Genomic DNA, 132393 nt, shown 5'->3' with positions numbered 1-132393 from the left:
CTATGAGATTTCCCAGTTATTTCAGTCACATTAATAACAGCTCAGCTAATTAACAATTTTAAAAGGATCAACCCGCTAACAAATTAAAAGAAGTATCTGTATACAAAGAGAAATTTTTCTGTTTGGCTCCAGTCTTGATGGTAATAAATAAAAGCTTCTATTGTGGAAGTGGAGAAATGTGTCATCTGTAGTGATAGGGATTCACTTTGGAATGACACAGTCGCAGTTTCTATTTTCTCAGTGTTTTGTGGGGTATGTTTTGGTTTCTGCTTATTAAAAGTGAAATTTAAGGTCAGAGGCTAAATGACATCAAAATGCCTTCCACTCATTTGATGTGACAAGGCAGCTGAGCTGTTCAGAATGTGTTCCAAACACACGGATAGGTGGCGTTTAAGGGAATGCTACTGGTAAACTTACTGTTTCTGTCTGCAGCTCATTTGTCAGAAATAAAGTGACCAGCAAGGACACCTCTGAAAATACTGCCATATCCCTCTAGAAGTGGAAATGCTTTTATTCTAACACAAAGAGATTGCTGCAGAAAAAATTATTCTAGAGGTATTGGCTGGATGCCCCATCGCCCCAAGCACTGTGATGTCTTTTATGGATGCTATGAAACATTTCAGTTTGCCTTGGATTAGGACACTGGCAGTACAGAGCATGTGATCCCAGCCTCAGCAAAGCATTCTTTCTCTTTGGGATACAGCTATGGAGTGATTTTTCCTAGGAGATTAGACGAATCAAGCCTGGGCATCTGCAATACTTTTTTTCTCTCACATAATGGAAAGCTTTTAATCAGAAATGCCACACAAGCTAGTAACTGGAGCCCTCTTGGTCTTCTCAAATAAAAACAAAGAAATCAAACCAAATAAAAAACTCCAAAGACTTTAAACTAGTTCCCTAAATACACAGCAGAGAATTCATATAACTCAGAGAAGAGCCACATGTTCCAAAAAGAGATTGTTACTGCATGTTCAAAAATTATTCTAAAGGCAACCATGCATGCTATACTTGCTGGCATAACATTATCCTTGTATCACAACTGAAAGCTTGTTAAAATAACTTCAGAATTTCTAGTCTGAAAATATCAGGAGTACTATGAGCACAGCATTCTGACTTCCAGAGGGCTGGTAGCAGGCACTGTGGAAATAATAGATGGCCAAAGCCACAGGGCCTTGGTCTGTAAGCGATGCCAAGAAACTATGAAGTCAGTAGCTTTTGTAAGTGAATACCAGAACAAGATACATAGACTATAGCTCAGCAGTTTCCCAGAGGAAGATTATGGACATACATTGCTTTTTCTGTATTAAAAGCTAGGTGTTCTTTCATTCAAAAAGCTCCGTCGTTATCTGTCAATGCCCTTGATGAGACCTTTCTGTCATCGCTTCATATTGAGTGTGACAACCCATTGCTGCCATCAGTAATGCCACAGTAGAAAAGGCAAAATTTTGGCTGCTGGATCTCCAAGGACCAATTTTAAACTTCCCGAGAAGTACTTCCCAAGCACAAATAAAAAAAAGAGTCCTGTAGGTTTTGATTGAATTTCCTAATGTGACGAAGTTTTGTTGTTCTCAGTTAAAGGACTTCTAAACCATACATTAGACAAATCACAATGAATAAAAGCAAATAAAGGAAAGGTATTAGCACGAACAAAAGGAAATAAGTTCTGTAGAAAAAGTAAGAATTTAATAGAAGTGACCTGAACACAGATGTTCAAGTCATCTGAGGAAAGAGGAGTCAGTGAAAGGGATTGGAGAAATAAAAAAAGTTTTAAAGCAGAGGAGGAGGATATATCAGACATCTAAAATTAAAACAGTGCTATAAGTATCAAGTCATGAACAGCTGAGGCTGAGTAGAAACTATTTTTTTATAAAGAACATAGCCCAAGAGTGAAAACAAATTAGTCTGTATCAGATAAAGCAACTTCTAGAAAATAAAAGTACCACATAATCATATAATAACCATATAATCAAGCAATTAAATGCAGCAAACAAAAAAAATCTGCTTTTCATACAAAGAATCATCAAGATGTATAATTTTAATTGTAATTAGTGAATCAAACTCAGGAAAAAAATCACAAAGATTAAACTCAAAACAGAAAAAGCATTGCTTTTTTCCTTCTCCTGTCTCCGATTTATTTTACAGCAGCATTTAAATATAGATTTTACAAGCATGAGGAGGTCAGGGACCCAAAATGAGTAAAGTGCAAATAAACAGACTCTACCTTATTTAACATCACAATTTGCTAAAAATCCTTTGCTCATTTACCAATGTGTTTGCTTCCCCAGAAGAGCTGCATCAGGCAACACTCGATAGGAAGATGCTGCTTTTCATTAAACCAGCTGATACAGCTAGGGCAAGCAAACCTGACTGGTTCCAGCTCCGTTGATGCAGGCTGCACCTAACTGGGCTCTGCAGGCAGAAGCCAGAAATCATTCTTGATTCCAGTCCAGGTGGGTTATATGAGCTGCAGAGTCTCGTACCTTCCTTACTCTGCCAGGTCAGTGCAAACTAAGTAAGCCTAAATTCTGTCTAAGAGTCCCTGGAGTTTCAGAAAATTTGAAACAGCCTCTTCAGTTTCATCTGAATGTGTGACAGCAAAATTAAAATGTATGTAACATGTAGTTTTCCGAAGATGAGGTTACCAATATTGATTACAACAATGTGTATTTCTGCTATTCTGCAGTGTGGGTGCATCAGGGGTATGTGTTCAGATCCTGCATTCCCAAGTATTTCTGTTTTATGTGTATTGAAATGCTAAATGCTTGCAATTGTTTCCTGTAATATGCAAAGGCCAGTTGGCCCACATGTAGAACAGTTAAGCCTTTATTGTTACTAGACTTAACATCTTCAGCAAGGTCGAATAAAGCTATTATCGGTGAGACTTTCATCTGTTGTTTCAGTAATATAGCATGGGGCTTTTTAAGCAAATGCAGAGACCTATGCATATGACCGAGGCTGAGCCCAAAACAAAGCTGTACCAGAAACACTAAGCCACTTAAGAACACGCAAAATTAAGAGCTTTGTCTGCTTCTGTGCCGATTGTTCACAGTAACTTGTCCCAAAAGATTTTCATGCAAACCCACCGAGGAGCTAGATGACTTTATTTCCCTCATGCATTCATCCAAAAACATTCTTTGAAGATGCAAACCAGTACATCTGGTCACCAGAAAACTGTATTTGACTATTGAGATAAATACATGAAAACATGACTTCTCCTCAAAGGCTGTAGAATTCAGTGCTTGAGTGACAAAATGAAGGACAGTGAAGATCATCCTGTAAGCACTGGAAAAATATATAACATGTCATAAGCATTTTTAAAGCATTATTGCATTATTATTAAATATCCATTAGATTTTTCTTTCCCTACTTTTCCTAAACTAATTGCTGTTGTCTTCCTTCAGACACAGCCGCTCCGGCAAAGCAGATCTTACTGTTGGGTGCAGGTAATGCTTCATGGTTCATTTTGGTGATTTTGATTGTCTTACCTAATTCCACCATCACTGTGTTACTCATGCAGATTTAATACAAAAATCAGACAGCTCGTTTGGGGTGGGTTTTTTTACCTCTCTTCCACTTCTTCCAATGTTGTTTGCACTTCCATAGCTGGTGACTCCCTAAAGCCATAAAAATTACACTATTGAAATTGCAGGTTTCAGTCCCAAAACATAAGTAGGAGGTGGCAAAATGTTTAACTTTACTCTACAGCCTGATGAAAAAAATAAAGCTTTTCAGTGGTGAAACTGCTAATTTTGACAGGCAGGAATGCTCTTCAAGGAATGAATGCTGACCTTAAAGTTTCTAACAAGCAGCTTTTTCCAGGCTTTCTCTTTGGAATTTATCACAGCTATTGTAGGTGGCCTGTGTTGTAGTCAGTCTTCTGTTTCAAAAACATGTAAGCTTAGGAAATATTTCCCACTATTTTATTTTTTCTTTCTCTTATGCAGCTGATGTTCCAGTTCAGCTGCATTTGCTACTCCTCACCTTTGATATTAAATGCCCTTTGGTAAAAGAACACATTGGGTCAGGTAATTTACTTGATATTAACAGGCTATATAATGCTGCTTTGAAACGTTTAAGCTTTAATGCAAATTTAAAAGAAAAATCAAAAACTTATCTATACCAAAACACGTCAGATGTGCTAATGAGTTAAAAATAATATGTAGGACTCCTCTTTTAGAAATTGTGATGGAAGATTTTACTATGTAAATCTAAGGAGGGAACCTGACAATATTTAGATCCAAATTTTGCTTTAAATTATAGCTCCTAAGATGCAAAACTGCATGAAAGAAATTATGGCCCTTAGTATTTCACACTGAGGTCTGTCTCTGCTCTCGAAATGTATCCTTGAAGTTCTAATATATTCTGCATTTTCTCTAACATGAGGCAAAGAGGAACAACCTCATTGCAATCCACTAAATACAGCACAACTTGCGCAAACTGCCATTGTATTTACAGCAATGAGAGAGGAATAATCTTGCATTTGGACAAATAATCCTGTAGCCCATGTACAAGGACACCAAACAGAGACAGAAACTTTACAGAAAAAAAAAAAAAAAAAAAAAAAAAAAGATAAAGTGTACTTCCATGGGTTGTGGAATAATCCATTTATTCTTACATAAGATAACATATAGTTAGTACTTATTTATTAGTTAGTACTTGTTTATTTATGTGTCTTTAGCTACACATTTTCTCAAACTGGTCCTTAAAAATGCCCATCTAGTGCACTACATATTTGCTTTAGAAAAACAAACAAGCTGTGAGTACAATTATTACTGGCAAATGCTTCCAAAAATTTTGCCAAGTCACCACCCAAGTCAAATCCCATTCATCCTCAAAGACATGTAAAACCAAGTGCAAGCTGCAGACCATTCCTATGGTCTGAAAAACAAGACAGGACACAAAACAAAAGTTTGAGTTACAAAAGAGTGAGGAAAGTTATGATTAGACAGGCTTATAAGAGGCTTGATAATATATTTGGTACAGAACAGAAAATCCTGTTGTTTCTAGAGCTTTCTGCAATACTTGTTAATTGGCTGGTTTGCTTGATTTTGGAATTTTTTTAGGACACCTTTGTGTAGTTAAGACACACACAGACATATAGACTATGTAAACTCCCTTTTTGTTCCCTCTCCTGTAACCTGCAGCATTTGCTTTCCATCCACTTATTCCATTACAGACAAGTACACACCTCTATTTCTGTTTTTCACTATTTCAATTCCAAGACCTTTGCAGTCTTATGTCTTTTACAGACACAAAGCAGTTAACAGATGTGACAAAATAGCGTGACTCAAAATAATACAGCAAGTTCATATACAAGTGCAAAGTGTGGTTGAAATATTGTTGCTATGGAGGTGCAGCTATAATCAAACTGTGAGTACTGTGCTCTCAATATTTAGAAAGCTAACACTCAAAGGGATAAAAAATTTTGTACAGCTCTTCTTTTGGTTTCCTTTGGTGCCTAATGGAAGGAAAGGCAGAAGGTTTGAAATAAGCATATGGCGGGTATTGGGTACTGTGAAAAATTCAGCAATTGCGTCTCCTGTTCTGTAACAAAGCTGCAAGTCACTGGCAATAGAGTCCCTACAATTGTCACTTTTAATTATTATCAGTCAGCTTTAGGAAATGAGAGTGTCAGAATAAAAACAGAGACTTAACATTTTGATAACATTGCATCAGAATAAAAAAGCGTTGACAGTCTCAACTACACCAAAAGGAAGATCGACTGCTACGTAAGTGGTTACAAGGATTAGTGAAATGCCAAATCAGCAGTAACTGTGCTTTTCACCAAAATATGTTGATCATCTAGTCTTTTTTTCTTCATTCTCACTTACTGAATTTGGTTTACAGCACAAGTTAAAAGGCCTAATCAGAAGTAAGGCTCCAGGACAGCAGCAGCCACCCAAACACAGAAGTACGCATCACTCATCACTCTCCTAAGAATGTAATCAGAAATAAAATGCTGCAAATAGCTGTGGCAGATAATAGGAAAAACAAGAAAGAAACAACACTTGTCATTCTAAGACCTAGAAGTAATTGTGTTGCCCAGTTCAATGAGTGGAAGCTTTTCTTTTCCTTTTTAATTAAATGCCTTTAAGAGCTACTCCTGAATGCTCCATCTTTCACTACTTGATACCCTTGTTTGATGTTTCTCTCCCACTCTCTCCTTCACTTCCCACTTGGGCAACACAACAAGAGTGTGATTCAGAGAAATGTGTGAAGCAGCAAAAGCAATAGGATGCTTATGACAGCTGGATTTCAAATACATTAAAGGAGAGAGGAATGCAGAAGCCACAGCAAAAAAAGTAGGTTGGAGTACAATACGCTGCAACTGAAGAATTTCAGCTGTTTCAACCCCTGGGGTTTTATCCTTGTTTTGAAAACTATTGTTATGGTTCTTTATATTATTCTTCACATCCCTTGTGGCTTCATATATCCCAGCCTTGACCAGTTTGCTTTGCACACCGTCCTCTCCTTGCCCTTTTCAAACAGCCGTGCAGGTACACAAAGCTTCCCCATGAACTGCCACTATCCCTGAGAGATGCAACCTGACTTTCATAACAGGCAGGTTCGGGAGTGACTGGGAACAATCTGTGTTTCATAACAGAAGAACTGAGAAACATGAAATTCATTATGAATTCAATTGCAATTTTGACATCTTTCGAATTATGCTACTCTTTTTCCAACATCTATGACAAGCCTCAGCCCTCTACACAATGTAGAAGTGTGCACTGGATACTGCCAGGAGCGAGCTGTACATTCCTACATTTATATAAAAATGCTGTTTGCATTGTGGCATTACATCTAAAAGAAATTCAAGCAGCACAATAGAGCTAGTCCCAAGTATTTCAGAAATTATGAATCAGACCTACAAAATATATGGAGCTGAAATTAATTTATATCTAAGGAGTTACTTTTGACAAAGTTTTTGTGCAATCAGAAGTGTGACCGAGACACATTTGGAGGACAGAGAATTAGATGCAGCCTATATAATCATTTGCCTCCAGGACCTGGACTTGGTAAAATAATGAGGACAGAGGAAGACCTGGCAACACTCAGGAGGGGAAAGCTCTACTCTTTGAAAAAAAAATACTTAATTACAAATAAAAATGCATGTCCTAAAGTCTTTATACAGGAAAAATTCTGAGGCCTTTCCCAATTAAAATTGCAGAATTGCTTCCCCAAAAATGAATGTGCATCTGGATAATTATATACGACATTAAGTAGCATTATTAGTTGTCAAAATTCATATTATCAGTAAGCTTACATGGGACTATTTACAGAATAAGATACTTTAAATAAACAAGATGAGAACTAGTAGTTGTATGTGGCAGACATCTTTACAGGAATTTTGCCACAGGCTCAAAGTATGCATTCATTTCCTCAGGTTGGGTACTGAGCTCCACCCAGTGTCTCCACAGATTGGCATAAAGACACTACTCCAGCACAGTGCTTCGGCTGTTCAGTGAGGGCAGTTTACAGTACTGAAAGTTAATTCTACTGAATATTTTGGGTTTTTTCATGGACTATCTAGTTTTTACAGAATAGCCCTTTGGTATTATGCTGCTCTTGGACAAAGTAGAACATACTGTGCAAAAATACAGAGATGAAGAGTTATCTATCAAATGAGGATCAAATATATATTCTCTATAACATCTATTTGAAGAACAGTACCGCAACTTTATCAGTGGGATGATACCGTAAGATGCCTGCATCATCATGCTTCAGTGGCTTAGAAGCATCACGGTTTGCAATTTTGGAATAGACATGTTGTAAAGACTGTTTGATAGCAAATTGATTAAAAGCAAGTCACTGGTCCAAGCTGCAAATAATAGAGATCTACAATCACTTTCACTCTACTGTTTTTGAATCTGCTCCTGCACTGCCACATTTTGCATTTCAGATCAGATACAGAATGCTTTTGAATAATTCATCTCCCTGTACAGAATGTTTTGTTGTTATTTTTCCTTAACATAATAGAAAAATGACCTAGAATTGGAAGGGCAGATGTTCATCTGTGTATGTAAGCACTGGCATGCCTCTGATTTTTTTCTTGCAAACAGTAAGTATTTTGTGCTTATTACCAAAGGCAACTAAAGTTACAACTACATCTAGGAAAGATTCAGAGCTCTCTGACTGCCTACCAGAAACAGTGTGCTTGTATTAGTAGAATAATCTGTATATCAAATACTTTCTGTGAATTCCTTTTTCACCAACTAGGTCTAGTTTTATGTTAGAACTCTTAAAAACATAAATGAAATATATCTAGGCAAAATAACTTGCATTAAAAATAGAGGACAAGCAAAGGTGATATTTATAAGAGCAAAGGTAGATTTGCGTAGACTGATGATTATCTGTATTTTAGGTTTAGAACATACCATCAGTCCTGGTCAAATACATAAAATAGAGATGCAACATTATGCAACAAACTGACAGTTTCTTTTCTTAGAGCAATTTAAAATAATTTTCATATATTTTCCAAGTATATTCTTCATAAACGCTTGTTGTTTTTATACAGGCAGATGGTGCTAACGGCTCCTTCAGAGGTCACACTAGAGAATTGTAGAACTGCAAAAGGAAACAGGGCTTCCAGACTAATTATATTTCCAAAAATACCATTTGCATATTTTATCTACAGCATATTTATTATTCTAATTAGAAAGGAGGTAACAGTTTTGCTCAGACATAATCCTTTAAATAAAACCTCATATACATTAAAGGCTGTAGCTAGTTACATGCATGCATCGTTTAAACACACAGCTGAACACCATCTTTACTTCCCTGGACACTCACTTGTATTACTTTACCATGGATAATTTTGTACACTAACACCAGAGCAGTTCACAAATCCAAAGTTAAATACAAACTGTAAAAAAGATTCATTAGTTCTATTGCCGAAACGGTTGCCTCAGGGATTAAGTTTACAGAACAGGTCTAGTATATGCCATAGGGTATGTCCTGACCCAGATATTTCAACATGCACACTTATTCTTGCAAACAAACCTATGGTAATTTTGAATATATGCCTTTTCCCTTACTCAGGACTATGTCATGAAGTTTGCTTCAGGCCTTGCAACATGCTGAATTCCATACATTTGTTGGAACCACCAAATTCTGCAGTTCCCAGAGCCTATAACCTGTGGCCCTACCACTTCTCACAAGTCTTTTAAGCAGTGGAAGCTGCTTGCTCCTTTACATCCTCTTTTCTGACGCCTGGCCCCTTCCCAGTCTCAATGGTAACTAGATCCCAGTTAGCTATTCTCTCTCCCAGCAATATCATCTTCCAAACACACTTCAGGTGTCTTTCCAAAACCAACAAAAACCTTTGAATGCTCAAAGCTGATAGCCAGCTTTCTGTGATAATTAGCGCAGAGTCTGATTGTGGGTGATTTCACAGGCTGGAGTGGACTTGCCCCTCCCCACCCCACTCAAAAAACCGCAGCCAGCTCCCTCCATGCGTGTCAGCAGTGGCCACAAGAAGCAGGCAATAGCTGCCGCTCGGTCAAGTGCAAAAGGAGACTGACAAAGCTGTACCATCTGTTATTGGAAAATCTGAAATTATCTTCACGATTTTTGTTCATCCTTCTCTCTTGATATTTGTAATCAGAATGTTTTTTATAATCAAACAGATTTTTACAAGTGTCTATACTAGGAAGTTTTCAGGCCAGTATTCATACCTTTACATGCCTCAGGAAACTGATGTCCTGACACTCCCTGACAGTCAATCAACTCCAAGAAGGCTCGGCAACACCCCTATTTCTTCTAAAGTCAGGTAGCACAAATCCCCAATTATCTTGCCACCATGTAATGCCTACTTAGAATTCTCTTCCCCTACCTTGCAAAAGGCAATCACAATTTACTTGTTTCCACTAATACATAGCAGAACACTTTAACTGCTCTCATGGAGGTTGGATCTATAAACTCTTATCGTAAATGTCTTGAAGACTGACATCATCAGCAGACTCCGGGCGGTTAATCCCATCCATGTACACTGTTATCCAGAGGCCATTCATGCCTTTACCTGTCTGTCACATCATGATCTTTCAGGTTTTCTCCAGGCTGATTTCATTCATCTGTCAAAACAGTCCAGTGCAGTGTCAAGAAATGCCAGTTCCTTCCACGTGCTACTGACGTTATCGCAGCTTTGCAGTTTACCACTGGCTGGGACCTTGCATCAGCAAAATTCTTCTCCTATTGTCCTGGTTTCAGCTGGGATAGAGTTAATTTTCTTCCTATTAACTCGTACAATGTTGTGTTTTCGATTTAGGATGAGAATAATGTTGATAATACACTGATGGTTTAGTTGTTCCTGAGCAGTGCTTACACTAAGTCAATGACTTTTCAGCTTCTCATACTGCCCTGCTGACAAGGAGGCTGGGGGTGCACAAGAAGCTGGGAGGGGACACAGCCAGGACAGCTGACCCCAACTGACGAAAGGGATATTCCATACCGTATGACATCATGCTGAACAATAAAACTGGGGGGAGTCAGCCAGGGGGGTGGTGTCCTGCTGCTCAGGAGCTGGCTGGACATGGTCAGTGGGCGGCGAGCAACTGCACTGCGCATCACTTGTTTTCTATATTCTCTTACCATTACTATTATTTCCCCTTCCTTTTCTGTCCTATTAAACTGTCTTTATCTCAATGCACCAGTTTTACCTCTTTTTTCCCAATTCTCTCCACCATCCCACTTGGGGGGAGTGAGCAAACGGCTGTGTAGTGTTTAGCTGCCTGCTGGGTTAAACCATCAGCAGAATTCTTCTCTCATCCTACCATCACAGAATACTACACAGATCCCTTTTGAGATATTCAGACAAATATCTCTGTGAAGTGCAAAAGGCGTGCAAAGACCCTTATGCCAATCCTTCTATACTACTAAAATAATTCTTTGACACAGAAATTGTTGCATCTTTGCTCTCCAAGCAAGTATTATTTCATTAGCACTTCAAAACATCTGAAGAGAACCAATGAAAATTATTTTATTCAACGGTGAAGAAAAGATCCCAGGAACCTGACAAACCTGCTCCTTTAAGCTTATTCCATAAGCGTCTTTTCTTTCTCCCTCTTGGCAAATATCTCGACTTTTTGGCAGGATCTGTTATACCTGCAACAGAACTTCTTGACTGAGATTCCCCCATCTTTATCATTCTTTTTCCTTGGCCGGGCAGAAAGTTGGTTTGCAGCTCAATTTCCTAGCTGCTATCTCGCTTGACAGTATTGAGAGTAAATAACCTCAAGCCTTCCTAATCTCTCCTGGCCTTTCTTCAGCACCTCATACTTCAGGCTGAGTGCCACAGGCTTGTGGCAAAGTTTCTGTTAGCTCATCTCAGAAAAAATTTCACTACACTGTCGCTTGCTAGGCCTTGCAGTTCATACATCTTTCAGAGTCATTTAATGTTACAGGGAACAAGTCTGTAATTGATGAGACACCTGTCCTGGGTAAGCTCCAGTACCAAGATACTGCATTATTTATCCAGACAGAGTTGATCATATTCCTGTAGTGACATTTGAAGCCTTGCAGGTCTACTTTCTACTTAGTTTGTACTTCAACCTCATATTTTAGTGGGTGGAGGCATCGGAGTCTTCCCAAAATGTTGCAGTCGTTTTCCTTGCTTCCCGTGCTGTATTACAATGTGCAGGTTGTTGGCATTCCTCAGTTACACATCGGCCACGCGGCTTCTACAGAGGAGGATGAAGACCTTTTTTCCATGCTGTGTATCATGGCTTGAGACAACAGTTCCCTGCTCTGATGCTCCCATCTTATGTGTCCACAGGATTTTCAGGAATTCTGCGGTGCCAAGCTGGTACTAAACATATTTAGTTATCAGTCGGTTGATCGGGAGAAAGATTATGCTACTAATGTTGTTAAAAATACCTTTGTGATTACTAAAAAGCTGTCTGATTAATATATTTTCCAAGATCATTGGCAGAGGTAATGGTTTGTTGAATATTGGAGGAAGAAATTTTTTTTAATTAATTTGCTTAAAAAAATATTTCTTGAACAAATGCACAATTTTATTACCTAAATTAGTATAGTGAGTGTTAGTGAAAGAAAGGAGATTTAAATTAGCTAATTGGCTAATATGATTTAAAATGTGAAGATCTGGAATATACCTAGCAGCCAATAACTGCCTGAATCTGTTAACAGAAATGAACAGAACAGGAAATAGAAAACCCTGTAAAATGTGATTGTGTTTATATATGGGAGGAAACACTTGCTATGGCTTGGTGCATTTTATTCTCTTCTCATTTGTTGCTTCCTTAGTGTTAAATAACTAAGACAAAGGTACATTTGAAGAAAATTTATTTTAACATGAGACATGAATTTGAAATAAATCCAACGAAAAAACTAAGATACCTGAAAAACCCAGGCCAATATGTAGAATTTAAAAGGAACATAAAATTTTATTTCTGAGAGAAGTATATAATTAATTATAAGTCAGGTCACCTACGCAGAATACTACTTCCAGAGAAGGCCCATGAGTACTTGTTAGGTTTATAAAATACCTTTTTTCCAACCTACCTTCTTTGTAAAAGCATGCTGGGGAAAGATGTGTCTTGATCATAGGTGTGGACACAGGTGTGGTTGTTTTTCTCTTCTACTCAAGGTTATGTCCACAAAGACAAGGGCAAAAACTATTAATAGTACCAGAATAGCTGAGGTGCTGTGTTATATTCTAGATAACCAGATTTGCTGATGGGAGGAAATAAAGGTGGCATTTAGAGCCAAATATGTCCTTAATGTGTTGATTTTGAAGTCAGTGCCATCGGACCCTGCCATCAAACAGCTAGTGAAACCTGGAAAACTTTTGCTTGGCGATAGCTAGTTTTCTTGAAGCATGATGTCCCGCAGACCTCCAGTTTTGTATCTGGGAGGAGGCCAAGTCCTGACTGGAAGCAAAATATTGTAAGAAAAAACTTAAGTTTGCCTTTCAGTTTCTGTTGTATTTTTCTGTAACTTGTTGTAAAGGAGAACATAATTTTAATGAAACTGTATTAATATTCAAGTAGCATGAATTAACTGGTCAACATATAAATCATTCATGTAATTTCCTAAACTGAAGGCAGTATTCTGGGGATAGAGCAAGCTAAAGACAACTTCACGTGGTTAGTTCTAGTCTAGACATATTACACCTGGTCCTGGGTATACTCAAAGAACAACGTATTTAGCTGGATGTGTTTCATACTCTCTAAAGAGATTTTGTATCAATATTCTGTATTTCCTCAGTGATACAACTTGGCTCCCATGTTCTTCTGCCTTAAGTTTTTATAGAGCACATATCTAATAAATATAAAGCCATCCTGTAAAAGAAGAGACTCAAACTCTTATGGGTTACTCTAGGTTTGCAGTTTTAATCGGTCCAGCAGCGTTGGGTCACCTCCGCAGAGAGTGACCAGGTTACAGGATTTTTAGCTCTACGTTTATAGTCTCTACAAAGCATTACCTAATCTATTGGTTTCAAACAAGTCTTTTATTAGTCATTATCTTGACAGTCGGTTTCACAAGTTGTTCTATATCTTGACCACTTCGCCATTTTACTTTTTCTTTCAAGGATGATCGCTTCAGGTTCTGCACGTCTCAGTTCTGAGTAATCACAATAGACAAACTCCACCATCTCAGCCGCCTAGAAGTCAGGGTCTTCTGTTCTTAGAAACTTCTTTGAACTGTCAGGTACAGTCTTACTAATATTAAACTTTCATTGTCTAGCATCTATTTACTGACCGCACTTGCAGTCCTGGTCTGGGGCTATACAGGGGACAAAAGCTGAGGTACACAGCCTACAGTAGCACTCATCTGGCATTTTCCATCCTTTCTAGTGGGATTGAGACTGATGCTATTAATTATTTGCTGACTACCATCCTAACAGTGTTGGAACGGACAACCTAGAGGTAAACTGAACTGTCAGCTACCAACAGCCGCTTCAGACACAGTAAATCTACAGCCTTGCAAGATCTGTGTTGTGGATTTATGGAACAGATTCACAGAAGACATTTCAAATTGTTAAGTTTGTGTGAAAAACTAAATAAACAGTCGTAGATTTTATTAGCATTCTCCCTTATTGCTTTGAGAGAGAAAACCAGTGTAAGACATGGGTGTCTTAGATAGCAGACTGACTAATATGAGCAGAGGCTCGGAAAGCTGGGACTGTTCAGCCAGTGGAAAAGAAGTGTCGGAGGGATCTTATGCATGTACAAATACATGATAGGTGATGGAAGAGAATGATGAAGACGCAGCCAGGCTCTTCTCAGTGGTTCCCTGGGACAGAATGACAGGCAATGGGCACAAAATGAAATGGAGGAAATTCTACTTGTACGTAAGGAAAGACGTTTTCATTGGGAGGGTGGTCAAAACACCCGAGCAGGTTGCTCAGGGAGGTCATGAAGTCTCCACTTTTGGAGATACATTTCCAACACCAGCAGGCCCGCTCCTGGACAGCTGGGCAGACTGCTCTGGGCTGCCCTTGCTTGAGCAGGGGGTTGGGCCAGGGGACCTGCAGGGGTCCTGCCCCTCTGAGCCGCTCCCCGACTGGGGAAAGGCCAGGTTAAGAAACGGTTTCTCTCAAATAAGCACACCTGCAAACTATTTACCTATCGTAAGACCCCATTTCGAGTAGCTAACAGAACACGTATTAATATTGTTCCCAAATAGATGGCTAAGAGTCAAACGGTGCCTCGACATTTTTTGAACGGCTTTGATTTCTGTTAATTTCCCCAAGCGCATTTTGCACGTGAACCCTAAGAGGGCAGGGCAGGGAACTCCGGGCCGGGCGGCAGCCTGGGTGACAACCGCCATTGCCAGCAGCACCGCAACCTGCGGCAAAAGTCACCTCAGGAAGCGAAGCCCCCGCTCCCCGCGCCACCGGCCGCGACCAAGCCGCAGGTGTGCCCCGGCCGGCGGCGGGAAGGCGGCGCGGCCTGCGTGTGGAGGCCCCGCCTCGGAGGGGCGGCGGGCGGTGACACGGCGGCGGCGGGAAGCGGCCCTCGCCGTTCTCCGGGGAGGCGGTGCGCCGAGGCCCTCCTGCCGTCGCCCTCGTCCCCGGCCCGAGGAGGGGTCTCCCTGCCGCGGTGCCGCCCTCCCGCTCACCCTTCCCCCGCGCCGGTGCCAAGCCGGGGCTGCCCTTCCCGCCTTCCCCGGGGGGAGGCGGCGCATCCCGCATACTCCCGCGGGGAGCGGGCGCGCCGCTGGCTACCCCCGCCGCACGGGGCCGCGGCGGGGCTGGGAGGGGGAAGCGGCGCGGTGCCCTCCCCTCCTCACGCCGCCCGTTCCTCCCGCCCTCCCGGTGCTGGCGGCGGCTCCTCCTCCCGCGTGTGACCCGCTGCCGCATGTGAGCGGGGAGGAGGGACGGCGCCGCGCGGGCCCCAGTGTGGCGGCGGCGGCAGGAGGAGGAGCGGGAGCCGCGGTGCGGCGTCCCCCCGCAGCCTCATCGCTGGGCCCCGCCGGCGCCCCGGGCCCGCCGGCGTTCCCCATGCCCGTGTGGTGCTGCCGCTGCTCCTTGGCCGGTCACTTCAGGTGAGGCGGCGGGGGCGAGCGGCCGGTGGGTCGAGGCGGCTGCCTGCTGCCCCCTCCCCGCCGCGGCAGCCGGGGGACCGGGTTGAGGGGCTCGGGGGCGGTGCTGGGGGGGGGGAGACGGCGACACCGACGGGCGGGGAGCGCGGCCGCCGCCCCGGTGCTGCGGCCTCCGCGAGGCTGCTGCGTGGCGGCGGGGCTGCCCGGTGCCGCACGCCCCTCGGCCGCAGCGGCGCTGGCGGGCGGAGCGCGGGGCCGGTGGGCAGGGGCTGGCGGTGGCGCGGCGGGCAGGCGCGCAGTGACCTTGGGCAGCGCCGGGGCCGCGCTGGGAGGGGACCGGCGCCCGCTGATGCTCGGGGGCGCTTCTGCGTGCGGAGCGCTGCGCCGTCGGGGGTCCCGGCCCTGATGGGCATCGCTTTTCTGCGTTACTTAAAAAAAAACAACCAAACAAACAAAAAAACCAAAACAACCAGCCAACCAACAATCCCACGGTGTTAAATTTGCTTCCCAACACGTCAGATGGAGACCAAATTTAAATTCCTTTTATATAACGAGTTTTCTGTTAACCACCCACTACAGTCAGTTTGCTTTTTTTTTTTTTTCTAGAACTATGTAGGGAATTCTAGGATCTTTCAAAACGGCTACCTGAAAAAGGCAGCTCTGATTTTAATAACCTGCAGCAAATGAGGGCAGTTGTTATGAAAGAATTACTTTCTTTTTCAAAAGGGAGAAGAACGTGTATGTGTATGAAGTGTTTTTTCTCTTAATGGGTTTTTCACATGAATTAAAAAAAGTAATGAACTGAAAAGCACTAAAAAGGGCAAAAATTGAAAAAAACAGCCCACAAACTCAAGCACGTTTGAAACTTAGGTGTTTGACAGAACGTAATTCTCGAGGTTATTTGGTATGACCAGCAGAAGGTAAAGTAAGCACTCGCTTTGGAACTGACTCATCCTTGTGCCCACTTGCATCTCTGCAGGACTATAGCCTGAGAGGTATTCTTACCAAATCCCCGGCACTGCAAAGCTGTCTGCCATGGCTTTTTTTTTTCAAGATCAAAACTTCTGGTACTTGGTGGCTTTCAGTGTTGTGCAGAGGTTAGGAAGATGGTGGCCCCGACTTAAAATCTTACTGAGCTCTGGCATGATGTCCTTGCAAAGGAAGAACATGCTCCTGACAGCAGTCCTTCCTCTGCTTCATGTGCACAGTAGCTGAGAAACTCTGTTGCATGCGGGTGTTTCTATGCACATCTAGATTCTATGCTAAACCAGTTAGGATATCACATTCTACCCATCTAAGCTGCACAGAACCAACTGTTTTTATCATTACGGATTCTTTTGTAGCCTAAAGCAGTGCGCATATATCCCATAAAAGAGTTTTTGAAATGTTTCTTTTGTTTTTTATCTCCCATCTTGCACAGCAAGTGTATTAAAACCACGCTAAAACATATGTGCTCCCTTTAAGGCGCGTTTGCAAAGCATAGTGTAGTATTGCCTTAGTTCACTTTGAGCAAAGGCTAGAAAATAATAGTCTACCTGTGCCAGTCTAAAAGGAAGTGAAAAAAGCAGCATGATAATTAGATACCCTTTCTCTGACTTCTGCTTGTCTTCATCTAGCTCCTGGTATTTGTTGCCTGTCTCCAAGATCACCAAGAGCTAATGTGCAGCTGTAAACAAACAGTAAGCACGTAATTTGCAACCTTTTGTTTGTTGTAGTGTAGGGAATAAAGTATCAAGTACTTTCTTTCTGAAATAAAAACACTCTTAGAATAGCTTCTCACCCTTTTTAACAAGGAAATAACCGTCAGAGAGATGTATTACAGTGTGCTGGTGCTGTTACTACTGTACAGCTCTGCCTCTAGTTTATTTCAGACTTCCCCCGTTGAGGAAAGGCTTTTGAAATATGTAGCAGAACCTTCAGTGTTGGGGGAGTTGAGGCAGCATGTAGCTTAAGTGGCTTGTTGAAGGCCATGGGAATTGGATCAGTGTCTTACGCTTTTGGTCCTTAGTAGTAGAAAATAGAAATTTGTAGTGTAGAAAATAATTCCTGAAATAATAAAATAGCTTTTAAGATATTCTTGGGAGATAAATAAGAGTACTTTCATTTATTCAGTTAATAATTAAAACTGTGTTTGTAAAGAGGAAAAGTTTAGGTCAGTTGATTGAGGTATTTTTAATGAAAAAGTTGCCTTTATTTTGAAGACAGTAAAATAACTGCTAATAACAGAGTATTGTTAATTTGCCCCTGCCTTTCTAGCTAAACTGATAGTGCATGCTTTTTCAATGAACTGGAAAGGCTTCAGAGGGGGCTCCTGAATAATTAAACAACAAACAATATAAACCAAGTCTTCGTAGTCTAGAAGCACGTTTGGAAGAGTTAACGAGAGCAACCAAAGTAGATCTTGCAGAGAAAGAACTGAGAAATCTAGGAAAATAACTGGGGGTGGAAGCAGTCTGCTGCACAGTGGCTGACCTGACTGCATGGCAATTCCTTTTATGAAAATCTTTCTTTTAACAGTAGTAAAATGCACTGTGTCTAAGGCTTAACAGGGCTCACACTTTTCTCTGTCTTCACACCACTGGCAGCTTTAACCAGCCTTACTTCTACTCAAACAGAAATTCGTCGAGGCAAAGTCCTCTGTGCTGCTCAGCAGGTAGGAAGGGATGTGAACCGCTGCTCTTGTAGCTTAGCTATTCCTTCAGCCTTTGGTTGGCCTTAGAGTTGTTAATTGACTAGGCAGTGTGTATCCTCTTCTGATAAGGATCATGAGGAATGGATTTTGCTGTGTGTGGGATCAAAATAATGCTTGTTGGTTATACTTTTTTGGCTTTGTATAAACTGAAATTAGAAATCTGCATCTCAGCAGAACCATCTGTGCCTTCTTGTTACGCTTCTGTAGACTTTCTAGGAGAAAGTGGACTTTTTAAAAATCTTCTGTCAGAAAAGCTGTGCTGAAGCGTAAAATTTCGTAGATTGGATGAAGCGTATCTATTTTGGTCTTGGTTTTGCCAGTTCCATAGCTCTTAAAGTAAAGCATCAAAAGCAACTTTATTTTTGAAGAGACTGTTCTGATGACAGTTGAAATGTTTCATTTTAGTTTTTTCCCATCTGTCCTTAATTAGAAGTTACAGCAGCCCTGAAACAGAAGGACAGCTTTTGAATTCCTTTGTCCAGTATTTTGGTGACAGTCTTGGGAGGAAGATTAAAAGAATGCCTTTAATTGAAGAAACTGTTCTGCCTGGAGATTCCCTCCTTACTCTGCCTGTAGTAATAATAGGTGAGTTTTTTTCCACATTTTTGAGAATCTCTGTCACTGTCATTGCCTTTATAGACCTGCTGCATGAAGTCATTTATCATTAAATAACAAATGCTTAGCATCCTTGCAGTGAATATGTTTATTAGACTAATACAGTTGTTATGATTAATAAAAGTACCATAAAATTGTGTTAAGGGACTTGCTATTGGAGTAATTTGATTTCAGATTGTGCTTTGACAAAATGAGCTGCATTATTTGACAGCAGATACGTGTGTCTTAATGGAAGAACTGTTTTGATTCTAGTGTTGATCCCACTGGGTTTGATTTACATGATATGTCTACTTCAGGTAACATGGAGGTTGTTGATGGCATGAGTAGAAATTTGTAGGGTCAGACGGGACAGTGAAAAGCATAACGTAAAATTTATGCTGTATGTTGGTTAGATGTTAACCTCCCTCCTTGATTGCCTTTCTCTTTGTTGCACCCATCACTAACGTCTGAATATTGTCCCATCTTTTCCAAGCTGAATCCAAGTCAATCCAACCAATTTAAAACAATACATTGTAATCTCAATTAATTAGTTAAGGGCTTGTACTCGTAACATCTTGCTGAATGACAGGATAGCAGAGGGAGCAAGCTCCTTAGGTATGTAGCTTAATTGAGAGTGCCAGGAGGATTTGTACTGGGCCAAGGTTTTTCAGCAACAGCTGGTCACCAGCTCCTTACCACCGTACCTTGATGAGGGGATAAAGAAAAGATCTGGAGTAAAGAAGGTTTTCAATAATATAGTCCAAAGCTGTTGAGACTACAGCAAACCAACAGCTTTAACTGTACTTGCAAACAAGCAGAGATTCCAGAGAATGATATTTCAGTGTAATGTGCTCACAGTAAGTCTCCACAACTTTGAAAGACTGGTGTTTGTACATTGCCTGTTAGCAAAGCTCTCTTCATGATAGCTTAAAATAGTGCTCATGTAATAGACTTATGTGGATGTGACAGACATGAATCACTTGCTCAGTTCTGTATCATAGTTGAAGAGCAACAGTTTTCTGGCATTTTGTCAACCTTAGTGTAGGTTTGCCATATGGTTAATGACTCAGTTTTCACTGTTTAGTTTTACAAATATGCATTATGCAAATACCTGTGCTCAATACTTACTTTGTCTAGAGCGCCTTTGTATGTGCTGACACTAAACGCAGCTGCCTTGACTATTTCTTCTTGAAAAACAAATACAGTACCCAAATGATTTTTCACAGATAATGTTTGAGACACTTCAGATCTTCTCGATTGGCAGCCTCTTATCACTAATTCATTGGCTCTCTGAAGAGCCTTAAAACGGATCTAGAATGATTTAATAATGTAGAAGAATACAAAAATAGTTGTCACACTATATACATACATGTATATATACACACACACGCACACACACCGTCTAGTGCTTTAATTATCTCTGTGTACTTTCTAGTGCTGCCATCTTCTCATTGCACTATTTTATTATCAGAAAGAAAAAGATGGCACATATGTAAATAGTTAGTGATGGAGCAGTAACTTATATTTCCCTTTCTTTAACTTTCTTTAACCATCTCCTTTTTACCTCTGTAATGTCCTATTTAAGATTTGATTCTAAGCTTGTGCTGCATATTGTACTGCAGTTCTGCGTAGGGTGCTAAGCTACTGTGTAGTAAGTAAGTAACTTTGGTGCTGTACCTGTCTTCAAGATATTGGGAAAAAATTAATACATTCCATTTGAATGAGTTGGGACTGAAGAATTTCATGCTGGAGCTCTTAAGTCTAGAGTATGTTCTGCACTAAACACTTCCATCTTCTGCACTAGTTTTGATCGTTACTGTGTAAATGTAACATTTTAAATTTTCATCTGAATGACAAGGCTGTTGTGATGTTTGTAGCTGATTATTTGCTTTACATGTAGACACATAATGTAAATATGATTGGACTGTAGTTGACTGTTGATCGGGAGAAGCCTCTGCTGCTAGTCACACAAAATGTTAACTGCTCCTTAAATGAACAGGGTCATGGGGTTTTGGGGTATATTGATTGTATATCTAAAGTCTGTATTATAATAAAATCTCAGTTGCAATCAGAGCCTTTATTGGAGGCATTGTGTGTAAATAAAGAGCGAACTCTTCAGGTATACATTTCTCATTTCAAAGAGAGTTGTTGGGGTTCCCTGCGCGCCCCCCCTCCCCCCCCCCCCCCTCCTCCAGCCCAGGATGTCATGAAAAAATCATAGCAAGTCTAATTGCAGCTGAACCTTCATCTTATGTTCTGAGAGCATATCCACAAGGGAATTTCTTTCCCTTGGACACAGTCTGCCCCAAGAATAGGAGCTGGGTTTGGATGGGCCCTCTGGATGGGCCCAGGGGAGTGGCTAGGGAGTTTACTGACAGTAATTCACCTTAGCATAATCCCATCCTCAGTAATTTCCTTGGCCCTTGCCAGCCTTTGTTTTGGCAACTTTAGCAATCCATTTGGTTCTTTTTAGTCTTACCCAGTAGGAATAAATAATCTTTAGCACGGCATCCTTGGGTATGGCACAGTTCTTTCTCTTTGTATTGTAGACTAGCGTCCTTTAGACCCCGGTAGGAAAAAAAAATCTAGCTATGCAGTTGTAAAAAGAAACAAAATTCTTTACCATGTCCAAGTTGTAATTCCAAAAATAGTTAAGAATGGACTCTGTCATGGGAGTGTTTGTGAACTATAGGTATGAATAGAGTGTTTTCAGAACTTCATACGATTTTGTTCTGGATGGTTTCAGTGTATTGCTAAGGTTCTCTCTCACATCCGTCTCATGTGGCAAGTGGGTGACAGGAGGGGTGTGCATCTGTTTTAAGCTTTACTTCCTGGACTGAAGCGTAGCCAGCTATCTCATGCTGATCTGTTTGTGGGAGGGTAGAACAGTGTGAGAGTAAGGAAGAGCATTTTCACTGTCTGAAAGATTGTTTATAGTCTTTTTTGTAAATGGTAAAATAGGAATGAAAGTGGTTTGGGGGATAATATAGGCAGGATCAGCAATACGTAAAACTTTTATTACAGATTTTTGATTTAACTGTCTTGAAGATCCCAATGGTAGAAATCCACGGCTTGCTTAGTCTTTTCCAGTGTTTTAAGGTTCTTACAGTATACAGGCACTCTATTTTTGGCTCCATATTTGGGTGCAGAAACAAGATTGTTTGATAGGAGCCATTGTGCAGTCTCACATACTTAGTCAGGTTTTAGGCCTTTGGAGAAAACATGCTTATTGAAGATTTCTATTAACTTTGTAGTCTCAGCCTTTGAAGAACTCGTCTGTAGTGAGCCTACATGATTTTATTGGAGCCCATGGCAGTGACTGGTCTATGCATGCAGCATTGGGATAAAGTATGGGATATATTGCCACTGGGGACCAGAGTGATGAGTGTAGTCTAGTGGAGGAGTAAAAAGAGATCTGATGTATGAAAAGGCTGGGAATGAACAGGGTCTCGGCAAACTGATGGGGGATTTAGGGACTGGGAAATCAGAAAATGGAGAAGGGACGGGCATTGGAGAACTGGGATTGTTGACAGGTAATGGAAATAGCGTGTGCAGAGGTGATGGGGAACAGGACATGACGGGTGAACTCTTCAGATCAAGAATTGAAATGGTAGGAAGAGCTAACATCCTAACAATGAGTGCTGTATAAAACACGAATAAATTAGTAACTTTGTCTTTACCCCAGAATTTGAATAGTGTGTGGTAAATACCATGTGTGCCATTCTAGTTAGAAAACAAAGACAAAATACTGAATAGTGCCTCATTAGGAGAACACTGTGCTTTTCATTCAGTTAATGAGCACGAGGAGCTATAGAAATAACAGTGCATAGTCACATGTTTAAATTCTGTACCAGAGCCTATACTTTCCTGACTTTACCTTTCCCTAGCTTTTGTTATCTGACTTTGCAACATGAATATTACTTCCATATTTGCATGTCATAGATATGGTCCGCTACTTTGTTTAATACTAGTCAAATAAATAGAAATAATTACGGTAGTGTTTTGGTCCCACACATTTCACACCTTCAATAACATTTTGAAAAGTTTTAAAATTGCAATAATACACATATATTAATTGAATGCTACAAAAAGGATATAGAAGGATGTTTGAATTTAGATTGTTGCTTAATGTTGAATGTGGTCTTACGAGTTTCTTGTACTTCACCACTTACCTACTGTAACTGTCTTCATTCAGCTTTTACATTGCTGTTGTGGTGTGTCTGTAACTTCTCATCTGACTTGCAGTCTCCAGCTTTCTGCTTGTCTCTTACTTCCTTTTATTTTATGGGAAGACCTGAAGAGCATATGCTCTAGATTGTCTTTCTGTTCTGTGTTTTTACAGTACCCAGTGTAAGTAGGAAGGCAATGTTGTAAGGTGGCAATAATATTCAGGTATCACTATGATTGACAGGCAGACCAGATCTTATCCATTGAACCATTTTCACACAAGAATAGTGATTTCAACATACTAAATTATGAAACTCCTTTATATGCGTTTTCTTTCATCATTTAAACAGTCATATGTACTTTTCTTGTTATCTGGAAAAGATTCTGCTCAGTTTATTTGGAGGAAGTTCCTATGGCAGCCTTTATTTTACTGTGAAGTTTATAAGCTGCTTGGAATCAGGATAGTATCGCATTATAGTACTTTAATATGATTTTGCTGCTGCTTATTTAGCGACAGAAACTTTATTGGCATTTTTACTAAAGCGGTAACTTCTTTCTTTAATAGGAAATGGACCTTCGGGAATTTGTCTTTCTTACCTGCTCTCTGGATACAGGCCATATTTATCTCCTGAAGCTATACACCCAAACCCCATTCTACATACGAAATTAGAAGAAGCTCGACATCTTTCCATTGTTGATCAAGTAAGCTTTGGTTACCAGCTTGTCTAGCTCTTTTCCTGCTGCAAGCTGGATTATGAAACAGTAGGCTTTCTTTAACAATCCTATTTAAAATGCTTTTGCAATTTACATAAATAGTGCCATAGACAAGAACAGGCTTAATATTCTCACCCCATAGAGAATTAGACCGCAGTAAAGCTCAGTAACTGCGTGGTCTCAAACAACAAGCTTTATTTCTTGGCCTCTCTTTTTTTCTACCTGTAAAATAAAGAGCAGTATATACCTTCTTCAGTGGCTTGTAACAAATTATATATGTAGGGCACTTCAGATGAAAAGCAATACACTTTAAGTGCTGCTTATCCAAAACAGTTCTGCAGATTGTATTGTGAAGAGCCAGCCTACTCATCTAAGGGTATTTCTAATGTGTTAACAAGTTACTTTGTTAATTTAAATAGAATAAATTCATGAGCACTAGATCCAATCCTGGGGCATGTGGTGGGTTTTGTGGTTTTTGAGGGCTTTTTGTTTATGGTGTTTTGGTTTTACAATCTGCCCTTTGCATTGTTCCTACTACTTGCCAGAAGTATCTAAAGCACCACTTGGTCAGTGAGTAGCTGATGCAGGAATTCCAGCTTTCGTGTCCTAGGATGTTCAGGCACTATTGTCAAAGAACACATGCTGCTAACATACTTGAAGTTAAAATCTTCCTTAAAAAGTACGATTCTCATAAAGACTTCATTTTTAGTAACGTAAGGGACATATATCCTCTATAAACACAATCCATTTTTCTTTTCTCAACAGTATGTATCCTTCAGTGTTTGTCTTGTACTCACAATTGCTCTTCTGCTATATTTGTTACCCTCATATAATCCCAGTTTTTTCTGATTTGATTAGTTAAATCTTCATTATTTTTCTCCCCCCTTGTCCATTTGCTTGTCATGTTATTGCTTCTATTTACCTCACTGTTCTACTGATTGACTACTTACAATGCTATCACTAACTGTATTGTCTGTGTGACTAGTTTATTTGAAATACAAACATGCATATGTATTTGTAGTGGAGAAGTAGGGGTTGTTTGACTTTGGGTTTTTTTGTGGTGTTGGTTCTTTTTTTCCCCCAATTCTTTCTTCAAAACTGTAGTCTCTCTTCAAATATTTGCTATTGCATTGTAAAATTTTTAGAACACAGCTGATGAATAGATGCTGAAATGTGAACATGTTACAAAGTTTTCTGCTTTATCAAAATGGGGCTCCTAGAGATACTAGTAATTCTTTGTTAAAAGGAGTCTCCTATCTATAAATGCAAGTGTCACTAAGTTGCTCTGATCTCTGAGTATTTGTCCCTGTATTTCTTTTTTAAAGTGAATTTCAAATGCTAACCTGCCCCAGTATTACTGTGTGATTAACATGTAGTTTTTGCATGAGTGAAATGTATTATTCAGACCTATAGAAGAACTGAATCATGGCAGTTTTTTCTGAAAAGTGTTTTGATTGAATCTCTGCATTAAATACCTCTGCTTAAAATGCAGCTTGAACTAATTGTGTTTTCTGTTGAAATTCAACTTCTGTACATCAGAATAACATGATGAACAGTAGAAGCTGTGTGAACATACCACTTTTTCCATATTTTAGGATCTGGAGTACCTGTCTGAAGGCCTCGAAGGGCGTTCTTCAAACCCAGTTGCAGTGCTTTTTGATACATTGCTTCATCCTGATGCTGACTTTGGGTATGACTACCCACCTGTTTTGCACTGGAAGCTAGAACAACATAATTATATTCCCCATATAGTGCTTGGTAAAGGACCACCTGGTGGGGCTTGGCATGTAAGTAAAAATTTCCTATCACTTCTATGGTAACTTGATAATTTTATGGTTTGGGGTTTTTCTTACCATCTAAGGCTGGTTTAGATAGTAATGGCAGTTTCAGTTGCAACTGCTTAATTACCAAAGCCCAGATATGTTGGGGAAATGAGAAAATAAGGAAAAGATTGTCCTTCATTTGGGGATTTGTGACCATTACTGTTGTCTTATATGGTTTTTTCATTAGCTTAAATTTAATGAATTATAATGAAGAGTATTTTCTATGACTTTTTTCTCGTCTGCATTGTTTCCAGGTACTTCAGTACAAAATCTTAAATCTTAATGTGTCCATATGGTGTTAGTTTCACTTTTTTTTCTTCTTGTTTTGTATGTTAAGTAGCTTGCTTTTGATTTCCCTTTCACTTGTTCTGTCTTCACCTTCTGCTTTATTAGATAATGTAGTTGCTCAGTATCTAACTGTAACATGACCACAGTTCATCAACGCTTCATGTCATGTCCTGGTATTGTTATGTTCTGGTATTTTATTGCTCTGAATGAGTACAATGAGAAAAATGTTACTGTATTTTACATTAATGTATCCATTTTAAATGTATCTGGTCATGCATCTTGGGGTTTTTTTCTCCATAGTCCATGGAAGGCTCTATGCTAACAATCAGTTTTGGAGACTGGATGGAGTTGCCTGGCCTCACCTTTAAGGAGTGGGCAGCTAACAAACGCAGGTAACGATATTGCATAATTAGGGTTGTATATATAATTGTAGTAGGGTCACTTAGTTGCTCTAAGAATCCAGATAACATTATTTTAAGAACTGGAAAACACTCAAACTTCATTGTTCAAAGGGAGACTTCTTGTATTGTTTGTTAAATTGCCTGATGGCACTGGAAATTATTCTGCTGTATGTACTGTGATGGAAAAAAATGGACAGTGGTCAGCCAGAGTAATTGCTTTAAGAGCATCAAAAGCATACATACAAGCAGTGGTGTGTTTTAGCAGCATTTCACAAAGGAGTACTGTTACGTGAGCAGTTTTGATCAGAGTTTAAAGGAAAAAAATTACTGTCTTGTACAAGCTCACTGTTCTTACTTCAGTTATATAATTAGTTCATAAAGGTCTGTGTCATCAGATGAACCTAGGAACACTCTACATAAGCTTTTTCTAGAATTTTAATTTTCCTGACTTTGTTCTAGCAAAATTAAAGGAAGTTGTTCTTGTACCACACAGGGCAAAGAAGAATTACTTGGGCATATGTCTTTAAGGGCAGACTGTTACTCATTTCAGGACAAAACTTGTAGTGAAGAAGCTGTACCTTTGTTCTTTAACTGCTTTCTTAGATAACCACAGTAATCTTGCATCCTTATTAACTGAAATCCCATAAGCTGCTTATTATCTGAAGCTAATTTGTTTATATTATAGTTTTCAACAATACTAAAACCAGCAGTGTTGACCTGTTATACTACAACTAAACTAACATATTTAAAAGTATTGATGATAATGAAAACTTACAGTCATGTAAAATAGTTCCTGAAGTTTCATTGCAACAGGTGTCACACTGTAGCATTATCCTCTTCAATAAATATCTCAACAGGATTGTCAGAGTAGCAACTTGAACATTTAGAAGTACATATGCTATTAACTTGTTAATCTATGATAACAAGTAGCTTGATTTCCTGTAAATATGCTTTTAAGCATAATTCAGTGGCAATCCCGATATTCACTGTTTCTTTTGCCTTCTTCCTAGAGCTTACTTCTAAAGAAGCACAAATTCATGCACCTGTTCAAAATAATTACATTTTCAGCTTACTCTTTCATACATGTGAATGCAATAAGCATTGGAAAAGCATAGATGTAATGTGAGGATTACAGTGCAAAAAATTTTTTATCGGACACTTGGACATGATAATCCTCTTTACATAGTTGTATTAAGGTTGCGTGTCATACTTGCATTGTTCATTCCTGTGATATGGAACAACTTGATTTGATACTTACTGAACTTACCTGTACCCAAGGGAGAGGTCTTTTGTAGAGTATAATAAAGAATACTTGCCTCCAGTAGTACATGGAACCTAGGGTTTAAAAAACAGCACTTAACAATTACTGTAACATTTAGTTACTTATGTCCTAATCAAGTGTATTCTCACGGAGTACAAGTTTAGCCAGTATTGTATTGTTGACAGTTGTGATGCTAAACTGGCTTTGTAAAACACTTCCATACAGACCTACTGTGATACTGCAGAGTTTTGTTATACTTGTTAATCACCTTATCACTTTGCATGGTAAAGATTTACAGCTATTAAAAATGTCAGATTGTCTTGTATATCAGGAATCAAGAGAACAAATAAAGGTTCAGTTATCTTAAATTTGACTGCCATGTAGTGTGTCATACATGATATTCACATTTCTGTACATTAACCAGAACCATTTAATTTTGTTTCAGAAATATAAAGAGTGATCGAGTAATGCCAGAGGAGATAGCTTGTTATTATAAACACTATGTTAAAGTCATGGGCCTCCAAAAGAATTTCAGAGACAATGTTTACATCACATCAGTATCCAGGCTTTACCGAGGAAAGGATGATGAAGATAGAAGTCAACTAAATGAAAATATGTCAACACAGCATTTGGAAATGGAAGATGGACAGAAATCACTGATTAAGAGAAATTGGGAAGTGAGAGGTTATCAGCGAGCAACGGATGGTTCTCATGTGCCCTTCTGCCTCTTTGCTGAGAATGTGGCTCTGGCCACAGGAACCTTTGATTCTCCTGGCCGACTTCAAGTTGAAGGAGAAGACTTTCCTTTTGTGCTTCATTCCATGTCTGACTTCGGAGCTGCTATCAGCAAAGGAAAGTTACGTGGGAAGGCAGACCCCGTGTTAATTGTGGGTGCTGGACTTACAGCAGCTGATGCAGTACTGTGTGCCTACAACAACAACATCCCAGTAATCCATGTGTTTCGTAGAAGAGTTACTGATACAAGTCTAATTTTCAAACAATTACCTAAAAAGCTTTACCCAGAATACCATAAGGTCTATCATATGATGTGTACTCAGTCCCATACGGTGGACTCCAGTCTACATTCTGCTTACACAAGTTTCCCTGAACACAATGTGCTTTCCTTCAAGCCTGAAATGAAGTGTGTTCTTCAGAGTGCCTCCGGACTGAAGAAAATTTTGAAGTTTTCTGTAGCCTTAGTTCTGATAGGTTCTCACCCAAATCTTTTCTTTCTAAAGGACCAAGGACATAGCATAGGTCATCACTCTAACCAGCCCATCACGTGCAAGGGGAATCCTATAGAGATTGATCCATACACTTATGAATGCACTAAAGAAGCTAACCTCTTTGCTTTAGGTCCTCTGGTGGGAGACAACTTTGTACGGTTTTTAAAAGGAGGCGCACTGGGCATTGCGCGATGCTTGGCAATAAGACAAAAGAAGAAACATGAGTTGATTGAAAGTGGGGATGGAGGAGGTGATGGGGTACCATAAATGAGACATTAGAAACTTTCACATACAGAATTGCAGATGTAGTCTAACAGAACACTCACTGACAGTGAAAGTTGATAGCAGTCACATTTCTGTTGTATACAAGTAACCTGCGCTTGTATTGCTTGGTAAAGGATGCTGATACTACAATACTTCACCTTTTCAAAATACAAAAAATTGATCTGCTATTACAACTGATCTCTACTTAACTGGCATTACTTCCAGATAAACAGAAAATGAGACTAACTTATATTGACCTGCCTGTCATCTCTTGCTCAGCTAAAAGAGCAGACTTCCTGTGGGAAAAGCAATGCCTACCAGAGTGGCTTTACATTTTAGTGTCAAACGTGACAAAATATTCTTACCATGAAATTAAAATAACTTCTAAAAGCAGAAAGCTTGCATAGTCCAAAGTGATTCTTGGTCCCAAAGCAAATTTGGAACCTTCTGCTTGAAAGAAAAATTTTATTTATTTGCCATAGTAATACAGTAATACTTGGAATGAGCACTTAGTAAAATGGTTTTTACTATAAGAAGGATTTCTTCTACAATTTTAAATTATCCTAGTTGGTAACTGGAATAAAAGAATAAGCATTCCCATTTAATCTTTAACGCATGATTTGACACAATCCATTAATGTTTTTTCACTCTATGCCTATAGTTGGGGGAGTGCAGAAAGATTTGAGATGTTCCCCTACAGTGGTATGTACATTTCTGAGAATACTCATTAACATAAACAATAAAGTACTGATGTAAGTGCTCTTATTACAGTGTCAATATAATGAATATCTAGTGTACTACTGAAAAATTAAGTACATAAGAAAAATTAAGGGTTTTTTTTGCTTCCTAGCTCAGGAAGACTGAATGGGATCACTTGACTGATGAAGGTGGGTGATAGATATCCTCATCTCCCATTTGAGCAAGTGTTGGTTATTTCTCTTTTTTTCTAGAGCAGCACATAACACTAAAACTACTTTAGCCTGCAGTTTCTGAAACTTGAAAAAGGGTTATATCTCACAGCCAGCTAAAAAACAAACAAACCAAACCCAAAACAAACATGCCATAGTTCCTCTAAATCTTAAAGCTCGTTATGAAAGACAAAGACTTAACTTGTACCTACCTCTGAATTGAAGTTTCACCTTTCTGCTCCATAATGTGAGACCTAGATTTCATTTGCTGGGTTTTAGAGAAGTTAGTTTACCTAAACACACTCATGGATTTTTCACCATAGTGAGGCAAGCATCAGCTTGTTCGAAAACTTACTTTATATTCCAGAACTCTCAATAGACAAAAAGTGCTTGGTTTTAACTGATTTGTTACCAAACATTTTACTTCAGGTCCAATGCGATGGAATAGATGTTATTTATTTTTTTGTTGAGGGCTTTTTGTGTTGAAGAATTTCATGTTAGTTTAAGGTATTGTATTTGCATGATTAAAATCTCCGTATTATAACTTGAACAGATTTTAAAAAGGAAATTAGGCTTAGACTTTTGTGAAACTGCTAGTGCTTGCTGGTTTCCCAGCTGTCTAACTTTCATAAGTTGTAGATACCAATATGCAATAAATGCCTGTTTTTCTGTGCCTACTGAATTATGGGGTTCTGTGGCTGCTGCAGCCCTTTATGCATCTGAGTAAGTTACTCAGACTTTGGACATACAAGTTGAAAAGGTAAAGTATGCAAGGACTGAAATGACTATTTTCAAAGGAAGTCCAAAGTAATTTATGAAATGATGCTACTACTAATAATAAATTTTAGTTTAGAGCCAACTTAATAGCATAAAAATGAACACAAATGAAGCAACATTTATATTAATTTCCACATTGCCTCCATGGTTGGATTTAACAATGCATTGTCAATAGTAGTTAAGATACTTTTTATACTGATATTTGAGCTGGTTTTAATTATGCTAAATTCTAGGCTTATTCATAATTGAATTGAGATTCTATAATTTGCTGCCTTTGGCCGAAACTGTGTTATATATAAATCTATCCTAAACCTGTGATAGCTGATAATTTTAACTGAAAATCAGTTTTGTAAGTGCTGAATACTTGATTATAGAACTTCATTGCAGTTAATATATTGGGAATACATCTGTGCTGTTATTAAATTCCTTGAGTTTTGTGTCGAGATAAATGTCTGAATACAACATATCATAGCATGTTACCACTTTTTCATTTGTCATGTGAAACCATCAAAACAAAGGAGGCCATTTACTTACACTTATTTTGGAAAAAGGGGAAAAAAGCTTCAAACAGCCAAATCTCTAGCTTCAGCTGCTGCAGCTACTTAAAAGCTGTGTGTGTTGTAGTGAAAAATTTGTAGCAGAGATTTCTGTCCTGTTACTGCAGTAAAAGATAATTCTGTACTATTACAGTACCTTGGGGTTTAACTGTCTTTCTTTATTTTTCCTTTTATCTTGCATGTATTTTTGGATTAAAAAGTTGCATGTGAGAAGCCCTTAGCTGGGCAGAGAAGTTCTCGGTAGTCATGTTTATTAAGCCAGTATAAAAATACTTTTTTCAATCAAAGCTTTACTAAAAAAATAATCCTGTTTCTTCTAGGAATTGCTAGGTTTAAAGTTGTAGCTGGACTTTCTTACTTTTGGGTTTCTTCAAGAGAAATTCCTGTTTCTCTCCACTGTGGTGTTTTTCAGAGAATGAGAAATGTAAAAATTTAAGCTTTGCCTTAGGATAGTTTTTACCTAAAGCATTATATCATACTGACTGCATTTCTTGTGGCTCAGATGTTGGCACTGAATAGTTGTCTTTTGGGGAAATACTTTGTTGCTCAGATTACAAAAACCCCAACAAACATCTGAACTTCCTGTATGGTATAATACAGTTCCCAGAAGGGAGCCTGACTGCTTCTTTCAGCTTTCCTTTCAGAGAGAAAGATAAGCTTTTAAACATCATGGATTTAAAAAGGATGCTTTACTACTTAAGCTTTATTACTAAAATACAGACAGGAAGAATATAATTTTTAGCTAAAGGACTTTAATTTGGGTTTATAGAATTGGTAAATGTATGGTAACCCATACTGTAGATTTTCTAATAGGCTACTGGGAAAATGTCTCTTACATTTGGGTTTGGTTCTTAATGCTGAATGTGTCTCCTAGATAAAATGCTGCTACGATTATTTAAGTAGTATTGAGCTGTTGGGCTGGGAGTAAGATTTTTTCATAGTAATTCCCCATACAGTCTGCCTCATATGTGATGATGTAACGATAGGTGCTTATTAATGAAGGCACCCAACAGGGCGGTAGGAAACGGCACTGCCTTTCTTTTAGGTTCCAGTAGATGACTGATTTCTGCTTAAAACATTTTCCACGGAAGAGTAAGGCTAAGTTTCACCCTGGTGAGTAAATGCAGAAATCGTTTCTGCAAGTAATCCAGAGAGAACAGTGTCTGAGCTTGTCAGTGAACGCGTGGAAAGAATATAGCTCCCAGAAACAGTACCTATACATTGAGTAAAGGACACCAGAGCGTGTCCTGCAGCTGTATGTCCCTAGTCCTTGGCACTTAGGAAATTATTGGGTCATACTGTATTTTCCTTCTGGCCTGGTGACTGTAGGCCCCCTTTTTTAAACTGATTAATTTCATAAAGGATGGTTGCATAATGAAAAAAAACTAGATTTGTAGAAGTAGGTGTCAGTAACTTGTTTCTCTCATAGCTCAAGAACTATGAAAAGAAGGCTAGAGCCAGAAATCCAGAGTACTTATTCAAAGCTGGAGGAAATAAAGACTCAAACTTGGAGGCAGGCCCGACCAGCATGTCCAGTTGAAAGGAAGAAAAGGCCATTTTTAGGCCAACTTCTTGAGAAAGAAAGGGTGTAAAATTTGCAAACTTCTAGTGAGTCCTCACTGACAGCAAGTGATCACCTGTGAGGAATGACGGGAAGAAAGCAGAAATGAATCTGAGCAATATGAACTGCAAACTTTAAGGTGCTGAAGTGAACCTATGCAGCGTTGATGGGCTGGTGGTCTCCCACCCTCGTGTGTCAAGATCTGCCAACCGTAACTTCAGAGCTTTGTGCTGGAGCCCTTAGTCTAATGTTGCCGTATATTTTTAACTGAAGTTACACTGAAGTGCAACACGCAACATAGGAAGTAGAAGCAATTATATTTGCTGCAGAAGCTGTAGTACTGGGTCAGTAAGGTGGTGTGCCAAGAGATGAGACTCTGTTGTTCTGGAACCATGTTTTCTAATTCTGAGAAAGCAAGCGCGTATTTTCATGTAATGGCGGAATCTGTGCTGTAACTGTGCTAGCTCCCAAACTTGTCTGAACAGCAAGAGGTAGCACATGTATGCCTTAAAGGCAGCTAATAATTTGATTTTATTATCATCCATATAGTAATGATTTCATTTTGAAGAAGTTACAGAACAACAAATGCTGAAAGGTTTATACTGTTACATTTTAATTCTAGATAGTATTTTAGAACCTTACAATAACAGTGTTCCGTCATCATTGATTATTTTTTGAGATAAGAGCAAGATGGGAGCATAGTACCTCAAATGATGTGAGAGCTTTTTGGATGCTTACTTCCCCCTTTTCCCCTTGCCCAACTTGAAAGAAAAGTCACGCTTTATTTGCAATAACCATAATACCTGATTCTATTTACCAGAAACAATGGAAACTGAAACATCCTTTGACAGAGAAAGAAAGGTTTTGGTGACATTAGGGGTACACATTTGAAGCGAGGATATTGAATTATGAACAGCTCTTCTTCTGAAAAAGACCATATTTTAGGGAATATGGTATACTTCAGTTATTTCACTTTAACTAATTTTTGAAGCTTGATTATACAAGGAATTGTGAGGTCATGGATTAAATTGGTGTAAGGAACAAGGATTATGGGGGAAAAAACATTTACAGTATAATTTAGTAATTACAGTGAACATAAGCTCTGTTTTAAAGATTATTTTGTCTTTGCAGGCACTACAACATTTCAGCTCAGGCAAACCCTGAACCTACGTTCACATTACATCTGTCCATGTGCTAGGTGATTTTCTAACGATAGTTTTGTACTTACAGGGCATACCAAGCAAACTCAAAACGCAGAGGTCATCAGTAGTCATTAAAACCAGGAAAAAAACCCCAACCTTCATATTGTTAGCTCTCTTATCCTTTTTGAAACAACTTGTTGTGGAGATTTAAGTTAATCTAATTTTCATTTTCCTCCTCCATCTCTTTATTCTGGGATCACTAGCAATGCACAAGTATCCGCCTACAGTGGATGCTTCAGTAAACTAGAATTCAGATTCATATTCCTGGGCACCCTCTGTGGACTCGCATACCAGCATAAAGAAAGCTAACGACTAGGTTTGCTAAATAGTCACAAAGTAGTATGGAATCCTGGCAATTTAAATTCTTTTTTAACTAGCTGTAATAAGTAAAAAAAGTTCTCCACAAATATAAAGGTAAAGACAAGGCAATCAAAGAGATTGGACAGAGTTCCAGGGGACACTCTGAGGAGAGAGGGGAATGGTTCATTTTTTCATCAGTTTGGACTCTAGCACCAGCATTTACATGAACTCTGAGTTATTGCTGTTTAAGAACTGATCCTGCTTTCTTATATCTACCTGGCACAATCTGGAGTGTCAGTACTCTGATCTTGCCTGTTTCTGTTAGGATTGGTATGCTGGTTGTGGAATTACTTCTAAGTAAGATAAAGGCTTGTATTTATCTACCTGTGTGTTTGTTCACACACGTGATACACCTGGAGATACTATGTAAATGTAATTTCTGTGTGTCATGCCTCCATTTGCTGCTTTTGCTGGAGTATGCTTGGGTCATACCCCCTTTTTCAGATGAGCAATGTCAACTTGTACAGAACATCTGCTATCAGCTGAAATACAGTCTCCTGAGCTGCAAGCAACTTGTGAGCAAAACCACAGCTTTGATTAGATGATAAGCCCGCCTAAGGTTTGCATGCTAAGCTTGTTTCATCTTCGTGTGTGAAAACTGATGATGGACTGAAGGCTAAATATTAAAAGTTTCACCTAGAAGTTAATTTTTTTAGTTTGGAAAAGTGGGGAATTTTTAAGTCAAAGGAAAAAAACCGGGGAGGAAGAGGTGTTCAGAAAGCTGTAGTATTCAAAAAGAGGAAGGTGTTGATTTGCTTGCATCTGGTGCTGTACCCACTGCTGGAGAGAGATTGTGCTGGTCAAAGCTGGGGCAGCGTAGTATGGGCAGAGCGCTAAAGCAAGTGGCTGTGAAAGTTGCAGTTAGGGAGATCTGATTTTGTCTAGCATTTTCATAACTATTTCCCTGGAATGTGGAGATGGCGGTTATAAAGGCATTGTAAGAGGAAGAGTAGAGGTGTAACAGTAAAGATGACGGTTCAGGTTTTGCCACATTTAGCTTGAAGTTCTAAGGAGATACCAGAATGCAACTGGAATTTGTGAATCAAACACCAGATGCTGCCAAATGTGACTTGAGGACAGATTCAAGAAATGGAACAGAGCAAGAGGAGCAGTTTTGCAGGAAGAGGAGAAAAGGCAGGAAAATAAGGACTGAGGAATCACCCGTGGTAAGAGGAGAGCTGGGAGGGGGGGTGGGAGGTAGGTCTATAGCAGAGACTTCAGCTACTGTCTCAGTTAGGATGGTTGACGGTAAACACGTGGAATAAAGCCTCTTTGACACGTCGGGAAGGAAGGTAGTGAACGGGCTTAGCCCTCCAGAGGAAGCCAGGGGGGAGGTTGGTGGATGGAGGAGACTGAAACTGAAAGCAAAGACACTTTCAGCATACAGAAACTGGTGCAATGACGCAGGAGAGGCCAGCCCTGCCGCATCAGTCCCCCATCGTTCTGGGAGAAGATGGGGAGTAAGGGAAGGAGAAAAGGGGGCAGCTCAGAGATGTTAATGGATAGAAACAGAAAATAAATGTCAACAGTGAGAATCGTCGTAATCTTGCCAAAAAAGGCAGTGGCTTCCCCAACTGATGTAGGAAATATGCGAAGTTTGCTGAAACGCGTGTGAGTTAAACTGAGAATTAAGCATGTTCCTGCAGGGATACAGCACCCATCCTCTGTTTTAGTGGCGCATGGAGTAATTCAACCTGCTTTAAACTGTGTTCAGCTAAGCTGCTGAATACGAGACTGTATTTTAAAAAGCCTTGCTAATAAAAAGTATATTTAGTTTTAAGTATTGTGTGCATCTCCTTCCTGTGAGCAGGGTAAACAATAAATGCTATAAAAAAAAGCAATCCCTACAAGCCTTCAAACAAACTTTGTGTTACACAGAAAAAATGCAAGAAACAAGATCTGAAGATAAGTTTCTGGTTAGATGTATTTTTAGAAAAAGAGCATCATATTGTCAAAAAGGTGGCATACTTGCAGACTGTGGGTTGAGGCAGATCAGAGAAACCTTAGATGTCGTATCAGTTGCTGCACTTTTTTTACCCTTCCAAAGAAAACCATAGAAATTCTCTCGGAAAACTGCTGAACTGAATGTCGAAACCACAAGGCACAATCCTCACAAAGTTAAAATATGGCATGCAGCAAAACTAACACAAAGTTAATTGCCCTTGCTTGTGCACCCAGCTTTTGCTTTAACTGTTAAAACCGTCTTTATGTCAACCCCTCAGTTTTCCCACTTTCACCCTTCTGATTCTCTTACCCCACGCTGCTGGCGAGGAGCAAGTGAGCAGCTGCAGGGGGCTTAGCTGCCTGCTGAGGTTAGCCTACAACAGTATGTTTTGTAAACTGAAGGAAACATTGGGCCAAGTTAATTTAATAGTTCCAGGGGTAATGCAAATACTGGTGTAGTTTATTGGATGTTCAGGCTCCCAAGATTTGGATCACGTAATCACATCCTTTATCATCTACCTCAGAAACTTCAGTAACAGAAGGCTCAAACCAGCGAGCAAACAAGCATGCTTCCCCTAATGTTTGGAGCTCTAACTTATGACAATATTATGCTAAAATGGAAGGCTTCAGTATTACAAACAGGATTTGTTACATGAATTTGGAATTATAATTCAAGGCATGGGTAAGGGGTAGAGGTTTAAATGACTAAGCTTTTTTAAAGCAAATATAACTTCATGTTCAAATAGCAAAAGGCTTACATACTGATCTACAGGCTTCTCATCAAGCAAACAGCAGACAAAGCTGAATTAGAAACCAAACCTATCAACTATTAGATACCCTCAAGTTGGACCCAAAACAGGAACATACACTGGATACATATCTCCAGCCAAGTGCTGATGCTGGGTTTTTTTGTCAGCACTACTGTAGAAATTCCCAAAATGCCCTCCCATCTCAACAGCACACAGCCTGTGAAAGACTACAAAGAAATGTGAAGATGACACTGGAAACGCTGACACAGAGAAGACATCTCATACAAGATCTATAAAGAAACCTCCATGTTTGTCTGGGGGGTGCTTCCCTTAGTCACGTGGTAGATGAGTCCACTGGTTTGCAAAGGAACGGAAATACGCAGAGAGGGAAACTGCACTTGCCTCTCCCTCCAATTTCAAGGAGCAAAAATTAAAATGCTTATTGCTGCTGTAAGATTTTTTAGTATCTTTTCTGAGTTTGTAGGAGTGTTTCTAGTCTAACTGTAGGCTGTTCAAACAAATTTTGAAGACCTAATAGGGCAAAGTCACTGAATTTTAGAATTTAAACATCTTTCAAATCTGCTGTCACACAAAACTGGTGGCACTAAAACCAATTTGATGTTACTAACTTCAAAAATAGAAAGAAGCTTGACCTTATCAATATTAAATACTTGTTTCCACAGACACGAATTTAAGTTTTGTCTAACTTATTTATGAAGTCTTCAGAAACCACCACCTCAAGACAAAATTGACAATATGCAAAAATCTAATTAACAAAGCCCTTCTGAAAAGAAAAAAGTGTGATGCTAACTTCCTTTTTTTTCCTAAAATACTACTGATAAGGAAACACTAGAAATCAACAGCCCAAAATGAAATCTTAAGTATCTATGGTATTTTACTGAGCATTACTCTGAAGCAAGCAACGTGAGGGTCTTGAAAACGTGCAATCTGTTAAGTACCAAGCAGTGAACAAAACTTTTCTTTTTCTTTAATAAAGCCAAGACTTAAAAACAAGTCTTACAATAACAGATAGCTCAAATAGTCATATGTAGGTATGTATTACACACTGTAACAGCAAACCTAAAGAACAGAAAAGACTGCTTGAAAATCACTGTAAATTCAGGTCACAATTCATCTTCTCCTTTTCACATTAGGATCATATCTGCAACAAAAAAGAAAATTTGTCACAAATAATTAAAACTTAATGATCTTCAAAGTTAACAATGTGATGCAAATAGCTTTATTATATATTTGTAACAGGGGATTAGTCGGCGTTCAGTCCCTTCCCTGACTGCACTTCTATAATTAACTACAGTTGCTACAATTTGACTGAAGGACGCACAAGCCAGAGCCTGTGCATGAACTACAGCTAGCCTTTACTAGAATCTTCACTGATTTCCTAGCTACTTAAAATCTTTACAGTTGAGACATCAACAAGTTTCCCCAACCCTTTAATGTCCCAACATTAAGTGCCTTACTAAAGAAAACAAACCAAGCAACCAAACAAAAAACTGCCAAAATAAAAATTAAGAAGGGGAGGGAAGGGAAAGGGCTACCATATATTCACAGCAATGTATATTTGGGCACAACTCAATCAGACAAAACCCTTCTGCTGCTTACTACTCCCACATAAAAACAGTTCCTTGCCTTACCTTCTCTTTTATACAGCTTCTGATTGATTTTTACTAATTTAGATCTACTTTCTGGATATACTGGTCACCCGATTTACTGCAGTATGTTTACAGTTTGCCTCTGTTTGACACTGCTGTCCCTTAGCCTTCTCTTTCTCTCCATTTGGGCTTTATTTCCCAAAATCCTGCATACCTTCTTTGGAATTTTGATGTATTTTGTATTCATGCATGAATAACGTACAGACGCAACTGAATGATCAGGCAGTTTTACTTCCACTAATTCTGCTCTCATTCATCAAGACTTTTTTTTGCTTAGACAGGAAAATGTGATAACTTGTGAGCCAAATTACATCACCACATAACTAGAAAGGTATTAGAAGTCACTGCTGTTGCTATACAACTCAGACCAGCAGAAATGAAATGTGTACCCTTTGAAAGAAATGCTCTATTATTAAATGTTAATTAACAGAGCAAGCTGTTATTGCAGTAGGATTTTCTGAATGGCTCATACACATGTTGACATGCAGTATTGTGTTTCTTTGATAGTGATTTGGATAAAGATATCTTTCTTCACCATACTTATTTTTCTACCTAAATGCACTATTTTTAGTATTAGTCAAATGCATGGCAGGTGATAAGTCAAACAGTGGTGGCTTTTTCACATAAAAACTAAGAAAATAAGGAAATCTTTGCTAAATATGAGATCCTTATATTAAATCTCAAAGCATTTCTTTGAATTTATTGCTATAGCATTGTAACACATCAGCTGTAACATTTAAATATGTCCTGGACACCGAATCCTGGGGGGGGGGGGGGGACGGGGGGGGACACGGGGGGGACGACGACAGCAGAGATAAGTAGATAGGAGAAGGGGGGTGATATGTGATGGACTGCCTTCAGGACTTCAACCCTGTCTGTGATGGGAGATGCTGACACTGACAGTCATGAACATCTTTTCATAACCTCCCCCACCTCACCTCCAGCCATTTTCCATGTTAAATGAAGCCTGGATGTTGTTTTCCAGACAGAAAGAAATCAAACAACATTATCAGAGAAAGGAAACTATACGGTGCCCGTGGCCTGAAATGGAAAAAGGACTACAGAGATTTCACTACTGTGGAGTGAATGCACAAAGAAACAAAAGACCTTGCTGGAACAGGGAGTGAAGGATACAAAGGGCTATTAACGAACATAACCCATTTATCTGTAGTCCTAGCAGATAGTACGATATGCCTTCCCTTCCTCCTCCATCTCTGTAAGTACTCGGCAGCAGCTGAGGGCACAGCTTTTCTTCCTAGCTCATCTCTACCTTGGAGTACTGCATGACCCTAATGGCACCTTCAAATGCAATTTTCATGGGAAACTGTAACTGTTACCATTAGCATTATGGCAAGTAGTTTTACTCAGGATTAAGGACAAAATTAGAAGTAGGTTACAAACTGCTGAACACTAAATTGCCTGTTTTAATAGTTTTGACTATGGAAACTTTTCTAAGTACAACTGTCCTAAACAATAGTTGAGATAAAAAGTTTTCTAAGCATGAATGCATACAAATTATCTAAGTTGCCACTGCTGTGTTTTGAAAGGCTAAAATTAATCAAGATATTTTGAACCAGTTAATACGCCAGCACAGTAATCAAGCTGCATCATGTTTTTATAAATGTCTTCATAACTGACATATATTTAAAGGGCTGTATGGCAGATGTAAAAACTGGATAAAGTAGCAAGCTTGGCTTAGAAATTTATTTGATTAGAGAGTGGTGAAAAATCATTAAATTAGGATTACAATTGAAAGTAACTGGACAGGAAATCAACTGACTAGAATGAATCCCTCTTTCAAAAAAGAGATTAGGGAAAGCAGTAGACAGCTGAAGTGAGGGTTATTAAAAGAAAAATGCTGAAACAGAGCGTGTTTTAGAGGCAAATGCAATGAGTTATGGCAAAGAGCAGTGGTAAACAGCAAAGGTGAACCTGGACCTACCAAAGAAATATCTCAAACTCCCGTGACATAAGCCCTGATTAAGACAGAATTAATCACTCTACTACACAATCAAGAGCATAGAATGATCAGTGTAAAAATGCCTCCTCTCAGTCTGAAAAATGGAAAGACAGTAAGGCACTGAGGGAGTTTCTAACAAAAAACCCCCCCAGGTACAAGCTCTTTCATTGCGAATGAATGGTTTGAAAGCAGCTTAAGGTCTCAAAGGGATATGGGGGCCATACTAAAGGATTTATTTAGTTTTGTGGGGGTTTAATTTTTATTTTTAATTCTGAGAATCATTACTTCAAAGATTAAAAAAAAAAAAAAGCAAGCAGTCCTGCCAATCACTTTCTCACAGCTGTTGTTTAGCTCCCTCAAGTGACAGGGATAGATAAGTGCTATGGCCAAAATGAAAAAGTGGCAGACCCCATCACCTTCTGCTTCGCATTTCAGATGACTGACTACGTTACAAGATCAAAACCTTCATTAGGCTCTAGCTAATGCTAATGGTGAAAAGCCTGACCCGGGAATCTCTTTCAGCCTCTGTGAACAATCAAGTTTGCGCATATCAGCCAGGAAATAGCAACATTTTTGTTTGAGAATATTCTTATTAAAAAACTATAGCAAGTCTGAATGAAATTTAAAGCTTCAGGTATAAAAAAACAATTGAGTTGTTGAGTCATTGTGGCTATATTCCATACATGGGAATACATGAGATTTTGAAAAGAACAGTCAAAGCAGTCTTTTACAGAATTGGAATTTGTCAAAAAAAAAAAAAAAACAACCCAAAAAAAGATGTGATGCAAAAAACCCACACATTTTCTAAGTACAAACATAAAACTCTTACCTAAAGAGATCATCAGCAAGTGATTCTTCTCTTGCACGTCGGTTCTGTTCCTGAGAAAAGATGTTTACTCAATATTTGACATTAAGGATGAAGCTAATGAACAAACTATATAGAAGAAAAATATATTCCTGCACTAACACAGATTTTCCTGAAGAAATGTTTTCTCTAAGTACTCCATTCAGTGCATATTCACATTAGGTAATATATTTCACTACTCAAGTTTGGCTACTGCTAACAACTCATTCAACAGAGTTGTTCATGCAAGATAGCAATTTTGGTCAGAAATATGTTTGGGGTTTTTTTTAAGCATCATTATAGAAACAGGGAAATTTGTATCTGGTTATTGGTGCATAAAGGGAATTTTAACCAGCATTATCTATACGCAGGGGTTAAAAACAAAGGACAATCAAAAGTGTTGATGTACGGAGACCTCAGACTATGGAAGCAGAATACATATCATGAGAATACATCAGCAAGTATCTTTAAACAAACTATTGGAAAATGAAAGTGCTAGAAAACTGCTATGATAAAATATGGGTTTTTTTAAAAACTTTTACACACAAAAGGTCAAGATTTTTACAAAAGAAAAAACACCGAATTTATTCTTACTAATATATCTTCAGTATACTCCCAACAGAATTTTACTCAGGTATTTTCTTATCAAGAGTGCTGTATAACAATTTGAACATAGTGAACCATACAGAAGCTCTTTCTAGCTCCCTGTCATCATTTTAGAAGTCACGAGTTTCCATAATGCTTATTTTGCTTATTAAAAAAAAATTTCTAAATTACTGATTTTTGCTTTGAATCAGTATTTCTGATAACATGAGTGTCAAATGTAAAATGAATTCAAATAATCAGCAAAAAGATGAGTCTTACCACTGACCTTTGACTTTCAGTAACTTTTCTAATGTATATGATCCTATGAGCATGTGCACAGCTCATTGGCTGAGGTTTTATTTCAAGAATAAAATTCTGAAGTATTTCACAGTTTGGTATGACCACTTAAGTCAGTCAAGTTTTTGTTTGATCATCTTCAAGTAGTAATTCCTTACCTCCATTTCTTGCCTTAACCAGTCTTCGAGTTCAGAATTCTTTTTAGCATGGTGAGCAATCAAATCTAACCCTCCAATAATATACGGAAGTTGTCCTGCCCCTGGATAAGCTACCTGTTTGGACAATAAATTATTACAATTACAAAGCAAGGCAAGCACACTGCAAGTAGAAGGTCTGTTTTAATATATTCAGAAAGTCTATTCAGATATCACAGAAGTCAGTCAGTCTTCCTTTGCATAACATTTAATTAGAGATCATATTTCAGAGTCTGAAGTGAAAAAGCATTTACAGAAAGCTATTCACTCCCTTGTTTTACCAACAGAAAAACAAAAGCTGACAAGTTACATATCCTAAATAAAGCTGATAGTACATTAAAGAAGTTTGAAAACATCAGAAATTGATTTTTACCAACCGATTCTATTTTATTGTCAGAATGAATAAGCATCTATTGCAAAACAGTAGAAAAGGAAACACTATCAGAAATTTAACGTTATCTAAAAATGAGAACATATCACCAGAAAACTGGAAGTTGCATTAAGTGACTCACACTCTACATAATGCTTTACTGAAATGCATTTCTAGTAATCTTATACCATTTTTTAAATTATTGTTAATATCAGCTGAAGTGGTATTTTTACACTGAACACAGGATCTTCCTGAAATTATCTTCGGTACCCAAGCAAGTAATAATCTTACTTTTGTAAGATACTACATTTAGTTCCGTTTAGAAATCCAGGATTTATTAGATAAAATGCAAGACACTGAATCAGCATATACTTTATATGCAGGTTTTTGGAGAAGTCAAATTGCTAGCATTGTGGAGGTACAACCGGGAGTTATGGTAGGCATCACTTAATGACTGATTCCAAGTAACAGCTTGGAACAGAGAGTACAAGTACCTTAATAATCTAGCACAAGGTAAGCCTTCGTCAGCCTGGCACTGCTTCAGTCAATTAGCAAAATACTTGTTAACAGTGTAATATGGTATTTAAATGGTTTCCTTCTGTAGTTACTATACATTTAAAAATTCTTATATAAAATATTTCATAGAAGGGGTTGGGTTGGAAGGGACCTTAAAGATCATCTAGTTCCAACCCCCCTGCCATGGGCAGGGACACCTTCCACCAGACCAGGTTGCTCAAAACCCCATCCAGCCTGGCCTGGAGCACTTCCAGGGATGGGGCACCCACAGCTGCTCTGGGCAACCTGTGCCAGGGGCTCACCGCCCTCACAGTCAAGAATTTCTTCCTAATACCTCATCTAAATCTACCCTCTTTCAGTTCAAAGCCATTATCTCTTGTCCTATCACTACATGTCCTCATAAAATGTTCCTCTCCAGCTTTCCCGTAGGCCCCCTTTAGGTACTGGAAGGCCGCTATAAGGTCTCCCTGGAGCCTCCTCAGGGCTGAGCAACCCCAGCTCTCCCAGCCTGTTCTCACAGGAGAGGGGCTCCAGCCTTTTGATCATCTTTGTGGCCCTGCTCTGGACTCAATTCAGTAGGTCCATGTCCTTCTGATGTTGGGGGCCCCAGAGCTGAATGCTCCAGGTGGGTCTCATGAGAGTGGAGTAGAGGGGCAGAATCACCTCCCTCAGCCTGCTGGTCAAGTTTCTTTTGATGCAGCCCAGGATATGGTTGGCTTTCTGGGCTGCAAGCGCACACTGCTGGTTCATGTTGAGCTTCTCATCCACCAACACCCCCAGGTCTTTGTCCTCAGGGCTGCTCCCAAACCATTCTCCACCCAGCCTGTACCATGCTTGGGATTGCCTCGATCCAGGTGCAGGACCTCGCACCTGGCCTTGCTGAACTTCATGAGGTTCACAAGGGCACACCTCTCAAGCCTGGCAAGGTCCCTCTGGATGGCATCACTTCGCTCCAGCGTGCTGCTCACACCACAGCTTGGTGTCATTGGTAAAATCACTCAGGGTGCACTCAATCCCAGTGTCCATGACACCAACAAAGATGTCAAAAGGAGTGCCAGTCCCAGCATCAACCCCTGAGGAATGGCACTCGTCACTGGTCTCCACTCAGATGCCAAGCTGTTGACCATTCTGAGTGAGACCATCCAGCCAATTCCTTATCCAAGCGGTCCATCCATCAAATCCATGTCTCTCCAGTTCTAAACTGGATGGTCTCAATTCCTTAGATAGTCTCAAACCCAACCTTCTCCTATAGCAAGTAGCTCTTCCATTCTCCCAGTCCCTGCCCTTGCCTTCTGCGACTTGTGCGGTGTGGCTGGAACACTTGTTGGTGAAGACCGAGGTGAAAATGCCATTGAGTACCCTCAGCCTTCTCCATGTCCCAGGTAACCAGGTCTCCCTATTTCCTTCCAGAGAGGGCCCACATTTTCCCTGGTCTTCCTTTTATCACCAACACACCTTTAAGAAGCTTTTCTTGTTGCCCTTCATGTCCCTGGCCAGACTTAATTCTGTCAGAGCTTTAGCTATCCTAACCAGGTCCCTGGCTGCTTAGACAATTTCTCTATATTCCTCCCACGCTACCTGTCCTTGCTTCTACCCTCCGCAGGTTGACTGTACTTCTACAGTCTTGAAGCAATACTTGGTAGTATTTTTAGACACTACTTTTAAATAGTGTCATCTTGTGACCATTTCAAATACACACTAACCTTTTTGAACTTTTTGAAATTTTTCTTTCCCCCGTAGCTGGTATTTCCAGTAAACTGGCTGTTGTGTCTTGGATGGCTGACAACCAACGATCTGAACTCAGTCAACAGAAGTCTGCTAGGAAGATTGCTGGAGTCATCTTGCAGTTCATTGTGGTTCTTATGTGGGAAGAACAAGGAAGGAGCACTTCAAGTGTGTAACAAGACATACTGAATATCTAACAGTATAAACTTTAGAGAAAGAAATTACCATGAGCACAGCTGAGGCAGAAGTTAGGATTACAAAAGGGTGAGAGGAAGCACTAGCAGTACTAGAGGCCAAGAAAATAGAGGTACTTCTCGGCCTCCTTACAGAGCACCAACAGAACTGGGAGCTCAGTAGATTTTTTTTCTCTCTTATTTACATCTGTTGAAAAGACCAGCTCATTAAGAAATGCAGTAATAATAAGGAAGTCAATGTACCTCATTTCACCAGGATTTTAATTTTTTTTTCAATATAGCTAATATCTAAGAATTACTTATTCTTCCTCTCACCTTGTCTCCTACCTGGACTAATTTAATCAAGTGTACTTACTCTAATGGAAACTCCAGCTAACTCCACGGAAGAAAAAGTTGAATGTCTCCAGGTCAATTCTAGCCTACAGATTTACCATTCAGGCCAACTTTAGGGCTGTAAGCTGGACCTGATCAATGAAGCAACGTTTTCTTGTACATAAGAATGCTCATATGCCAGCAAGTCTACATGCACACTTTGCTGCTTGGGGCTAGATCTACACGGATTAAAAAGGAAGTCTGGGTACAAAACAACGTTGCAAGTAATGTTAAACTATCTTCGTGAACAGCTCCAGCCCAGATATCGTATAGTTGTTTGTAGCAAAATATAAACTGAACATCCCTTAATGTAAGCTGTCCCTGCACTTGGTATACCTGCACAGCATTCCTGCCATTACAAAAGCATGCAATGAACTACAGTTCACTGTCTTTTCACAGTCAGTAAGCTAAACTGTACTAATCAAATTTACACGTGATTTTAAGGAGCACAATCTTCAGAACCTCCTTTATGCTGAAATACAATCCACAAAGACTATGTTCTTAAAAGCAAAATTTTGATGCATTTTATTAACGCTTCTCAAAGTTCGCTGTTCAAACTAACAATTAACTGGTTTCTTACCAAGACTTGCGACTCCTGCTTGATGTCACTTTTCATTTCTGAAGTTAGAACTGATCCAAGTTCCTCTTCATTCTATTTGATTAGAAATTATTTCAAATGTAACACTGAAATTAAATGCAAATGTAATTACATAAAATTGTTTTCTGCTATTTTCAGTGGAATAAGCATTTTCAAATCTATACAAATATTTAGACAGAAAAGAAACTGCACTGTACATTTAAATTTTTATGATTTTATGTGTACTGTAACAATTGATGGGGGTTTTTTCTACTAAAAAAATCACTATTATTTTCTCACTTTTTTTTTCCTTATACCAGTAGCCAGTATTGTCCATGTGTACAATCTTCAGAGTCCTGCCGTGTTCTGGAAAACACTGTAAAAACTTTTGAATATAAAAAGTTGCATTTTCAATTTTGTATGCTAAGTGTACATGTCTGCAGGAAGGAAATTTCATTACTAGGACAAGAAAGTATTCTGCAGATTGCTTTCCTCCTGTAGTTTAAAACCAGATTTGCCTTTCACAGATTACTTTCAATGGTAAAAAAAAAATCAGATCAGTTTTAAGCAACCCATAGATTTTGAGTCACTCACATTCTCTGTCTTGCCAGATACATGAGGTGCATCTATACTTGAAGAAAACAGGCAACATAAATATGCCTGTGGAGCTTTATCATGAAATCTCCTTCCTATTCCACTGGAAATATAATTTATGAGAATAAAGTACGACATTATTAAACTAGTCAGCAAAAATCTTTTAAGTGCACATCTGAAAAAATAACAATTTAGTTATACATAAGAATTTGTTTTCCCTCATGATCCTGACAAGAAGTTAGACTAGAAAAACTTCCCAGGCCACAACAAAATTCGAAAGACTATTCCAAGCAGCCATTTCAGTCTCTCAGTACAGTCAGACCAAACGGAAAATACCTCCTCTCTGATAGGATGCAGACCAAGAAATAAAGATTCTCTACAACTGTAAGATTTGTTTTTTGTAAAATTTGCCTGTTATTAACACACAAAAACCCAGCACTATAATGAAGTTCAAAATTCACACTTTGCCAGAAGCAAGCTCTAGTAAAGTATCGAGAGAAGAGTGTTAAGCTGGACTGAGCTAAGGATGCACAGAAAATTACTAATTATCATCTGATTCAAGGTATCTTGCAAATCCCAACTACTCACACATACATTCAAACTGATTCTCAGAAACAAAATCAGAGAAATAAACAAGAAAATTAATCACAGGCTGTATTTTGGTTTGGAGTTTTTGTTTGTCTGGGTTTGGGTGGTTTGTTTTTGTTTTAAAGAGGACATTAGTGATTTGAATTGCCTCATACAGGAATTTTAATAATCTTTCACGTGACACCTAGAGATTCTGACTTGAAAGATGCTGGACCCTACTGTGGCATTCAACAGAAGAGGTCAACTAAAGGTCTCTTCAGAAAATTCATTACATAAAGGTAAGTATTATTTTAGTATAAATATCAGCATTATAATTAACACAGTAATATACAATTTGAGAGGTTTTTCTTGGACCAGGGGTATATTCTGCTGTTCTATCCACAGTACTTAGGCAAAAAGAGAGGAAAACTCAGAATACAAGCAGCTTTCAGTTCACAAAGAAACAAGGTCCTGAAGAATGAAAAACACTTAAGATAGGCGTAACACTGCAACATTCATGTGTAGCAGATACATCATGCCAATTTTTACTTCAGAGTTATTTGGGATGCTTAAGCAAACAAATTTTACAAAGCTACTTTCTGTATGCAGGCAGCCTCATTCTTAAAGAAGCTACCTAAATTCTTCCACCACAGTTGTAAATTTCAATATTAGGTACATGAGAAGAATATAGCTTACCAGTATTTTATTATCTTGCCTCTGCTTTAAATTTACTTCTCGAATCCTGCCTCCTTTGGCTTCCAAACATTTTTTTTTCCGTGCATTTCCTTGAGCTTCCTGGTCATGATCTGCCGTTTGATCTTCCCAGTCTAGATCTCTACTTCCGAACACAATTTCTAGTGCCTCTGTATCTTCAGATAAATCACTGAACTCCTTTCTCTTCTTTGGTGCATGCTTTTCACTAGAAGCAGTTTTAGTGTCTCTTTTATCGCTTGTTAGTTTGCCATTTTCCCTCATGAGCTCTACACCTGTGTCTTCTAACGCAAAATTTGGGTTTCGGTCCAGGATGTTATTTTCCTTTTGATGTTGTTCTGCTTCACTGTTCCGCACCGATGAAGCTGTGGGCTCAGTGCACTTGGAAACAAGCAATGACCTTTCCTCCAGTTTTGCTAGTTTGGGTTCAGATGTTTGTTCTTCTTCATCTCTTTCCCTTAGCCAGAAAGTAATTAGAAAAGAAATTAGAAAAGCATTTTTGAATACGACTAGCTGCATCCACAACAGCTTCCCGGGGTTTTAGTGGCTGCATTGTGAAATTCGAACATAAGAGCCCTTGAAAAAAAGCTTGCCATTCCAGGAAGCTGATCTAAAAATTACATTTTTAAGTACGTTTAGAATTAAACGTACACGCCTTGAGTTAAAATTATTTTTCAGAAACAACACCAACAGAACAACAAGGTAAATAATGTCAAGAACATTTCAACATACCTTTTTCTAGCTACCTGGAAGTAATTTGTAATTACATTAGACTGGTGATGTGAAGCACAGTCACTAGGTTTATTAGCTTCTGAAATTTTAGATGGTGAGACAGGATGACTTTGACTAAATCCTGATGTTCTGTTTACTCTAGCCATCGATGTTCCTGCATTTGCACTGCCACTTGTGGTAGGGTTTCTCTTTACAGCAGTTACATCTTGGAAAGCCATTTTGCCCCATCTATCCATCTGGGGAGTATCCTCTATCATCATACTACATTAGAGAGAAAAAAAGTGAAAACACAAGAAGTTACCACAGAGATACACCGTAGAGTACCACTTTTTAAATTGAACATACTTATAAAAAATATAGGTGTACTTAAACTGTAAAATCTGCTACGATAAATACAGTTTTATAATTGTGGAATGCCAGTCAAACAGTCAAATCAGATATGCAGCATCTACATTTGTATCCAAGAGTCACGCAAGTCCTAACGTGATGCTTTCTACCACTCAAAAGCAGAACTCCTCTCACTGCAGACAAGTTGCAGCAGTTTAGTTAAGTGCCATTTCTAACAATCTATCTCTTTGCCCACGGCAATGATAGAGCTCCTCTGCCACAAAAGATTGCTTTATTTGCAACTATTAGCTTAGAAACTATTTCCATGAATACTTTACCATGTCTGCTTTTCTGTTTCCGTGTCAGCTAAATATACTGTGCTGTTATCTGCAGCAGGTGGCATTATGGTTTCATCCACAGCCAAGCTCTGGGAAATGGCTCTCCTTGCAACAGCTGGTGCAGGAATACCTTTAGTTACAGCTGCAAGATCAACACATAAGAATGAAAAGGTTAGTATCAAATCTGTGTTTCTTTGCAAGTGTTGTCACACATCAGTAACTGATCAGGTGAGATTTTTGTAAAATGGCCTTAAAGCCATTTTAATAAAACTATTAAGCAGATTTACTAAAAAAACCTGAAAGAAACAGTTCTAAAGGGCCATATTCTGGGGTTCAGTTTTAGTCAAATATTCCACTGAAGTCAGTCATGGAATTTTGCTTAAATAAAATGAAGTATAATGGGAAATCATATATTAATATGGACATAATGTAATTAATAAGCCATGCAACAAATTTTTTGCAAAACTGTCAAGAGCACAAAATTCCTCACATTTACAGCTTTACGATGGTATCTAACATGATTATTATACAGAATACAGAACCAATATTTGAAATCAAAAAATCTTTAGAATAAATGCCTTCTACAGCCGATTTCCCCTAATGTCTATAGTCAGGGGATTGCCTTAAAACATCCTTTGCTGCTTTCTATTTAGTTACTCTCAGTATTTCTCTGTAAAACAGAAAGAAGTGCATATACAACATTTATTTATATTCTTTCCTTTCACATGTCCTTGTTTCACACATTTCTTCTCCAAGTCAAAAGATAATAACATCTACTATTTTAACATGCCTCATCATGCTTATAGATACATTTTTTAATTACTACTCATCACTCAGCCCTTTTACATTTTTCCTGCATCTTGTTATGATTGAGACTAAGGTAACAGTATTACCCTTTCAGATGACCCATTCTATATACATTCATTCATTTTTTCCTACCAAGAACAACATATAGACACACCTAGCAACTACATCTTATGTATTCATTGCTATTCATTGTTCTGAGACAAAATCAGAGGAAGTAATCTTGTTTACAATCCCTTTGATTTGAACACTTACATGGAAGGTTTTTTTAAGTCCCAAAAAATATTTGCTAAGAGGGAACAAATGCTAAACTCTAAACACAGCTATTCTTAAAAGCCTGACATATAGTACATTCACACAATTCAATCAGACAACTTAATTTCTATCCAATTGTAACATTCAGACTGGAAACAAGAATCAGCATGTTTGATATATTCAGATGTCTGCAAGGTCAGTATCTTTGTATCTTTAAATTCAATCTGATAATTATTTTGTATTGTTTCCTGAACTAACTGGATAGGCAACAGATCATATAGAAGTTATTCATAGAATACCAGTCAACCTAAGTATTTTTCAGAGCTCTGCCAGTACTGCACATACATCTTTCTCTCTTCAAAATACATTTTTGAGTAAGTAATGTTCCCATATGTAAAGGCAAATGTATGGGGGTTTTGTTTGATTTTTTAAAAAAATTATAGGATTTGCTACCTGATACAACACTTTGTAGAACAGAATAGAACATAAAATTATACACAGAACTTTGAACATTTTACAGAAACAAAACAGTAACAATTTTGGAAGATACGTGAAAAGAGAATTAGAGAAACAAAACCTCTTTCTGTCTCTCAAGCATTTTTGTTAGTACTGCATTAGCAAATACAAATTAAGTTTCAAGTCAAGACTTGGAACGCCCACCCCCAAACTATTACTTTAACAAACATGGCAATCATGTAATTGTTTTTACTTCTTACATTAAGATTATGTTTGATTTTGAACTGTGTGTGGGGCAGATGAATTTTCCTAAAGCAAATCCTTTTTTGAAAAACAAAAACAAACAAAAAAATAAATCAAACAAACCCAAGCTTTTACAAATTAAATCCCTTCCTATTCTTTCACTTTCTAACATTCATCTTTTACCTCCCTGTTACCACAGCCTTTTCATAAAAGATAGAATAGCATGGAGTTCAGACTACCACATATGTATTAATTCAACAAAAATGTGAACTTCAGAAGATTCTTTTAAAGTACCTTTCCTTTACAGATCAATGTACTATATGTCTGCTTTTTATGCTAGTTTTAGATCTGTACTTTTTTAATTATGAGTCTTAAATTTTCACTGCAGTTTATTGCCAGACCATTAAAAAAGCATCATTCTACTTTAGTGGTCTTGCAAAGCAAGACAAAAGAACATAAGCAGTTGATGCCCCTTTACAAAAAGAAATAACTGCCTCTCTAATGCTGTTAACTTATTACTACCCTTCCAATTACCTTTGTTACCAGCATGGTTTTGAGGGTTGCAGAATTTTTCCGTAGACATGAAGATAACTGCCAGTCCAATTTCGGCTTCAGGAATCGCCCTGAGACCCTTGCTGTTAACATAAAAAAAATGTAAGACAGACCAAAAAAATTTGTTTATTAATACAGAATCGAACCTGAATAGGTGAATGGGCACAGATATGACAAACTCCATTCCTCCTTTCAAAAACCATCAGTCTACACCACAATTTTCAAATACAGTAAATCAGCATAATTATCCATGATTACACCCATGTCCTATACATATGAACTTCCAATTGCCTGCTGCTGTAGCCACTGTCTAGTCCCAGTAATCTGGCTAATGCATCTCTCCCTAGCGGATTTCTGGGCATTTAACCAACTGCGCTCTACCTCTGATTGAAAAGTGTGAATGGAAAAGTGACTTGAAAGATTTCAACACTTATTACAAATCAGTTAAGCACATAAGAAAACCTTGCCATAAGAAAACCTTGAGTACAGTTCCCTGCATTTAGCAAGAAAATTCAGGGGAACTAGGTTTATGTATCAGGTTAAGGACTGGGATTTTGTTTTCTTTCATTGTTTTAATAACATGAAAATCCTAACATCTATAAAACATGCACTCCACCCTCTCACACAAAACCTACCACCAAAATAAAAACTGATTTTCAAACAGAAGCTACTCTTCAGAAACACTGTATACAAATAATTAAGACAGCAACGAACCACATGTCCTCAAGATGCCATTTCATCTGTCTTCCATTAAATACATATATTTATTGAAAAAGCATAGATAATATATTCTAAGAATGGAAAATAGATCAATTTTTAACTTGTTTTAAATAGAAGAAAAACCACTTGCTGTCTGTAATTTCAAAGCAGCTTCATTACAGTAACTTTTTATAGAATTGGATCCTCTGAAAAACAAAAGAAAACACAAACCCCATCAAATCCTCACAGAACTGCCAAGTCCTTTTTTCCCTGCTTCAAGAAATTTTAGTTACAAAATACTTAAAAGCAATGAAGAAAATACCCTCTTTATAAGCATCCTACTGCTTCAGTATGCATGCAAACACCATGACCAAATCTCTGCAGAAATTCTGAAATTACCCTACTGCTGTACAAGAGAACAATGCTGCACCTTTGCAAGACAGTCAGAATGGAATCAGTCCAGTTTCTCAAGGAGTCAGATCCTGGGATCTGAGAGTCTGCCAACCCCACATCAACAACACAAACTTCTGGAGAAACTAGTGAAGATGTTTCTTTTCTTCCTTCTGTCATCAGCTTTGCTTCCCCGCCTCCAAGAATAACCACTGGACCCAGTTTCTTGTGCTAAAGAGAATGCAAAAAAAAAAATAAATCTTAAAATACAGTCAGTTTGTAAGTATCAGCATAATGAACTACCAGCATAATGCTTATCACTGACGTACTAATGCAGATGTGATGTGTTCTGTTTCTCCCCCTGTATAGGCCACTGTATTTTAACAAGAGAAACACAAAGAAATCTTCTTTCCTGATGAACCCAGAATGAGTGTGAATTCAAAGAGAACCTGTGCCTAGCTAGCCCTCCAATATTTCTGCAATGTAAAGCCTGATTACCTGCTTGGCAGTTAGAAATACAAAAGTTTTTCCACTGAATATTTTTTTCCTTTCATGATGCTCAGATAAATCCAGTTGTTCAGTGCCAATGGAAGGCTCATCAACTGGAGGATAAAAGCTGCAAGAACAGAAAACTAAAGTTACAAAATTCAGATTTACCCATCAGTACTCGCTCATATTCCTTTCCATTTTAGAGTAAAGCTCTAAAGTTAAAATACTGCATTGCTCTGTTAAAACTATTTATATAAATATTTTTTTCAAGAGATTGTTAAGAAGAAACAGAGCCTCTAACTTCTCAACATCTAAGCTACGACCAAGAATTCTACTTTGACTAAGAGGACAAGACTTTTAGGAATGCATTCGACCTATCCACTCCACTTTAAGTATCTGCTGTACACTGTACACATATCTGTATTTTCCACTAACAATACTGACAAATGTGACTGCGACCTTCTGCACTTAACTCGAGCTAACAGTAAAACTCCACACAAAATTAGTCATCTTGCTCCCTCTACCCTTGAGGAGTAGACAGCCACCCCTCCTTCTCTTCTACTGGATCAAGAAACTGTGTACCACCACACTAGATGACAGCCTACTAACATGACAGAAAATAAGTACACTTTTCTTGCTGGTGGGATAGAGAACTGAACTGATTCACACTGCAGATTCTCAATTGTCTTCTCCAATACAAGAAAAGTGATCACAAATTCAGCTGGGGAACAGACAGGGCAAAAGCAGAATTCTCCCCTGAAGCTCTCATTTTTGTCACGGCCTGTGATCTCTGCTCTAGTTAATGATGGCATGCCCCCATCATAAAAAGCCTCTAGAGTTAAGACAAGCACGTGACTGATAATTTCAGGACAGTATTTACAGAATCTTTAAGCCACAAATTCACTACTACAACAGTTCTGATAGAACAAGGTGCACACTAGAAAGAAGGGAAAACATAGGTCAATTTAAAATCTATACTATACTACGTCTGTACCCAAACAGCAGTTTGTGTACTTACTCTTGCTGATCACAGAGCTACTTATCTTTATTCTGACTGCTGATTATACATCCTTCTCATACTACTATGCAGGGGAAAAAAAAGATGCTCAAACACACTCCCAAAATCTACTTCAACAGGATAATAAATTACATATATAGAGACATAAATACACTTGGATATTTTTTTTCTCATTTATGCAAAGATTAGCAGATTCTAAGCAAGAAACATACTCCACAAAGTACTGAAATATTATTTAAGACCATTTTACCAGACTTTTACCATCTGTAAACATATAAAAATTCTTCAGACACTGTGAATGTTCACATACTTATAACTGAATGCAAGAATAAGCATATAAATTTTATATTGCATTCACCTGTAATTCAATCATGATAAGCTAAAATGTACTATATAAGCACACTTCATTTTAAGCAATCTTTGTTCTTTTGTGTTCTTCACAATCAGTTCCTGAAGCTTTACATACACAATGGAAATTAACCAGCCTGCAACTATCAGGTTTTGAAAAACTAGGATTTGATAAGTTTCAGCAACCTATTCAAGTCTGTTTATAAAAATACTGTTGCATTGAAATAGACATGATGAAGTGTACTAACTGCAAGAAATAGGGCAACTCAGATTTTAGTTACTAGACCAGAAGACTTCTGATACTGAGTCCCATAAAGACAGTTATTAACCTAAGATAAATACAGGGGCCAGTCATCTTTAAAGACCAAAGGATGAGTAAAAAGGGAAAACCCGCAGTTTCCATTACTTTGGAACTGGACTACAGTTTCTCTATAAACACATTTCAAACCTCCGTTTTTATTTCAAACCTCTGTTTTTTAATTTCAGCAGGAAGCTTCAACTGATCATCTCTTCAAAGAAAACTTTGACTTGACTTTGAAACTCTTACCCAATGCTGATCTAAGCTCAAAAGGCAACATAAGTCTTCTTCCATCTTAGGATTCTGAAGTGCTCCTTGTACTCTCCCCCTATAAGCTTTGAACAGTAACACCATTATCCAGAAAAGACCTTCTACAGTCTTGAATCCTTCAATAAATAAATTTTGACTCTTGATGAGTTTCTGTTAAAGGCTCATTTATTTTCCTACTTTTTCAAAGCCCTGCACTACTTACAGTGGACTGGTGTAATAAAACACGTTATTTCCTACAGAGCTGCACTTATGCAGCCATTAGTGAAATCTTTGGTTATTGTTCTTCCTTGCATAGGTCATCAAGAGTACCAGAACACTGGAGTAATATATTTCACCATAAAAAGCCTCAAGTAAGAAGCCCCACATTCATACATGAACTGCAGGTTTGCAATTCTGTGAAGCCTTAGTGTAAACAAAAAGAAGTTTTAATTTTTTTTAACTTTAAGATTTTATTTCCCTAAAACTTTTTGGGATCAGCTCTACAGTAGTAATGAAGATTAATTAACAGTGTCACCCTGTATTACCGCATTGATATACATTTCTTATTTCATAAGTATTCAAACTAGTATTGCCCCAAGTTTAGTGTCTTGCGCATGTAGCAGCTCAGGTCATCTCTAGCTACAATGCACAATGTAGAGATTCCCTGTGAAAGTTAAAACCATTTTTGGAAATTGAATGCAAACAGCTGCTAAGTAAATTTTCAGAATCTTCTCACAACCTACATCTTAAAATACCACCTATTTAAAATACTGTAATTATTTTAAATATAGATCTATTACACCAGCTGTTCCATTTAGCTTGATGCAGAACTCTCTCTTTGAAAGCTACATCATGCATATACTGCTAATGTCACTAACATTTAGTCAGCTCAATTCCTCCAAGAATCTTAATAGTTAGCAAAAATATTTGAGGGAAACATATCCATCTGGTTTTATTTTAGAGAGCACTTAATAGCTCAGTTATACTGTCACTCCTGTATCAAAAGAAATGGACAAACATGTACCCTAGTCTCAGGAGCCCAAGGCACTGTCTGCTTGTTAACAGACAGTAACAGCAGTCTTACAGCTAGGCAATGTTAGATAGACCAAGCAAACTTCTGACTGTACAACCAATTGTTAGCACCTCTAATAAAAAAAACAAAACCCAAAAAACTGCCAGAAAACCTTCACACACCCTTATAAAACAATGTAGAAGTAGAAAGAAAAGTTACACTCCATGAAGAATCCTCTCTTCCAAAACTGAAGACCCAATGAATTTTAAGCCACTCACAGGTGACCGATTTGACTATTATATAAACCCCTGCAAACATAAAACAGCATCTAGAAACTAAAGACTAGTTGCTACCAATTGCTCCAGATTGGCACCTGTATTGTTCTAACAACATACTGTCACATTCTGCAAAATACATTTTACCACCTATCAAGTGCAGCTTACTGCTAATCCTCTACAGCTTTGTTTCCATTACTGTGTGTGCACCATTGAGGCTTGTTTAGATGCCCTTTTCCTTCCAGCCCTGTTCTTCAAACTACACTGTTTGTGGTTTGTAGATACCAATGACTATCATCAGACCTCCTGAAGAAAATAAATTGCTATATTCTAACATGGATGGATGGACATGTATCTTGTACGTATGTAAAACCAATAGTGACCTGATTCTTCTTCACCACTTATTCTCCCCTACTCAAATGTCTGGTGTTCAACATACATGCAGAACAATCATAGTGTCTTAAATGCATCTGAAGTAATTTCACAAATTTTTCTCACTGTACACTGACATTAGAAGTTCAGCATGTTATTTTTCAAATGCCAAGTACTATTACAATTTCCTTTCATTGTGTATTTCATTTCACAGTATCTTCCAAAGCAAACAAAGAAAAGAAGCGATTAAAAAAACCACAGGTACCCACACAGTTTACCTTTTAAAAAGACAGAATGGATATTTCTCACCTGCATTAATCAAAAATCAAAATAATAATTAAAAAGCCCACCCAAAAACCAAAACACAACTGTCTCCCATTTCAGGTAAAAATCGTAGCAATACAGGCTCAGATGGAACTCTTGTATACAAAAATGGGCCTATTTTACACTTTTCTACATAGAGAAAATAACCAAAAGGGCTATTCTACATACTTAATTGAAAAAGGAATTCTTACTTTGGAACAAGTTAATTTAGCCATGAAAACAATGAGTATTTTATTCTCACATAGGGAAGACCAATGCACATTAATCTCACTTCATCTCTTAACAGATAATTAACCACCCCTGCTATTTCAGGGAATTCAATGGTAAGCCTAACTCTATTTTGACCAAAGTTTACAGTAAACTCAGTAACTAACTGCATACTAGGAAAAAATGTCTACATAATTAAATACGCTTGATATAATTTCTTCAATAAAATTTTAATTTTCTTTATGTATCAATTCCCAAAAGAGTTTAAAGGTTGCTTCAAACATATCAACAAAACAAGTTCCTACTTAGAACTAGTAACAACTCTAAGCATACAGTCAATTCCAAGAGCTCATTTTATAACTCTTGGAGACAAGAGCAAGAAAATTGCCTGAATATTAACACGTGTCATATTAAGCATTCTTCCACAAATCAAGTTACTGTAAATCACACATTTTGTCAAATATGATCAGATAAACATGTAGGTTTTCAATAATCTAACTCCCTTAAATTTAATTATGTGACAATGAAAACATGACACTTACCTTTCATGATTTGGCAACTGTTGCCTGGACTGAACAGCTTTGATTAATTCAACAAAAAACTCTGGTTTTAAAATTGGTCGACCACAAATTAAAGCACATATAGTCTGAAAGGACAAAAAAATGCTTATTTACTGTATGGAAAAAGTTCAGCTAGAATATGGTTCAAATGACATTAGCCTTTTAAGATCTGAGATATGGAAAACATCACACAAACAAATAAAACAGTACTGTATTTTGCTACTGAAAAACAGGATTGTTTTGCTTCTAACAACCTAGCTTTTAATTGCCGTCTTGTCCAAAGTTATGAAAATGTACAAGGCAACTGATGAAAATCAGCAAGTCTTCAAAACTGGCTTTTTTCTTTTTATTTCCCTCCAACCTCCCATCAACACATAACCTCTTTCTAAACTTGGAGGAGCTAACTTCATAGCTTTGTAGAAGAAAATCTTGAGCAGGTCTAGAATTTAATTTGCTTTTGTGGGAAAACTGCAAAGCAATACTATCAATATGCAAAAGCTCAGCCTACCTTAACAGTGACTTTTACTGAAACCATTACAAGGTGAGTACAGTCTTTTGTCCATTCATTCACTACAAGGCCTCCAAGCTGCTGGATGGCTCGATGTAAAGCACTTTTCTGAGCTAAATCTAAACACGAGGAGCAGACAACCAAAGGTTCATATTCTACTCTGCAAAGAACAAGAGAATTGCTGTAGTTATTTCAGCCAATCATTACAATGAACAAAGCTGACTTAACTATCACGTTTGTGTCTCAGGGAAACCTGAAGGAAAGAAAACCAAAACCAAACAAAAAACCACACACACAAAACCACCCATACTCTTACCCAGATCAAAGACTATGTTTTAAAGTTTCCTGAAGAAAGTAAATACTAATTTTTATTCCAAAAAAGTAATAACATTTTGACTTAATGTCTGAAATACTTCTAAGGACTTTTGGGTCTTTCACAGACATCACATAGAATTCGTGCTTCAAAAAAACACAGGGAATATCAGATGAAATTGAGTGTGTTCTTCCAAAGGCAGAAGTATGCTTAATAGAACAGTTCATAAACAAGATTAATATTGAAAAAAATTCTAAGAGCTGTAGAATGCAAATTCAAGCAACTTTTTCCTAACATTGCCATTACTCTTGACCATAAGCTTATTTGTATTTGTAGATCTTCCACATAGAATTACAGCATATCAAATTCCAGGATTTGATTCCGTTTAGTTTACAAAGCAGAAAGAAATTTAAATTATCTTTCCAGTACAACAGTCATGATGTATCTGGTCTCATGGCATGATTCTTGTACCATATTTCAGGTGCATATTCAGGTTTATCTAAAATACCAAAAATAATTTATTGTCATAAGTGGAGGGAGATGCATTTTTTCCTGTCAAAAAATACCAGCAGCAGTGACAAAACTGAGTCACATTTTAAGGAACAAAGCCAACTTCTGGTGGCTTTAACACTGATTATAATGGTCATCAGAATTTGTTCTATTTACCCACGACTTAACTTCAAGGAGTGCTTCCTATATGTAAACATAGCCCTGGCTACCAAGTTACATTTGAAAAGTTAGCAAATTGGGTTCACTACAAAGAATGCACGCGCATGTCACAGCAACAAGCATTCAGCATGTCAGTTCTTCTCTTGTTACACTATCAACAGTGAACAACGGCTCAGACAAGCTCTCTCCCTACCCTAAACTTTGTTTAGAACTATTTGTTTCAGGATGTTTTTCTTTGCCTAAGATGGCCTCACTGCACATGTATGAGTACAAACACTCACTGTACATGATACAACATCTTCCAAAATGCCAGTGCTTTACTATGAATAATTTTAGTTTCTCAGTGTCAAAATAAATTATATTATAAAATTAAGTAATGGAAAACCATTGCAGAAGCAGGTGTGGAACACAGGCAAAATACTGCTCACCTCCTTTGCTTTCTAAAGTCATCACTGCTGTATCGCTTGATGAGTTGTATGATGTGCTAAAATACTCTTTTTAAAAACTGCAATTTTCTACTTTGCATTTTATAATCAAAGCACTTACCTAAACTTGCTCTCAAAGACTCCAAAGTTGATTCTGTCACCAGACTGCAAAGACACTGAACTGCCATTGAGTTTTGATCCATTAACAAAGGTACCATACTTAGATGTATCTGTTACTGTTAATACAGGGACTGAGAGAGATTGGCTCTGAAAATAAACATAAATAGCCATTATAGTTTATCAGAATGAAATAATTTTACTAGAAAGAGGTTACTACCATCGGGGATCAAAGCACTAGATAAATAAGAAAAAGCTCATAAAATACTATCTTAAATAAACACTTTGTACAATGAGATTGCCTACACATAATTATTCACCTTCTGGTTTTCACCTGTGAAGAAATAAGAGAAAACATACATATTTTTAGCTTCAGAACATCTGTGCTTCTTACATTCAGACCTTATGGAGGCTGTGCAAGGCCCAAAGCCTCTGCTAGTGCAACTTAGCAAGGCTCTGAGATTCATTATTGATGCTTTCACCTTCCATTAAGCCTTGGCATAGGTGCTCAAGTCACTTTCCTTCACTTCCTTCCACGAACACTGCTAGTCTTCCACAAGTTCCAGGGCATGGTGACACCAGCACATCTTGAGAAGAGATTAGATACTTTCGTATTTCCCAAAAGGATCACAAGCCAATGAGAACACCGTCAGCTTGTTCTCATGAAATTTTGCCAAACAGTTATACACTATTTGCAGTATTAAAAAGACAAATACATTTTATGTATTTAATGTCAAACTCTATACACAGTTACACAAATGAAATTCCTGCTGACCAGCTTCAAAATGTCCATAAACATTGTAACATGTAAATGAGAGTAAACTGCTGCTTACTAATTCTCCTTGGGCATTTTTATTTTCAGTCCCCTAAGCAAATACAGAATTCATGATATGGAACGAAACACGAACTAAGCCTGCAGTAAGACAACTGAAGTGCTTCCCAGAACCAAGATCTAAAACTTGTCTAGATAATAAAATTTAACTGCATCATTTTCCTGCTGTGATTCTTTTAATACAAATTCCTAGTGAATCTTTAACCTGGGATAAAAGGGAGCTTGGACTAGTAGAATTACGCCACTAAATTTCTCAACACAGGCAGGCAACACTGAGGAAAAAAAATAAAAGTAAAGATTAAGGAAAGACAGGTGATCTGCGGTTCTATTCCAAGCTGCAACCAGTGAGCGCAAAATGAGAGTACGTATGGTCATGGCAGACTGAATTATCCACACAGTACATTGATATGCAGTAAAATGCTAGCCACTTACAGGGGTTGTTTCAGGACGATTTACTGTCAGAACTGCATGACTTCGACTGATGGACTGGTCATCCTGAATTAAAATTGCACAGTTTTTGCGTCCAATAATATATTCCGTACCACTCAAAAGCCGGTATGGCTCTCCTGAAAATAAACAAGAGACAGAAAAATACCAATTTACAAAAAACTCCAAAATACCCAAAGTACTTAGGAAACATTCAGAAGTTTGTAATATATCTAAAACTCAACTTTGTCATGCATCATTTATTAGTCTGACTAGAATTAGGCATTTAGTTTATAGACAAAATGTCTTTCTTCCCCTCTCCCTCCCTTTGTCCATTATAAAAGGATACATTTTATGATAAGCAAAGCAGTTACGAAAGTGGCAACGCACTTTTTTTTCAAGGACAATATACTTTTACTATTACTTCTTAACTTCTCTCTTGTATTATTTCTTGAAGATTGTTACATATAGAAAAAGAAGAAAAAAATAATTACAATGTAAGATAACCTTCCCGAAACACAAGTTCTCAGGGTGCTGAAATTTTTTGAAGATATGCTATTTACACAACTTACTAAGAGGTTCAGAGGAAAATGTCCTGCTAACAAATGTAAGAAGTTCTGCAATGTAAATCAGAATGATACTCGGTAAGTTCAGTCTCTGACCTATGCTTTAGCTCATTCTTGGTATCTCTCATCTAGACCACGTGGTGGCTTCTCAGTGGATGGCTTGACTACATCTGGTCAAGAGAACTAGAAATGTTTCTTGATGAAAATGATATCTACAGATTAAATCCTAGTTCTCAGCCCTGGGCAAATAACTTTCCAAATATGAACTGCACAGAAACAATAATTTTTAATATGATGCTCCCAGTGTTCCGGCTCTTGAGCGAGAGTCTTCCAGGCTGTAAGAGGTAAGTCAGTTCAACAGAATTCAAGTAGGTACTGTTGCTACTAGGAGATAAACCAAACACACAATACTAACTCCCAATGAATTAGGAAATAAAAGGCAGATGCAGTTGTGATAGGACTACTCATTATACAGAAAATATTTAAGTCAAGAAGGAATTTATGTATTACACGATACACTGATAACTTGATAATAGGTATCAAAGTTCCTATGGATAAGAAAACTGATAAAGAAACGCACCGTGGCAATTCAGTTTCAAAACTCTGCACCCAATAATCAACACGATGTTTTAAGTTCAACACTTGGCCCTTGAAGCATCAACATAATATTTAGGCATCTTTTCTGAGAGACTCCTGAGCTCACTTCTGCCTCAGAGCTCAGCTCCTCGGGTACTGTAACGGGGCCCTGCACCCCGCCGGCTGCGGCAGCGCCCCAGGACACCGCAGCGGGGCTCGCAAAGCGAAAAGCCCGATCAAACCTAACAGGAGCCCGGGTCTGTGGCGCCCACGGGAGAAACGGCGCCCCAGGTGCGGCCAAGCGCCCAGAACTCGTGTCACCGCCGGGCCACAGCGGGCCCACGCAGCCCTGCCCGGGGAGCACGGCAGGACACAGGGAGGGCCGCACGGCCGGAACCCCGGCACTCGCAGCGAAGGGCCGGGCCGAGGCCCGCCGCCGCCGGACCCCAGCTGGAGCCCAGGGGCCTGCGTCCGCCCCGGGCAGCCGCGCAGACGCAGGCCGGGGCGGGAAGGTGGAGCGGGCCGCGGTGCCAGGCCCGGGCCCGGGCGCAGCCTGCCGCTCCCTCACCTCTTCCCGCGGCGGGCACCAGCTTCCACATCCCGGAGGGAGGCCAGGAGCGCCTCAGCGGCAGGAAGGGGGGAGGGCGGCTCGGCCCTGCACCCCCCGGCGAGCCGGGCCGACGCCAGCGAAGGAAGGGAAAGGAAGGAAAAAACCCCGCTCGCTGCCGCGGGGACCGCCGCGTCGCTGCGGGCGAGAGCCGGGCCGAAGTTGCGGCGGCAGGGGAAGGGAGGGGAGCGGAGAGCGCCGGCTGCCGGAGGCGGGCAGCCACTGCAGCTGGGGCCCGGCGCGCAGGCGCGGCGGCCTGGGGCAGCGTGGGGCGGGGGCCTGCCCGGCCTCGGGGAGGTCCCTGGTTTCCCACCAGCCGCGCTTGGCGTCTCCTTCTTTCACCCGTTCTCGGCCCAGGACCACGCTTCGGCACCCCCGGGAGCTGCCGGTTCCCCTGCCCGGTGACAGCTGAGGTCGGGACTGACAGCCCCTGGCCGAACCGAGGGGGGTCCCCGGGCCGCGCGGGCGGGGCGCAGGTGGGGGCCGCAGGTGAGGCTGGGTCGGGCCGGTGAGGCCTGAGGAGCCCCCAGCCCACCCCGGCAGTCGTGTCCCTCTGCCCTAGCCTTCATTAGGCACTAATGCCCCTAACCAAATGCATAGCATGAGGAACATTAAATGCGACAGAGATTCATCTTATACGTGAAAGCAACTTTTGGATAAAAAGAAGAAATAAACTTCCTAGAATTTTGAGTAAAAGAAAAAACACCTGGGATTTTCAAGGCCATTCAGCAGGCTTCCATCTCGGCTAGCATTGTGCTGTCCTTGGGGAAACCAGCATGTGCATCATTTTTTATAGTTAAAAAGGCACAAAAACATTCCTTTTCTACATGCCACAGATGCTTTAAAACCCACCCTTCTTTGGAGGGGATGGAAAGGGGCCTGTAGATAAAATAATGAAATTGTAAAGTCCAAAGACTTTCTACTCTGTTATGCTGAATTTTCTGGAAAGGAATAGCAGAGGACAGGTATGGAGAAGCCCTATGTGCATGACTCCAGTCACACACATTTGAGGTACGGCTCAAAATACCTGTTTCTCCTTGTGCTACGCAGCTCCCAAGCAGCAAGGTTGTCCACTTGGACTCCCAAGTCAGCTTCCAGTTGCCCACAATTAACATCAGCCAACAGTTGGAGAGCAAATGTCTTCCTACTGGGCAATCAGCTTGCTTCTCAAGTGACGAATATGGGTAATTGTTTGCCATTTATCTTTGCAAAACAGTGGAAGCTTTTGGAGGTATGTCTACAGCTAGTTAAGAGGTTTTAGCATCAGAAAACCTGTGGAATTTAAATGGACCGGGGGAACTCAGGATATTTTTTGTAACAGGAAATGATTAATTTAAAACATACAGAAAAGTAAATACGAGCTGTCAGAAATGTTTCTGTAGAATCATAATCTGTTAAATCTCCATGTCTTATAACTTTAAGTATCCTTTGACCTTTTAAATGTTCACTTAGATATCTTTCTATATTTTCCTTCCTGTGCTTCTCCTAAAATAAATGATTCCCATCATTGTGCATTTTCTTCATCTTTACTTGTCTGTTTAGTCCCTCATAACTTGCAATTTCAGTCCGTTTTAAGCTAGGGTGACCAGAAATATAGACCATATCCTAAATGAGACTATTTCTCAGCTTTATATAGCTGTACTTAAATATTCTCTGTATTGTTGTCATCATTCTATGTCTTAAATACCCTATTGGCTTGACTTTTGTGATCACAACCTCCTATGACAAATCATCCATCACAAGAAACTGTATGAATCCTGTAAACCCTATTATTATGTTTATACTTTCAATTTCCCTGCATTTATCCAATTTTATTTTATTTTCTGGTACCCGTGTTTTCCCATTCATTTATAGTCTACACTTCTTGAGTTCTTGCCTGTCTCTCTGATCCTGATTGACCTAACTGTCTGTCCTCCAATATTTCTTGGTTTTCTACTTGTTCCTTTTTTCAGTTCATAAATAAATGATTCAGCAGAGTCCAAAACTCAGAGACTATCAGAGCAGAAAGTGTCATTTCAGATATTCTTAGGGACTGCAAGCTTAACTTGCATAGAACTGGTGAAATAGTACCACAGTCAACTACCCCTGGGAAACAGTATCTAAACAGAATATTGAGGTGATTTATCATTAAACTTTTGCCCTTAACCGAAACGTTTGTCTGTGTTATGTCCATGTTGATATTTTACCCCTGATCTACGATTATTTTTTTTCTTTTTGTTAGAAGCCTTCTGTGTCAAAAGTCTCTTGGACTATTTTTTAGCTTTATCATCAGGTGCTGTGCATTTCTTTTGACAAGGTAGTTTGGGTGGCAGAAACTCATTGGCATGCAAGTTTAAAATGAGGACTCGGGTTTCTACTGAGCTCTATGTTATGCCACTTGGCCAAACCTATGAAAGTGTACATTATGGCTGTCAGCTCTTAAATTGCCTTATAGGTTTTTCCATAAGAGATTATTGAGACTATTATCTTTAAAGAATACTAGTGCTAGTTAGACTCTTTCAGATTATGCTTTTCTAGGTGTTATGGTTGTTAATTACTTTACCTCCTGCAAATGTTAGAATTACAGTCTTATAATTTCTTATGTTACCTGAGAAGATTTTTCTAAAACCAGGTATTTTCTGCACTTTAAACCCCTTGACACACTTTAAACCAGAGATCAGATGCTTTTAACGTTTCAGTTAAGCCATTCTTAAACTCTTCCTAAACTTGTAAATAAACATCATGCAAACTAAAGTAGGATTTTATGAAGTGGAGTGATAGCTTATTAAGCCAATTTACTTTCCTTGTAAAATGCAGGTAGCCTGCCTTAAATTATATGTTTAGGTGATGAGACATGAAAGTGTCACTGCAGTTTCCTGGCTGCTTCCTAGTCTTGTAAACCACTTTCTTCTTATTATTCAAATATTCTTACTATTATTCAAACAAAAACAGGTCTGGTATAGGGATTGCACCTCATCAGTGAAAGCTGCTGAATAACATTTTCTGAAATTTAGTTTGGTCATATGTTCTTGTTCACTTTTACCGTGACAATACAACAATTCTTTCAGAGATAGCTGGCACATTTGTATCTTCCAATGTGTAAAAGGTTTGCTTTTGTTGTTTGTTTCCTCTTCCTTGCTAGTTTCTTTCCAGTGAAGCTTTCTAAATGCTGTAGTATTTCTAACTTTAAAACATCTCTTGAACTATATTCACTCCTTTCTCTAACTTGTTGTTTTGTTCAGTGATTACATATCTCTTGAGAATCAGTGTGTTTTGAATTAACTGATTTTACTGAAATGTTACTATTTAAACCTTACAGTGACTCTTTAACACCTACCAGATATTTGTCACACAGCTTTAATGGTATTGTGGTAACTGCTTAGTGGTGTGGCACTGTTGCCTCAGTGGCTGCCAGGTGGTATGCAGGACTAATAATGATATTACATACTCTAGAATTTACTGTACCAACAGAGCATCAACTATTTTTTTTTCTCTAGATGTTGAACATTGAGCTGTTTGACCATTTTTATACAGGGAGCTGATGACTAAGGTGTAGGATTTGAATTCTGATGCCTCTGAACTCCCATAGCAGTGTGTGTTGTTTGTCCTGAATTCTTACTTCAAAAGTTGGTAGCATAGACCCACTCATGGGTTTGTTGTCTTTCACGCCAAGTTGTGTAACAGTGTAGATTTGTTGGCGTGGTCTCTTCTCCTCAAAACCTGCAGCTTTACCGAATTCATAGCTTCCTACAGCTCCTGTGCTAGGCCAGATACAGCTCTGCAGGACTCTCTGCCTTGTTACCCAGACTGTGCAAAAGGGTGGATAGTCAGTCTATCGTTACCTTTCCCATTGGCCAGTCTATGTACTCAACAGGGATAAATCAAATGCCTTGTTATCTCAACATAATCCCCTGTAGATTGGTGACTTCATTTGACATGATCTATGGCCGTGCTGTTGTTGGACAACATTTTGCCTATGTTTCCTATTTCATGGCTTGGCAGTGCTAGGTTAATGGTTGGTATTGATGATCTTAAAGGTCTTTTCTACCCTAAATGATTCTATGATTTAAAGTTCACAGACTGCTCAGGCCTTTTCTGAACTCCGTTGACAGTGCTGCATTTGAAAAGAGGAATCATGTTTTTTCCGGTAAACCTTGTTTCACAGCAGATGAAAGGTGGAGACGTGTGGTGGCACCAGCCTGGAGCCTCTGGAACGAACTCATCACAATCTCACTCCAAATCAGGCCATGTGTTACCCATTCTACGTGAAATCCTGATCAGTAGCCTGCTGTGCCACCGCTTTTCTCATACTTCTGGAACAAACCCCTTTCCCCGAAGAACACGTGCCAAGAACTGCCAAGACCCCCTGAGAGAGAGAAGCCATGTTGAGGGGACAGGAGGCACATCAACTCCTGGTTTTAGATCGCACAAGGAAAAAAAAAAAAAAAAAAAAGTAATTCAGTGTCCTTCAAGCAGCACTGAATAAACCATTTGCAATTTAAAAAGCCCAACGCCGTGAAGCTTATAAACAGAACCGAGCACACCCCATCCCTCGCAGCTGCCACTGGAGCCCCCGGGGCGGCGGCAGCGGCCGGGCGAGGCGCCCCCAGGGCGGGCGCGGGACCCCCTTTCTGGTGCTGCAGCCGCGGCCTCGCTGCTTTCCCGAGCTCGGTGGCTCAGGCCGGCGCGGCTGCGGCGCACCAGCACCGCCAGCCCGCCCACGCCTGCCCGGGGCCCGCGGGTGGCCCGGCGGCCGGACCGACAGCCGCCGCGGCGCGGGCGCTGGCCACGGAGCAGGCGCACAGCCCGGCCCCCGCCGCTCCCGGCCCCTGGGCAGCGAAAGATGGCGGCGGCGGTCCGGCTGGGGCGGCGCGGCGTCCGTGGGGGTGCCGCGGCCTGCTTCTCTGGCATCCGGCGGGTAAGGCGCTGCCTGCTCCGGTGGGGCCGAGGGCTGTGGGCCGCCGCCTCCGGGGAGCTCCGCGATCTCCTGCCCCACTGCCCCGCGGGCGCCCTTGTCCCGTCAGAGGGCACGGCGGGTCTCTGCGAGCGGTGCTGCCCGCCGGGCCGGGGCCGCCCGGCCGCCTCACGGCCCCCGCCGCCGCCGCGGGGAGAGCCCTCTCGTCGAAGCGGTGTCGAGGGGTGGCCCTGCCTGGAGGGGAGCCTCGGCTGTTTGGGTTCGGGGGAACAGCCAGGAAACCCCCCGAGGGCGGGGACGACCCCCGGTTCTCCTCAGCTCCCTTCGCAGCCCGCGCCAGCCCTGTCGGCCGCGGAGCCCTGGCTAGAGGGGCGGCCTGTGCGCCGCGGGGCAGCTCCCGCCTCTCCCTTTTCCGTGCGGGCTGTGGAGGCGTTGGTCTCCGCAGCGAAGTTACGCAGTGCGGTGTAGGTAAAGTGGTTTGAATGTTACCGTCCGAACGGTGCCGTGCCTGACTCGTGTGGGTGTTGCTGGAAGCCGTATCCAGCGATTTCTGCCCAGGCACAGGCCTTCTCCCCGGCGGTGGCTTGTCAGCTTCAGAGGGCCGCCTGCAGTAATTTCGTGATTCACTTGGACCCCCTGGGTGAGGGTTGTTTTTTTGGTTTGTTCGTGGGTTTTGTTTGTTTTGAAGCTGTTTCCTGGCTTCTTTATGTCTGTGTTTACACCTGAAGTTTCATTTAAAACCCTGACCTTAGAAAGTGAAATAATTAAACTGAGTAAATCCTGTCATGGAAGCCCCTTGTGCAAGCTACTTATGAGGCAATAGCAGTCTCATGAACAGATTTCTGAATTATGCCAACTTTACTGGCTGCTTGATATGTGACAGTACTTCATTAGTCTTGGTGCAGATTTGCTGTCCGCCCCTGCAGTGGCCTGTTCCCTCATCTTTCTCCCCCGAGCAGGAGAAAAGCTACTTGCACAGTTTCTGTAGCAGTGACCAAGATGAGTGGGCTATGTTTGCAAGTAACAGGTCAGGGAGACACAGTACTGTGTGTGGGTTACCTCCAGTTACGTCCTTGAGACTGGAGGAAGAGGGAGTTCAAATGCCATCTTGATTTGCAGTGTCTGCCATGAGCTGAGGTTCTCTGGAGGGAGCCCTTCTCTCTCCCTGCATTACCCGAAGAGATGTGTTGAGTAGGAACTACTAAGAAAGGCTCAGAAAAGAATATTCGCACCCTCCTTTCCTGGAGCTTTAATAGTATTCTGTGGAGGAAAAAAAAGGTACTCTGTGAAAATATGCAGATTTTTATTTTCATTGGGGGAAAAAAAATAATCAACAGTATTTCACAGACATTTGGTGGCAGATCTGATGTGTAGAATTCTGTTATTTCAGAAAAATCTTGTGAGTCTTTAGATTTTCCATTTGAGCTGCTTGTGTTTCTTAGAATCACCTTTGGTTTATTTTCCTCATTGTGAGAAACTGTAGCTGAAGAGTCCGAGTTCCAGGAAGAATCCCTAAAGTACATTTGCAGCATTGCTTTACTTTCGTGATAATTCTAGCTTTAGTTTCAGCTTTACTTTTATTTTCTTCTACATAGCACCTACCACTCTTCTTCACTCTTTAGTTTTTCTTTCATCATTTCTTTGGAACATGAGCTCTGTTAAATTGGCAGTGTAATTCCATCGTTATTCTTTCTGTTTTCACCTGTGTTACTCATATGCAAATATATTATCACACAGAAGGATTCACATGCACACTTTCTCAGACCAATTTTAAGCTCTGTGAAACCCTCACTCCAGTGCATTGTAGCTGTGGCATGTTCAGATTATTTATTCAGCTACCACTAAAAATGTTATGTCTTAATTTTAGTGTTGAAAATGTTAGTAAATGTAAAAATATTACAACGTATTGTTCTTATTATTTTAAAATAACTTTTCTTCTTCACGTCAACCTGTTGAACAATTGCATGTTTTTATTAACACCACCATACAAGATTAACCATTCATTGTTCTTCCCTAAAATTATACTAGACTTTTTATATTCAGCTAAATACATTAAAGGTTCAAGTACAAATGAGTATTAGAGAAAATAAATATAACTCATACTATCCTAAGTTTTTGTACATCAAATATAGAACGTCTAGTTTTGTCATACTTAGAAGTATTTACAGCTTCAGGTTAAGGTAACACTTACATTCTAAATAATTTGGAAATTTCAGAATTGTTACTGTGATGCTGCTCTCCCAGAGCATTTACTTCAGTATTTAGTTGAGGGCTTGAGTTAGTTCAGTGTTTCAGGATGCCAGAAATATCCTCTTGGCTATTTTTGCTGTGACTTTCTTGGTGACATTACAAATTCGTCATTGCATTAATGGAATGTTTTCTTATTAAAGTGAATCACTAGACGTAGTACTGAAGTGCCCTTGTCTAGTTGGAATGGGAAGTCGAATAGCTCAGATGCTTTACTAGTCTAGTATTAGCTTTTATATGAAGATCCATATGTATAATACAATCTAATAATTCTTGCACTCAGTTTATAGTAAGGCAGTTATGGTTGTTATGTCCACTGTCGTAAGTAAATGTCATCTTGCATAACAGTCCTGTATACAGAAATGAGAAAAAACTAACCTTCCTCTTATTTTCTTTCAGTTTTTCAGCCGTGGGCCAAATGTGCTGCATCAAGACAGCAATGCACCGCAAGCTGCATTCTTTTCACCTCTTCAAAAAGCGATGTTGCCACCAAATACCTTTCAAGGGAAAGTGGCCTTTATAACTGGTGGAGGTACTGGGATTGGCAAAGGGATGACAACAACTTTGTCCAGTTTAGGTGCCGTGTGTGTTATAGCAAGCCGGTAAATATTAATGAACATGTTTTAGAATTTTCATACTGAGTGCTGAAAAGCTCTATTTTCTTTTTCATAATAAATCTTAATTTCTTCTTCATGAACTGGATAAATTTATTCTATTTACTCTGTCTCAGTACACTTTTAAATTATAATGTCATATTGTAAATACCAGAAACTTGCAGATCCATCTACGTATGTCTAATGGTGTAACCAGTGGTACAAAAAAATAAACTAAACACACTTCCATGAAATGTGACAGCAAAATAAACAGCCCAGAATATTATGCATAAATTCAGCTAAAGCCTGAAAGAGAACAAAAATCTGAAATGGCCATTATTGATAATTTTGCATGTATTATTACAGGTGTTCTTGATACAGATTTGCATTGCAATAAAAAATGAAAGCCATTCCTTTTAATTCTTACAACTTTAAAAACAGCCTTGATTTTTCCCTTAATGAAGATGATCTTTCTACAGTTGTTTTAAATAGCACTGCATTAAAGACTGGAAAACCAATCTCATTTTTAATCAAATTAAACATGTGTCATGACATTCATCCAAACAGTGGTTTAGTTATTTAGTTTGAAATCTCAATATGCATGTCTCTTCTAAAATACCAGTACAGTAGTAGCAAAACCTGTTTGTTATGATTATGTACTCAGAATGAAAATATTTTTCCTAGCTTATCACATTTGATCAGCTTGTGTCTTTTACTGTAATAAATCAGAAATTACTTAGATTTAAAGTTTTTTCTCAGAAAGTTAGTGGCTAAGCATAGGGTTTTTTTGTCTTAAAGCTCAGTCAACAACATGTATGTGTGCATGCACCTATTCTAAGTTTAGCTCAATTTGCTTAGAAAAAATAATTAGATTTTATTAATCTGAATTGTAGTTGTATTTAATTGAAATTTAGTGATGTATACTTACTTCTAGGAAGCTTGATGTTTTGAAAGGAACAGCAGAAGAAATTTCTTCTAAAACAGGCAATAAGGTAAATTTTTACAGAATTGTGAATGTGTTGTTATACTTTAAATGGTTATAGGAGTTATATGCATGTACATGCTTCTGTGGGATTGCTTAATTTGTAAGGGATACAGTTTTGAAGTCTTATAACTGCCTTTCCATTATTATCTAGGTTCATGCCATCCAGTGTGATGTGAGAGAGCCAGTTTCAGTTAAGAATGCTGTTGCCGAATTAATCCAAGTGGCAGGACATCCTGATGTAAGTGTTCTAGTGAAAGAACTTCAGTTGTCATTACTCAAAATATTCTGCATAGTAGGTATGAAGAAAATTACTATGATAGAAGGTTAAGGGAATCTAGAGACACTAGACAAAAAGTAGACACTAGATTTCAAGATGAAGCTAATTTCACAGACTGGTCACTATTTCTGTGGTTCTTAAAATACTTTGTGGCCAAATAGACAAAACGTTGTTGTCCTTACTCTGAGGACTAACATTTTCTTTGTAAACAGTACAACTATTGTTATGGGGCTCATTAATTAAGTGAACAGACTATTGCCCTTAAATTCACCTTTTCAGGAGGTTTACCTGTGTTACTACAGAATTACACTTGTTGCTTACTAACAGAATGTCTCACAAATCAGAAATGGAAGTAATCATAAACATCTTCCTTGGTCCTTGCTTAGCTTATTAAAATACACAAAGAAGGTTCCAACTTGAAGACTTAAGTTCTTATAAAATCAAGGGAAAAATATCTTCAGTCAGGCTAAGCATCTGGTTTTTGATAGTTTGACCCAAACCAGAGCTCTTTACATCAGATTTGCTTTGAGAAGGGTGGTCTGGTGGAGTCTGAGCAATGATAGGCACCAAATTCTGATTTGCTTGTTGGAGAAACAACTCGGATTCAGGTAGCTGATGGAAAGTGTGATGAGGATGTTACGGTCAATGTAAAGGAGTCAATGAGATTTAGAAATGGTTACTGTAGATTTAACACTGTCATATATTGTAGATATTTTGCATTCACCAGTAGCTTCCTACAGGCATGGAAGAGAACCTGCCGAGTTCTAAATGTGTTAAGAAGTGGAGAAACTATTTCTCATAGCTGTATGCTATAACAGTGCTATAAAATAAAGCAGCTCACTGTCCTGATTTGTAGACATGATACTCTGGATATTATTTTGACTGTTAGTTACTGCAGTTTTTGGCCAAAGCACATCACAATCTCCAGGTTTTAAGTGTGTCCAGAGAGGGAGGAGACTTCTTCCTGTGTATTGCATTTTTAGTACACCACCAATTTTCTGAATAAATACACCCCATGACCTGGTCTTTACAAGCATTTCCTTTCTCTTTAATTTCACATACTCTGTGTATTTAAGAGTGACTGCACAGTAAGTTGAATATTCGGTTCTTTTTGTCTAGTTTTTCTCTTGGTGACAGACATGACATGTAAGGTTATGAATACTGCAGGCCTGGGTATCCCTGCCACTGTGAGGTGAGATTTCAAAGACAGATCTTAATGGCAGTATCATATTTCTTCTAGCTTTGTTTTGTTCATTCCATCACCAAGATTGTTACTTGCAATTAGAAAGCAATTGTTCTCTTGTCATATGAATTGTTCTGGCAGTCTTACATATCTACGTACTACAAAGATTGTATCATTCCGTCCTTATTTCACTAGTTTTATTATTGTCTTCACTGTATTTATTAAGTGATTCAAGTAACCTTCCCAGTGCCTTGAGGTGTTTGGATTTCACTTTTTTTTCCCCTTCAAACTCTAGGAAGGCCTTTAAATTTTATTTGCCATCTGTATGTATAATTTATGGCTTCAACAAAGTGATTTGTTTTATATTAATGCAGTATGTGCTGTGCTCTGTTTTGTTATTGAAAATTCTAATGTCTTAATTTAGCCCAGAAGTTCTTCAGGACAAAGACTTGTTTTGTGTGCAAATCTACATGAATCTAGGTGCCATTCAATAAGTAATAACTCATTTTATTGCTTCAGCACATTATATTAATATTAAATACACAAGATCCGGCTGCAGAAGTTTTGGTTTAAAAACTGCTTATGTGATGCTTAGTCCTCTTAAAAAAAATAAACAATATCTAACTTGCTAGCTTGAATGGCTAAGCAGATGGTATCGAAAGTATCCTCTGCCTAATTATTGTTTGTAGAAAGGCAACATTGATTTGAAAAAAGTTGTGGGGTTTTTTTTTCTCTCCACCCACCAACCCCACCACCTTGATGGGGATATTTTTACTTTTCTACTTAGAAACACTAAGAAGTTCCTTGTAAATTCTTTGCTTTTCTCTCAGGAAGTTTGTCTTTAGTTAACTTTTAGTTTTTCGGTTTTGTGTTTCAGGTTGTGATAAACAATGCAGCTGGAAACTTTATTTCCCCTTCTGAACGACTTTCTGCTAATGCATGGAAAACAATAACTGATATTGTTCTTAATGGTACTGCTTTTATAACTCTGGAAATCGGAAAGGAGCTCATTAAAGTAAAAAAAGGTATCTTAAACATAAGATAAATGGTAACTAAGCATTTTGATACATTGTTACCTTACCATTATTATAGCCAGTTTTGAGAGTTTGAAAAGGAACACAATTTTTAACAATCTAAATCTTTTCTAGAAAGAAACTTTTTTCAGTAGAAACCCAGTTCAGTAGAACTGGATAGCAATTACTTCATTGTAGAATGTGCCGTTGAAATTGGACCCAGAGGCCATGAAGTTGAATATAAAAATCTGAATGCAGAGTTTGTACTGGTTGTAAAATGTTTTTAAAATTCAGAAAATTAGGTTTTGTGTAAAACATGCTGTTACTTCATTTGAGTCTTCTATATGTTGGTTTCATTGAGCAACTGAACATGTAGCATTTATATAAGTGAACAGCAAGTCAGGATATCACTTTGAATTTTCCTCCTACACTTAAATAAATAAATACCACAGCTGTGGTATTTGATTAATAGCACTAGAGAATATTACCTTTGAGATAATTTGGAAAAAAAATTAAAAATTGAAATAGCTACTAGGTTTTATTTTCCTGGGTATAATTCTTAGTTCTAGACTAGGCAGGAGTGTAATCCACTATTTTACCTTTACCTTAAAAATGTGATAGTTTTTTTTTATATACTGTTTAGCTAAAGATTTACTTAACCAGATTCTTGTCTTTAAGGGAAAGATAATGCATGCTATTTTATGTTACAACATAGATTATATGCAAAGAATTATATGCTTTCATTTTATATTATCTTCTAGTTATGAATCGGAAAACATTGAGCTTAATTTTTGATCTGAATGACATCATCTCAAATAGCATTTAAAAGCAGTGAGGTATATTATGTGCCCTCGCTTCTGAATCTTGTTTTCTAGGTACAGCCACTGTGTTGAAATAATCCTTTTGTATTTGCACTGTATTTCTCCTAACTCCTGAATTAGTTCAATTTCTTCAAAATACCTCTCCGAAAAGTACTCAGTGGGGTTATACTATTTAATGATAACCATATAAAGTTAGTGTTGTTTCAGTAAATCTGTAACAGTTTTGGTCAGTTGAAAAGGTATTTCCCGCATATTTTTTCATGTGCTGCTAAAATATAATTTCCACCATTCTAGTGCTAATATTCCCGCATTAAAAACCTGTCCCCAACTCTGTCTTACTATATCATTGTAGCAAACTATTGTAATAGTTTTATGGTCTTCCAGGTGCATGCAGTAATATGAAATGCAGCTTTAAAAATGCCTTTGCCTCTGCTGCTGTTGAATGAAAAACTACTTTCCTTGCTTCCACCCTTTAAATTCGGCAAAATCCAGGAGTCATTCGCCTTCAGTTTGTTGACTCTCTTCCTTTCAGTTCTAAGCTTCCAAAACATTTTAATTTCTTTTGCTATTACTTGCATGCCTTCTTTCTAGGGGACTCCGTCTGTAAGTAAGGCTTTATTTAAAGCTTTCTTTGAGACATGTTTTTGCAAGTAGATCAAGTGTACTCATTTGTCCTCTTTATTTTCCACCTTCATTTTCTATTTACTTGCTTGGTGTTTTAAGTTTGAATGCAGACCTTAGTTTCTGGAGTGTTGGAGATGCTACTCAATGCAAATATTTTAGAACAGTCTGTGAGGATGCTGGACATCTAGCAGTTACTAAAGCAGTGGTGTATTTTTTAGGTCTGCAGCGTGACCTACAATAAACCTGATTTGGTAAATAATAACAGTGCTCTGCTTTTAGACTTTTAAGTTTGTACCGGTATTTAAAAAGGGATTTGTAATTGCTAGTGTATTATTTATTTATGCACTAAAGTTTTACAAAATGATAGGAGTTAGATATTGTCCGTTTTATGAATATAGGCTTTAGGAGTAAAAATTGTGTATAAGCCGAAGTGTGCTTTAAACTTCAGAACTATACATTTATCAGTCATTCTTCCTTTTGTGTTTAGTCCACCCAACTCACCTCTATTTAACCTGTGTTTTAAAAATTCTGTGGTTTAATTCTGAAAAATGTGTAATTAACAATCAGCTCTAGAAAACTTCAGTTGTTCTGTGTTTTTTGCCTGTGTTAATTTTCCTTTTCAAAGTTCCTCACTGTAGACTAATTTTTTATAAGTATAGTCCATGGCTTTTGGATATCTGCTGGCATTTCTGTCAGTGCTTGTTTATGGTTCTTTTCAATTTCTTTTGTGTAAGAATACTGTAATTTTTTAACTGAGTCTCTACTTCATCATCACATACATTCTATCAGTAACATATATTGTTCTAGAAATATCCCTTGGGTAGCTATTCTAATTAAATTATTTTTAAGATACAGTAACTAGAACAGTTATTTTAGTTACTGTGGCGTAAGTAGTGAACTATCATCCCTTGTCCTCCATTTCCATTAAGTTCATGCTAGTCATTGATCAGATAATTGGAATTTGCAGGCTTCTGTAAAGGAAAGATTGAATAAACAGTTGCAGTTTCCATGTTTTTGCTAAATCTGTTATGAAATATATAAAAGAAAGTGGTCTTTTTATAATACAGTTTATTGTGATAATAATGGGAAAAAGTAATGCAAGTTTAACTGTCATAAGCTCTATTGCAGAAAAAGCTTCTGAAAATTTCTTAAACTTTTTTCCCTGCATAAACTTTAACTCAAGTCTTAAACTGTGTCATTATAAGATTATGCTAATCCTAATTATTAGTGCTGATATTTTTTTTTTTTTTCAGCCAGGAATTGGTGAAATTAGGGCAGATTACCTGGTTGGTGACTACTAGACTAGGGCAGCTTCTAAAAAGACACTGTAAGACCTTAGACCTTCACTCCAGTTAGACTGAGTTGCACATGTAAATTCATTATCAGTAGAAGTCTGAGGGTTTAGACCTTTGGAGCCTAATTAATAGCTATTTATGCTTACATGAAACAACTCTTAACGTTCCTGCAAAAGAGGGAATTGAAATAAAAGGGCTTAAAAGCAAAGCTTCTAAGACTAGATTTTTAAAATATCTTTTTACAACAGGGAGTGAAATGGCATCCCAAACACTTGAGCTGCAAACTTTATTCTCACTGAGGTTGCGTTTCTCTTAAGTTCAGAGTTTGTTCTTCATGCATTTTTTCCTTGTTTGGTGTGGGGTCTCTTTAAAATGTTTTTGCAACTTCCAGGAGCAGCATTCCTGGCTATTACAACAATTTATGCAGAGAGTGGTTCAGGATTTGTGTTGCCAAGCGCCTCTGCCAAAGCTGGTGTAGAAGCAATGAGCAAGTGAGTAATACAGCAAAATGTGTGTTCTGCTTTCCACGTCCCTGAGATAGGGTAATGAGTCTGTAAAAATTGAGGTAGTTGGTATAGTCCTGCTATTCCATTTCATAAGAGAACCTTCCATCCTCCAGTATCCTACCAAGAAATTGTATAGTGACAGGTTCTTACAGAAGGAAGCCTTAACTGCTATTATTATGACAATTTTTATCACAAGGATGAGCTGAGGACAAGTGGAACTACTTCTTTCAGCAATAGCAAGTTCCAAAGTTTAAATTACAGAGAGTTAGTAATCAGATTCTCATACCTTCCACTTTTTTCTCTCTCAGGAAAAGTGCTTATATTTAGGTGGAGTATACTGTTGCTTTGCCTGTCTAGTTTCGTAAAGAAATGATTTCCTGTCACTATTTTAAATTAAGGTCTGCAGTTACACTCAATTCAGAAATGTGGTGTATCCACATTACTCAGCAAACAAAAGGATTTCTAACATTATTAACTATAGGGCAGTCCTTCATAGCAAATAGATCCTCCTCTGCACTTTTGCAGAAGAAATTAAATAGTTTGGCAGCCTTTTAGTAATTAGAATTCTTTATCCAGAAAAAAATGAGGGAATGTGTGATGGTCTTGATTTCTGTTCTACAGAGCTATAACTGAAATGTGTACTTTTAAGAGACTTTGACCAAGCTAATTCATTCACTGCAGTAGGTGATCTATCTGAAGTACTGCTTATGCAGGGAAAACATTGCCATAAAGTAAAATTATTCTACTGGTCCCACTTCAAAATGTAATATCTGTTCTGTGTTATTTCAAAGCATCTAGTGTGAAAGCTATATTGAAAATGTTAGAAATGTGTACTTGTGGGATAGTCTAAATTACCAGAGAAAGATGGTGGCCTAACAGTTGTTTGTCAAGGAGTTTAGGTGCCAAAATCACCTGTGTAATTTGTGAGAGAGAAAGAATTGCTCCATAATACTGCTTTGTTTATGATGCACCTATTAATCCTGTGTACCCTGTATTTGTGAATGTGATTTTGGTTTTTTTTTCCCTCTGAACTGTTTTTGTTAGGAACAAAAAAAAAATACAAGTAGAAATGCCTTTTTCAGAAAAAGTCTAGTATTTACATGTTTGATTCAGGGGTTTTTTGTGTGAATAGCATTATTAAGTACTGCGTTTAAAATACTGATTCATTCTGTTAATGAATTTTTAGGTCTCTTGCGGCTGAGTGGGGTAGATATGGCATGAGATTCAATGTGATTCAACCAGGTCCAATAAAAACAAAGGTACGTAGCATGAAGTGAAACACAGCCTTGAATATGCTTTGTAGTACAATCTTAAGATAGTCTAACCTTTTCTGTAACTGCTAAATTCAAGTATGATTTCCTTGGCAGTCAAGACTGTGCTGGAATATTGAACACACTACCTCTCAGTTCTTCGGTAAAATAGAATTTCTTGAACTTCTGAAACCTGCCACTGTCCCTTCTACTACACTAGTATAAATGAAACCTTTTTTTAGTGTTTCAAAGAAATTATTTATCAAAATATTTAATGTTGATTCTTATCAACTGTACATAACTAGCTTGTCAAGTGAAATGAATTCTTACACTTGGTGGAGTAAAAGTGCCTAATTTCTGCCTGAACTCATTTTTAAACAAAACATCAATTCAAAAATTTCAGAATCCCTTTTAGGTGTATGAGAACAGAATCTCACTAGCTTTGTTGAAAATCACAACACTAGGAAGAGAAAACTAAGTCAGCAAGGAAATGTGAAGCTTTGATGTGAGTGAAAAGGAGGACTGGAGGGTTTGAAGGAAATAATCCAGACCAGCGGTAACAGGAAGAAAAAAGACAGCAGAAAAAAGAGGAGAGGGGAGGATCGATTTCACATTGAATCAAAATATTACAATTGTGAGCAGTAACTGCTAATAATGTTATTACTACTACCTGTAAAAAGTTTCACAGTTGGTTTTGCTGATGTTTTGGGGGTAGGGGTGCAGAGTTGCTTCTTTTTTTTTTTTTTTTTTTTTCTTTTCTTTCTTCCTCTTGCAGTATTAGATGCTACACTGGACAGCTCAGTTTTACCTTTTTTGACTTTAAAGAAAGATAAGTGGTGGTGTCAGCAGGGCTGTAAGAATGCTGAAACGACATTACAGGGTGAGACCAGAGGTTCTCCAGGTCTTGTATCTGGTGGATTTTTAGGCCAGAGCAGAAAAACATTTAATGATATTTCTTCTTTATGTCGCTAGCCTCTGGCAGTCTATGGTCCAGGGAGTTTGATACAGTTGTTATCTCTTCATGTTGTAATCATCTTGGTGGATCTCTTTTCTTCCATTAGTTCGTCCTGTTCCTTTTTGAATCCATATAAACTTTTGGTATCCACTATATCACATGGCAAGATCATTTTAATTTATAGATTCTCATAATTTGTGGCAAGTTAACTGCTTTAAACGTCAGTGTTGCTACCTCCTGTTAATGTTTCTTATTTCAAATAGTAGTGTATATTCCACTTGAGGTATATGTGTTCTTCATAAAGTACTAGTTTTGTCATACTGGTTCCAAGTTAAAATTCCCTTGAAAGCATAAAAAGGCAGACTGGCTTTACTTAAAACAGCATATTGAAAAATCAAGGCTTTCTACATTTCTGTCTTTTAAAAAAAACCTGTTGTAAGTCATGATAGGAAAAAACCCAAGCATAGAAGCACAATACTGTTAAGCTTATAAACTGGCATTTAAAAATATGGCAATAGAAGACTTAAATGGCATGAATACAACTACAATTATATAAATTAGTGTGCTTTAACTCGTAACTTAACAGGAATGTTACTAATATGTTTCTGATTTTGCCTAAGGAGGTTTTTTCTTTGTGGAGGAGCCAGGAAGAACAAAAAACCTCTTCTATTTCCCATGCCATTCTAAGCTATTAAAATACTAAAACATCCAGTGACTTCATTTAGTTCTAGCCATTGCTGCAATATAACTGAACTTTTTTTTTTCTTTTCATTATTACTTACTTTGTCATGTATAATTTATTTCTGTCACTTTCTGGATCCTCTTCTCCTGGCATTCCTCTCCCCTGTCCATGCAGCACATTGCTTATTTCCTCAAGTGTTTATCAAGGGTGTCTGGGAATCAAAGATCATTAACCCCTTTTGTTTTTCATAGATGATTATCCAAAACATGTTAAATTCCAGCTTATCATCCTCAGTAGATGCATGTCAGCGCAACAGAGATTGTTTTCTGTTTCTTACTTTCTTCTTTTCCCTCATACTGACACAAAGAAGGTGTAGACAGTTTACTCGTAAATGTTAACTTCCGTATTGTTTATGTGGAGTCAAATCTCTGTTGGGTTTTAATTTCTGATGTAGTTACAACTTTTTTTAAAAAAAAAATGTTTCTCTTAATTCTCAGGGTGCTTTTAGCCGCCTTGACCCGACAGGCTCATTTGAGAAGAAACTTATTGAGAGGATTCCCTGTGGTCGTCTGGGAACTGTAGAAGAAATAGCAAATCTTGCTGCCTATTTCTGCAGTGACTATGCAAGCTGGGTTAATGGAGCAGTGAGTTTTCGTTGATCTTGTTTATACAATTAACCTAAACAATGGTCTGAGTTTTGATGATATTTTTTTAAAGCCCTGGTTTCAGAAATGGAAAAAAAACCCCTGATAATTATTCTTTAAAAGAATTATTAACATTTTAATTGTACTGCATGGCGTAGTCCCTTTAAAAAGAACTTTCAGAAGTGATTGAATTACATTATTTTGAGCATGTTTTTTTCTGATCCAAATTAATACAATTTACTTTCACAATTCATAATAGGAGAAGGCTACAGAAACCCCACTATTACTAAATATACTGCTTATGCTTTTTCTAGGTTATTAGAATGGATGGTGGAGAATATGTTTCTATGGCAGGAGAATTCAATGATTTGAAGAAGGTATTAAATTCCTTGCATGCTATTTTCCTTTCAAACAGTTATTTATATGTGTAATTATTATATGGAATTCCAATAAAATGTTCTTTTTTTTTATTAGGTTACCAAAGAGCAGTGGGATATGATGGAAGCAATGATTAGAAAAACAAAAGGCTCTTAAAGTACATAACTATATGGTGGAGATTTTTGGAAATGAACCACTACTTTTTCATGAATACTTAGAAATAACCAATAGAAAAATAGTTTAAAAATCTTTTGTATGGTAATTTCAATAAAGTATTTTGAAATAGTCATATTTTGAATATAGTATGTATATTTATCCCATCTACAGTCTATTCTGTTGCTAATGGTGAGCAACAGTTGTTCACTGAAATGTTATTGTTCTTTAGATTGTCATATATAGCCATGCCATGCTCTACAGTTAGGTGGCCAGGTTTTTAATGTTTCCGAGGATTCTTTTTGTTTTTCTCAGATACATGCAAGTATCTCTTAATATTGTAATTCCAATAGCATTTCAGGACTATAACTGTTAATCTGAGAAAAACTAAGAAATTCAGTCATAATCTTCACACTTCAGTAATGTCCTACACTTGCAAATAACAAAGTTTCAAGTTACCAGTTTGACTACGTACACTTGAGATAGGATGTAACTCCTGTGGTTACTTAAAAAATCTTGAAAGACATAACCAACTTGTTCTCATCTCTTGGTGACATTTTCAGTCTGTTGTTTTATGCTGAACTTTAAAAATGGCATTTAAAGACTAGCAATACCTTTCTAAGGAGCTTGCTCTTTCTCATGATTAAGTTAATGTTCTTGTAAATTAGAAACTAAAAATCATTTGCTGTTAATGTGTGTGTGACTAGGGGAGTCTCTCTGTAAAAAAAAAAAAAGTTTACTTAAGACTAGTAAAGTATATCAGTAAATCAGAACTGAAAGCGTTGAAACCTCATTGGCTTAGATTTACAGAAATCCTAGGTTTCATTTCCATTCACAAACTAAAGTACTAAAGGAGTTTTAAGGTGGGATTACCTCTGAATCTAGTCAGTTTATCCATCCTAAATGAGCAGATGATTAAAAAACCCAAAAATCCCAAACAAAGAAAAAACAAACAAACAATGTTTATTGCTGTCCCTCTTTTAGTATTAATACATTTGCCAGATTAGGGAGTTGCCAGTTGTGTGTCCTCCCTGCTTCAAACTATGGGATGGAGCTCTTAAAAGAAATTTAACCTCCTTTGGCCTTTGAGGCCTGAAATCCATGTTTTTTTCTTTTTTAATTGTTTAACCTGAGCCCCAGACGATCCACACATACAAGCATGGATATAGCTGTATGTGCTTTGAAATTGATACAGTGGTTTAAGAGTCAGTAATATAGAACCAATTTGAGGATGTCTCCCTTCAAGTGCTGGCAGCAATCTTGTCACTACCCACACTTCAGGCTGTACTTATATATGCCAGCGTCTGACTTTGAAACCATTTGATTGCCTTAATACAAAGGTGTAGTAAGCTAATATATGTTCCGTTGAAAGGGTGGACTATATTAGTGCAGGTTTCCATATGCCAGCTTTCTCCTGAGAGTAATGGTCCTATGGGGAATTGAACAGTATCTGTGCCACTGATAATAAAATAAAGCAAATGTGTTTATCATAGCAGCCTTCAAGGTGTCACTTGAGCATAATCTAAAGCTTTTTTTTTTATAGCATCTTGGGTTTTGGTAGGTCTACTGTCAAGATCAAATTCTGACATATCCATGTCTTTTCCCCAAAAGGTGATTTAATTGAGAAGTTAGGCACCTATATACTGTTCTTTGCTTGTTGTCCTTTGCGTGTGCTTAAATTTTCTGTTTGTATGGCACACAGTTGCGTGTAAGGCTTTGACACTCGGAAAAAAAAATATATTTCAGAAAAAAATCCAAAGGTACGCTTGTGAACTGCAGTATGATCAAGTATTTCTCCGTGGTATTTTGTAGGGTATCCTCTGGAGATGGGCTGTCAGTAAATATAAGTTCCCACTGGTCTCTTGCAGTCGTGGGGGTGTACAACTTTTACTACGGGAAGGTTTGTCATGTGGTTGAATTATTGGACTGAGATTGAAGAGAATCATGTTCAGTCTCCAACATTGTCACAGGCTTTGTGTGACCTCAAGTTATTTCTCTTGTATCTGAACAGCAGGGCAGGTATGCTTTTCAGCATTCCCTCAGGAACTGGTCATCTGAAGCAGGGAGACTGGCACATTTCATCTAGCTCAGGTCCTGTGTGTGGCACAGGTGGGAAAGATCAAGGCAAGAGGCACATTCCCAGTCTTAGGATCAAGTCTATACTTGGCTTTGGAGGCTAGAGAGCACTGCTGGCTGCCACATACTCATCCATCTCTCTTCCCTGCATATAAAATAGTAATAACAATACTTTTTTTTTTAATCTCTCATACATTTTTACATAATCCTACATGTTATTTAGTGTATATTTTAGATACTGAAAGCAGAAGCATTTTTTGGTGGGGATAGCGTGAGATGGAAAAGGGAGGGACAAAGGAAAAAAGGGAGATAAGCCTAGCTCAGCTACAATTATTTTTTTTCCAGATATTTCAGCAGTAGGTAGTGTGGTGCTCAGATGTAATATCTACTGACATAGTAAATGCCAGAAATCCATTATGTGGCTTTAAACACTCCGAGCCACTATTCGTTGGCTCAACCACGACTGCTTGTAGATGTCCTTTGTTTAGAAAGTAAGCTTCACAGACCTCAGTTAGAAATGTTTCTTTTCCACAGCAAAAGGCAGTGCGTTCCTATGCAAAAATACTTTCACAGTTTAAAATTAATACTGGTTCTTGACCGAAAATTAAAAATGAGAAGGTCTTTGTCTTTCCTTCATTGCTTTACTCATCAGAGAGATTCAGGCCAACTTTGCATCTAGGAGAAACTCACTTTAATTCATAGTGAATCTTTCAGGGACTGAAGCTGTTTTCTGAACAGTCAGAGTTACTGGAAAATGTAATTTAAGGGGGAGGGGATTGCTTAATTGAATAAAATCAGAATGTTGAAGGGAGGTCTCTTAAAGCCTGTCTTATAGGTAGATACTGGGTATTTATTCAATAACAGAACATTTTTATCACTTGCAGAAACAGGTATTGCTTCCAAAGTATCTTCCTTCTACCGGTTTACTGTCCATGACTGAATGAATTATTAATTTTAAAGTGACAACAAAACATTTTTAAAGCATGCTATTCAGTGATAGAACCAGAAAGCACATTTTAAATTTTAATGAGCATCTATAATAAGAGTAATCTATTTTATCTTACCTATGCCAATAACATTCATTTCAAACTATGCAAGTTAGTTGCTTTTAGATTCTTCTCTCTTGACAAGATGTATACAATGTGTTGATGCAGGTTTTAGAAATGACATGTAATGTTTTGGAGAGATACATATTATTAGCTAGTTTATAAAATATTTCCTAATATGTACACTTAGTTCAGTGAAAAAACTTAACTCTGATGTAGCCATCCACTTTTGCAGAAGAATGGAATAGTCTGGCTTGGATTAATTTTCCTCATTAAAATTATTGTTAGACTTGTTAGGGGCAGGAGAGGAATGTCCCTATGAAGAAGTGAATCTGGAACATCTCAAGTTGTTATTACATGTGTGCTTATCCAAGTACAATTGCATTGCTTGTTACTGAGTTAGCCACACATGACATCTGAACTCGGGAAGAGGACAAGAGAAAGCAGCTTTATAGCGACTGCCTAACCCAGGTGGTGTCTGGCTTGGCAGTTCCAAAGGAACCTGTTCCTAAATGTCCATGAGGATGAGACTGTCCTGAAAGATACGTAAAACACCCCTAAAACCTGAGAGGTACCCAAGCTGTAAGCATGTTGTGCAGCTGTGTGTTGTGCACGCTTGTTGCAGACTGACATAAAGCATAGTTATCACATCTACTTTATTCCAAACATAGCAAAAATGGTAGGAGATGCTATCCACATTAAGCACGCTGTCTTACGCTGACACATTTGCCCTGAGATTATTACATTCCTGACCTTGCCTTAGACTGCCAGTGAACCACAATGTACAGGGGAGTGTGAAACAAGTATGGCGTTGCAGCGTAATAATTTTATGGAGAGGAAATTAAAAGGACAAGAAAACATGATGGTATATGTTGGGGATTGTGAAAGGAATCAGTAGTGTTGCAGAGGTAATTTAATTCTCACGGATCACAAGGAAAACTTTCCTTGACTCCAAATACCTTGTTTAAAATACTTTTGCATGACCCATCAGTCAAAGCTGTTACCGTTTCCATGAACTCAACTTCGAGACACTCACAAAGGAAGATTCATTGTCTGTTTTCAACTGAAAAGTACATCTTGTCTGCTTGATTAAATCTTGAATCACCCTTATTTCAGCTGATGATCTACTGTCTTTGAACCTGTCTGTTACAATTTCTTACATTAATTTTGTGCTGTAAAAGTGGTATTGTATTATAGCAGAGGCTTATAAACAAGTTAGGAAAATCATTTGAGGTTGCAAATGAAAGAGATTAGTTGTATTACCTCTGTACTGTGATACCAGAGCTGCTGTCAATCTTTGGTTCTCCTCTTTCTGCGAATTCCCTCCTTTTGAATATTTCAATTCCTGTTGAGAATATTGCTGGTATTTACCAATTCAAGAATCTGCTTTACAAGCAGAAGATGACAGTGAGGGAACTGCGGATTCCTACCTGTTGATACTGGCTTCCAAGTTCGTTGGCACATGACCTGCTCACTTACCTTTACTTCTTTTCGTGTGCTGATAACACATAAGTAAAGACACAGAATTGCAAGGAAATCTTTACCTTTGTGTAACTGCACAGAGCATATCGTCTTGTAACTTCTAAACTGTAACCCCATTGTAACTGAGGTAAACCGCCCAGTCTTTTATGTGATAATATAATGTGCAGTAAAATAAAATGGTCTTTGGGATTTCGGTGCGTTGGCCTGCTTTTAATTGGTCCAGAACAACTTCAGTTGATTTCATAGGGATTTGGAGGTGTTCAGCACTTGAGAAAATCAGGCCACGTATGTTTAATGGGTGCCTAAATATGGGTCCTGGGCATCCTCGTAGACACAGCAAGTAGGTGTGGATTTCAGTATGCCTCCACAACCAGCGATTATAACCATGGTTATGATGAGGGCTTAGTATAAATGCGTAAGATGCCAAATGGAAATTAATCGGAAAAAGCAAACATCTAATGAAACAGACTTAATCCTAGTTTAAATGGAGTTTAGCAGCAGCGTGTGCGTATTTTGTGGGATGACGTTCATTTTACATAAAAGCACTGCTGCTTGTCAGCATCCTGATCTGTATTTGACATCGGCACATGGGATATGCTGTTTAGAAATTCTGTAAGCTTGTGTGGGTAATCTTTTCAAAGATGTGTATCTAAGTTGTAAATAGGGAGGATTAGACCGGTGCTATGATACTGCACATTAACTGCTGGGGATAGAACAATGCAGCAGTAAACAAAGGCCAAATCGCTTGCCTGAAGGCCTGTGTTCGGTTGTAATTAAATCATCAGTGAGAATTGGTATGATATTCTCCGTAATGTGTATCACAGGTGCCAGCTGGGCAGTGTGGGTGGTTTCGGATCGGGTGAGGCCCCTAAGGTGCGCTGCTGTGCTGTGAGGTGGGCACAGCTGGAAGCAGGCACGCACTCTGCCTGAGCTGGTACTCTTAACATTTACATCCATCAGCAAACACTGCATTTAGAATGCCAAAGGTTTTTGAAGGGCCTAATAGTTGCTGTTATTTTTTTTTTTTCCTATCAGTCTTAGTAATGCTCTCTTGTGCTTTAAAATTAGTAGAAAACCACCTTCTTTGATTGGAACACTGAGCACTGTGTTAAATTTTAATCTGTACACACTTAAACTAGAATGGGCTAAAATTTTTTACAACGTACTAGTTTATAATTTGTAGGACAGTAGTTTTGAGTATTTATGAGCCTGAGTGCTTATTTGAACGCTTATTTTAATAAAATACATATTTTTAGACAATAAAATGATTAATGGCTTCAGTAAAGTGGATCCCAGGTAGCTACGTGTCAGTCAGTTTCTCTGTTTAGCAGGAACATGGCATACCTGCACTACCTCATGTCATTAATTTTTGTGCAAAAATTTTAATTTCAATCCTTTTTTTGGACACCAGATGTCTACCAGAAGAAGGAAGCTTGCAGTCTTCCTTACCATCACCTCTCTCACTATTCCAAGCTTTGTTCTGCCCCAGCTGTGATGGTTTTAAGAGCTGTGCCCAGGAATGTTTCAGAGATTTTAAAACCTGGAGTTTTTACAGCACTTTTGACTTACCCCTATTTTGCTTTGCACTGACATAGTAGACATCTTTGCTAGAATGGGGTTTTTAAATTGCTGTCTCTTAATCCAGGTTTTATTTATGAGAAATAACTGCAGGAAGCACTCTGCCTGTTGGTGACTGAGACCTGCTTTCTGTGTCACGCTCTGCAGCAGAGGCAGGTGGTGGCAGCAGCTGGAGTGGAAGGGTGGTTTCAGAACAGGTCTGTGACAGGTAACTTTACTTATGTTCAGGTTTCTGTGATGACTTTTTGTGAAAAAACACTTTAAACGTTTTTATCTTCCATTGTAATGAGTTGAGCAGCCACATATGTTTACATACAAGTTTTGGGGTTTTTTCTTTACCTTTACACTATTAGAATGTTAAAATAAGGCAAGATCCAGGGTTTCAGGTGCACAGTATGAACAATATCAATCATTTATTGTACTGATAGGCAGATTCAGTGTTCCTCCACTTAACACACACAATTGTATTTCACATTGCATAGAGAAAAGAGGAGAACAAGCAGAAGTTAAATCACTGTGCATGCAGTGGGAGTAAAGCGGTGACAATGAGCTAGCTTAATCTTTTGGTTTTTTTTTTTTTTTATTTGAGGGGGAAGGGGGTTCAGCAAGACCCATCTGGCACCATCTACTCCTTAACTTCCCAAGGCTCAGACTAGAGAGATCCCAAGGCCATTAGGCCATTCCTAAAATGGCATTTAGTTGCCTGAGTTCACCTGAAGAATTCAAAGATTCATTTCAGTGGGAGTTCAGTGACAATAATCTTCAAGAATCTGAGCCTCGTTGTTTGAGACACGTTTCAAATAAAATGCATTTGCTTCTGCTTACGTAAGACACAGAGATGCATCTGAGAAGTTGTATATAGCTCTTCTGCTAACCTGGAATTGCTTCTGAAACAGTTGTACGTGGAAGCAACGTAGATTTTTTGGCTTTAAGACACAGCCCAATTTCCTTCCGACACCAGTACATACTGGGAGCAATGGCCTGGACATTAGTGGAGTTGCCTGGCATAAAACCAGTGTAAAGTAAAAAGGGAGCCAAGCCAAAAAAATAAAGATGCAAGAAGACAAGGCTGTTTCCATAGTATGGTTCCCATTTTAAAAATACCTCTCAAGCATAATAAAAAGCTGAGTCCATGTAAACTAAATTACTAGATTGGTATAAAATCTGTACTAGACCTTTTGTTTCATTTAGTGTTAAATTTTAATTTAACTGTTATAGATTAGTAATTCAGTGTAAGATCTGAGGAGGCACATGGTTTTTAAATAGTTGTTTTGTCCCTTACATGGTACAGAAAAAAAATCCAGGAGATAGACAAAGTAGACACCAACAATCTTAGGTTATTAAATTTAATTATAGATTACACAGAATATGATGTAAAAACAGCAATTTACTAGAATAGTTATAACCTGCAAAATGTGAAAATAGTTTAGAAAATGGATTGTCATATTCTCTGACACAGCAATAGTCATGAAAGGTACACTTATAATATCATATGTTAATCTGTGTATTAACTATACTACCTGTCATTTAGCCAGGATTCCAAGACAGATTAAAGGCATTTATTTCTGAAGTGCCTGTGTTTAAATTCAGTAAAGTTAAACAGCTAGATTGAAAACACTACATTTTTGTCAGCTACTGCGTGGAGATCTATCCCGGATAAATGCTTTGTCTATATGCTATGAGTTCATAATGAGAAGAGTAATTGAAAAACTGCAGAGAGCACAGACCTGTAAGTGGGCGGTTTGACAACTGAAAATATTTCCTAGTGCCTTGTTAATTTTTGGAAATCAGGCATGCCAGCATCTCTTTCCTGTTTCAGACCTAGATCATGTTTCATCTGAATTCATATTTTGCATTTAAAAAACCCACGCTTGTAACGGGGAAAGATATCTGTAGACCTTTTTGTTACGTAGTTCAACAAGAAATGTTGCAAGTGTCAAAGGATATGATGACCACAGCAATGTCAGCAGGTTTAATTTTTTTCCCAGCTGTGTTTATGAAAGCAAAACCAAAACCAACCCCGACATATTTTAGTTTCTTTTTGAATATACAGACTGGCCCAAACATAAACAATCTCTTTATCAATCTTATTGTTACAAAAACTGTACATTACAAACAGTATAGAAACAAACTGAAAGGAATGTGCCACACATCCTGGCTAATTTTCTATATGCAGTTTAAAAATACAGCCTACTCCCTTATAGTGCACAGTTATTGTGTAAATGAGTACATCACTAGTTAAGTGGACATGATAGAAGAGTTCTAGTTTTCCTCAGCACAGAGAATAAGAGCCAGTTCTGCTCGGTAAAGCTTTCCTCCATCAGACAAGGCCATGATGCTTTTCTTGTATGTCGCAAGGTTGTTAATGTCTAATTCCTATTTAAAGAACAGATAATGCTTTACCAGCATGAACAAGTTTGCTTCCAAGGCAGAAAATGACAAAAAAAAAAAAAGGGGGGGGGGATATTCTCAGACTGTCTGACAGTAATACATTATAAATATTGCTTATGCATTTGTGTGTTATCCATCTTATAGCCATGTTAAATAGCTGATAGCTATAGATGTCTCAGAAGCAAGATTTAAAGAGTGTTGCTATACAATCACAACTCCCCTAGTTCAGAATTTACAAGGTTGTGACTTCTGCCGAGAATTTTACGTGTACTTTGACTTCAGGAATTACGACTTAGAAGCTCTATATTTATCTTAATAGGGTGGATTAACATGTCCTTAAAATCCACATTAAATCTAATCTCCAAAAGGCCTTTAGGATTACCTTTTTGTTCTTCTCACAGAGATCCTTCAGTAGTGCATCAAGTTCATTTTCATCTATATAGCCATTACCATCCTGAAAAATAACATTAAAGATAATTTTAAACATTTATTTTTCATTTCAGAGGTTGTGGCTAATTTTCCACAAACTCAGAAAATAAATGCCATCAGACTACACAATTAAAAAGGTTTTTGAAAGACTTACTTGATCATACATCTCAAAGGCTTTATTGAATTCTTTTGCACACATTTTGACACCCTAAATGCCAAAAGGAAAACACATCCGTTAATTACACCAGTTATGTATGATGGTAACAAGTTACCTTAAGAATGTGAATATTCATACCTGAAATTTAATAAGAAAATTTTCCTGCACTGGGAGTAGCCTTTGGAGAGGAAAAAGAAAGGTCAAAATATTTAACTCCTTCCGTAACAGTGCTTGGTACATGATACTTGTTATGCAAAGAGTCAGAAGACATACCTGGCCAGTTCAGTAAGCTCCAACTTCCCATCATTGTTTGCATCAAACATCCTAAGCTGAAAGAACATATAATTCTACATTACTAATCAAAATTAATCAACATAATGAAGTAAACACTTCTTTGGAAAACTTAAATTCAATGAAATATAGCCTTTACTTCATGCCGAAATTATGGCTCCAGGTTTTAATCTTCACATTTGCTGTGTAATGCATTTATTTAAAGTACTGATGAAGTAATTTATAGTGATTGATTCTACTGCAAAAGCCTCATAAGAAGCCAGACGAGCAATTCTGATTAACCTACTCTAAGGTTGGTCTTAACCAGCCTGCAGGGATGAATGTTCCGTATGAAAAATGCTCATGTAGTTAATTATAAATGAGAGGAGTCTTGACATGATAACATTTTACTTTTGACTTCATGTCATGATTTGATAATAGCATCATTATTGTCTATTCTTAAAGGTGAAACAACAGTTGGGTAAAGTGCAATAGAATCCCAGGCATTAAATTGCATAGTCAGAAGATAATAGACGTTTAATTCAATTAACTGCTAGGTCTAAATATTTAAGTAAAGATCACATTCTGTTTCTGTGATATATTTCAAGGAAAGAGTGAACAGATGCTATAGATGATCTCATTTTGTTGATGGTATGAAAACGGGAAATTAAATCTCTCCAAATAATCATAATTAAATTATAAGAATAAGTATATTAATGTAATTGGACAAAACAAGTAAATGCTATTTCTGATCATTTTTAATCACCCTATTGTGTTAAAGTGTGTTCCTTTGAGGCCTTGAAAAGATGAGCCTCTGCTGCTTGAGAAGCACAAACAGTTTATACTGGTTATTAGAAGCAGATGGAGATAGTGCACTTGCGTGGGACTTCCTCTCCCAGTTTTTACATCTGTATAGTTCTATTTTTCTACTTTCAAGTATTATTTTGCCTGTGCTGTATAAAAGAGTCACAAAAGCAGCAAACATTGTTAGGCATTGTACTGAAAACACCACCACCCACACTCCATCCCATCTCTTTCAATCACAGTAATTTTAGAAGTAATTTTTAGATAAGAGGAAAAACGACATCCTGTGCTGAGAAAAGTGTATATCCTTTTAAAGACAGAATTAATGCCATGAAAAAAGACTTAATTTCACTTGGTTAATACATGATAAATGGCAAAGGAGACCAGAAGAGACGCCAATTCTATAAACATTTATTTCTGCACAACACCTTGGTTCCTTTGAACGCTTCCTTTCCTTGCATAAAAGCATCTGCCTTGCATGCATTTTCCATGAAAGGAGATTTGCATTTGGGGGAGGTACGCAGCGCCAGCTGTGAAGTCAACATATTTTGTATTTTGATGGGTTGTTAGTGCCTGGCTGTGCCTGCCTGCAGCTGCTCAGGACCGTATGTTTTCTAGTAGTCTTTTCTAGTTTCTGAGGAGATTATGGGAGAGCCAGCCTTATTTATTTTTTTTTCTTATTGCTGTTAATTCTTTGTCATTGGATCTCTCTGCAGAGGCCAGAATGTAGAGCATGCTTTAAGATGAAGGTCAAAATGCTCCCTGAATGAAAAGGATATGTCTTACTTTCACCAGTGAATAAACAGTGACAATTCTAGGTAAATGGTTTATACTGGTACAACAAACCAGCAGGCTTTTTCCGGGAAAACCACAAGTTTTGATCAGCCATTCTCAGACCAGTTTGAGGACTAGTGTGTTTACTTGGCACATTTTTGATTGCTAAAAATATTTTAGGATGAAACCAAGCTAGCAAAACAAAAAATGTAGTGTTACACATTTCCTGAAGACAAGGATTCTGAGCCTTTTTTTTCTTGAAATGTCCACTCAGAAGCCCATACTGGTCCTTACCATGGAGCACCATAGCAGTGGGATGGAAGGAGTGCCCCAAGGACAGGCTGAATTAAGGCCAGGGAAACGACAGCTTTGTTCTGGTGTTTTATCTGAAACATCGATTTCTCCTTCTTGAAGAGAGGGAGAAGGAAAGAGTGAGATGCTTGTAAATCTGGTAAGAAACCACCATGTGATGGCTTGATGGCTTTTAAGACAAGAGGCAGACACTGCAGCACTGTAAGAAGGCAAAACGTAGAAAGTAAACCCAAATTAATTTGATCTAAATGTAATAATGTATTTATGACAGGTACAGTTTTTCTCTTGTGAACTTAAGCTTTGCAACTAATGGCACAAGGAAGCAGAATGGGAAAATTCTATGGTTTGGTCTATCTAATATCATTTAAGTGCCAAGAAGATTCAAAATTCCTGACCGTTTTTTTTCAAGCAGCACTGAAAACTTCCCATCAAAACTCTGTAGCTGCAGAAGTACTTGCAAGGCTAGATGCCTTGGTCATCTACCTGTTGCAATGACATAGTTAGCCTGATTAGGACCTGGTGGACTCCAAGTCGTTTGGAGCCTTCCAGCAACTAAAGATAAATTGAGTTGGATTAATCCAGTCTTGATGAAATAATGTCTGTAAATAATCTTACCATTATTTCTGTGTATTCTGTTAGCTTTGAGTCTTCAATCTGCTTATTTGCTTTCTGTAATAAATCTTTCAAGAAGCTCTGTTAAAATAAATAGAAAAATAATAGGTCATTTTTTATTTACGGTATAAAATGCTTGACATGCTAACTTCAGATTAAAGTAACGGGAAATACTATTTTACTCTCACTTTAGTATTTACTGCTGAAGTTCCAAGTAAGTATGAAAAGCAGTAATTAACAGCTAAGAATATAACAGTTTCTTTTGATCAATTCAAGTATATTGCCGTTTTATTTGGAAAAAGTGACTCATAAAACTTTCTGCATTGTATGCCATTTGTTGTATTGTGATTTTGGAAAAAATGGTTTGGCTTTCAAGTGTACTGCTTCCTAATCAGCTCTATCAGTAAACTAAACTAATTAACCTTGAGTCTCCTTGAAAACGAGGATGCCTAATCACTTCTTGCAACATAGGTACAATTTTACAGAAAAGATCAATGATTAATCAAGTTTTCTTCTTGCCTGTGGCAGTACCTGATGCTAGAAGTGAACGTTAAGCTACATTGCTCCTTTCTACCTTCTATTTTAAATGTGTGCAGCCAGTTTCATTGCATTTTATTGAATGAGAATTTGATATACTGTCACAGGACTTGAAACATCAGCCATTATTACTTTAAAAAATGAGATTGTTTCCACCTATTCAGTGGTTTAAATTTCTGTACTAGCTCTGTGACATTAAAAAAGAAAGATATCAATTTACTTAACAAGGGTGTTACAAGAACTGAGATGTCTGTATGCCTGTCAGTGCTCAATGAAGTACCTAATTAGTGTCATCAGTTGGAGTGTCATTATCTTTGTGGAATCTTGGCCCACATTTCAAGATATAAAATGGGGTAGCTTGTAAGAAAATCTATTTGTACATAGATGACTTTCTTGAGCTTGAATGCAACCATGTCAACAGTCACATGACTAATACCCACTGTAGTTCTTCTAGTTTTGCCCCCTCCATCCATGCTGGAGGGCCTTCCTGGTGGTGTGTATACAAAGAGCATGGCTGAAATGTTGTAAATGGACATTATGGAGACATGTTTGATCTTGTGTGCTTTGGTGGAAAATAGAACTGGAAAGGACATTGAATGGCTATCCAGTCTGTCTCCATGTCTCAAGAAAGGATCATCTGTATCTAAACTTCCTGAGTTACTGTCTGATCTGAGCTATTGCCAAACCTTTCCTAAATACAGGCCGTGATGGAGAGTCTGCCTCCCCCTTAGACAACATATTCGACCGCTGTTTCTATTGTTAGAAAGTATTCCTGATTTCCAGCTTTAATTTCTCTTACAACATTTTGAGTGGGTGTACTCCTCACATAGCAAATACTTAAAATGTTTGGGCTTGTCAAGAAATACTGATCTACAAGTAAAACTGGATATTTATGTCTTATGTTCAATATGTTAAGATGGCCTGTTTTTCTGAGATGGACAAAATTTCACAGCACAAGAGAGAAGGGACCACTAGGGATGCAGTTTAAACGTCTTTATTCTTCAGCTGGTCCTCAATCAGCCCTGCCTTTTTAGGTTTACTTTAAATTATAGCAGCTGGCAACAGTCCTTAAGGCATTGTCTAACAGCTGGAGAGTTCTCAAGTGCTACATGCATGGCCTCTCCTGATCCTGCAGACTTTAGGTACACTGACTGGCTGTGACCAGCCAGCAGACTAAGCTCATCTGCCTGAGGGGTACCTTCAGGTAGGATCCTCAGCAATGTCACACAGATACCAAACTCAAAGAGGAAGAGAAAAGGAAAAAAGGTGTGAATTGTCTGATGTAGATTCCTCCTCTGAACAGAAGAACTGTAAGGGTTTCAGACAGTTTGATCTCCCAGAGCTTTAGTTAATAAAGCTTATTTAGTTCTTTAGCACATATATGGGCAAAATAGTCTAAAAGAGATGGATAAACACTGCTAGGTCTTTCTCTAGGAATTGTTTTGATTCTTCTGAATTAAAAGCTACAGTAATGTATCAAATGCAGTTGAACTGTGGAAAAAAGCACCTTTCTAGTCAGAAGGTCTTGCATATGAGCATCTCCTCTGAGGAAAGGCTGGGAGAGCTGGGACTGTTCAGCCTGAAGAAGACGAGGCTTGGGGCACCTCGTCAATGTATATAAATACTTCAGGAGAGTGTGCAAAGTGGATGGAGCCAGGCTGGTGCCCAGTGACAGGTCCAGAGACAGTGGGAACAAACTTGAAACACAGGAGGTTCCCTCTGAACATCAGGAAACACATTTTCACTGTGAGGGTGACCAGGCACTGGCACAGGTTGTCTGGGAATGTTGTGAGTCTTCATCCTTGGAGATATTCAAAAGCCCTGTGGATATTGTTTTGGGCAACTGGCTTTAGGTGGCCCTGCTTGACCAGGGGGGTTGGACAAGATGTCCTCCAGAGGTCCCTGCCAACCACTCTGTGATTCTGTGACTGTAATTCAAGATCTACAAATTGCTGTTAGTTTTATGACTAGAGAGGTAAATCATTGCAGATTTAAGGTGTTTTAAATCTTCAGGGCTGAGATGGCTAATTGAATTATCTCAATTCTGTTCTTATTTGTGCATATTAAAGCTGACACCAAAATCCCACCAATTTAACCAAGCAGGGGGAACACAGTTCTATTTGTGTTAGCCTAACAGTATTACAGTGGAAACGAGGATTACATTATACTTGAGAGAGCACGATCTGTCCAGCAGCATAGTGGTTGATGGTAGTGATGTCCTTAGGGGAAAAAAAAAGAATAAAGAAAAAAGAAAAAAACAGCTCTCCTCCCTAATATACCAAAAAAAAAGAACAGCATAGCTTTCACAGGCCTATCTTGCTTTCTTAATCTTTCTTATTTCTAAGTTACAGTACCTGCAATGCTGAGTCACTTGAGACAAACATTGATCTGAATTAAAACATGTTTTAAAAAACATTGATCAGATTAGAGTTTCAGTTTAAATAATTTACTGGTGATAAAAACATCAGCAAATCACATTGCTTTTCGGTCATGTTTGAAATGCAAAAACATGCATTTGGTGGGTATCTGAAGAAACAGATAGCAGCACAGGCTGTCATCCAATGCCTGCTCTCATCTTGTGCCTACTCATAAATATCAGCTTACCTTGAGTTCCTCAGAATCAATGAAGCCACTGTGGTCGCTGTCGTATTTTCTCCATGTCTGCAATCAGAACGTGAATGCATTAATGATATATTTATGGCAAGCAGGTCTTGGATAATTTTACAAAAGGTGACTTTTCCTACTGTACCTGCATGAAGTCTTCACTTGACTTTAGCTGCTGGCATCTGAAGAACAACAGGAAATTCTCTTCCGTCGGTAATATCTGAGCAAGCTGTAACAGAATTTAAGAAAGATTAAATTTTGATTATTCATTAGGCCAGCTGAGCCTGGAAAAGAGCATGAAGCTTTTTAAAAGACTGTGAGATTCTTTGTGCTTATACTGCCTTATTGTGGCCCCATAGGCAGCTTCATCCTCTTAGCTCAAATATTTGGAAGATGCCTCTGAAAGGCTTCTGGCTTGCGGCTTTGCCATATTCATCAAGGTCAAACAGAGTTTAGTTCTGAGAGAAGGGAGTGAGACATCACTTTCCCTAAGGGGTAGCTGGGGAAAAAGGGGAAAAATTCACCCGTGCAGTTAGGTTCTATGGTGAGAGCCTTGCAATTGGCACAAAGAGAAAGCGTAATGCGGGGATGTTCAGAGGGTAAGTGTGAAGGACCACGAATTAAGAAGATCCTGTGGCAGATACTGAGGAACAAGTGAGAGGAACACTGACATGAAGAACAACACATGTAAGGTAAACAGAAAAATATATGGAAAAGCCAGGAGTAAAAAAAACAAGTGGGGAGGGTGAGGGGATGGCAAACAGTCATCATCTGTCAGGCACAGAGATGTGTTCAAGAAGAGCTATAAATACCAGAAAGAAATCAAAAGGGCTTTTAGCCCTACAAAGTCAGGCGTGGTTCTTCCAGTGCCTCTGCTCTACAAAAGGCTTTTTTAAAATCAGACATTATTGTACTGATTATTGAAAATGTTCATTTACTATAACTCAATTTTGGCAAGTGACAAATGTAGAAGATGGAGAGTATGCTGTATAATTTAATGTAAAATCATGACTTGTTTTTAACAAAAGCCCAATATTTTTTTCTGTCCTCAAAATGTATGAAATGTGTTTTGATTAAAGAAAAATTTTTACTTGAAGAATAGGCCAGCTGTGCTTACTAGGATGAGAAAATGGAGAAGGATGGATTTCTTAGCTGCATTCTTTCACGAAAAATGAGATCTGCAGACTTCCTGGAGCCCCATCTTAAAATTTTGATCCACATTTTTGTTTCTCTGCATTCAGTTCACACCCTTACATCCCTCATTCTGTCTATTTCAATGTTATTGCCTAATTGCTCAGGCTTTTTACTTGGGTTCCAGCGGTGCTGTAGGTGAGTTCAGCTCTCCCTCTCACCCTACAGGCACAAGAGTGTGGAGACAGATCTCTTGTTTCTCTAAAATTACCAGTGCAAGGAATCAGTTATATTCTTTAAGTGTTTGTACAACTGAAAAGACACATCAAGGCACGCTCCTTATAGAAATGGTGCAGCTGATGGCAGGCTGTTGGGCCCATCAGAGCACTCCAAGTGCCTTTGCTAAATGGCTGAGCACCAAACCCAACCAACTTAAACAATATGGGTTTGTCAGCAGCTTTCAAAACCAACTCAGTTATAAATAGCATATACACATTTGAGTAAGTACATGTTCATATGTACGCAATAGTTAAAAGTGTGTAACTTAGTACCGATTTATGGAAAAATTTATTTATTGCTCCCACAACAGGGGAGTTACGATTTTTAGAGTACATTCCTACTCAACAACAAATGTTGAATGGAAGAACTGATTATAATAATAAGCAGAGTCTGGAGGAAGAGGCTAATTATGACAATGGGAAAGGGTTTACACGTGTGGAAATGACAAATAAGGTGTCATTCATGGGCTCTCTGTAACTGGTGAATTTTTCAAGGACACTGTAAAATAGTACAAGGTACAAGGGTAAATGTAAAATAGTAACTTTCCAAAGAATTATTAACAGCTTACTAGCAGTACCAAACTGTATTAGAGGTACAGAACCTATTACCTCTGGAAGAAAATTAGCCTATTTTAAGCTATACCTCTCACCCTTTGTAAATCCCCAGGGCAAGCACAGGCTTTTACGTTACAAAGATGTAGTAGCTCAATATCCAATATTAGCTCAGACTAATGCCAAAAATTGTGTTTTGAGATTTCTTTCTTTCGTATCCTTTAGCGTAATAGAAATAATATCGCTAAAGGGAAGCCCAGTTCTCCAAGCGTATGCATCGAATAGCATTACACTGCTTTTTGTGGAAAACTCTGCATCATTAAGGGATGAGGAGATTGTGTCAAAACTCAATCAGCTTCCAAGTCCCAGTTATAGCACCACAGAGGAAAGATGGAAACCTGGTGCAATTTCTAATGACTTCTTTGTGAAAGTAAGTATAGGGGGACCCTGTGACCCATGTTTGAAGAAGAGTGCAGACCGCTGCAAGTTCATCTGTGGCAGCAGTAGTGGTTCAGTGAGTGTTTCCATGAGCTATGCTGCTTTTATGAGGAAGGTTGGCTGTTTCTGCATTGGGAGTTATAGAGGACAACCACAAAGCCAGAGACTGGCTTGACTCCTCTCTGTTCAGTTGCAGGCCGAGATACCTCTTTATAGGTTACCTAGTGAAAAAAATACTCCCAGTACTCAAAACAATATCAGAACTATTTTCTAGAAATCACTCTGTAATGAAATCTGTTTCTATTTAATGCTATTTAAAATTCCTTTCACCTAATACAGTGAATTTTCTTTTTAAAATCCTGCAATAGAGAATGGGAGTACAAAGAATATTTTAGGCTAATAAGTAGTTATTTTTACAGCAGCAGTGAGCTTCAAATAATTTGAATGTGGAATTACTGCAGTCCTGAGTTTCAAAACCTTGGGTTTCATATCCACGTTTCAGTGAACCATTTGCCTGAATGAGTACAAAAGATGAATTACAGGTGCCTTACACAACGACAAGCAAGTGGACAGGTCAGACTGAGCCTTTAGCTGGAGTGCACTGGATAAAAGCTAGTGAACTAACTGCAGTGTGTTTGCAAAGACAGAATCGACAATCTGAGCTGAAAATCCGCTCCTTCCTCTGTGAAGCCACCCAGGGCTCCTCTTTGTCTCAGTCAACAGATCTTTCCTGTAAACTCATTATTTGCAAGGACATTTTCCGTCAGATGCTGAGGTATTCATTATGATGGCTGGGAGTCTGAATGGTTTTACGTTAAGGTTTTTTTTTAAACAATATTCATACACTTTTTCAGAAAAAAACTATTTTATGTACTATGTAAATGGGAACAATCTGGAATTACTGGACATTTTTGTTTATAAGGAAGGAGAATCAAATTCAAATATCAACTGCATGTACAACATGTTTTATCTGAGTCCCATCAGCACTTTCAAAATGAAGCTCCGTGCTGATGTAAGTGAAATAAAATATAGCTATTTGGTTAGGAGACTGCTATATTAAGGGAGAAAGTCCCTTCAGTCACTGAACTGAGTACTGTCACCATTCAGTGGCTTCCGTGGATGCTGAGCATGCTTGGCACCTCACTGGGTGTGGTGAGCACCGTACCATATCAGGCCCTCTTGAGTTTTCTCACCTTTAACCATTAAGTCAATAACAGAATCAGAAACAGAATTTGAAAGGTAAAACTTCCAGTTATCTTTTCTAAGTGAGGAAGCCCAGTCTTTTTCAGCCACTGTCTATACATTTTTCTTGCATCCCAGTGCTTGCTATTACACATATTTAAAAATAATAAATTAAATAGGATTCTTCAATACCAAATGAAGAAGCATTTTTTAGTCCCAAACCAAACAGTCTGTTAGTCCAAATAAACACTTAATTCTTTTTAAAACGCAGAACTATTTGATCAGTGCTACATATTGTCAAAAGGTGCATTTTTAAAATCAGTTATAGCTGCAAGTGAAACACACTGCTCATATTTCGATTGTAGTTTTGTCATCATTACATATGCATTTAAACAAGTATATGCAATTCAGACACATGACAGAGGAGAAAAGATGCCCTAAAATGATTTATTGTATCAACGGTAATACTTCCTATTGACTTTTACAGATTCTGTGCAGTCCTCTATTTTAAAATTTGCTACTGACTGAAAGTTGGTCACTGTAGAAATTTTGCAGACCTGGCTTGTTTCCAGTTGTTTCTTAATTATCTCTCTAGGTCACTTCTCTTATTATCAGAAAAAAAAAATAATAATAGCATTTAATAATAAAACTGCAGTCTCACTGCACTCAGAGTGACATAAATGAGTTGTAGATTTAAGCTTGAAAAAGTGGCTTCTCCAGCTGTAACCTAGCAAACTTTTTTGACTTGCAGCATTGAAGAGTGAAAGCGAGAGAAAACACAGTGGTTCCCCCCTTCCTAGCAAGTTTCCTAAATTACACAATTGTTGAGCAGCTGTAGGTGCAGAAGGAGTTGGTTATTTTTACGTTCTTTAGAAAAGTGGGAGTAAGGAACAGGGGAATTTTCTGCCTGAAGTTCTGTTAAAGTTCAAGAAAGGAATTAATAAGAAATCCTGATCTTTCACAAACTGGATCACAACTACCATTAACATTTAAATGTTCACTTATATGTTATACTCACTATAGGGGTTGTGACAGAGCATTACTTCAAAATCATATGTAGAAATAAATCACATTACCTTTCACAAACTAAATTTCTAAAATAGAGCTCTTTTCTGCTTTCCAGGAAAACTCTATCACTGTTGGTGCTTATTATACTGAACAAAGGGTGCACAGAGTTAAATGAAGTCTAGTGAAATGTCTGGAGAGGGGTAAGGAATACCTTCTTTTTGTTAATGAAAAAATTTCTTTAATGAAAAAAATACTAAAGATTTTAAGACAGCAGAAGAAATTTTCTGTGAAATTGAAAAATCCAAAATATTTACATATCATGTTTACATTGTTTTGTGCTAAATGTATTTTCTACAACATGTCAGTCTTTTGTTATAAAGTAACTGTCTTACCTCAACTATTCCTATTTTTCCATCAGCAGTCTTTCCATATTGGTCCACAAAAGCTTTCATTTCAGGTGTTAAATCCTACAAAGTCACAATGAGAGAATCATTACTTAAAGATCCAGAGGAACATACGTAAATTTACTTGAATATTCTATTAGTCGCCAAATAATATACTACATTTAATGAAGTGCTCACACTTATTGCAGCTAGATTCCTCAAGTTTAAATGAAACAGTATTTTTTTAACATGAATAATGTAATTGTGATAAATTTTACTTCCTGAGGCATTACATTATAGTCAGTGTGAATGATTGGCTTCTAAATACTTAGAACTCTTATTTTAGTTTACAGAATGAAAAAAATTTTGAAGACAGATGTGTTGAAAGATGTGTATAACAGCTCCTTTGTTTAAGAGGATGACGGTGAAGTTCATAGGCAATTATTAGTCAATTTTCTCATTTTTCATTTTTAAATTAGCAACTTGAAGGCAGTACAAAATCTTTCAAAATAAGAACATTTCAGTATAATATAGCTGAACACCAAAATAGCCTTTCCACATTTTTGAGTGGATTTTTCCTCAACAATGGATGCTATTTTAGCCCTGAAAGAGCTCATCACGATACATTTTTCACTGTTTAGTATTTGGTTATCATAGAAACAGAGTCAAAATGTCACTGCTGAAATGTAGAGGGGAGGATTTAGGAGGGAGAAAACTTTGAGCAGTACCTTAAATCTGGCAAAGTAAAGCCAGCATAATTGTTCTTCATATAAATTATGCTCCCTACTGTACGTCTGTTCTCTAAAGGCTGTCCCTGCTCTAGGCTATGGCAAAGGTGCCAGCTTTGGGGTGAATATCTAAGTATTTAGTTTTGCACTTCAACTTACCTTGCCTTGCTTTGATATGAGCTGCCATCAGCCTTCGATACTGATCAAACTTTTAACTTTCTCTGTATTTCTTATAGGTGTGAGTTAATAAAACGGTGCAGGAAGAATCAGGACTACAGTTATATTAAAACAATGGACAACACTATGTTTATAGATGGAGATACAGCAGTCTGGAAATTAGAAGTTTAGTTGCTATAATAGATCTGATTATATGGGACCTAAGGGATCCATTCTCTCGCTGGAGACACAGGGAATCTCAGCTGTACAAAGTCCATTGTAGTTTGTCCCAAATTTCAACTACCAAAGCTAACTAAAATGTCAGTTCTTTGTAGCTGATACAAGCATGGCCTAGTATCCTATTTCTGTCAAAGTCATCCATGGCAGGTTAGTAATTAAGCCATGGCTTTAATTAGAGATGTGGTTATTAATACAATGCACTTCAATGTCACCTTTCATCTAATGATCCCAAAGTGCAGACAAGTTTGCTTAGCAGATAGAATGGAGAATTTAGACACCTGGATTTTAATTAGTCCTGGTTAAATATTTTACTAATCTTTCCAACAGCAGCTCTGCAGTGCCAGACAATGTCCAGCCATTGAAGGAGGCACAGCTAATTACAGGTTAAAGGAAACAGGATGTTTGTCCTATAGTACATTATTCAGAAAGGGTTGTGAGGGTTTTTTTGTATTTATTTCACCTGCTTTTGAGCTGCTTGATAAGTTATTCAAGTTATGTTATTCAAATAAATGTTTTTAGTCAAGAAAACTTGCATAAATTTAACCACGTCTGCTCCTAAACTTGATACAGATGCAGTGCTCAGTGATAGAAATTAAGAAACTAACCCTTCACACCTCAGTCTCCCCTTTAAAAATTTAAGACACTTGTCCAGCCAAGTGTAGCTGTAGAAAACCAGCTTTTTTTGATATGATTTGAAAACGTAAGGATAGATGGCACTACAGAAACACCTACATGACCCTATTCATAAACATCTATTAAATCACATTTTTCTGTGGAGATATATTGTAATCATCTCTATATGCAGAGAAAGTGAGCAACAGATGTGGAATAGCTCAGCCAAGATCCACCTATTGACCCTTAATCAACCTCCATGTTAGTCACTTACACCCCACAGTTTCTTTTGGCAATTGGCATATAATAGAGAAAGTATTGCATGAACATGGGGCGCAGTAAATGGAAGCTATGTTTATATACTTATATCGCTTTTATCTTTAGAAAAGAGGCAGTTCTTTCAACATGCCTGAAGGTATATCAGATCAATTCACTGTCTACCATAATGCATGAAACAAAAAGACGGTGTTACCGCAGAAAAGCCCAAGCCCTAAACCCTCCAAATACAAATCCACCCTTTGGGGCTAGCATGAATCAGGCTGCATGCTACTGCTCCGTCTGAGAAAAAGCAACTGTGAAAGTATGGGCTTACTGAGTAGATTAATAAAACGATTAGAATTAAAACATAATTAGAACGGTTCTGTAGTTGGGAAGAATATTGGGAAATGTTAAACCATCCTATTGGATGACAGAATCGATGTGATTCTTTAATACATATGGCATGACTGATGTAAAATCCAGCTATGAAGAATGCATAATTGAATATTTCAAAAATAGTGAGCAGGAGAGTGACCTGAAATGCAGAAGCTAATGATGACAAAGAAGCTTTGGGGTGTTAAAAGAAGGACAGCGAGGAAATGACATATAACCTATACTAGCTTCTCAATGTGTCCCTTCTGGCAAAAAAAAGACATTCAAAGCTACTGAATTAGCATCCCGTGAGACAAGGCATGAACTAATGAGATGCTTGTTTGGCAAATGAGCCTTCAAATCCAAGAATCAGCTTCGATTTGACACCTTAGATGACATATATCCATGCCTCAGAGCCAACAGACCAAGTAGTGAATTTCATGTTGCAACTGTAGATAGCTCTTTTCAGCAGAATACTCCAAAGATAGGTTTGAATCAGAAAAATGGGAAAACAAAACTTAATTAAACACCTGAACATTTTAAAAATATATTGTGAGATACAGTCAGAGGTTATTTTAAAAAAGGGCATAAATTATGAAATTTGTAGCAGATAAGAATAATCCTGCAAGGCTTTTCTGTGTTACTTTGAGCAGGCTCTGTTTTAAGAAGAGATGCCCACTTGCTTTGAGAGAGAAAAGAATCTGATCTTAAAACAATAAATATGTTTTTCATTGAGCTTCTAATTATTTTTTTAACTACTGAATAATATATCAGCATTTCTACTAAGAATGCCATTCATACTAATACACACAAGCTTTAATATCTTCTTTTTAATGGACATCAGTTTCCTGCACTTCAGTATAGAAGAGAGATTTGTTTTGTTGCAATACTTGAAAGGAACTGAAGTTGTGTTTAACGTTTTCTGTGGGAAAAAAAAATAATTTTTTTTCCTTCTAAAAACATACTCCTTTCCCAATTTCATGGTTTTTTTGAGTTTGGGTTTGTTTGTTTGTTTGTTTTTAAAGAGTTTAAACTTACACTTATGAAAATGAGTGCCTACACCAACTGCACTAGGAAGAATTAACTGGTACCTGGACTGCAGTAACATCAGAGGCATTGCTGGGAGACAGATTTTCAGATGTGTGAAGTTTATGCTTATACCATTAATAACAGTATACAATTTTCCACAAAATAAATTAAGATTCTTCTTTTTCTACATGTTATTCTAAAATATACAGCAACTTTAAAGCAAAGTTAATTATTCAAAAGCTATTGCTCAGTTTGAAGGTATTCTTATATGAAGTATTAATCTGTTTCCCCCATGCACACATGCCATCCAGTTAAATTATAATTTTGTTTTCTGTTACTTCACAAGTCTTTTAGCATAAATTGATTACGTTAGGTTATATATTGGAGTTTGAAGGTAAGTGGCTTGTGTTAAAAACTGATTATTTTGAAGACAATTGTTAAAAAGGTTCACTTCTATTTTAACTCAAATCTTTACATGGAATATTTCTTTCTTTTTTTTCTTTTTCTTTCTTTCTCTCTGTTCTTTCCCCATGGAGGTATAGTTTGGAGGAAATTTATCATCAGTGCTTTAATAACTCATACACAGAACTGTTTTGACAACATTGCCAAAAACTTTACTGTCTCTGAACAATTTAAACCACCAGGATTTGGTACTGGTACTCCTAGTGCGTAACACTGGTGAAGGGCAAGAAGTGGTTAGCAGTCATCTGCAGATCTATTCAGTGACCACCAAGGGGCAGAAATGCATTTCAGCCCATACTGCCCATTAGGTATGAAATTAAGAGTCCAACTAACTTGAAGTGTTGGTTTTTTCTTTCTTTCCTCTCTCTTTTTTTTTTTTTTTTTTTTTTTTTTTAGCATCAGTGCACATCTGGATCAGGTAAGATTAACTGCAATGGCATAAGGTCCCATCCAAGCCAAAAAGATAACATCCATGCATTTCTTGACTTTTCTTTTTAAGCACTGCCAGAAGGATCAACTTGTAGCCTGCCAAGATGCGAGGGGGGACCTGCCCTCCGGGGAGGTGGACCCTGGCCTCACTTTTCCAAAGCCGGCGGTTTATTTCATTTGCAACCTGCCGCTTTCTAACCGAGCTACTCCCCTTTGCCTGCTGAGCAAGAGAATGAGCCATGGGATGGCAACAGAGGACAGAAGGAAGTGGGGCACCGGAGTTTGCTCAGGAAAACTCTTCTTTCCCGGAGGAGATGGAAAAGTGGGGTGAAACATCAACCTACCAAGCCTGCCTTCTTCCGCGCCTGCTGCAGCTCCTGGATGAAGTTTTGTAGCTCCTTCCCATCCATGTACCCATTGCCTACAACAGAAAGAGTTAGGGGTGCTGTCACTGCCCCCTGCAAACTCCCTTCGCTCTTCGGCGCTGGCAGGGACGCCTCCGAGCCGTCTGCGCCCTCCCGGCGGCGCGGCTCCCTGCGCGCCTCGCCCGGCTCCGGCCCCAGCCCCTGACGACGCCGGGCTGCGCCCCCCGGCTGCGGGGCGGCGGGCGCGGAGCGGGGTGGGGGCCGGGGCCGGGAGCGGTGGGGTCCCCCCCAGCCTCCCGTGGGTCTGTCCCCCGCCGCCCCCCGCGCCCCCCGCCGCCCCGGGGGGGCAAGGAGTCACCGTCGGAGTCGTAGTGGTGCCAGATCTCGAAGAACTGGGCGGCCGAGATCTCCACGCCCTGCAGGTGGGTCTCCGCCGTCATGGTGGGGGCGCGGGGCGGCGCGGCGGGGAGCGGCGGGGAGCGGCGGGGCGCGGAGGGGCGCGGAGGGGCGCGGAGGGGCGCTGTCCGCGGTGCTGACTCTGCCCCGCGGCGACGGCTGCGGCGGCTGCGGCGGCTGCGGCGACGGCTCCGACGGCTCCTCCCGCCGCCGCCCCGCCGAGGGCTATTTATGGGGCCGCCCGGACGGGCCCCTCCCCCCGGCGCTGCCCACCCTCCCAGCCGGCCCCGCCGAGGCCTTCCCGCCCTACGCGGGGGGGCCGGGGTCTCCCACCGGCGGCTCCGGGGCTGGGCCAGCCCGGCGGCACCCTGCCCGGGGCACCCCGCCCGGGGCACCCCCCGGCCCCCGCGGCTGAGCCCTCCGGGGACGGGCACCTCTAACCGTGGGCGGGAGCGGGGGTTGGGGGGTGCCGGCTGGAGGCCCCCGAGAGGAGGGGGCAGCGCGGGGTGAGCCAGGAGTTATTGCGGGTCCTTCGCTGGGGGGGAGTGTGCCCATGAGACCTGGGGGAACTGGAGCAAGCACAGTTTCCCAGTTTAGCCATCGGGTTTCCGTCTGGGAAAGGGTCCCGGATGTCAGAGCATGGGCTAGTAGCTCTGCAGGATGTCGTGGTACAAGAAAGCCACATGGGACACCACATAGGGTGCAAGGGGGCCATTTTTCACTGCTCCATCCCCAGGCCAGACCTGCAGACAGCTCTGCGGAGGCTTAACCTTTGAAGCTCTGCACCCCTGTAACCCCGCTATTCCCACTGAGGTACCAGGGGATGCTGAGATATCCATATTGAGACAGCATGGGAACAGGCATGGCACATTTAAATATACTGCCCTAGCAGGTAATTTCATCCCAGCAGATAAGTATGGGAGGCTTCATTAGTGAGCTCATTCTCTCCCAGCGCGGGGGTGTGAGGGACACTTCTGGCTGGACAAGAGTGTTTTTTGGCAGACCAGCTTTGGAAACGCACCCTGCTACAGCAGTGGGTTGGTGGGAGGGGACACAGCAAGTTACCAGAAATCTTCCTTCTGCCATGGGGTAACAGTATTCTAATGATCAAGACCCTTTTGGAATGTCTTATTTTAGTCTTTAGGGCTACCTGGGTACTCTGAAGCACTGAAACTGCCTTTTTCTGGCAACATCTATCCCTCACACGTTACATTGAGTTAGCATGGTTCAGTGGCAAAGATGATCGGCTGACAGGACTTTGCCAAATACTGTAGGTAGTATAGTAAGGATGGGGGATGAGAACAGCTGGGAAACCCCAGAATCTCCTTGTGCTAAGTGATTGACACAAGCAACAGTAGGACAATAATACGTTAAGACTCACATAATAGCATGAGGATAAAAACCCAATGGGATAATGCAGAACAGAAGACAGCGAAATGCCAAGGGAGGTGGATAACCCAGCAGGATGAGAGGTGGATGCTTAGTTAAAGGCTGACATGTCCTGAGAGGGATTTCAGTAGATTGGGTGGCTGAAATCTTGTATGCATTATGGAACAAGATGTGGGCATAGCGATTAAGTAATCATGAGACCTTATACTTGATTCCCTCCATCTTTCCATTCTCCTGTTTCTCCACCTGTTATGTGCAGCTTTCTGTCATTCTGTTGCTGCTGTTTGGCTGTGAGCTCTTCAAGAGATGCATCATATTGGTCGGTGTTTTGGGAGCTGCTGAACAAAACAGCAGCTAAAATGAAAGACACAAGAATCTGATCATTAATCCCTTCACTTCAAAATATTTGTATTGGTGGAAAATGTTCAGAATAGTTTTACAGCCACAAATGCCATTATACACTTGCAAAAGGACTGAAGGAATTTTAAATAATTTCTTACGATCAGACTTTGTGTTTCACCATGTACAAAATAAATGAAAAACCACGACTGAGTCAGTTTCCCATCTAGGAACTGTTTTTCACGCATCGCTTTCTCAGGGTAGTACACTTCAATGCGAGCCATATCCTGAAACTCCTGTAATCTGTCTACATCTTGTTTTAAAAATAAAAATTGGAAACTAATGCATTTCCATACATAGCAATGATGACAAGAAAAAAGAGGCTTCATGAGGCTTATTTTTATAAGGAGCAGGGACATCACAGAGCTCTGGCCTTCACAAGCAGAAGCACAGTGAACTGAGCCTGGGATTATCCTTTGTACTTGGAAAAGACAATGGGGTACCAGTGACGCAAGGACAGTGGAAGGAGACAAAGGTGAAACTGGCATTTCCATCATTTTTAGATAGAAGAGGTCTGTGCTAGTGAGGCAACTTCTTATATTTGCCAAGTGTATTGAATTACTCCATCCAGTGCAGAATTTCAGCTTCCAGCCAGGCTGCATGAGTGGAAACTGAGTACCGAACCTGTTTCAACAGTCCTGTGACTTGCATCTTAGGCTGATTTGCTCCTTGCTGCATACCGCTTTCCAATGGCACATCAAATCTTGTGCCTGTTACTTTTCCCTGACCCAGAAGTCTGTAGCTGAATGGGAGAGAAGAATTCAGAGCTGTTTGGAGCCAGCCCAACCTTGCTCATCTAACTGCTCAGACTTTTAAATGAACAGGAGCTGCAATGTTTACATCTTCAAAAATTCTCCAAATAAAATATTTTACATAGGTCGTATGTGGCCAGGAGGGTTTGAAAGAAGAACTTTCAAAATATGCTGCCTCTCACCTCCAGGAACATATATAATTGTAAGGATACCTGGACGCACTGACCTCTCATTATGCTAGCATCTACAAAATCACTAATGTCTACAGAGCATTTATGAATCTTTGTGCCTTCTTTGTAAAACAGTGTATCAAGGTGAGTGGGTTTGTATGTTCTCCCTGCTGCACTTGAAGTGATCCTGCACAGGCATAAAAGTAGCAGACATTTCCATGCAAAAATAATCACTTATATAACTAACTGCACACCATATTTTCATGATTAATGAATTACCAAGCCAGCATTCATATTTAATCCCACTGGACTCCGCTTCTTATGCAAAACTAAATCAGAAACTGGTCATTTCAATTCCAAGAAGCTATTAATTTCCATTGAAAGAGGAAGCACTGGAAAAAGATTTCAAAATGCAGATATATACAGGATGTGATCCATAACTCAATGAAGTCTGTGCCAATTTTTCCAATGACTCTAGAGGGCTTTATACAAGGACAAAGTTCTTCATATTTTCAGAAATTATATGTATGGTGATATGCATATATACACATTGATTAATGAATTACTTCACTGAGAAGCCGAAGCCTTGTCATTCATTTTAGTTAGAGCTACTTGAAGTTCTCCTTACAAAATATGAGCCAGATCCATATCTGGCAGAAGTCAGAAATGCTACACTGAAGCCAGCTGGGAACTTGACCCAGAATCTAAGTGACTACAATTTCCTTTGAAAACATTTGTTGTTCGTAGCTGTTCTTCAAATGCTTTTCATGAATTATTTTTTGTATGTGGGCTTTCTGAGACTTCCCTGTTCTGACTACCAGACTTCTGTTTTCACTCTCTCAAGAGCACCTAGCTATGGTATCTGAAGGGTTTCTCAAGATGTGTAGAATTCAAATAGCCCAATTATAATAGCAACACAACCTAAAATATCCCTGAAATAAAAGCAAGAAATAACAAGGTAAGTACTTCTCAGTCAGAAAGCGCCAATATTTCAGCATCCTGTGAAGAATCACCAACTTGATTTTGATGACCAGACACCAAAAGAGACTCAAAGATAAGAACTTTCAAATGAGACATGAACATGAACAACATAAATCTCTGCAAGGACAAGAGCAGTTATTTACTCGGTTATTCTCAGTCCACCTTCAGAAGATACACCAAAGGCAGGGACTGTTGTCTCACCTCTCTTCTGAAAGGCCAAATTCATGTGTGATCCTGAGGTGTGGCTGGAGTTCCTTTATCAGCATCTTCTTTCCCTTTTGATGCTTAGTTCTGATTAGCAGCACAATCATTCTTGAAAGTTGTAGAAGGAAATGTTGGTCCTTGGCTGTTATCGCTCGCTACAGTCCTGCCTTCCTGTACAGAACCATCGCAGGAAGAAGCATTTTGAAACAAGTGATTTTAATTATAACCTTTTCATGATTGTCAGATATGGAGAAGGTGTCTCTTACATTCTCCTTCACTCCTTTATTAAAACACATATCTGAAAAACATTGTAACTGGAAGGATGGATAAGGTTTTAACCAAATTTTTAGATGTTAAGTAAATACAAAAAGTATTAAGTAAATACAAAAAGCAGGGTTGCCTTTCATCTTGAGCCCAACCATGTAAGTATGAAATATTTTAAAGCCAATAGACACAGTCTTTCACACGGGAAAAAGGATGTAGATGTTGTTAATTCTGAACAAGTGCAAACATCTGTACAAGTACAAAGTCCTGCTAATGTCAGTCTTGATGGTGACAGATGCACAGACCAGATGATAGGTAAGGGCTGGTGCTTCATAAAACGATCCTAGGAAACTAAAACCTGGGGAAGACTTTTTCTCAGGTAAATATTTGGTCCAGGTACTAAAAGAAGATCCTCAAGCTTATTCCTGACATATAACCCAGACAGAACAACAGGAACAACTGTAACAGTGTTGGTACCTGGTCTGGGCTGTGGCAGAATTTATGGAAGTAGCGCTGGGCTCTAGAAGGCGGCTTCAGTTTTGTGCGACTGCCAGCAAGTATGGCTGGCCGTGGGTGGAGGAACATGTCTTTTCAGAATATTTGAATAATACTACAGAACAATTTATTGCTTACTTTTTCTTTATCTACGTGTCAATCAGTATTCGTATTCTTTAAAAATGAGAAAGAAAATGCAGCACTGAAGTGCACACTCTACCTTAAGTTGACCTTAGCTTATGTAGTCATTATGTAAAGCCACTATTTGCACAGGAATTATATTATGTAAATAGTGATTTACATAAACCTTCACTGTTTTTCAAAGGCAGCACTACATAGAAATGTTTTTTTTCATGCACCAGACAGAATTGTCCAAAATAATTCTAAGGATGTAAAATGTATTTTAATATAAAATGCAAATTAGTGAGCCACTTGTAAATTCAGATTGCAGCATATCCCAACCCTTAACCTTCTGACACATGAAGTCAGGGACTAATTAATTTCTTTTTAACCTATTTTATACCCTTACAGTCTCATCCATAGCTGTCCAAGGAGCAATGTAATGATGACAAGGCAATGCTCAGCAACAGATTTCTCAACATTAGAAGGCCCAAAGTCCATGCAACCATGCTTTGCCACGTCTTCCCACCCTGCAAGATCCTTTGAGCCATCAGAACATTTTGTTCTTCACATTGCAGCTGCCTTCCTTCAAGGACCGTATGGATGCCCAGCACAGATGTTGTGGGCAGCACTGGCCTGGCATCTCCCTCTGGCCCAGCAATTCCAAAGGGCAGGCAGCATGACAGCCTGTGGCTCCAGGCATGAGGGAAGGGCTTTCTTGTTTGAAGGAATCCAACAACATGTTAATGCTACATATGCATGAAAGGTTGTTCTGGGGTGTCGATGTATCAGTGCCACCAGGAAAAGCACCTGAGGTGGATGGGGTTTGTTTGATACTCTGCAATACTATAGACCAACTAGGAAACCAAGAAGAAAAAAAAAAGAAACCATGCAACATTCTTGAATTTAGTCCTATCTTTTCCAGCATAATGCCTAACTGTGGGTTTTTTTCTTGTATTTTGCAGGCAAACACCTGCCTAACTGCGAGATTTAGAAGAGCCTCAGGGATGACCTAACTCATGCCTGGAAAAGCAGCTCCTCTTGCCCACCTGCCACAACCCCATAATATCTTCACATTGGTGGGGTGTGAGGTGCTGCAGAGTTACTGCTACAGCCAAAGCTACCCCTGGCAAGAGGAAATCTTCAGCTGCTGCCTGGAGCTCCCTGCATGGCGTGGGCTGAACACGGATGGGCTGCAGGGTGCTGGACCCTGTGCTTTCTCTGAGAGTCTGATCCAATGTTTATTAAAATCAGTGTTCATCCTTTTATTGATTTTCAGTGAGTTTCAATGGGATTTTTAGTGGCTTATGTTGCTGTATGCCAGACCAGAATTTTATTCTTTCTACTCTTTCGATAATGTATATTTGCATACTATTTCAAGCAAATTCAGCACAATTTAGTACTCTAACGTGTAGTTAAATGGAATGTTAGTGCTACTAATGGTGGTTGGTTATTGAAGCTCTTAGAGACCCATCTTGTGACACACCTTACTGGGAGACTGCTGGAAATTTAGGATCCTAATTTAAGAGGATTGCCTGTGTCTTTGGAGGACGTTAATGCTCCTTTTGAGTATTTAAGACACTTTCATTTTACCCATCCTGGAAAACTCAGACTGTGTCTAGCTTACAGGGCAGTATGCATGCTTTGGCTGAGCATTAGCCCCACAACTGGAGAAGAGCTGGATGTGTGTCAGTGGTCCCTGTTCCCAGAGTCCTCACTTCCTGAGCACTGACATTTTTTGGGAAAGAAACTTGAGCTGACAGCTGAAAGGAAACTCCGGAGTACGCCCACAGGTACTACGGCCTGGGTGAGTGGGGGACCAAGGCTATGGGGTGCACCCTGGGCCACACCTGCTCTGCAGCTCAAGCACGTCCATAGGGCATTATTCTACTTGGAAGAAAAGCTGTGTGACCAAAACATACCCAAAAGGGGTATGTTAGATGTGATGGGATCCAAGTGAAATGGTTTTGCGGGTCAGTCCCCTGTGGACAGAATAGGAGCAAAACACTCCTCTCTGTTCTACGTACGTCCTCTTGACTGAACTCAATGCTCTTTAAGAAGAGAATGAATCACAAGAAACACAATCCCTGTCCTAGAGTAGTTATGCAAGATGAAAACATACTGTTAATTTGTAACTAGAAAAATCCAGTGTTCCTCGGGAAGGTTGAATTAAAAATTTAAACTGGAGGTTTTTCTTGTTTGAGCTTACAGCACAGCCCTATCCTGTCCAATCTGTGTGCTGCAAGGGTCTACCACAATGTAACAGTTGCTTGAAAAAGTAATCATTTTAGCAAAGTTATGGAATATGAAGGTGTTTAATAAGCAGACTCACCCTTTTTTAAATAATGGAAAAAACTTGTGTTATCTCATTCCAAATTCTTTTATAACAGTTGTAGGTCAACCCACACAACTTCAAAGCCATAAAATTACACGGTGCGAGTCTCAAAGTGTAATATGGAAAAAACAATAAATAGAGCAAACAATATTATAAGGTGAACAGGTTCATCTTTCAACTCTGCTGAACTCAAAACTAGCTCAGCAAAAATGACGTAAGTGCTGTTGTAATAAAGATCTCAGTCACTGCCTGCTGCTGCACAGCAATGTGAGTTCTTGGTATGGACAGAAATCTGTGATCAATGACCACGGCAACTGGAAGCCTACAGAAGCAGGCGTGTAACGTTACTTACTTTTTCCGTGCAAAATACCAGCTGCAGTTCAGCTGTAAGGTCCATTCTTATGCACAGCTCTCACTGAAGATCAATGGCTGGTAATCGTGCATATCAAAGGCAGAATAGCTCTTCCATATGCTATTTATCTCCCAAATGATATGAGCTCTCTTTACATAGACTGCTGTATTCTTCTGCTTATTTTTTTATGTTTCATATTTCCACCAGATTATCTCCTTTGTTATCCACATATTTTAAAATATTTGTGATTTTATCAAGAATATTGAACATTACATTGGGAAGGAAGACTTGCTAACAGTATTTTTCCATCCCTGTGTTCTATTGGAAAAAATAAAAAGTTTAATTCTCTTTAAAAATTTAAATAATTTACTTTGTAGATGAGTTTAAGTTTAGAAAAAGAGAAATTTAGTGAGGAATCTCTTTATTAATTCTCCAAGGCGTATCACTTCTGAAGAGAATTGACAGCTTCTTCTAAGTAGCTCCTGGAAATTATTTCAGCATCTGATAAGTACAATGTCTTCTTGGAAGCTTGTAAATGATACATTAAAAAGCATTTATTTTGTTTTATTTCAAAATGCGATCCATTCTACCTGCCTGCACTAGTGTTCAGGATTAGAAACTTCCCTTCCAACAATTCATAACATAACCACTTACCAAAATTATCCAACATTTGCAGTAAAATGACGGTGAGCAGGTTTGATATAAGAGCTGGACCCTTTTCTGAGCAAAGATCAAGGCCCGGCCTCGTGATCGTGGAAAGAAGTGACATTTACAACAGCCAGAGAATGGAAAATGTAAGCAAGTTAAAGCAAACAGAAGCTCAACATTAGGCTTTCACAACACAAGAGTGCAGTGTGTCCAACCTGTCATCAGTTTACAACTTTAGCCTTGCAGCCCTCTTTCCTAACTCACAAAGTTCTTTGTTTCTTCTTGATCAAGATCGACCTGGATTGCAAAGCTGTTCCCACCGCGCCTTGCACCATGCCCGTGGTGTGGGAGCGAGCAGAAATTTAAGGGCTACGCAGTCCAACCCGCTGCGTTATTTCCCATCAGTGAGTGACAGTATTTAGTACCTGCCATGAAAAGATTTTAGGGAGCTTGCTTTTTCTCCTCAGCTAAGTACTGGAAGTGGCCACCAGTGGGGCTGCCAGTTTCACCAGATGGAAGCAATGTAAATCAGGAAAAGTTCATCCTATATTTAAATAGCTATGAACTAAGCAAAACAGTGAAATGAAAAAGCACATGTTGCAGCCATACCAACTGATCAGGTTTTGAACTCAACCACACAGGAAAAATGTGCCATGAATACTTCAAATGACCTCTGTCCTGGTAGGGCACAAACTTACTTGCCCCGGTGTTTTTCTCTCAGTCTCACCTAATTGCAACACAAGACTGACCTCAGCTCCAGGTTTCTAGTCACCCGTCTGCTTGTGAGAGAAGCACAGGGACACTCCCAGAAAGTCTCTTGTCTTCCACAGTCCCACCAGCAGGATTTGTGTACAGGTTTTCCTTGTGGTCCAACATGAGCTGCAGTAGGGCTCTTCACCTGGAGCATGGAAATCCCACATATTCAGGTGCCTGGGCTGGCTCCTGGGTACCAGTTTGTCTGCAGCGAGCTTATTCCAGATTCACTGGGAGTAATAGCCAGAGGTTTCCCACAACTTTTTAGCAATGCCTCACTGGCTATATTCAGTTGCTCAGTTTCAGAATGACTGTATTGAAATGTCTGTCCCTCTGCTTCTCACCACGTCCCTACTCTTCCCACCACCTGGAGGAGGGTAGGGAAGAACTTGGCTCTGTGCCATGGAAAAGCATGGAAGGCAAAAGTGGCAGATAAAAGCTGTCCCCTCAAAACCAGATCCTCTGCTGTCTGAAACAATATGTGACTGCCAGAATGTGCGGAGGAAAATCTCCCAGAAAGCCACAAAAGGCTGAGTAAACCCACTGAGTAACAGTAAAACATGTGAGCTTAGCACCAGCAAGGCTGCAGCCTCGCAGAGCCCGTGCCAGGCCTGAGGGAGGCCCCAGGGGAGCTTAACCTTCCCCCTCCACCTGTATGGGGGAGACTTTCTCCAGCCATACGTACGAACACAAGCTACGCTCATTTTGGTGCAGACAGAACTCCACTAACTGCTCTTGAGGTCATTCTGCAGACTGAAGGACAGACACACCAGAAAGTAAATATCTGTGCGGGTGCTGAGCTCCTTTCCAGTCCTGCATTTGCCCTGTGGAGCTTACACTTGGCTAACCAAAAGCTTGCTCTGTGGGTATTCCACATACTTAGAGCAGTTGCATTCTGATTTTCCATTCAAAATTGCACTATTCTCTTTATTTCAGGAATACCTGACATACCTTTTGGGCTGACTCTTCCCCTCTTCTCTGTGCTATTATCTTGTGTACAGGTAAGTAGAAGAATTAGGAGTGTTTTTGCATGGCTGCTCTTAAGATTTTGAAACACTTAGGGCCTTTACTGTTGAGAAAAGTTTGCTAGCTTCAGTGAACCTTTCCAGCACTTTTCTAGAGTCTTACAACAACCTTTTTCACCATATATTTTCCATTGACAATCCAAGTTCATAGAACAGGATTAATCTTTAATCTTTATAATTAATGTTTCAAGTAACCTGAGTATCTATTATTAAATGTTGCAAGGCACATTTCTTTCCTGGATGCCCGGGCGTGGCTTCTTTTAACTCAGAGCGACAATGAGCATACGGCTTATTGATGTTTTGTGTGTTGGTATAAAAGCCATAGTACAAACAGCTTCTCTAGTTTCTTACACAGGACTCATACTGTTCCCTTTTGTTACTCATAAATCTTCAAAGTCATCTCATCTGTTCCTAAAACTAATGTACAAAGCAGATAACAATTCCAGAAAGTGGGAGGAGGCTTTGATTTCACAGGATGGCATAGTGGGCAGGCTGGATTCTTTAGGCAACAAGGTTGGCGGAAACTTTCTTAATGGTGACTTCTTCAAGGGGAGATCACCGGTAATGACCATTCATATCTCCTCTCTCCCTGTATTTAAAAGACAGTAAGGCACAAGCAAACAGCAGCATGCTCCTAAAATGTTGGTAACCAGAAAGTATCTGGGACTTGCATATGTGAGACGTGGTCCAGGAAATCCCACCAGAGGAGACCCCTGTGGAGTCTAAGTTCAGGCAGGATTTTTGCACTTATGCTTAGTGCAGACCATAGGAAAAAGCTGCTTCAACCTGGGAGGGATCTGCAGACAGTCTTAAAGGTCATATGAAGGTCTTTAAACCTTGAGAAAAGGTCTTTTCCATTAACTAATATGGTTGTAATGTACCCAGACCCATAGCTCCTGGGCCTTTTTCATCCGTGCCCTGTCACAGTGGTCACAAAGTATGTATGTTAAAAAGGAAATACATGCTTTTCAAAGGCAGAATGATGGATTCATTTGATCAAACCAGTCTGCCTGCTGGTTTTGCTCACAGGCAGCCCATACCACTTGTGTGTGCAGCAACCTATATACATGGCCATTTGTGTCCCGTGCTGGGGAGGAGCTGGCTAGGCCATTGGTGGCAGGAGCTGAGGACAAAGCAAAGTTCACTGCCTCCCACCCCAGTGAGGAGGGCTCCTGTGGAGAGTGTATCTTGTGTCATGAGAAAAACTAGAGTGTGGGACTTGATTGTTAAAAGTTTATTCAAAGAAGAGAGGGGCCAAAGGTTGTTTCTATAATAAGAAATATCTTAAGACTGCTTATAGGTGGGTTGTACATGGTTTTACATTTTCTGCCTGAACCCCAGCAAACTACAAACCTCATTTCTTCAGTGTTTGAAACTTCCTTGAGAGGAAAAGTTTCAGGCTTCTGAGTCCTGCTGTTGTGATACAGAAATCTTTGAAGATCTCTTGAGGTTCAGCAAGTTTATTAATAATGTAAGCTAAATGAATGCCCAATGTAATTTTCTGTGCTTTGAACCAAAGCTGTTAAATGCTGGAAAACAAGTAAAAATGTAACACTTCCCAGCTCAGTTTTTCAGATGGGTCTTTCACCTAAGAGTAGGAGTTTGTCAAAAGAAGAATATGTATTGTTTTGCCAGATTGCCTGATACACTCCAATTTATAGATTTGTATCAGACTTCAAAGTCTGTATTTAGGCACCTGTGAACACACTGTATGACTTTCCAAAACTCAAGTGCACACAAATCCTATTAAAGCAACGGAAGCTGCAGATATTCACTATCACTTCATGAAGTCTTTTTCCCGCAGGCAGAAATGATTATCATCTTCATCATCAGTTTTAGAATCTTTTATGGTGTGTACTGTAGCTCAAGCTGGGAGAAGGTGAACTTCTTCCTAAACCTCCTAAGTGGAATCAAACAATTTTTTGACTGGGACCATAGCTAATTTATGGTTTCAACTGCAAGGGCCACCAAAACATGCACATAACTGGGCCTGATGGGTCTTCAAATTTAGGTGTCTGATGTTTCACTTATCTCCACTGAGCTCAAGCTATTAATTTGGAAAGTCTACAAATTCCCTGTCTCTACAATTCAATGCAGGCTACATAATGATCAAGACATTATATCAAATCGGGGTCAAATCTTCCCCACACCAAAAGAGAGGAGGTGAAACAAACAGTCTAAAATAAAACTAGTTGGATCAGACATGGTTAACTTGAATTACTAGTGAAGATCTATTTTAAACTTAAGATTAACAAGTTCGTATTGCTGCGGGCATCACACTATCAGACTGGTTAACACCAGTTGCTCTCCCGGACATGCTCTCCAGATTAACCAGGCATGAAGTAACAGAACCTAAATATAGGTTTCTATTTTTGTAAGCAGGTGTTATCCTTACCAGGTAAAATTTCTCATTCCTTCCCTTGGTAGCATACAAGGGTTTTATACAGTCAATTTCTTTACAGCAAAGACAAAAGAGTTAGAGAGTGGTCATTTGTAAGTATTTTACATTGGCAAATAGAAGTATTTAGAACCATCAAAGGGAATTTGGGGCAATTGTTTTAGTAGCTATCTTTGACAATGCTGAAGTCTTTCTAATGCCTTAAAGTACATGGCATTTATAAAAATGGGAGCTTAATCATTGCTCATGCAATGCTGTTAGCTGTCAGGGAGTGCTAGTAAGGGAAATGTACCTCTGTTTCAATCTCCATTATCAGCTTTTCTGTTTTTTTTCATCTCCCTTTGGACGTGTTTCCTTTTCTAAGCAAACATTTGTGTATAATCCAGAATATTCTGGGTTTGGAAGAAGACACCCTTTTTTTTTTAATTTATTTATTTTTTTTTTAGTTTATGGGGGGAAAAAAACCCAACAAAAACCTTAACATGTGTCAGTTTCTGTGGTTTTTAGAAAAGAAGAAAATTAATTACTCCCTGAGGTTTTTTTTTTGTTTGTTTGTTTTTCGTTTTTGTTTTGTGTTGTTTTGGGTTTTTTTTCTTCTCAGAGTTTTAATTAGGAGTGTAAGAAGAGAGGTCCTTTAAGCTTTTAGCAGGAAATACTCTTGTTTTATCAGCTCCTGCAGCCTTGCATCAGTAAGACACCTTGTTGCCAGTACCAGGTCACCATGCCCAAGAAATCTCATACCACTGGAAGGAGTCCCAAATACCATTGCCCTAACACTCCCAGCTTGGCCCTGTATCATCCACACAAAAGAAGCCCTAATGCCATCTTAACTGGCTGCCAGATGATCCCCAGCTTGTGGAGATCCATGGGCTGAGCAAAATCAGTTTGACAACTGCCATGGCACTTCTGTGGACCAAGGTGGCTGGGTTAGGTGAGCAAATGACTCTCAGTAATTAAAGAAATCCTTCAGCAGCTCTAATGGCTGCTAGGACAAGTAGGTGAGGCTAGGAAAATGATGAACACCCAGTCAGGGGGATACAAAAGCCACCTGAGTGCCCCCTCATTAAAGTGACGAGCAGTATCAGGAGGTCTCTGAATTAAAGCTATATATTTGTGTCAATGGCTTGAAACCTAAATTTGTTTATTGCATGGTAGTCTGCATTTGCTGCTGGATTAGTGGCTAACCCACTTGTAAATGGGTTGGCTAGTTTCTTGTTCCCACTTGTGCTAAAAAAATGTGGATCTGGGAGGGAAGAACTGCCCCTGCAGAGCAAAGATAATAATCTAATATAGGAAGGGAATTCAGAAACAGAAATAAGTGGGAATCACTTCTGTGTTAGCTGCTATTATTTGTAATTTCTTGGCATACACAGCTGCAAGACCTGTAGGGTCAATATTCAAGATTTTGGCACCTGTGGTAAATATCGAAACAGAATTGGTGTGTGTATCGCATTTCCCACAAATCCCTTGTTTCCTCATCTATATGCAGACAAAGCTTAGAAGTACTTTGTTTTACATGTGTCAGTATAAATGTTGCCTGCAGAGCAAGAGTCTGACCTGGAAGGAAATAATTCTGTTTTCTCCAGGTGGTTTTGAGCAATGACTGAAATGCCTTTGAATGGAGATTGGTGATGTGTAGATTCATCCCAGTGTTTCCAAAGGTATCTCTTAAAGCCATTCAAGTCACTATTTCATACTTAGTACACTTGGATAATATTAAATGCAAGGAACAATTAATTGGTCTTCCATGATATGTGACATAAAGTTCATTATTTACATAGAAGATAGAAATAGTTCCAGTATGTTTGCTTCATATAGGGTTGAATTAAATTGTTATTTTATAAGTGGGCTTCTTGCTGGTGACCTGCATGTGATGAAGGACGCTAGAGCTCTGGCCATGCTGGTTCTGCCTGCATATAACCCTGTCACCAGGCTTGTGGGATGATGGCCAGGTATGCTATAGATGTGATAAATTCTCATTATCCACAGGAATCTCTTGTCTTTCATTTCTTCTGCATAGCCAAAGAAGCTAGAAGTCATTTGTGTCTATGACTCACATTTGAAAACAAGATTATAAAGAGCACAGGTAAATTTTTCAAGGATTATTTTCCCATTTCCATGGGTGATTCAGAGCTAAATAACCCAGGAAGAAAACCAATGTTTTTATTGATGTCTAGAGTGGACCACAAGGCAACCATCAAGCTGGGGCACACGGGTCCTCTGCTCCCAGCCCCCTTCTCGAGAGGCTGTCAGGCCTCCTGCTGAATGCCAGATCTCAGACCCTAGTGCTGCTCGCTCCTGGCTCAGGAAACCTACCAGTGCAGCCCTAGATGCCACTGTTCCTTTCTTCTGTCTCCCTCAAATCCCTCTGTCTTTAGTGAGGGGTACATTTTGCTGGAGAGAGGAGAACGATTCCCAGAACTCTAGTTGCTCTAGGTTCCAGTGAACTCCAATTGCTGTGGACCCTGGTGGAACACCTACCTTACTTCAGGATTTGTACCTTTCCCTGTGCTCTTCCTACATCTCCAAAGTGGAGAGAGTGGGTTTGCCCTCTCCTTTCTGCCCAAGTACTCAGCTGCAGGGGTGAGCACTCCAGCAGCAGGCAGTGGGCTACTGTAGGATGGGGCTTTCCTCTGGCCTCCACTTGCAGCTGTTTGTTGCTGCGTTGTGTAGCTGCACGTTCCTTCAGCTGAAGAGAAGGAGCATCGTCCCAGCAGCTGGGCAGCCACGTCAGTGAGAAGAGAGAGCAGGAGGGGAGAGACGTGCTTTCCTGTCCCTGCTCCGCTGCTGTTCAGACAGTAACAGGAGGCTGGACTGAAATACGGGTATCTCCTTGCCTGAAGCAGCATCTAGAGAGTAATGCTTATCTTCTGGCCAATTAATATTTAAGCATCCTATATAAAATGAGCAACTCCAACAGGAAAAATTGCAAGTGGGCTTTGTTCCTCCCACACCCCCCCAAGAATATCTGATAACCTTAAAGTGAGAGCTTTCCTCTCCTGAAAAGCATGAGGCACCATGTGTCACACATGAGTGGTTTATCCTAAAAGTCTCTTAAAGAATCACCACCAAAATTATGAGAAAAATGGATTTATTATGGGTTTGCAGGAGTGCGAATTCACAAAACTTGATGGCAAGGTTCACTCTACTACATGTTACATGAATTGAACACACAAATTAAAATCAAAGTAAAAAAAATAGAGTTAAAAGAAAATTCAAATTAAAAACCAAGTTAAAATTAAGCCAAAATGATTTTACACAGGGATCAAAGATGTGAAGTTAGGGGTAAGGGAGACCCCACCATTGAGTCATGTGGTTTAGAGAGGACCCCCTGCTTTCTAAACTGTTTGATAGAATTTAGGTGCAGCTAGATCCAGTCTTAGTCTCAGATTTGGTCAATGGCTTATGTCTAATTAATAGAAAAGATATAAAGAGTAGGACAAAAGAGTAAAGGAGGCTATTCCACTGAGTTACTAGGTTCAGAATGGATCCTCTTTACTTTCCAAACTCTTTATAAGAGTTTAGGTGTGGCTAGACCCAATCCTAGTCTCAGACTTGGACAACAGACTATATCTAAGGGTATATAAAGAGTGAGGGTTTATTCACAGTTTAAGGTTGATCACAAAATTGTAGCTACACTTAATCGTCTATTAATAAGTATTTACCAAGTGATTCAATATGATTTACTTCCCTTATAACAGTGATTTGCTTACAGATCTGAAACGATAACACCCATACCATATTGGTTATGAAGCATCTAAATCAATTTGCACATGCATACATGCACACAAACAAAAAGGAATAGGTGTATAGAAATATATATACAAATGTACAAAGATGTAACTATTAAAAGCTCCCCTCAAGTTCAGTGAAATATTAACTTCAAATGCTTTTGCATTTCTCAGCAGGTGAAGGGTTGAGCCTCAAGGAGCAGGGGTATCAGCCCAGGCTCTGTTGTCATCTTTTGGCAACAGTCCCCCTAGTATCACAGACTTGGGAGTTTGCCAGCGGTGAGTGGTGTCCCACTCACAGCGAGATGCTGGTTGCAGCCTTCTGCAGTCTGGGCAAGGTCAAAGGGTCTCACCCAGACCACTGGTTATAGGGTCAGCGATGGTTTTAGTCATCCACAAATTTCCATCCTGGCCATTGAGTTGGTAATTTTTTATTAATAATGGTATCATTCCCTTCAGGCTCCAGTTTGGGTCAACAGGCTGTCAGAAGATGACCGATTATTGGTTTTGTTTCCACCTTTGCCAAGCAACAAGTATTCCTGGTACAGGCAGTACTGCTTCCCTCCTTCGTCATGCAAGAGTTGTTGGTATGATCAAGGGGTGCCTAACTTTCCAACTCATTACTCAAATGCCAAGGCCTAACAGGTATTCCTGGGGTTGTAGAGTGGCCCCAGGAAGGGGGTGAGATGCACCACCTCACCATGGATACAAATCCTTGTGGGCAGAGCACAAGGGTGTAATCCCAGCTCCCACATCCCAGGGAACACTTCACACAAGCTGATGGGTAAAGACTGAGGTGTGGAAGCTTCCTTTTTTCTGGAATCAGGTGCCTGGCTTGCGTTGTGTTACAACAATCCTCGACAAATTTTGCAGGCTTATTTGAAAAACTCAGTTCTGTGGCTGTGCCATTCTTAAGTCTTCTTTATATTGTAAAAGCAGCCGTACACATTCTGAGGAGAAATGCTTTAAAGTGCCCCATGGTGGTTATCACACAGCCAGCCAGCCTTTAGGGGCTGTGTTGTAAAGCCCTTGGGACTGGGGTGGTCCCCACCAGGCCAAGTACTTTGAAAATTTCCACTTGGGTTGTAAGAACCTCATGTCTCTGCCTTTTGGCCGGCTCCCAGTTCTGGAAGCAAAGGTCAGCATACACAGCCAGAATATTTACTGATGCAATGGCTGGCTTTTACAAGGTCTGTGCTGAGGACTGTTTTTAAGTAAAGTACCAACCCATTAAAAAATTTATACTTATAGACTGGAAAACTTAGAAATCTACTATCTCAAAGTATTTTGCTGCCTAAGTAGTAGAATGATAAGACACATTATTTACTTTTATGGTCAATAAAGTAAAGCCTGTTCTCAGGTGCAGTGCTCTTAAGTGGCTGCCAATCGCTAACATGAGACTTTAGACTGATTTTATCCTTCTGACGTTCAATGGAACAAATATCCTGTAGTTTGCAGATAAGGATCACTCCAGGATCAGTTTCAGTTTGACACAGTTGTTTCAAAATTCACCTTGGGTGTATTTTTTCCCTTCAACTTTATCTAAAAAACTAATCTGCCTGGCTAATGAATTAAAGGGGTCAAAGGAATCAATGGTCCTTATTTGTGTTCATTCAAATGAATACCTATCTGTTTTATTGAATAAGGAGTTACAGCTCTGATATTCATAAATACTTGATACAGACTTAACATGATTCAGTAAAGATATTCTGGTTTTCTTTTTATGAATTAACATGCACCGACAGTAAGTATTTTTACGATTAAAAAGATTTATCATGTGAAAGTGATCACTGCACTGGTAAAATGGTGCTATTGAAAGGAAGAATGATTGAATAGCTGAGGTCCTGCTGTTAGACCTAGGAGTGCTGGGCTCAGTGCTCCCTTAACTGACGCCCTGAATGGCCCTGGGAGCTCTTCGAAGTTCCGGCGCTTCAGTTTCCGACTCATGAATTTTCTTTCTTAGAGAAGTTTGGTGAAAATTAATACCTTAGAAGCTAAGGATGTCACACCTTTCAGTTGCGCAATATGGTAAGAACAGAAGACCAATACAAAATAAAAAAAGGTCAATCCCTTTTAAATGGAGCAAAGAAATGTAGTGGGAAAACTGGAAGGGCTGACAAGGGTTTTTTTGTTAAAGTCCATCTTGTTTTTCCATGACATGCTAAGCTAGACCTGGCTGTAATATGAAAGGCCACAAGAAGCCTGATTAGAAAGCACACTGGGCTGTTTACAAAACTGTGCAATCCCTAATCACTCTTGAAACCACTGGAACGCACTACATTGTTCTGGAAATTATTTTATGTATTTCAGGTAATGGAATTATTTGTCCAACTGGAGGCTGCAGAGTTGAAAAACTGCTGACAATTCCTGTGAAATTTGCTCAGAAGAAAAAATACTCTGAATTTAGGTCCCACTCCTGCAGAAACACACCTGCTTTTAATTGTAAGGACATGGGATGTCAGCTGGCAGGACTTGGTTGGTGTCAGTGAGGTGGCTCAGGTGGGAAACAAAACTCTTCAGAGCAGGTCTCCTTTACGCAGAAATACTGGATGTGTCAGTGCCACACGGTTCAGTGCTGTATGGAGAAACCTGAACCGTTTCTGCTGCTCCGGCTGGGACCACAGAAGGCAGGCAAGCTGCACCAGCCAGTGTGGAGTGCACTGACATGGCCCTGCTGAGGCAAAATGGTTTCATTTGCAGTAGCTATTAAATGTGACACTCTTTCAACAACCCATTTTAATTCCTAAACAGTTATAAAAATGTACTCCTCAGATTATCTGTGGTAGTATTTTATTGAAAATTTCCTGATACAAACCAAATAGCCAACCACTAGCCAAAGAAACTGTCTTTCTCTTCCATGCAGAAATGAATGGCTTTTGCGGCAGGAAAAAGACACCTTTTTTTTTGCAGCTCACAAAGGAGACTATAGATGCACAGACGCTCATGCTCGGAGTTCAACCCTGTTAGGACAAAAGCAGGAGCTAAATGCAGGTGTCTACACCTCAGCTGCAGACATCTACAGGGGAAGCAGATCTCCATCAGACCTTTGAATGAAAGGGCTGTTTCATGACCAGTTCAGGAAAAAAACCTCAGAGCAAGATTCAGTAATACTGTGGCACTAGTTATTAATCAGCACCCAGTGTAACACCTAGGGTCAGAAGAAGATTGCCTAGTACAACACCGATGTCTGAAGGGCCACGTCCGTTTCCCTGCAACCTTGGTGCTTACCTGTATGGGAAAAGATTTTGAGCTAAGAGTTGCAAATAGGGAGAATCTTAAGAAGCCTTTTTAAGGGCTTTTTTGCTTTGCTGACTTAGGTGGCTTTCCCCGGAATACCAGTTTTTGCATATCTCTTTCAGAAACACTGCACTATTTCCAGTGTGTGTAAGCCAGGCAGGCTCCCTCCCTGGGGCTGTAGATCGGAGGGCTGGAGGACAGCTGCCTAAGATCCCTTGTGTACCTAACCCCCAGTTAGTATTAACAGATATAGTTCAAAACTGAAGGTGTTCAAATCTTGTCTGTCTACAAAGGAAAAACTGAAAGAAATATTTAATTTGATTTAACAGCAAGGCAGGAAGAAATGTTTTACAGAGCTCCAAGAATTTCCTATTGGCTTTCTCCATGCATCATGCCTTTAAATTTCTTCCTTCTTAATTGGTGAAGATTTAAGGACAAAACTCCTCAAGCTCTTTTTATGTCTGTAACAAGTTGTGGTTTTAACAGGAGTTATTTTGGGGGTACTGGAGAAGGAAGAGGGAACATTGGGCTCTGGGGACACATTTCCATAGGGTAATGCTATTGAGCTGCTTGATTTGTGCACATCATTGTGCCTCGGGGTGAGAGCCAGGGAGGTGTTTGGAAAGCTACCTACTCACTCAAGCTATTTGATTGAAGTTTGCCATTACCTGCATGTGCACACAAAGTACTCATTTGTGTTTATAACTGTTCTGTGCAGATTTTTGGCAGATGTTGTGCTGTTATCCTGAAATATGGCTCTTTGTTCTCTTTAATGAACAAGTGCTGTTAATACCATGCTGTGTTGCTGATGTCTTTTTGCCGGTCAGTACTCACTGCCCTCTTTGCTCCAGAAGAAGCAGGAATAGAAGCACTGCGCCTCCTGCTTACCTGGTGTTACAGACTGGCAAAGTGAGGAGGTCTCTGGGAGGGAAAGCCATTTTCTTTTAATCAATTATTAACTAGTAAGTCACCCTGGTCGATCTTTGCTTAGCAGCTGTGTGAAACTTCTGAGCAAGTTTCTGAGCAAACCAGGCTTAGCTGAAACCAAGCGAAGGGAAAATCACATTCTGTGCAAACTTACCGAAAAATTAAGCAGGTGGCAAACTGGAGAAAATGAGAACATGCCCACTTACATTTATAGAAGTGCTCTTGTCCGAAGTATCATAAAGCTCTTTAGAAGCCTAGAAATATATACAGTGCACAGGGACTCTTTCATTTTCCCTTTAGAAACAGTAAGTGAATGAAAGAGGCTTCCTTATGACAATACATGGCAGTGCTGCAGTGAAGAATATCTAGTAGCAGGGTATGTTAGCCAAATGTAACTACCTAGTGCTAGCTTGGCACAGTGTTGTTACTAGTTTAGCTATTTTTACTGAGTGATACAGCACCTGTAGCTGTTATATGTAGTCAAAACACTGATGATGTCTTCATCACCACAATATCCCTTAGAATGGAGGAGTTCACAGATGCAGTGCAGAAAGAAATCCCTCATTTAATCTCTTTTTTTCCCTGGGAAAAAATGCAAAGCTACTCAACTGCTGCTTCTTTCCTCACAATAAACCCCATCAGTTAATCTGATAAAAAGAAAGATGTCTCCAGTTTAACAGTCAAACTAGCTAGGTATTCTGACAAAGGTCATCGAAAGATGTGTGTCATTAATGTAAGTAGGGACAAAGTTTTGGATTTGGAATGACAATGGATGCGAAGCAATCCAGATTAAGGTTTGGCATAGTGAGACCTCCAGCTGACCTGCTGGAAAAAGTAATTCCCATAAATTCTCTGTGGAAGAGCTGATATATATTCTCTGGCTGTGATTCATGCGTGACACGACATACAGCTCTGGCCACTTTTTAAGAGCAGGAGGACCTTTTATGGCTCCGCAATGATAGCTTTCTTGGAGAAAGCCCTCTGGGACCTCAGATTGCCAGTCCTCCTGCAGGTGTGTGTGCTACAGGGTTGAAAAGGAGATCTGATGTAAACAAATACCAAAGGTGTTAGAAGTAATTAAATGTTCTCAGAGCACTAGCTTCTTGAAAAATACAACCATGTATAATTTTTATGGTTGTCTTCAAAAGAGAATTTACTATACAGTCACCAAGGTGTACAGTTAACAAACAGCAAATTAATCAAAACATTCTTCTGATAATGTGCTTTTCTTGAACTTACATAAGCATTACTTTTAGCAAAGAATTTGCTAATGAGTTTCCTGCTGCACTAGGACTTATTCAATAGAGAAAAATGAGAGATGCACAGAAAGAACTCTGTGAGGGTATGATGCTTCTAATTCATCAGAACTATTCAAATGCAGTCTTTCTCCGAGCAGCTTCAGTGTGAAGCTGTCTCTTCCACACATAACAAATCTGCTTTATAAGTTTTTATCTACTTTAGTGCATTATTTTGGATCAGAAGTGTGTTTTGGAAAAAAAAATGTCCCTACTCACTCTTACTGTGCTTTGGTTCCCATTGTGGAAAAGTTTTTGAAGACATGAATTGGATTTCTTTTACATGAAACTACAGTGGAAAATGCTCTCTAGTAGGTAGCTAATACACTGCACCACAAACAGGTTTATATTATATTAGATAATACAGATGTAGGCTGCATCACCAGGGCTGTATCTACCCTTGCTGAACCAAGCTAGCAAAGATGCTGTTTGTTCTTGTGTGTCACTTTACATATTTTCTTTTAATCCAGTGATGTTCTAATCCTCTCCTGTGTTTAATCAACAGACTTGCTTAACGAAATGCAAAGAATAACATCTGGCAATCCCATTGAAGAACAAAAGTTGCAAAAGTGTCACTGCAGACTACTTGAAAGGCCACGGAGTTCTTACACAGCAACCTTGTTTGACCTGGGCTACTTTATTGATGGTGGTGACGTGCAAGTGAGAATAACAATTGTAGTCCTGATCCCATGCTGACTTCTCCGGACTGTATAGGGTGTACCTTATTTGTGTAGGTATGATGGTACATGTGGATCCTAGCAGCACTGCTTTTAGAGAGGAGAAATGGACTTGCATGAGGAAAAGACCCAAGCTGAGAGAGTGGAGATGGATATTAATGTGCAATTAATGAACTAAGAAACTGCATTCATAATTATAAAAGAATAAGGGTATTTGGTTACTGGAGTTCTGTGGTATTTTTTGTGTTAGTCCCTAACATTGGGTCAAGACTCTACTAAAGCTGATAAAAATAACCCATCTAGCACCAGGACACAGCCAGGGCCCGTTAGTGATTAACAGCTCCTGGGACATGCATATACTGTTGTGTGCACAAACTGTAATGCACTTACTACTGCCTTTGTGGAAATAACATGCATCTCTATACTATATTTGTATATCTCAATTGAAAGTGAAATCACTATAGATGTCAGTTGTAGTAGTACTGTGATCATTTAGTAGAAAAATCCCAAGAGTGTGCATATTTTTGCATGAAAAATTCTTCAGACTTTCTGTAGGATGGGGTCTGGCTAATACTACTCTGCAGTGCACTTACATGCCTTAGAAAACAGCCTGTGTTTTCAAACTGCAGATGGAGCTGAAACAAGTGTCTCTCTTCAAGTTAATTTCACTTCCAAGCCATCTTGGTAATGCTACTAATGATTTTCTGTCTCTATGTATATGATATTTCTGAGTGTCTATCACCAGGGTATCTAAATGTCATTATAAATTTAATGAACAGCTGCTGCCCATTAAAAGTAAGTGTAACTTCTATTGCTTAAATTAAACTAGTTTAAAGTAAAATGAGCATTTAGGTTAGGCAGGTGTTGCCGCTATTTATATCCAAAAGTCAAATTTCTCCTAGACCAAGGGCTAGTTTCAAAATTGCACTTTTTCTGCTACTGCTCTTTTTCCAGGAAAACCTCCATACATTGGTATGTAAACTGCAGAGATGGTAAAAGAGGTGCCTACATCACAGTTCTGGTCATCTCTAAAATGTGGGTATTCATGCCAGAGGATTAAACGATCTTCTTACATGGGGAGCTTCTAGCATTTGCCTTCTATATTGCCAATTCATGATAATAGGCTGAGGTTAATTGGGTCATTTAACTGTGTTCTGCCACTCTGCCTTTCCTTAAAGGATTCAGAAAGATTGCCTGCTAAAATTCATATTATCTCTGTAACAAACCCAAGTGTTAGTACCGCTGGTCTAAGAGCAGAGGAAAAGGATCAGGACAGTTCCACAGCAGAATCCATTAATGTCTTTGATGTTGTTTTGAATACTCAATTACAAGAGCTCACAGGGGTGTCCAGAAACAAACTTGGTCAGAGTAAATATACCAGCACAATTGTAAACTCTCTGTCAGATAATTAATAGTAGCAAAAAGGGCCAGGCTCAGTAAATCTGGGACTGCTCTTCACAAGCGACTGAGAAAGGTGCGGCCCCAAATTGCGGAGAGGTGGCCTGCGCAGGCAGATCATACCCCTGGTATCTCTCCTTAATTGTAGGAAATTTGTTAAGGCACAGAAGGCGGACATAATTTGAGGGAACTAGAGAAGCATATCACACATGCACAAATATTGATAGCACCTGCGAGTCAAGAGGAAATGATGTTGTAAATGAGCAATTTAGCATCCTTCCTCTTCACCACTGAGTAGCTTGCATCACTCCACTTTAGACACACATCCCACCCTCTCCTCAGCTTGGCTCTGCAAAGAGCAGCTCTGTGAAGGTCTCTTTGCCTGTCTCAGGTCCTCAGGGAGCTTTTCTGATCTGGCTGTGAGCTGCTGCTCCTCAGTGATTCAGCTGCAGGACAATGCTGAATAAGCATGATAGTAGAGTCCACTGAGCAACACTTTTCATCCCGTCTCTTCTCATCCAAAGGATTTCCTGCAATGTTTCCTAACATGCAGCAGCCCGGGGAATGGCAGTCAAGCCCAGGACTGGCCATTTAGAAATAAACGGAGGGTAGGATAAGGTGAAGGCTGAGTCCACAACACTCTTTGGCCTTGTGGTAACTTTCTGAATGTTGGTGGAGGACGTGCTAGCTTGTGCCCATCCCCATCCCCAGGGAGGATGTGGGGCTGCCCTGCTCCCTGGCTGAGACCGTGGGATGGGTCCAGGCTGTCTGGCCCTGCCCTGCCCCCTCCCATGGGGAGCCCCCAAAGCTCCCAGCCCCGAGCAGCCCCTGGGCCACTGGAAGCTGTGTGAAAGGTCCCACTTTCCGTGTCTCTAAACATTTCCAGGTTGTTTTCAGTGCATAACTTTAATTATCAGAAACCTCAGGAGACTTTTGACACAGCTGGCTGAGCAGATCTGCAAACAAATTTCCTCTGAAATTTGAAAGGAGAGTCTAAATTTTCCATCTGTAATGGCTGGAGCCTACATGCATTTTGACTGCATGCCTGGTGTAGGATGCTTGGCAGAAGTCAGGTGGAAGCACTTTTTTAGGTCCAGACTGGCTGGGGCTAGCCCAGATGACAGCAGATCCAGCACAGCTGTCCTCTGCAGTTTCTCCAATGGGCAGATGCCTATTGAGTTCACCATCTTATTCAGACGGAGAACTGTAATCCTCCTCTTCAACAGTGCCACCACTTCCTCTTGTCTTCTCCTGCTCTGGTTATCAGGCCATTGCTGGCCTCATTAGTACACTTACTCCTTCCTGCAAATCCTTTTTATGTTTGACCTCATATTTGCCACTTTTATTTTGAGGAGAAATTAATGCACTGGTCTTCTTTATCAGCCTGGTGAATTGTTGCTTTGTGTAGCTCATACGTGACACTCCTGTAATTTCTTTACCAGGAAACTGTCTTTCTAACCTTATGAACTTTAAAGTTGGCATTTACCATATTGCAAGGGAGGGATGATGGTTGTGTGAGACGGCGCCTGACGTCTGACCACAGTGCAAAAGAGCAGGTGCAGATCTCAGTAGGGCAGTAAAGGTAGTAAAGAGTTCATGTGGCACAGTGCCCGATGGAAAAAGGAAGGAGCCAAGAGGAGGCCAGAAGATCTTTTCCAGACCTGTACATTTTTCTGCATTATTCTTTGCTGGATTAGGATGATCATTTCAAAAGATGAGATACAAAAGACAGGTAAGAAGGCTTTACTACACTGCAGCTTTTATGTCAGCTGTTGTGTCAATCACTCTTTCACAGATTTTCTTTTTAATTGCAAGTAATTCAGTACCAGCTGGGTTTGGTTCATCCTTTACATGTAATTTCAACTGAACGAGGGAAATGATTCAATGATTACCAACAGCAGTCAAGCGCCAACAGTATATATATATATATATATATCTCATATATTTTAACCTTAAACCTTATCAGGCAACGGAGGACTAGGAACAGAAGCTAATTTACCATATCCAAACATCTGTTGGTGATGTCAGGAAAAAAACAAATCTTTTAAACATCCTGAATCCATGTAAATACATGACTGCCTTAGAGCAAAATTTTTG

At 39.2% G+C, this 132393-nt stretch overlaps 4 protein-coding genes across 7 annotated transcripts; 2 read left to right on the top strand and 2 right to left on the bottom strand.

The window, feature by feature from the left end:
* The first annotated feature begins 14978 nt into the window (after nt 1-14978).
* OSGIN2 (oxidative stress induced growth inhibitor family member 2) lies at nt 14979-31409 on the top strand. Of its 3 annotated transcripts, XM_056331306.1 has the most exons (7): nt 14979-15507; nt 17121-17183; nt 18627-18781; nt 23523-23659; nt 25267-25458; nt 26083-26174; nt 27890-31409. In XM_056331306.1, exons 3-7 carry the CDS (start codon nt 18715-18717, stop codon nt 28935-28937), a joined length of 1536 nt encoding a protein of 511 aa, XP_056187281.1. In that variant the 5' UTR covers nt 14979-15507; nt 17121-17183; nt 18627-18714; the 3' UTR covers nt 28938-31409. The 3 variants fall into 3 exon arrangements, with proteins under 3 accessions (XP_056187281.1, XP_056187280.1, XP_056187282.1); XM_056331305.1 differs by lacking the exon at nt 17121-17183; XM_056331307.1 differs by lacking the exons at nt 14979-15507; nt 17121-17183 and adding an exon at nt 17233-18157.
* Nucleotides 31410-37958: 6549 nt separating this feature from the next.
* NBN (nibrin) lies at nt 37959-63350 on the bottom strand. Of its 2 annotated transcripts, XM_056331302.1 has the most exons (16): nt 63117-63350; nt 61413-61546; nt 60153-60298; nt 58625-58784; nt 58099-58202; nt 53463-53580; nt 53005-53195; nt 51858-51958; nt 49566-49707; nt 48901-49161; nt 48154-48625; nt 46300-46371; nt 45132-45287; nt 42507-42620; nt 41452-41501; nt 37959-38154 (listed from the first exon to the last, which is right to left on the bottom strand). In XM_056331302.1, the coding sequence occupies exons 1-16, from the start codon at nt 63145-63147 to the stop codon at nt 38124-38126; spliced, it is 2283 nt and encodes a 760-aa protein (XP_056187277.1). In that variant the 5' UTR covers nt 63148-63350; the 3' UTR covers nt 37959-38123. The 2 variants fall into 2 exon arrangements, with proteins under 2 accessions (XP_056187277.1, XP_056187278.1); XM_056331303.1 differs by lacking the exon at nt 63117-63350 and having other exon boundaries at nt 58625-58779.
* Nucleotides 63351-67894: 4544 nt separating this feature from the next.
* Nucleotides 67895-81791, top strand: DECR1 (2,4-dienoyl-CoA reductase 1). Its single transcript, XM_056331880.1, has 10 exons — nt 67895-68052; nt 70696-70898; nt 71824-71881; nt 72026-72112; nt 74212-74359; nt 77479-77578; nt 78780-78852; nt 80978-81124; nt 81439-81501; nt 81599-81791. Exons 1-10 carry the CDS (start codon nt 67978-67980, stop codon nt 81656-81658), a joined length of 1014 nt encoding a protein of 337 aa, XP_056187855.1. The 5' UTR covers nt 67895-67977; the 3' UTR covers nt 81659-81791.
* Nucleotides 81792-89165: 7374 nt separating this feature from the next.
* Nucleotides 89166-106955, bottom strand: CALB1 (calbindin 1). The gene is made up of 11 exons (XM_056333625.1): nt 106709-106955; nt 106330-106406; nt 101709-101783; nt 96873-96956; nt 96728-96784; nt 93590-93667; nt 91088-91143; nt 90953-90992; nt 90812-90865; nt 90611-90682; nt 89166-90213 (listed from the first exon to the last, which is right to left on the bottom strand). Exons 1-11 carry the CDS (start codon nt 106788-106790, stop codon nt 90100-90102), a joined length of 789 nt encoding a protein of 262 aa, XP_056189600.1. The 5' UTR covers nt 106791-106955; the 3' UTR covers nt 89166-90099.
* Between the last annotated feature and the right edge of the window lie 25438 nt (nt 106956-132393).

The sequence above is a fragment of the Falco biarmicus genome, chromosome 3 (assembly GCF_023638135.1).
Source record: "Falco biarmicus isolate bFalBia1 chromosome 3, bFalBia1.pri, whole genome shotgun sequence".
Taxonomy (NCBI): Eukaryota; Metazoa; Chordata; class Aves; order Falconiformes; family Falconidae; genus Falco; species Falco biarmicus.
This window is presented reverse-complemented; position numbering and strand designations above follow the sequence as displayed.

What these genes read in the sequence shown, in the direction of transcription:
- OSGIN2 (XM_056331305.1), top strand. Translation starts at nt 15,464, where the DNA reads ATGCCCGTGTGGTGCTGCCGCTGCTCCTTGGCCGGTCACTTCAG. An exon ending in TCTGCCTGTAGTAATAATAG is followed by an intron (nt 18,782 to 23,522) that starts GTGAGTTTTTTT and finishes TTTCTTTAATAG; the next exon opens with GAAATGGACCTTCGGGAATT. An exon ending in TGGGCAGCTAACAAACGCAG is followed by an intron (nt 26,175 to 27,889) that starts GTAACGATATTG and finishes ATTTTGTTTCAG; the next exon opens with AAATATAAAGAGTGATCGAG.
- NBN (XM_056331302.1), bottom strand. Translation starts at nt 63,147, where the DNA reads ATGTGGAAGCTGGTGCCCGCCGCGGGAAGAG. An exon ending in GTCTTTGAGAGCAAGTTTAG is followed by an intron (nt 58,785 to 60,152) that starts GTAAGTGCTTTG and finishes TGTTCTTTGCAG; the next exon opens with AGTAGAATATGAACCTTTGG. An exon ending in ATTCTGACTGTCTTGCAAAG is followed by an intron (nt 51,959 to 53,004) that starts GTGCAGCATTGT and finishes TTATGTTAACAG; the next exon opens with CAAGGGTCTCAGGGCGATTC.
- DECR1 (XM_056331880.1), top strand. Translation starts at nt 67,978, where the DNA reads ATGGCGGCGGCGGTCCGGCTGGGGCGGCGCGGCGTCCGTGGGGGTGCC. An exon ending in CAAGCTGGGTTAATGGAGCA is followed by an intron (nt 81,125 to 81,438) that starts GTGAGTTTTCGT and finishes TGCTTTTTCTAG; the next exon opens with GTTATTAGAATGGATGGTGG. An exon ending in AATTCAATGATTTGAAGAAG is followed by an intron (nt 81,502 to 81,598) that starts GTATTAAATTCC and finishes TTTTTTTATTAG; the next exon opens with GTTACCAAAGAGCAGTGGGA.
- CALB1 (XM_056333625.1), bottom strand. Translation starts at nt 106,790, where the DNA reads ATGACGGCGGAGACCCACCTGCAGGGCGTGGAGATCTCGGCCGCCCAG. An exon ending in TTGATTCTGAGGAACTCAAG is followed by an intron (nt 93,668 to 96,727) that starts GTAAGCTGATAT and finishes TTATTTTAACAG; the next exon opens with AGCTTCTTGAAAGATTTATT. An exon ending in CCTTTGAGATGTATGATCAA is followed by an intron (nt 90,683 to 90,811) that starts GTAAGTCTTTCA and finishes GTTATTTTTCAG; the next exon opens with GATGGTAATGGCTATATAGA.